The sequence below is a fragment of the Haemaphysalis longicornis genome, unplaced genomic scaffold (genome assembly GCF_048455015.1).
Source record: "Haemaphysalis longicornis isolate Haplotype H1 unplaced genomic scaffold, Haemaphysalis longicornis Haplotype H1 scaffold_3, whole genome shotgun sequence".
Taxonomy (NCBI): Eukaryota; Metazoa; Arthropoda; class Arachnida; order Ixodida; family Ixodidae; genus Haemaphysalis; species Haemaphysalis longicornis.
In genome coordinates this window covers 220,979,460-221,103,223 of record NW_027526335.1, presented here as the reverse complement: position 1 = coordinate 221,103,223, position 123,764 = coordinate 220,979,460, and the positions used below count along the sequence as shown (strand labels likewise).

The 123,764-nt window shown below is 50.0% G+C and overlaps 1 protein-coding gene across 1 annotated transcript; it reads left to right on the top strand.

Moving 5' to 3' along the window:
- The first annotated feature begins 37,622 nt into the window (after positions 1-37,622).
- Positions 37,623-120,392, top strand: LOC144175721 (beta-scruin-like). The gene is made up of 19 exons (XM_077704755.1): positions 37,623-37,719; positions 43,128-43,244; positions 44,283-44,636; positions 44,763-44,884; positions 45,062-45,258; positions 50,640-50,755; positions 51,537-51,714; positions 53,137-53,349; positions 63,037-63,383; positions 69,704-69,753; positions 75,436-75,528; positions 83,288-83,395; positions 97,474-97,658; positions 97,934-98,079; positions 99,445-99,561; positions 107,612-107,795; positions 110,483-110,680; positions 111,216-111,430; positions 120,178-120,392. Exons 1-19 carry the CDS (start codon positions 37,623-37,625, stop codon positions 120,390-120,392), a joined length of 3,252 nt encoding a protein of 1,083 aa, XP_077560881.1.
- Positions 120,393-123,764: the final 3,372 nt, after the last annotated feature.

The following is a 123,764-nucleotide window of genomic DNA, read 5'->3' as shown; positions in this document are numbered from 1 at the left end:
TAAGGCACTCCATCCTCATTGTTTACTGCAAGGAAACGTATACCGTGAGGATCTAGTGAAAAATCTTTGTGTAATGTCCTCTGTAGCACATCCCAAAAATATACTCCCTCTCAACAATGCAAAAATACGTGATCTATCGTCTCGGGTGATTTAAAACTAAAACAATGTGACCCCCACTGTACGAATAACCCCATTTCTTCCATAAACGTTCGTACTAATAATGTTCCTGTATGTAACCTAAACATAAAGGACTTGGCCCCTGGTTGAATCAGCATTCCTTTAACTCTCGTAAGCACATCGCTACCGGGCCTTCCACAGTACATGGCCCTGTACATGAGAACAGGGAACACAACATCGACAATATCATGGTAAAATTTCTTACGCGTAACCGTACTTAAATACTCTTTTGAAAATCTGGCGTTAAAAACTTCACGCTGGCCACAACCTCCTTAAAATGCCCAAAGATTCATCCCGTCATGTATTCAGTAGTAATAACGAAATCGTGGAGAACCTAGCCTTAATTGACACAGTGTACGAAGAAACGGGTCACTTCTCTCTCGAAAAAAAACTACTTACTAGTTGTCGCACAAATAAATGTGGTAGCCCCACTGATGCATCTTTCACACGCCTAAAAAGGTTGTTACGATGCACCTCTCCCAATTCGAGGCCCAGACAAAAACAGCGAACACTCGATGCAACTTTCGCACTGTTGTGCCCGAGCAGTGCAACACCTGCCTCCCGTACCGCAGTTTGCATACTAAGAACAAACTACACACGGTAGCCCTGGGAATTGTGGACAAAGAAGCCCCCTTCCACTTTTCTGCTTTCGCGCGAGTTTCTTGCGTCTGTTCTCGGCAATATGGTTCGCTATCCCTATAAAACGGTAGTGGGGCTGCAAGATACCTAACTGGGGTTGTTGTCCAGCCTACGTTGGCAAAAGCGCTGGGGGTGGATTGCCATTCGCTATGCCAGAAACCCAGAAACCCCGACACTTTCCCAAATTTACTAGGCTTCCGGTTGTGGTACTGAACCAGACTGAACCGTTTTGTGACCTGGAATATAAATGCTCTTCTTGTTTTCACCGAACACAGCAATGTCATCCGCATAAGCCAGCAGTTTCACTTCGGTCTCCAGGATCCAGGTGGCGGAATCTACGAATCTCTACGTCTTTTAGGATACGCAAACAAAACGATCAATGTAAATACCGAACAATAGTGGGCTGAGTGGGCATCCCTGGCGCCCCGAGCGTTGCACGTCAACGGGTGCTCCCAATCCCTTATTCACCACTAACCGCGTAGTGAAATTTCGGTACGCCAGAACCGCCCCATCTTTGATAACCGAGCCTTCATTGGATATAATTCAGTATACAAAACAACAATACTTCATGAAGTTCATGTGACACAATCAAAATCATTCGCCAGGTCCAGCTGAAGCACCGCGACACCTACTTTTGCGGTATCGCTACACTCAAGCACGCACCTGGCCTTGTGAATGTTAGTAAATATAGATCTCCCTGTATACCGCAGGTTTGATGAGAGCCTACTATTGTATGGATCACTCCTTCGAGTGTACTTGCTAATATTTTCATAAAAATTTGATAATCAACATTCGTGAGTGAAACGGGCCTGTATGAAATAACTTGTTTAAGTTTTTCCCCATCTTTTCCGCCAGTTTTTCCCCAGTTTTTGTGATTAATATCATGTGAGCGGATCCATTAGAAGGTGGCCGGGCATTCAAATTCAAGGCTTCATTGAAAACTGCCGTTAGCACCGTAGCTATTTCACTTTTAAATTCTTTATAGAATGCCGCACTTAAACCATCCTGCCCTGGCGACTTCCCCGGGTGGAAATTGTCAATAGCCTCTTCAACTTCTCTTACTGTTATTGGCTGCTGTAACAGCTGCTTCGTTTCGTCGTCCAGTCTCGGCATGTTGCCAAGAAATTCTTTCTTGAACGTTTCTATATCAACTTCCCGGAAAGCGAAAATTGATTTGTAGTACTCGAAGACCGCTCGCTCAATGTGGTTGTCATCGTATCAACTTCCCGGAAAGCGAAAATTGATTTGTAATACTCGATGAACGCTCGCTCAATTTGGTTGTCATCGTCTGATGTAACGCCATTCCAATCAATCTCGCTTATGTGGTTCCGACGAGCCTGCGCCTTCTCCAACCCCAAAGCCCTCTTCGCAGGCCTTTCACCCGCTATCACCTGTTCTGCTCTTGCTCGCACTAGCGCTCCTTGATAGCGTTCCTCATATATTATTTCTAGTTTTTGTTTTGTTTGTCTTAAGTCGTCTCTGTAAGCTGCAGGCTGCTTGCTTTCTTTTTCTGTTGATGTTTGCAGCAAAGATCGTAGCGATGGTTTCTTGCTATTTTGTTCGTACTTTATGCAGCTGCCCCTTTTGATAGCTTTAATTTTGACTGCTTGTTTAGTTAGTTCCCACATTGCCGCCACTGTATTTTGGCCGTCCTGTAAAATTTTCCTGTAACTGTAATCGTCCTGTCTGAAATCATCCTGTCTGAAATCATCCTGTCTGTCTGAAATCATCGTCCTGTCTGAAATCGTCCTGTAACTGTAAAAGCCAGTGAAGGATTCGTCTTTTAAAGGCTTTGCATTTAACTTCCATAGGTCCCATGTGAAACTATTACTCCATTTTTTGCACCCAATACTACACTTGACCATACAATGGTCAGAAAAGGACATTGGCAGAACACTGTAGTTGCGGCACTTCGGAACCAGCTCTAAAGATATGTATATCCAGTGCGGACGGGCGTGGCTTGTACCCTGGAAGTGGTTTTATCGTACGCTTCTGGCTCCCTCCATACATTCAGCAACATCCTCCGTCCCGTATTCTGCAGTCTGCTGAAGTAACAACTCAGTGCTGGCATCCTTAAAAGGCCGTTTGCTTGTCTTATCACGCGCGGTTAAAACACAGTTAAAGTCCCCTAATATTATTATAGTCCTATCATTAGATAAATGCCGTCCTACATTCACAAAAAAATCTACCCGCTCGTCAAGTAAATTAGGCGCATAAATACACACAATACGCCACTCAACCTTACAGAAAACAGGTCGCACACCACATACCTTCCAGACAAACAAGTCATAACAGATTGAACCACTAAACCCGGTAGCGTTCGCACAAAAAGCACACAACCAACCGAGGTTCCCAATGCATGACTAACGCACACATAGTACCTCGCCGTGAAACGTTGCACCATGCTCTCGGTCTCTGCCTCCACCTTGACCTTTTTATTCCTGAACGGCTAACACATCAAAGTCATGCTCAGTTAACAGTCTGTGCAATTGACTTTGCTTTCTTTTGCTTTCCAATCCCCTGACGTTAAGCGTAGCTATGTTCAGTGCGGGGTCCTGTGCCATTTCAGTTCGATTAGAGGCCGAGCCCCTTTCGCGTCTCGGGTCGGGCTACGCGTTCCCTCCCGCTGATACACTGTCACTCGGGCTTGGTTGCCCGGGCGGCGGTTTCGCAGGGTTCCTATCTGGTGGCATAGTGGACCTGGGCCTCAACGAAAGCCGTCACCCTTGAGTCACTTTCGCTGGTGGCTCTCCGATGTGCGCGTCTCCTGCGTCGTTTTTCTCTTCTCCCTCTTCAACGTGCGGGCGCTTGGCTGAACCTGCCGCAGTCAGAGCAATGTCCACGTCCATGGTTTCCTCCCCTTGCACCAACGCTTCCCCAGAGGCCCCGGCGTTCGAGCGTCTTTCGTCGCTCTTATCCGCGCCCTCCTCTTCGCTGGTCAGCATTCCGCGTGAGTCCTCAGCGTCTCCTTCCTCCTCGTTAGCGTCGGCTTCCCTCGGCATCGTCGCAGTAGTTCCCGGGGTCTCGCTGCCACCCGTTCCTTGCACTGCTTCCTCTGCTTCGGCGACGTCCATGAAGAGCTCGGCAGACTCATCGGGGTCAGCGCGCCCTGTCACCGTCGCGTACGAGGGCACGCACTGCGCGGCGGGACGTCCAACTCGCCGGCACTGGGTACAACGCGGCACCTTACACTCACGGCGTACATGTCCCTGTCCATTGCAGCGAAGACACTGCATCGGCCGGCCCGGCACCACCACTAGGGCGAGCTCCCCCACGACTCTTATCTGATGTGGCAGGTTTCCAGGTTTATTTATTTATTTATTTATTTATTTATTTATTTATTTATTTATTTATTTATTTATTTACAATATACTGCCAGCCACCTGTTGGCAGCCAAGGCAGGAGTGGTTACGTATTGATACATTCAGCACTGTGGTGCAGCGGAGAACTAGCGTAGTACAGCGAAACACGTAACCGAACAAGGGAGACAAAGGTTTCTGAGTAGAAACCAACAATCCGAAAAAAATAGCGCGTAACATAGCCGTCAAAAGCACTCTTGGTTTAGTGTACATCCATCACAAAGTTTCCGGGGCAGGAACAAGCAAAAAAACCGCGTAACACACCAGAAAACATACTGTTGGGTAGGTACATCCCGGCTTCCAAGAAAATACACACAAGTTGAAATGTACACAATGTTTGCCCAATGCGAGGCGATTATGCTCGTTGGCGTCTTGCGGGCCCTGTTTGTTTGTTAGAAGTACGAACTGATAGATGATACGAATGATCCTGGGGTCACAATTTCCGTGACAGCTTGTGGCAGCGCATTCCAGTCCGATATTGTTCGTAGAAAAAAAGAAAAACGGTGAGCATTAGCAGAGTCCTTCAATTTTTTACTCTGGCATTAGTTTTTGTGCGGGGCATTTCGATTGTTTTGGCATGTTTGTTACGTGTTTGACGCGATGTATTAAACTGCATGTAGGTGTTAAAGGCTATTCCTAAGTTATTGTTAACAATGATGAACCGAAATTTTAGGCGGTGTATTTTCCGGCGTGCCTGTAGTGTTGAAGTCCTGATCGGGTACGTAGCTCTGTAACTTAAACACGCCTGCCATACGCGTTGTAAATAAAGCGTAGGGATTTGTTTTGAATGCGTTCGAGACAGTGTATGTCTGCTTTCGTGTGGGGATCCCACACAACATCTGCATATTCCAATATAGGTCGTACTAAAGATGTGTATACCAATTGTTTTGTTTTGCTTGTGCAATGTTTTAATCGGTGCATAAGCAACCACAAACGTTGAATAGCAATTGATGATATGATTCGAATATGTGTGTTCCAGCTTAGATTTGAAGTTATTGTTACACCTAGATATTTAAATTGGTTTGCAGTTTGCAGTGCAGTATTGTTCAGTTTGTAAGGAAATTCGAGGGGGTCTCTTTTACGCGTTATGGTCATTTGGGCACACTTTTTTACATTGAGGCTCATTTTCCAGGAATTGCACCAGTCATTGATAGCACTTAGATACGAGCTGAGGGCAGTCTGGTCCTCTCTCGTGCGAACAGGAAGGTACACAACGCAGTCGTCGGCAAAAAGCCGACATCGCACTGAGGATGAAGAAGACAGATCGTTCAAATAAATCAAAAATAAGAGTGGACCCAGGACCGAACCTTGGGGAACACCAGAGTATACGGGGGCTAAGTTTGACGTATTATTAGCAATGTGGACGTACTGACATCTGCCTGACAAATACGAATCAAGCCACCGGAGAATTTTCGGGTTAGCTAATAATTTTTTTTATTTTAAACAGTAAATGAGAATGGGAGACACGGTCAAAGGCTTTTTCAAAATCTATAAAAACTGCGTCAATTTGCCCGCCTTCATCAAGCGATTTAAAGAGGTCGTTTGTAGTATGAATTAACTGCGTTACGGTTGAAAACCCACGCCGAAATCCGTGTTGATTAGGAAAGAAGTTGTTTTGTTCCAAGAATGAGCTGATATGTTTGAAAAAAAAGTGTTCCATCACTTTACTTACTGTGCATAAGAGAGAAATCGGCCGGTAATTTTAATTATCAAATTTGTCGCCGGACTTGGGAACGGGGACAACTTTAGCCTTTTTCCAGTCTTCTGGAACTTCACCTCGTAGGATGCTTTCTCGAAAAATTACAAACAAAAATCTTGAGCACCACTCAGCATGCCTAACAAGGAAAGCATTTGGTATATCGTCCGGTCCAGCTGATTTTTTTGCGTCGAGGTGGAGCAGAGCGGAGAAAATGCCCTCCTCGGTAACAACCAAATCAGGTATATTTATGCAAGACACCAAACATTCTGGTGGTGAGTCGTCTGTCCGTACAAATACAGAGGAAAAGTAATCATTGAAGGCTATTGCCAAGGAGCGCGGGTCAATGACTTCAACATTATCCACTTTCAGTTTCTTTATTCCCTCTTTTTTGTTGGTTAGGTGCATCCAGAATTTTCTCGGATTAACACTCATGAAGGTATGCATCCTTACATTAAAAAAGTGAAATTTCAAGCTTTTGATTTTTTTCCGAAGCTCAGTCCGCAGGGTCGTTAGCAGACAGTTACTGGCTGCGTTGGAAATGCGTGATAGTCGTCTTATTTTACGTTTGAGTTGAAGAATCTCACGTGTGGCCCAGGGACTTTGGTTAGCAATTTTTTTCTTTTTTAATAGAACATAAGTAATGCACTTCTGCACGATGTTTTTAAATTGAGTCCAGAGCGCATCAACACTAGGTCCGTTGTTGTTGTGCTCGGAATGAAATTTATCGAATTCCAGTTCAAGTAAATCTAAAATGCTTTCGTCCGGGGCAGCATTGAAATCAAGATACTTCCGTATCACAGGAGTAGAGGGGGTGCATAGCATGTTGCTGTGGAACAATACTAGTTCGTCATCAGAAATTCCAGGTTGAATTTCTATGGTGTTATGGTACCCGAGGATAGCCTCGGAAACAAAGATAAGGTCGAGAATTGAACTCGTGCCTGGTGTAAGTCGAGTGGGCATTCTTACTAGCTGCGTTAAGTTGAACGAAAAAACCGTGTCGAGTAGTAATTCAGAGTGCCGGCAATTGGAATCAATGCTGAGGCGATCCCAGTCAATTTTTGGCAGGTTGAAATCCCCACACAGGATTACGTGTGTATAGCGTTTGCAATACTCGCTAAGGTAGTCGTGCAGTGTTTCAAGAACTGAAATGTCGGAGTTCGGAGGCCTGTAGATGGCACCAATAAGTATACTGAGATTATTATGCTGAAGGACAATCCAAGTCATTTCAATACACGTATTGTTTGGCAAACACGTATAATCGAGACCATTTTTTAGTAGTATTGCTACACCTCCCCCTTTTGAACCTCGATCTTGGCGAATAATTTCATAAGAGTTAGGAATAATTGTCGAGCCAGGAATGCCGCTGTGAAGCCATGTTTCCGCGAGGATAGTGACGTCGGGATCATGCGCAATGAGGAGACTTTCTAAATCACCAGATTTGTTGACGACACTTCGAACATTTATATTTAAGAGTGAAAAGTGCCTTGAGATACGATGCAGATTAGGCGAAACTGCACCCGGTACGGTCGTGTTTGTGTCGCCGTTGTGACGTCACGGCGCAGATAATGGCACTCTCTTGTTGAGCAACTCGTCCCATTGATGTAACTTTCCATTTATTTTTATCTTGTCAAACAGCAAAGCAACTTTCACACCACTATCTCTTTCCGCTTTTGCGCTTGCCCATAACGTTTTGCGGATGGCCTGAACGCGAGGAGAAAAGTCTTCCGAGATGCTGTATTTCGTGCCCTTTAGGTTGCAGCAGTTTTTGAAGATTTTAACCTTATCTCTTCCGTCAACCAGTTTTAAAATTACTGGCCGGCACTTGTTCTCGGCTGGTCGCCCAATTCTGTGAATTCGTTCGATTGCGACGGCTGAGATTTTGAGTAAATCTTCAAATATATTTTTTGTTACTTGCTCTTCAAGAGATTGTTGAGGTTCGCCCACTGGTTTCTTGACACCAAAAATTATGATATTGTTTCTTCGACTCCTATTCTCCAGATCACCAATTTTCCTAATTAAACCATTTACTTGCTCCTGCAAGTCGTCGACTTTAGCAGTGTAGGACTTAACGGTCTGGGTGAGTTCATCCAGCTTGTTATTGATCACTGTTAGCATACTGCACGTCTCATCGAAATGCTGATTAACCTTGACTGGGTTTTCTTTAAGTTCACCAAGTTGATTCATAATTGTTTTGAGCATTTCCTCGACGGCGGGTCCCGGGTTGGACTCGAAATCACCACAAGATGACAACAAATCAGCAAAGCAGTCATAGGTCGCGCAAAAAGCAAGGACCAGTGGCCGTGGGCACGGCAGAAGCAATAGGAAAACATCATCGCTACGATAGCAAGCTACTTTGCTAGATTCTCTCACCTGAATAAGAAACAGAAACGGGTTCTTGAGCGACATGCTCGCTGAGCTTCCGCCGTGCCCACTGGCTCGGATGGACGAAGCGTGGGAGTTTATAGCCGTGATCACCGGTGACGTGATACGCGGTGCAGTGTGCTCAGCAGCGAGAGAAGGGATCCAACAGCGCATGCCCAGGGGTCCGTAGCCGTTGCAGGAATCACCAGGAGCAGCTTCGTGGCTATCACAGCGTCCGACCGGCTTGGCTTCGAGAAGAATGGCGCCACACACATGCTCTGTAGGTCGGCTGGACGAGGCGAGAATCAGGGCCTGAATAAGAAACAGAAACGGGTTCTTGAGCGACATGCTCGCTCAGCTTCCGCCGTGCCCACTGGCTCGGATGGACGAAGCGTGGGAGTTTATAGCCGTGATCACCGGTGACGTGATACGCGGTGCAGTGTGCTGAGCAGCGAGAGAAGGGATCCAACAGCGCATGCCCAGGGGTCCGTAGCCGTTGCAGGAATCACCAGGAGCAGCTTCGTGGCTATCACAGCGTCCGACCGGCTTGGCTTCGAGAAGAATGGCGCCACACACATGCTCTGTAGGTCGGCTGGACGAGGCGAGAATCAGGGCCTGAATAAGAAACAGAAACGGGTTCTTGATCGACATGCTCGCTGAGCTTCCGCCGTGCCCACTGGCTCGGATGGACGAAGCGTGGGAGTTTATAGCCGTGATCACCGGTGACGTGATACGCGGTGCAGTGTGCTGAGCAGCGAGAGAAGGGATCCAACAGCGCATGCCCAGGGGTCCGTAGCCGTTGCAGGAATCACCAGGAGCAGCTTCGTGGCTATCACAGCGTCCGACCGGCTTGGCTTCGAGAAGAATGGCGCCACACACATGCTCTGTAGGTCGGCTGGACGAGGCGAGAATCAGGGCCTGAATAAGAAACAGAAACGGGTTCTTGAGCGACATGCTCGCTGAGCTTCCGCCGTGCCCACTGGCTCGGATGGACGAAGCGTGGGAGTTTATAGCCGTGATCACCGGTGACGTGATACGCGGTGCAGTGTGCTGAGCAGCGAGAGAAGGGATCCAACAGCGCATGCCCAGGGGTCCGTAGCCGTTGCAGGAATCACCAGGAGCAGCTTCGTGGCTATCACAGCGTCCGACCGGCTTGGCTTCGAGAAGAATGGCGCCACACACATGCTCTGTAGGTCGGCTGGACGAGGCGAGAATCAGGGCCTGAATAAGAAACAGAAACGGGTTCTTGAGCGACATGCTCGCTGAGCTTCCGCCGTGCCCACTGGCTCGGATGGACGAAGCGTGGGAGTTTATAGCCGTGATCACCGGTGACGTGATACGCGGTGCAGTGTGCTGAGCAGCGAGAGAAGGGATCCAACAGCGCATGCCCAGGGGTCCGTAGCCGTTGCAGGAATCACCAGGAGCAGCTTCGTGGCTATCACAGCGTCCGACCGGCTTGGCTTCGAGAAGAATGGCGCCACACACATGCTCTGTAGGTCGGCTGGACGAGGCGAGAATCAGGGCCTGAATAAGAAACAGAAACGGGTTCTTGAGCGACATGCTCGCTCAGCTTCCGCCGTGCCCACTGGCTCGGATGGACGAAGCGTGGGAGTTTATAGCCGTGATCACCGGTGACGTGATACGCGGTGCAGTGTGCTGAGCAGCGAGAGAAGGGATCCAACAGCGCATGCCCAGGGGTCCGTAGCCGTTGCAGGTGTAGTAAGCATGTTGCGCCCATGAGAACTGTGATGAGCATCAGCCACAACGGGCAAATCCCCCTACGTGGATATACTGCGCCGGACGCTGCTTGAGGAAGAGGACGCGCTCGCTCGGAGTCAGTCTCGCGAGAAGCTGGTCGTTTCTGCTCACCCCGTCTGCATCGACGCCTCGTTCGTGAATAAACAAGTCCAGCCTTCTACCGGAACGCCGACTATCTCCGTTACAATTTTTGGTGGAGGTTGCGGTGCTGCTCGGGTCCCCATTTATCTACCCTGGAGCTGCGTAGCCGGACACTTCCCTCGAGGATGTCTCAAGGTACCCACCACGAGTCTCTACCTCCTGTGGCGCCCATCATCTGCCCTGGCACGGTCCGTTCACGGGATCCCCCGTTCTTCAACGGCACTGATGACCAGGATGCTGAGGACTGGCTCACAACCTTCGAACGGGTGAGCACCCATAACAACTGGGACGATAAACTCAAACAGAACAACATCAGTCTCTCCTTAACCGGTGTCGCAGAGACCTGGTATAAGAACCACGGGTCCGATCTACGCACGTGGTCGGAATTCAAGACCGAATTTATCAAAGTGTTCGTCCGCCCCGCTGTTCGGAAACTGCGCGCTGAACAGTGTTTGCGCGAACGCGCTCAGCGCATGAATGAGACCTTTACCTCTTACATCGAGGACATCCTTGACTTGTGCAAGCGGGCAAACAACGCTATGACCGAAGAGGGCAAAATCAAGCACATTCTTAAAGGCATAGACGACGATGCCTTCCAAATGTTGCTCGCGAAAAGCCCTCGGACGGTTTCTGAAGTCATAAACGCTTGCCAAGAGTTCGATGAACTTCGCAGAGAGCGGGCTCTCACTCGTAAGCCCATGGAACACGACCTTTCCCTTTGCAGCTTGGCATCTGAGGATAGGGGTGTTCTCTTGACCCAGATTCAACAGTTTGTGCGCGAAGAGGTGGCTCGTCAGCTTTCTCTCGTTAGCGACGTAGCGAAGTCGCCTCAGTTGGATTTAGCCCCAACCCTCAGGAGCGTTATACAACAACAAGTGGCTGACGCACTTCCAAGCACTCGACCGCCCAATTCCGCGGTAGCTCCAGTGGTATACGCCGACGTAACGCCGCAAACTACGATGACAGCTCCTTTGACCTTCGTCGACCCAGTGCCACATAGGCCTTTCACCTATGCCGAGACCGTGGCACAACCTTTTACTGGAACCATGCCGGGACCCTTCTTTGCGCCTGCTGCAAGCCCTGGGAGTCATGCCGGGGTTCAACGCGTCCGGTCCATGCGTGTCGCTCCGCATCCACCGTCTACATTCGCGAATCCTTGGCGCACGGTGGATAATCGGCCTATCTGCTATTCGTGTGGGATTGCCGGACATGTGGCCCGCTACTGCCGTCGTGGCATGACGGGAGCACGCAACGCATCGTGGCCCTTACCCTACACGCAAGCACCGCCAATGGAGCACGCTCCGACCCGGCTGCCGACGACTGCTCCGTCTGATAACCGCGACTTCGTTAGCGGTCGTTCTCTTTCCCCACGACGTCGCTCACTCTCCCCGATGCGCCGTCGTTCTTCCAATGGTGACCCGGAAAACTAGACGCCGCAGTTTCGGAGGCACAAACTGCGTCAACGTCGAAATGCCTAAGTCCTCATTGTTCGCCGTCCAATGTAATCGAAGTGTGTGTTGATGGTGTTGCTACCCTGGCGCTTATTGACACTGGAGCTACGGTGTCTGTTATTGACGCGAAACTTTGCCGAATGCTACGAAAAGTGACGACGCCTGTAGGTGGTGTTACTCTCCGAACCGCTAGTGCACAACCGTTGGAGCCGCTGGCCGCATGCACTGCTCGAGTCACAATTCAAGGGGTTGTATATGTAGTCGAGTTCATCGTTTGGTCGGCGTGCTCTCACAACATGATTCTCGGATGGGACTTTTTGTCGCGCCACCACGCCATCATTGACTGTGATCGCGCTGAAGTTGAGCTGTTTCCGGAGGTAGAAAACCCGCAGGACGAGACAACCGCCAAGTTGCGTGTCAACGACTATACGGACGTTCCTCCTGGCTCATCTGTGCTTGTGCCGTTGTCGTGTAACAGCATTTCTGACGCCACAGTCGTCTTCGCGCCATGCGGTCTTATTTGTGCTCGCAAAGGGTTGTCGCTGCCATTCGCCGTTCTTGATATTGCAACTGGTGCCGGCACAATGGTTTTTTCGAACCCGACGTCGTTCCCTGTTACACTTTTCAGAGGCGAATGCCTTGGCGTTGTAGAAGAAGTGCATGCCGGTCTAGTTTTCGGTGTATTCGAGGAATCGACGCCAGTTGGCATCACCGCGCTTGGTCTTCAGTCTACACCTGATGACACCCTTTTGAGAAGCGCCATTGACGACGACCTTTCTTCGGCCGAACGTGACGAGCTACTTACTCTTTTACACCGCTTCACTTCATCCTTCGACTGCTACGACACCGCTTTGGGCCGCACGTCGACTGTGTGTCATGAGATCGACACCGGCACGCACGCACCGTTGCGACAGCGACCCTATCGCGTGTCCTCCACCGAACGGCGTGTCATTGATGAGCAAGTCGCGGACATGCTGAAACGCAACGTCATTCGACCATCCGTGAGTCCTTGGGCTTCTCCTGTGGTTCTCGTTAAAAAAAAGGACGGTTCTATTCGATTCTGTGTGGATTATCGCCGCCTGAACAAAATCACGCGCAAGGACGTTTACCCGCTGCCTCGCATAGACGACGCGCTCGACTGCCTGCAGGGAGCCGAGTTTTTCTCGTCATTAGACTTGAAATCCGGCTACTGGCAAGTGCCCATGGCCGACGCTGATCGTTCAAAGACGGCATTTACGACACCCGATGGCCTTTACGAGTTCAACGTCATGCCGTTCGGACTCTGTAATGCGCCGGCCACATTCGAACGAATGATGGACAACGTACTGCGGGGCTTGAAATGGAAAACGTGTCTCTGCTATTTAGACGACATAGTCGTGTTTTCGCATGATTTTGCAACCCATCTCACACGCCTCAAACAAGTGCTAACATGCCTTGCCTCCGCTGGTCTGCAGCTGAACCTTAAGAAGTGCGGATTCGCTGCTCGAAAACTCACCATTTTAGGACACGTTGTCTCAAAAGACGGTGTCCTCCCGGACCAGGGAAAACTTCGTGCCGTGTCGGAGTTTCCGAAGCCAACCACGCTGAAGGACCTACGAAGCTTCATCGGCCTCTGTTCGTACTTCCGCCGCTTTGTACGAAACTTTGCCTCCATCATTGCGCCTCTCACACAGCTTCTCGGCGGCAGTAAAGACATTGCCGAATGGTCCCCCGAGTGTGATAGCGCTTTCTTAACGTTACGTCGGGTCCTTACATCACCACCGATACTGCGGCACTTTGACCCGAACGCGCCCACTGAGATCCACACTGATGCCAGTGGTGTTGGCTTAGGTGCTGTGCTCGCTCAACGAAAGGACGGATTTGAGGAATACGTGGTGAATTACGTGAGCCGTACACTGACGAAGGCCGAAGTCAACTACTCCGTAACAGAGAAAGAATGTTTGGCTATTGTATGGGCAATCAGCAAATTTCGTCCTTACCTGTACGGTCGCCCTTTCGACGTCGTGACGGATCACCATGCTCTGTGTTGGTTATCGTCGCTGAAGGATCCCGCCGGCCGTCTTGGCCGCTGGGCACTCCGCCTTCAAGAGTACGATATCCGTGTTGTGTACCGATCCGGACGGAAGCATACCGACGCCGACGCTCTTTCTCGATCCCCGCTTGCGTCGGATATAGATAGCTTGGTCGCGGCAGACCACAGCCTTACCTCTCTCGCCATGACGTACATGGTTGCTGAGCAGCGCAAAGACCCTTGGGTCTCTTCGGTCCTCGAATATTTGTCGCACTCACGGGCAGCTCCTGTGCCTCGATCGCTGCGCCGTCAGGCTGCCCACTGCTCTATTCGTGACCAGCTCCTATATCGCCGGAACTACTTCCCCGAAGGTCGAAAATGGCTACTAGTGATTCCTCGCCACTTGCGCAAGGACGTTTGTACTACGTTTCACACCGATGCGCAAAGTGCTCACGCTGGAATACTCAAAACCTACGAGCGACTCCGACTCCGCTACTACTGGCGCGGGATGTACACCTTTGTCGCCAAGTTTGTTAGATCTTGCCCGGACTGCCAACGTCGCAAGTCTCCACCGCAGCACGTCAGTGGCCCACTCCAGCCGCTGCCCTGCCCGGCGCGGCCTTTCGACCGGGTAGGCATCGATTTCTACGGCCCACTCCCAAGCACAGCCGCCGGTAACCGCTGGATCATCGTCGCCATTGATCACTTAACTCGGTATGCCGAAACAGCTGCGCTACCGGCCGCCTCGGCTCGGGACGTTCCGACTTTCCTTCTACGCCGTTTTGTTCTTTGGCATGGTGCTCCTCGCGAACTACTGAGCGACAGGGGCCGCGTCTTTCTATCCGAAGTCGTGGAGGCCCTTCTAGCCGAGTGCCACGTGGTCCACCGTAAGAGCACGTCCTACCACCCCAAGACTAATGGCCTGACCGAAAGGTTTAACCGCACACTTGGCGATATGATCGCCATGTACGTCTCCTCGGACCACTCTACCTGGGACCTCGTTCTTCCTTTCGTGACGTATGCTTATAATACGGCCACGCAGGCGACCACAGGATTCTCGCCGTTCTTTTTGCTCTATGGTCGTGAGCCCTCCTGCATGCTGGATACAGTACTTCCGTACCGAGCTGACGCCTCCGAGTACGCCCCACTGTCTGATATCGCTCGACACGCCGAGGAATGTCGCCAGTTAGCCCGACGATTTACATCGGAAGAGCAGCAACGCCAAAAGGCGCGTCACGATGACTTCATTACAGCTCCAACATTTACGAAAGGATCACTGGTCATGCTTTCAGTACCGTGCCCGGCTCCCGGTCTTTCGTCAAAATTTCTTTCTCAATACCAAGGGCCTTACCGAGTACTGGAACAAACATCACCTGTGAACTATGTTGTTGAACCCGTAACGTCCACCTCGGACCGCCGACGTCGTGGTCGCGAGACGGTTCACGTCCAGAGGCTGAAGCCATACTATGACCCGCTCGTCTTGTGTTCCCCGTAGGTCGCCAGGATGGCTCCTCTTTCCGCCGGGGGTATTGTAGTAAGCATGTTGCGCCCATGAGAACTGTGATGAGCATCAGCCACAACGGGCAAATCCCCCTACGTGGATATACTGCGCCGGACGCCGCTTGAGGAAGAGGACGCGCTCGCTCGGAGTCAGTCTCGCGAGAAGCTGGTCGTTTCTGCTCACCCCGTCTGCATCGACGCCTCGTTCGTGAATAAACAAGTCCAGCCTTCTACCGGAACGCCGACTATCTCCGTTACACAGGAATCACCAGGAGCAGCTTCGTGGCCATCACAGCGTCCGACCGGCTTGGCTTCGAGAAGAATGGCGCCACACACATGCTCTGTAGGTCGGCTGGACGAGGCGAGAATCAGGGCCTGAATAAGAAACAGAAACGGGTTCTTGAGCGACATGCTCGCTGAGCTTCCGCCGTGCCCACTGGCTCGGATGGACGAAGCGTGGGAGTTTATAGCCGTGATCACCGGTGACGTGATACGCGGTGCAGTGTGCTGAGCAGCGAGAGAAGAGATCCAACAGCGCATGCCCAGGGGTCCGTAGCCGTTGCAGGAATCACCAGGAGCAGCTTCGTGGCTGTCACAGCGTCCGACCGGCTTGGCTTCGAGAAGAATGGCGCCACACACATGCTCTGTAGGTCGGCTGGACGAGGCGAGAATCAGGGCCTGAATAAGAAACAGAAACGGGTTCTTGAGCGACATGCTCGCTGAGCTTCCGCCGTGCCCACTGGCTCGGATGGACGAAGCGTGGGAGTTTATAGCCGTGATCACCGGTGACGTGATACGCGGTGCAGTGTGCTGAGCAGCGAGAGAAGGGATCCAACAGCGCATGCCCAGGGGTCCGTAGCCGTTGCAGGAATCACCAGGAGCAGCTTCGTGGCTATCACAGCGTCCGACCGGCTTGGCTTCGAGAAGAATGGCGCCACACACATGCTCTGTAGGTCGGCTGGACGAGGCGAGAATCAGGGCCTGAATAAGAAACAGAAACGGGTTCTTGAGCGACATGCTCGCTGAGCTTCCGCCGTGCCCACTGGCTCGGATGGACGAAGCGTGGGAGTTTATAGCCGTGATCACCGGTGACGTGATACGCGGTGCAGTGTGCTGAGCAGCGAGAGAAGGGATCCAACAGCGCATGCCCAGGGGTCCGTAGCCGTTGCAGGAATCACCAGGAGCAGCTTCGTGGCTATCACAGCGTCCGACCGGCTTGGCTTCGAGAAGAATGGCGCCACACACATGCTCTGTAGGTCGGCTGGACGAGGCGAGAATCAGGGCCTGAATAAGAAACAGAAACGGGTTCTTGAGCGACATGCTCGCTGAGCTTCCGCCGTGCCCACTGGCTCGGATGGACGATGCGTGGGAGTTTATAGCCGTGATCACCGGTGACGTGATACGCGGTGCAGTGTGCTGAGCAGCGAGAGAAGGGATCCAACAGCGCATGCCCAGGGGTCCGTAGCCGTTGCAGGAATCACCAGGAGCAGCTTCGTGGCTATCACAGCGTCCGACCGGCTTGGCTTCGAGAAGAATGGCGCCACACACATGCTCTGTAGGTCGGCTGGACGAGGCGAGAATCAGGGCCTGAATAAGAAACAGAAACGGGTTCTTGAGCGACATGCTAACTGAGCTTCCGCCGTGCCCACTGGCTCGGATGGACGAAGCGTGGGAGTTTATAGCCGTGATCACCGGTGACGTGATACGCGGTGCAGTGTGCTGAGCAGCGAGAGAAGGGATCCAACAGCGCATGCCCAGGGGTCCGTAGCCGTTGCAGGAATCACCAGGAGCAGCTTCGTGGCTATCACAGCGTCCGACCGGCTTGGCTTCGAGAAGAATGGCGCCACACACATGCTCTGTAGGTCGGCTGGACGAGGCGAGAGTCAGGGCCTGAATAAGGAACAGAAACGGGTTCTTGAGCGACATGCTCGCTGAGCTTCCGCCGTGCCCACTGGCTCGGATGGACGAAGCGTGGGAGTTTATAGCCGTGATCACCGGTGACGTGATACGCGATGCAGTGTGCTGAGCAGCGAGAGAAGGGATCCAACAGCGCATGCCCAGGGGTCCGTAGCCGTTGCAGGAATCACCAGGAGCAGCTTCGTGGCTATCACAGCGTCCGACCGGCTTGGCTTCGAGAAGAATGGCGCCACACACATGCTCTGTAGGTCGGCTGGACGAGGCGAGAGTCAGGGCCTGAATAAGGAACAGAAACGGGTTCTTGAGCGACATGCTCGCTGAGCTTCCGCCGTGCCCACTGGCTCGGATGGACGAAGCGTGGGAGTTTATAGCCGTGATCACCGGTGACGTGATACGCGGTGCAGTGTGCTGAGCAGCGAGAGAAGGGATCCAACAGCGCATGCCCAGGGGTCCGTAGCCGTTGCAGGAATCACCAGGAGCAGCTTCGTGGCCATCACAGCGTCCGACCGGCTTGGCTTCGAGAAGAATGGCGCCACACACATGCTCTGTAGGTCGGCTGGACGAGGCGAGAATCAGGGCCTGAATAAGAAACAGAAACGGGTTCTTGAGCGACATGCTCGCTGAGCTTCCGCCGTGCCCACTGGCTCGGATGGACGAAGCGTGGGAGTTTATAGCCGTGATCACCGGTGACGTGATACGCGGTGCAGTGTGCTGAGCAGCGAGAGAAGGGATCCAACAGCGCATGCCCAGGGGTCCGTAGCCGTTGCAGGAATCACCAGGAGCAGCTTCGTGGCTATCACAGCGTCCGACCGGCTTGGCTTCGAGAAGAATGGCGCCACACACATGCTCTGTAGGTCGGCTGGACGAGGCGAGAGTCAGGGCCTGAATAAGAAACAGAAACGGGTTCTTGAGCGACATGCTCGCTGAGCTTCCGCCGTGCCCACTGGCTCGGATGGACGAAGCGTGGGAGTTTATAGCCGTGATCACCGGTGACGTGATACGCGGTGCAGTGTGCTGAGCAGCGAGAGAAGGGATCCAACAGCGCATGCCCAGGGGTCCGTAGCCGTTGCAGGAATCACCAGGAGCAGCTTCGTGGCTATCACAGCGTCGGACCGGCTTGGCTTCGAGAAGAATGGCGCCACACACATGCTCTGTAGGTCGGCTGGACGAGGCGAGAATCAGGGCCTGAATAAGAAACAGAAACGGGTTCTTGAGCGACATGCTCGCTGAGCTTCCGCCGTGCCCACTGGCTCGGATGGACGAAGCGTGGGAGTTTATAGCCGTGATCACCGGTGACGTGATACGCGGTGCAGTGTGCTGAGCAGCGAGAGAAGGGATCCAACAGCGCATGCCCAGGGGTCCGTAGCCGTTGCAGGAATCACCAGGAGCAGCTTCGTGGCTATCACAGCGTCCGACCGGCTTGGCTTCGAGAAGAATGGCGCCACACACATGCTCTGTAGGTCGGCTGGACGAGGCGAGAATCGGGGCCTGAATAAGAAACAGAAACGGGTTCTTGAGCGACATGCTCGCTGAGCTTCCGCCGTGCCCACTGGCTCGGATGGACGAAGCGTGGGAGTTTATAGCCGTGATCACCGGTGACGTGATATGCGGTGCAGTGTGCTGAGCAGCGAGAGAAGGGATCCAACAGCGCATGCCCAGGGGTCCGTAGCCGTTGCAGGAATCACCAGGAGCAGCTTCGTGGCTATCACAGCGTCCGACCGGCTTGGCTTCGAGAAGAATGGCGCCACACACATGCTCTGTAGGTCGGCTGGACGAGGCGAGAGTCAGGGCCTGAATAAGGAACAGAAACGGGTTCTTGAGCGACATGCTCGCTGAGCTTCCGCCGTGCCCACTGGCTCGGATGGACGAAGCGTGGGAGTTTATAGCCGTGATCACCGGTGACGTGATACGCGGTGCAGTGTGCTGAGCAGCGAGAGAAGGGATCCAACAGCGCATGCCCAGGGGTCCGTAGCCGTTGCAGGAATCACCAGGAGCAGCTTCGTGGCTATCACAGCGTCCGACCGGCTTGGCTTCGAGAAGAATGGCGCCACACACATGCTCTGTAGGTCGGCTGGACGAGGCGAGAATCAGTGCCTGAATAAGAAACAGAAACGGGTTCTTGAGCGACATGCTCGCTGAGCTTCCGCCGTGCCCACTGGCTCGGATGGACGAAGCGTGGGAGTTTATAGCCGTGATCACCGGTGACGTGATACGCGGTGCAGTGTGCTGAGCAGCGAGAGAAGGGATCCAACAGCGCATGCCCAGGGGTCCGTAGCCGTTGCAGGAATCACCAGGAGCAGCTTCGTGGCCATCACAGCGTCCGACCGGCTTGGCTTCGAGAAGAATTGCGCCACACACATGCTCTGTAGGTCGGCTGGACGAGGCGAGAATCAGGGCCTGAATAAGAAACAGAAACGGGTTCTTGAGCGACATGCTAACTGAGCTTCCGCCGTGCCCACTGGCTCGGATGGACGAAGCGTGGGAGTTTATAGCCGTGATCACCGGTGACGTGATACGCGGTGCAGTGTGCTGAGCAGCGAGAGAAGGGATCCAACAGCGCATGCCCAGGGGTCCGTAGCCGTTGCAGGAATCACCAGGAGCAGCTTCGTGGCTATCACAGCGTCCGACCGGCTTGGCTTCGAGAAGAATGGCGCCACACACATGCTCTGTAGGTCGGCTGGACGAGGCGAGAATCAGGGCCTGAATAAGAAACAGAAACGGGTTCTTGAGCGACATGCTCGCTGAGCCTTCGCCGTGCCCACTGGCTCGGATGGACGAAGCGTGGGAGTTTATAGCCGTGATCACCGGTGACGTGATACGCGGTGCAGTGTGCTGAGCAGCGAGAGAAGGGATCCAACAGCGCATGCCCAGGGGTCCGTAGCCGTTGCAGGAATCACCAGGAGCAGCTTCGTGGCCATCACAGCGTCCGACCGGCTTGGCTTCGAGAAGAATGGCGCCACACACATGCTCTGTAGGTCGGCTGGACGAGGCGAGAATCAGGGCCTGAATAAGAAACAGAAACGGGTTCTTGAGCGACATGCTCGCTGAGCTTCCGCCGTGCCCACTGGCTCGGATGGACGAAGCGTGGGAGTTTATAGCCGTGATCACCGGTGACGTGATACGCGGTGCAGTGTGCTGAGCAGCGAGAGAAGGGATCCAACAGCGCATGCCCAGGGGTCCGTAGCCGTTGCAGGAATCACCAGGAGCAGCTTCGTGGCTATCACAGCGTCCGACCGGCTTGGCTTCGAGAAGAATGGCGCCACACACATGCTCTGTAGGTCGGCTGGACGAGGCGAGAATCAGGGCCTGAATAAGAAACAGAAACGGGTTCTTGAGCGACATGCTCGCTGAGCTTCCGCCGTGCCCACTGGCTCGGATGGACGAAGCGTGGGAGTTTATAGCCGTGATCACCGGTGACGTGATACGCGGTGCAGTGTGCTGAGCAGCGAGAGAAGGGATCCAACAGCGCATGCCCAGGGGTCCGTAGCCGTTGCAGGAATCACCAGGAGCAGCTTCGTGGCTATCACAGCGTCCGACCGGCTTGGCTTCGAGAAGAATGGCGCCACACACATGCTCTGTAGGTCGGCTGGACGAGGCGAGAGTCAGGGCCTGAATAAGGAACAGAAACGGGTTCTTGAGCGACATGCTCGCTGAGCTTCCGCCGTGCCCACTGGCTCGGATGGACGAAGCGTGGGAGTTTATAGCCGTGATCACCGGTGACGTGATACGCGGTGCAGTGTGCTGAGCAGCGAGAGAAGGGATCCAACAGCGCATGCCCAGGGGTCCGTAGCCGTTGCAGGAATCACCAGGAGCAGCTTCGTGGCTATCACAGCGTCCGACCGGCTTGGCTTCGAGAAGAATGGCGCCACACACATGCTCTGTAGGTCGGCTGGACGAGGCGAGAGTCAGGGCCTGAATAAGGAACAGAAACGGGTTCTTGAGCGACATGCTCGCTGAGCTTCCGCCGTGCCCACTGGCTCGGATGGACGAAGCGTGGGAGTTTATAGCCGTGATCACCGGTGACGTGATACGCGGTGCAGTGTGCTGAGCAGCGAGAGAAGGGATCCAACAGCGCATGCCCAGGGGTCCGTAGCCGTTGCAGGAATCACCAGGAGCAGCTTCGTGGCCATCACAGCGTCCGACCGGCTTGGCTTCGAGAAGAATGGCGCCACACACATGCTCTGTAGGTCGGCTGGACGAGGCTAGAATCAGGGCCTGAATAAGAAACAGAAACGGGTTCTTGAGCGACATGCTCGCTGAGCTTCCGCCGTGCCCACTGGCTCGGATGGACGAAGCGTGGGAGTTTATAGCCGTGATCACCGGTGACGTGATACGCGGTGCAGTGTGCTGAGCAGCGAGAGAAGGGATCCAACAGCGCATGCCCAGGGGTCCGTAGCCGTTGCAGGAATCACCAGGAGCAGCTTCGTGGCTATCACAGCGTCCGACCGGCTTGGCTTCGAGAAGAATGGCGCCACACACATGCTCTGTAGGTCGGCTGGACGAGGCGAGAGTCAGGGCCTGAATAAGGAACAGAAACGGGTTCTTGAGCGACATGCTCGCTGAGCTTCCGCCGTGCCCACTGGCTCGGATGGACGAAGCGTGGGAGTTTATAGCCGTGATCACCGGTGACGTGATACGCGGTGCAGTGTGCTGAGCAGCGAGAGAAGGGATCCAACAGCGCATGCCCAGGGGTCCGTAGCCGTTGCAGGAATCACAAGGAGCAGCTTCGTGGCTATCACAGCGTCGGACCGGCTTGGCTTCGAGAAGAATGGCGCCACACACATGCTCTGTAGGTCGGCTGGACGAGGCGAGAATCAGGGCCTGAATAAGAAACAGAAACGGGTTCTTGAGCCACATGCTCGCTGAGCTTCCGCCGTGCCCACTGGCTCGGATGGACGAAGCGTGGGAGTTTATAGCCGTGATCACCGGTGACGTGATACGCGGTGCAGTGTGCTGAGCAGCGAGAGAAGGGATCCAACAGCGCATGCCCAGGGGTCCGTAGCCGTTGCAGGAATCACCAGGAGCAGCTTCGTGGCTATCACAGCGTCCGACCGGCTTGGCTTCGAGAAGAATGGCGCCACACACATGCTCTGTAGGTCGGCTGGACGAGGCGAGAATCGGGGCCTGAATAAGAAACAGAAACGGGTTCTTGAGCGACATGCTCGCTGAGCTTCCGCCGTGCCCACTGGCTCGGATGGACGAAGCGTGGGAGTTTATAGCCGTGATCACCGGTGACGTGATACGCGGTGCAGTGTGCTGAGCAGCGAGAGAAGGGATCCAACAGCGCAAGCCCAGGGGTCCGTAGCCGTTGCAGGAATCACCAGGAGCAGCTTCGTGGCTATCACAGCGTCCGACCGGCTTGGCTTCGAGAAGAATGGCGCCACACACATGCTCTGTAGGTCGGCTGGACGAGGCGAGAGTCAGGGCCTGAATAAGGAACAGAAACGGGTTCTTGAGCGACATGCTCGCTGAGCTTCCGCCGTGCCCACTGGCTCGGATGGACGAAGCGTGGGAGTTTATAGCCGTGATCACCGGTGACGTGATACGCGGTGCAGTGTGCTGAGCAGCGAGAGAAGGGATCCAACAGCGCATGCCCAGGGGTCCGTAGCCGTTGCAGGAATCACCAGGAGCAGCTTCGTGGCTATCACAGCGTCCGACCGGCTTGGCTTCGAGAAGAATGGCGCCACACACATGCTCTGTAGGTCGGCTGGACGAGGCGAGAATCAGGGCCTGAATAAGAAACAGAAACGGGTTCTTGAGCGACATGCTCGCTGAGCTTCCGCCGTGCCCACTGGCTCGGATGGACGAAGCGTGGGAGTTTATAGCCGTGATCACCGGTGACGTGATACGCGGTGCAGTGTGCTGAGCAGCGAGAGAAGGGATCCAACAGCGCATGCCCAGGGGTCCGTAGCCGTTGCAGGAATCACCAGGAGCAGCTTCGTGGCCATCACAGCGTCCGACCGGCTTGGCTTCGAGAAGAATGGCGCCACACACATGCTCTGTAGGTCGGCTGGACGAGGCGAGAATCAGGGCCTGAATAAGAAACAGAAACGGGTTCTTGAGCGACATGCTCGCTGAGCTTCCGCCGTGCCCACTGGCTCGGATGGACGAAGCGTGGGAGTTTATAGCCGTGATCACCGGTGACGTGATACGCGGTGCAGTGTGCTGAGCAGCGAGAGAAGGGATCCAACAGCGCATGCCCAGGGGTCCGTAGCCGTTGCAGGAATCACCAGGAGCAGCTTCGTGGCTATCACAGCGTCCGACCGGCTTGGCTTCGAGAAGAATGGCGCCACACACATGCTCTGTAGGTCGGCTGGACGAGGCGAGAATCAGGGCCTGAATAAGAAACAGAAACGGGTTCTTGAGCGACATGCTCGCTGAGCTTCCGCCGTGCCCACTGGCTCGGATGGACGAAGCGTGGGAGTTTATAGCCGTGATCACCGGTGACGTGATACGCGGTGCAGTGTGCTGAGCAGCGAGAGAAGGGATCCAACAGCGCATGCCCAGGGGTCCGTAGCCGTTGCAGGAATCACCAGGAGCAGCTTCGTGGCCATCACAGCGTCCGACCGGCTTGGCTTCGAGAAGAATGGCGCCACACACATGCTCTGTAGGTCGGCTGGACGAGGCGAGAATCAGGGCCTGAATAAGAAACAGAAACGGGTTCTTGAGCGACATGCTAACTGAGCTTCCGCCGTGCCCACTGGCTCGGATGGACGAAGCGTGGGAGTTTATAGCCGTGATCACCGGTGACGTGATACGCGGTGCAGTGTGCTGAGCAGCGAGAGAAGGGATCCAACAGCGCATGCCCAGGGGTCCGTAGCCGTTGCAGGAATCACCAGGAGCAGCTTCGTGGCTATCACAGCGTCCGACCGGCTTGGCTTCGAGAAGAATGGCGCCACACACATGCTCTGTAGGTCGGCTGGACGAGGCGAGAATCAGGGCCTGAATAAGAAACAGAAACGGGTTCTTGAGCGACATGCTCGCTGAGCCTTCGCCGTGCCCACTGGCTCGGATGGACGAAGCGTGGGAGTTTATAGCCGTGATCACCGGTGACGTGATACGCGGTGCAGTGTGCTGAGCAGCGAGAGAAGGGATCCAACAGCGCATGCCCAGGGGTCCGTAGCCGTTGCAGGAATCACCAGGAGCAGCTTCGTGGCTATCACAGCGTCCGACCGGCTTGGCTTCGAGAAGAATGGCGCCACACACATGCTCTGTAGGTCGGCTGGACGAGGCGAGAGTCAGGGCCTGAATAAGGAACAGAAACGGGTTCTTGAGCGACATGCTCGCTGAGCTTCCGCCGTGCCCACTGGCTCGGATGGACGAAGCGTGGGAGTTTATAGCCGTGATCACCGGTGACGTGATACGCGGTGCAGTGTGCTGAGCAGCGAGAGAAGGGATCCAACAGCGCATGCCCAGGGGTCCGTAGCCGTTGCAGGAATCACCAGGAGCAGCTTCGTGGCTATCACAGCGTCCGACCGGCTTGGCTTCGAGAAGAATGGCGCCACACACATGCTCTGTAGGTCGGCTGGACGAGGCGAGAATCGGGGCCTGAATAAGAAACAGAAACGGGTTCTTGAGCGACATGCTCGCTGAGCTTCCGCCGTGCCCACTGGCTCGGATGGACGAAGCGTGGGAGTTTATAGCCGTGATCACCGGTGACGTGATACGCGGTGCAGTGTGCTGAGCAGCGAGAGAAGGGATCCAACAGCGCATGCCCAGGGGTCCGTAGCCGTTGCAGGAATCACTAGGAGCAGCTTCGTGGCTATCACAGCGTCCGACCGGCTTGGCTTCGAGAAGAATGGCGCCACACACATGCTCTGTAGGTCGGCTGGACGAGGCGAGAGTCAGGGCCTGAATAAGGAACAGAAACGGGTTCTTGAGCGACATGCTCGCTGAGCTTCCGCCGTGCCCACTGGCTCGGATGGACGAAGCGTGGGAGTTTATAGCCGTGATCACCGGTGACGTGATACGCGGTGCAGTGTGCTGAGCAGCGAGAGAAGGGATCCAACAGCGCATGCCCATGGGTCCGTAGCCGTTGCAGGAATCACCAGGAGCAGCTTCGTGGCTATCACAGCGTCCGACCGGCTTGGCTTCGAGAAGAATGGCGCCACACACATGCTCTGTAGGTCGGCTGGACGAGGCGAGAATCAGGGCCTGAATAAGAAACAGAAACGGGTTCTTGAGCGACATGCTCGCTGAGCTTCCGCCGTGCCCACTGGCTCGGATGGACGAAGCGTGGGAGTTTATAGCCGTGATCACCGGTGACGTGATACGCGGTGCAGTGTGCTGAGCAGCGAGAGAAGGGATCCAACAGCGCATGCCCAGGGGTCCGTAGCCGTTGCAGGAATCACCAGGAGCAGCTTCGTGGCTATCACAGCGTCCGACCGGCTTGGCTTCGAGAAGAATGGCGCCACACACATGCTCTGTAGGTCGGCTGGACGAGGCGAGAGTCAGGGCCTGAATAAGGAACAGAAACGGGTTCTTGAGCGACATGCTCGCTGAGCTTCCGCCGTGCCCACTGGCTCGGATGGACGAAGCGTGGGAGTTTATAGCCGTGATCACCGGTGACGTGATACGCGGTGCAGTGTGCTGAGCAGCGAGAGAAGGGATCCAACAGCGCATGCCCAGGGGTCCGTAGCCGTTGCAGGAATCACCAGGAGCAGCTTCGTGGCTATCACAGCGTCCGACCGGCTTGGCTTCGAGAAGAATGGCGCCACACACATGCTCTGTAGGTCGGCTGGACGAGGCGAGAATCAGGGCCTGAATAAGAAACAGAAACGGGTTCTTGAGCGACATGCTCGCTGAGCTTCCGCCGTGCCCACTGGCTCGGATGGACGAAGCGTGGGAGTTTATAGCCGTGATCACCGGTGACGTGATACGCGGTGCAGTGTGCTGAGCAGCGAGAGAAGGGATCCAACAGCGCATGCCCAGGGGTCCGTAGCCGTTGCAGGAATCACCAGGAGCAGCTTCGTGGCCATCACAGCGTCCGACCGGCTTGGCTTCGAGAAGAATGGCGCCACACACATGCTCTGTAGGTCGGCTGGACGAGGCGAGAATCAGGGCCTGAATAAGAAACAGAAACGGGTTCTTGAGCGACATGCTCGCTGAGCTTCCGCCGTGCCCACTGGCTCGGATGGACGAAGCGTGGGAGTTTATAGCCGTGATCACCGGTGACGTGATACGCGGTGCAGTGTGCTGAGCAGCGAGAGAAGGGATCCAACAGCGCATGCCCAGGGGTCCGTAGCCGTTGCAGGAATCACCAGGAGCAGCTTCGTGGCTATCACAGCGTCCGACCGGCTTGGCTTCGAGAAGAATGGCGCCACACACATGCTCTGTAGGTCGGCTGGACGAGGCGAGAATCAGGGCCTGAATAAGAAACAGAAACGGGTTCTTGAGCGACATGCTCGCTGAGCTTCCGCCGTGCCCACTGGCTCGGATGGACGAAGCGTGGGAGTTTATAGCCGTGATCACCGGTGACGTGATACGCGGTGCAGTGTGCTGAGCAGCGAGAGAAGGGATCCAACAGCGCATGCCCAGGGGTCCGTAGCCGTTGCAGGAATCACCAGGAGCAGCTTCGTGGCCATCACAGCGTCCGACCGGCTTGGCTTCGAGAAGAATGGCGCCACACACATGCTCTGTAGGTCGGCTGGACGAGGCGAGAATCAGGGCCTGAATAAGAAACAGAAACGGGTTCTTGAGCGACATGCTAACTGAGCTTCCGCCGTGCCCACTGGCTCGGATGGACGAAGCGTGGGAGTTTATAGCCGTGATCACCGGTGACGTGATACGCGGTGCAGTGTGCTGAGCAGCGAGAGAAGGGATCCAACAGCGCATGCCCAGGGGTCCGTAGCCGTTGCAGGAATCACCAGGAGCAGCTTCGTGGCTATCACAGCGTCCGACCGGCTTGGCTTCGAGAAGAATGGCGCCACACACATGCTCTGTAGGTCGGCTGGACGAGGCGAGAATCAGGGCCTGAATAAGAAACAGAAACGGGTTCTTGAGCGACATGCTCGCTGAGCCTTCGCCGTGCCCACTGGCTCGGATGGACGAAGCGTGGGAGTTTATAGCCGTGATCACCGGTGACGTGATACGCGGTGCAGTGTGCTGAGCAGCGAGAGAAGGGATCCAACAGCGCATGCCCAGGGGTCCGTAGCCGTTGCAGGAATCACCAGGAGCAGCTTCGTGGCTATCACAGCGTCCGACCGGCTTGGCTTCGAGAAGAATGGCGCCACACACATGCTCTGTAGGTCGGCTGGACGAGGCGAGAATCAGGGCCTGAATAAGAAACAGAAACGGGTTCTTGAGCGACATGCTCGCTGAGCTTCCGCCGTGCCCACTGGCTCGGATGGACGAAGCGTGGGAGTTTATAGCCGTGATCACCGGTGACGTGATACGCGGTGCAGTGTGCTGAGCAGCGAGAGAAGGGATCCAACAGCGCATGCCCAGGGGTCCGTAGCCGTTGCAGGAATCACCAGGAGCAGCTTCGTGGCTATCACAGCGTCCGACCGGCTTGGCTTCGAGAAGAATGGCGCCACACACATGCTCTGTAGGTCGGTTGGACGAGGCGAGAATCAGGGCCTGAATAAGAAACAGAAACGGGTTCTTGAGCGACATGCTAACTGAGCTTCCGCCGTGCCCACTGGCTCGGATGGACGAAGCGTGGGAGTTTATAGCCGTGATCACCGGTGACGTGATACGCGGTGCAGTGTGCTGAGCAGCGAGAGAAGGGATCCAACAGCGCATGCCCAGGGGTCCGTAGCCGTTGCAGGAATCACCAGGAGCAGCTTCGTGGCTATCACAGCGTCCGACCGGCTTGGCTTCGAGAAGAATGGCGCCACACACATGCTCTGTAGGTCGGCTGGACGAGGCGAGAGTCAGGGCCTGAATAAGGAACAGAAACGGGTTCTTGAGCGACATGCTCGCTGAGCTTCCGCCGTGCCCACTGGCTCGGATGGACGAAGCGTGGGAGTTTATAGCCGTGATCACCGGTGACGTGATACGCGGTGCAGTGTGCTGAGCAGCGAGAGAAGGGATCCAACAGCGCATGCCCAGGGGTCCGTAGCCGTTGCAGGAATCACCAGGAGCAGCTTCGTGGCTATCACAGCGTCCGACCGGCTTGGCTTCGAGAAGAATGGCGCCACACACATGCTCTGTAGGTCGGCTGGACGAGGCGAGAGTCAGGGCCTGAATAAGGAACAGAAACGGGTTCTTGAGCGACATGCTCGCTGAGCTTCCGCCGTGCCCACTGGCTCGGATGGACGAAGCGTGGGAGTTTATAGCCGTGATCACCGGTGACGTGATACGCGGTGCAGTGTGCTGAGCAGCGAGAGAAGGGATCCAACAGCGCATGCCCAGGGGTCCGTAGCCGTTGCAGGAATCACCAGGAGCAGCTTCGTGGCCATCACAGCGTCCGACCGGCTTGGCTTCGAGAAGAATGGCGCCACACACATGCTCTGTAGGTCGGCTGGACGAGGCGAGAATCAGGGCCTGAATAAGAAACAGAAACGGGTTCTTGAGCGACATGCTCGCTGAGCTTCCGCCGTGCCCACTGGCTCGGATGGACGAAGCGTGGGAGTTTATAGCCGTGATCACCGGTGACGTGATACGCGGTGCAGTGTGCTGAGCAGCGAGAGAAGGGATCCAACAGCGCATGCCCAGGGGTCCGTAGCCGTTGCAGGAATCACCAGGAGCAGCTTCGTGGCTATCACAGCGTCCGACCGGTTTGGCTTCGAGAAGAATGGCGCCACACACATGCTCTGTAGGTCGGCTGGACGAGGCGAGAGTCAGGGCCTGAATAAGGAACAGAAACGGGTTCTTGAGCGACATGCTCGCTGAGCTTCCGCCGTGCCCACTGGCTCGGATGGACGAAGCGTGGGAGTTTATAGCCGTGATCACCGGTGACGTGATACGCGGTGCAGTGTGCTGAGCAGCGAGAGAAGGGATCCAACAGCGCATGCCCAGGGGTCCGTAGCCGTTGCAGGAATCACCAGGAGCAGCTTCGTGGCTATCACAGCGTCGGACCGGCTTGGCTTCGAGAAGAATGGCGCCACACACATGCTCTGTAGGTCGGCTGGACGAGGCGAGAATCAGGGCCTGAATAAGAAACAGAAACGGGTTCTTGAGCGACATGCTCGCTGAGCTTCCGCCGTGCCCACTGGCTCGGATGGACGAAGCGTGGGAGTTTATAGCCGTGATCACCGGTGACGTGATACGCGGTGCAGTGTGCTGAGCAGCGAGAGAAGGGATCCAACAGCGCATGCCCAGGGGTCCGTAGCCGTTGCAGGAATCACCAGGAGCAGCTTCGTGGCTATCACAGCGTCCGACCGGCTTGGCTTCGAGAAGAATGGCGCCACACACATGCTCTGTAGGTCGGCTGGACGAGGCGAGAATCGGGGCCTGAATAAGAAACAGAAACGGGTTCTTGAGCGACATGCTCGCTGAGCTTCCGCCGTGCCCACTGGCTCGGATGGACGAAGCGTGGGAGTTTATAGCCGTGATCACCGGTGACGTGATACGCGGTGCAGTGTGCTGAGCAGCGAGAGAAGGGATCCAACAGCGCATGCCCAGGGGTCCGTAGCCGTTGCAGGAATCACCAGGAGCAGCTTCGTGGCTATCACTGCGTCCGACCGGCTTGGCTTCGAGAAGAATGGCGCCACACACATGCTCTGTAGGTCGGCTGGACGAGGCGAGAGTCAGGGCCTGAATAAGGAACAGAAACGGGTTCTTGAGCGACATGCTCGCTGAGCTTCCGCCGTGCCCACTGGCTCGGATGGACGAAGCGTGGGAGTTTATAGCCGTGATCACCGGTGACGTGATACGCGGTGCAGTGTGCTGAGCAGCGAGAGAAGGGATCCAACAGCGCATGCCCAGGGGTCCGTAGCCGTTGCAGGAATCACCAGGAGCAGCTTCGTGGCTATCACAGCGTCCGACCGGCTTGGCTTCGAGAAGAATGGCGCCACACACATGCTCTGTAGGTCGGCTGGACGAGGCGAGAATCAGGGCCTGAATAAGAAACAGAAACGGGTTCTTGAGCGACATGCTCGCTGAGCTTCCGCCGTGCCCACTGGCTCGGATGGACGAAGCGTGGGAGTTTATAGCCGTGATCACCGGTGACGTGATACGCGGTGCAGTGTGCTGAGCAGCGAGAGAAGGGATCCAACAGCGCATGCCCAGGGGTCCGTAGCCGTTGCAGGAATCACCAGGAGCAGCTTCGTGGCCATCACAGCGTCCGACCGGCTTGGCTTCGAGAAGAATGGCGCCACACACATGCTCTGTAGGTCGGCTGGACGAGGCGAGAATCAGGGCCTGAATAAGAAACAGAAACGGGTTCTTGAGCGACATGCTCGCTGAGCTTCCGCCGTGCCCACTGGCTCGGATGGACGAAGCGTGGGAGTTTATAGCCGTGATCACCGGTGACGTGATACGCGGTGCAGTGTGCTGAGCAGCGAGAGAAGGGATCCAACAGCGCATGCCCAGGGGTCCGTAGCCGTTGCAGGAATCACCAGGAGCAGCTTCGTGGCTATCACAGCGTCCGACCGGCTTGGCTTCGAGAAGAATGGCGCCACACACATGCTCTGTAGGTCGGCTGGACGAGGCGAGAATCAGGGCCTGAATAAGAAACAGAAACGGGTTCTTGAGCGACATGCTCGCTGAGCTTCCGCCGTGCCCACTGGCTCGGATGGACGAAGCGTGGGAGTTTATAGCCGTGATCACCGGTGACGTGATACGCGGTGCAGTGTGCTGAGCAGCGAGAGAAGGGATCCAACAGCGCATGCCCAGGGGTCCGTAGCCGTTGCAGGAATCACCAGGAGCAGCTTCGTGGCCATCACAGCGTCCGACCGGCTTGGCTTCGAGAAGAATGGCGCCACACACATGCTCTGTAGGTCGGCTGGACGAGGCGAGAATCAGGGCCTGAATAAGAAACAGAAACGGGTTCTTGAGCGACATGCTCGCTGAGCTTCCGCCGTGCCCACTGGCTCGGATGGACGAAGCGTGGGAGTTTATAGCCGTGATCACCGGTGACGTGATACGCGGTGCAGTGTGCTGAGCAGCGAGAGAAGGGATCCAACAGCGCATGCCCAGGGGTCCGTAGCCGTTGCAGGAATCACCAGGAGCAGCTTCGTGGCTATCACAGCGTCCGACCGGCTTGGCTTCGAGAAGAATGGCGCCACACACATGCTCTGTAGGTCGGCTGGACGAGGCGAGAATCAGGGCCTGAATAAGAAACAGAAACGGGTTCTTGAGCGACATGCTCGCTGAGCTTCCGCCGTGCCCACTGGCTCGGATGGACGAAGCGTGGGAGTTTATAGCCGTGATCACCGGTGACGTGATACGCGGTGCAGTGTGCTGAGCAGCGAGAGAAGGGATCCAACAGCGCATGCCCAGGGGTCCGTAGCCGTTGCAGGAATCACCAGGAGCAGCTTCGTGGCTATCACAGCGTCCGACCGGCTTGGCTTCGAGAAGAATGGCGCCACACACATGCTCTGTAGGTCGGCTGGACGAGGCGAGAATCGGGGCCTGAATAAGAAACAGAAACGGGTTCTTGAGCGACATGCTCGCTGAGCTTCCGCCGTGCCCACTGGCTCGGATGGACGAAGCGTGGGAGTTTATAGCCGTGATCACCGGTGACGTGATACGCGGTGCAGTGTGCTGAGCAGCGAGAGAAGGGATCCAACAGCGCATGCCCAGGGGTCCGTAGCCGTTGCAGGAATCACCAGGAGCAGCTTCGTGGCTATCACAGCGTCCGACCGGCTTGGCTTCGAGAAGAATGGCGCCACACACATGCTCTGTAGGTCGGCTGGACGAGGCGAGAGTCAGGGCCTGAATAAGGAACAGAAACGGGTTCTTGAGCGACATGCTCGCTGAGCTTCCGCCGTGCCCACTGGCTCGGATGGACGAAGCGTGGGAGTTTATAGCCGTGATCACCGGTGACGTGATACGCGGTGCAGTGTGCTGAGCAGCGAGAGAAGGGATCCAACAGCGCATGCCCAGGGGTCCGTAGCCGTTGCAGGAATCACCAGGAGCAGCTTCGTGGCCATCACAGCGTCCGACCGGCTTGGCTTCGAGAAGAATGGCGCCACACACATGCTCTGTAGGTCGGCTGGACGAGGCGAGAATCAGGGCCTGAATAAGAAACAGAAACGGGTTCTTGAGCGACATGCTCGCTGAGCTTCCGCCGTGCCCACTGGCTCGGATGGACGAAGCGTGGGAGTTTATAGCCGTGATCACCGGTGACGTGATACGCGTTGCAGTGTGCTGAGCAGCGAGAGAAGGGATCCAACAGCGCATGCCCAGGGGTCCGTAGCCGTTGCAGGAATCACCAGGAGCAGCTTCGTGGCCATCACAGCGTCCGACCGGCTTGGCTTCGAGAAGAATGGCGCCACACACATGCTCTGTAGGTCGGCTGGACGAGGCGAGAATCAGGGCCTGAATAAGAAACAGAAACGGGTTCTTGAGCGACATGCTCGCTGAGCTTCCGCCGTGCCCACTGGCTCGGATGGACGAAGCGTGGGAGTTTATAGCCGTGATCACCGGTGACGTGATACGCGGTGCAGTGTGCTGAGCAGCGAGAGAAGGGATCCAACAGCGCATGCCCAGGGGTCCGTAGCCGTTGCAGGAATCACCAGGAGCAGCTTCGTGGCCATCACAGCGTCCGACCGGCTTGGCTTCGAGAAGAATGGCGCCACACACATGCTCTGTAGGTCGGCTGGACGAGGCGAGAATCAGGGCCTGAATAAGAAACAGAAACGGGTTCTTGAGCGACATGCTCGCTGAGCTTCCGCCGTGCCCACTGGCTCGGATGGACGAAGCGTGGGAGTTTATAGCCGTGATCACCGGTGACGTGATACGCGGTGCAGTGTGCTGAGCAGCGAGAGAAGGGATCCAACAGCGCATGCCCAGGGGTCCGTAGCCGTTGCAGGAATCACCAGGAGCAGCTTCGTGGCTATCACAGCGTCCGACCGGCTTGGCTTCGAGAAGAATGGCGCCACACACATGCTCTGTAGGTCGGCTGGACGAGGCGAGAATCAGGGCCTGAATAAGAAACAGAAACGGGTTCTTGAGCGACATGCTCGCTGAGCTTCCGCCGTGCCCACTGGCTCGGATGGACGAAGCGTGGGAGTTTATAGCCGTGATCACCGGTGACGTGATACGCGGTGCAGTGTGCTGAGCAGCGAGAGAAGGGATCCAACAGCGCATGCCCAGGGGTCCGTAGCCGTTGCAGGAATCACCAGGAGCAGCTTCGTGGCTATCACAGCGTCCGACCGGCTTGGCTTCGAGAAGAATGGCGCCACACACATGCTCTGTAGGTCGGCTGGACGAGGCGAGAATCAGGGCCTGAATAAGAAACAGAAACGGGTTCTTGAGCGACATGCTCGCTGAGCTTCCGCCGTGCCCACTGGCTCGGATGGACGAAGCGTGGGAGTTTATAGCCGTGATCACCGGTGACGTGATACGCGGTGCAGTGTGCTGAGCAGCGAGAGAAGGGATCCAACAGCGCATGCCCAGGGGTCCGTAGCCGTTGCAGGAATCACCAGGAGCAGCTTCGTGGCTATCACAGCGTCCGACCGGCTTGGCTTCGAGAAGAATGGCGCCACACACATGCTCTGTAGGTCGGCTGGACGAGGCGAGAATCAGGGCCTGAATAAGAAACAGAAACGGGTTCTTGAGCGACATGCTCGCTGAGCTTCCGCCGTGCCCACTGGCTCGGATGGACGAAGCGTGGGAGTTTATAGCCGTGATCACCGGTGGCGTGATACGCGGTGCAGTGTGCTGAGCAGCGAGAGAAGGGATCCAACAGCGCATGCCCAGGGGTCCGTAGCCGTTGCAGGAATCACCAGGAGCAGCTTCGTGGCTATCACAGCGTCCGACCGGCTTGTCTTCGAGAAGAATGGCGCCACACACATGCTCTGTAGGTCGGCTGGACGAGGCGAGAATCAGGGCCTGAATAAGAAACAGAAACGGGTTCTTGAGCGACATGCTCGCTGAGCTTCCGCCGTGCCCACTGGCTCGGATGGACGAAGCGTGGGAGTTTATAGCCGTGATCACCGGTGACGTGATACGCGGTGCAGTGTGCTGAGCAGCGAGAGAAGGGATCCAACAGCGCATGCCCAGGGGTCCGTAGCCGTTGCAGGAATCACCAGGAGCAGCTTCGTGGCCATCACAGCGTCCGACCGGCTTGGCTTCGAGAAGAATGGCGCCACACACATGCTCTGTAGGTCGGCTGGACGAGGCGAGAATCAGGGCCTGAATAAGAAACAGAAACGGGTTCTTGAGCGACATGCTCGCTGAGCTTCCGCCGTGCCCACTGGCTCGGATGGACGAAGCGTGGGAGTTTATAGCCGTGATCACCGGTGACGTGATACGCGGTGCAGTGTGCTGAGCAGCGAGAGAAGGGATCCAACAGCGCATGCCCAGGGGTCCGTAGCCGTTGCAGGAATCACCAGGAGCAGCTTCGTGGCTATCACAGCGTCCGACCGGCTTGGCTTCGAGAAGAATGGCGCCACACACATGCTCTGTAGGTCGGCTGGACGAGGCGAGAATCAGGGCCTGAATAAGAAACAGAAACGGGTTCTTGAGCGACATGCTCGCTGAGCTTCCGCCGTGCCCACTTTCAGCTTGAGCAGCACCGTCCTCGTCGTTGACCCCTTGTCTGTAACGCCTCGGACACGCCAGCGTTCGCGGTTCACTTCGGCCACTTTGCCCTACGGCGCGAGGGCGGCACGAATGTCTTCGTCGGCGACGCCGTGCAGCAGCCAATGCTGTTTCAGCCGTACCTGTTGGCCTTGCGGGTCAATGAGGACGCACCGCCGGCCCTTCACCTGTAGCTCAGTGACTGCCAACATCCTATTCGTCGCTTCGGCACTGTTGAATGTTATCGCCCACACGTGGTTTATTTCGTAGGCTCCCAAGGCGACAACGTCGGAGAGCAAACCAATCCGTGCAAGCGCGTCCTTGAAGTGTTCGACCTTGAAAGGTCTTGCTTTCCCATCACCGTGCAGAAATAACGTGTTCGCGACAATAGGACCGGTGGGCAGTTGGGGCCGCATTTCCTGATAATCCTCGCTGTCGCTTCCGTTCGGCCTGTTTCCGAGGCCCTGCTTGGCCGCCATTACCGCTCCGCCGGAGCTCATGATTCGCACGTCCGAACGCTAGGGCGACCGGACGTAGAATGTCGGTCACGGGAAACGCTGCCGGAATTAGAAATACAAGGTGTATGATTTATAACCAGTTTACACGTTTATTTAGTTTTGGCATTTCAAGCAGCTTAGGTGACTTTGTTGTATAGCGCTCGTGCAAGAAGCATCCTCCAAATTTACACAATATCTCACGTCTAGGAATTGCATTTCTTAGACGGAAAAGTGTTCGCAGATGCGTAGTGCTGCTGACCGCTGTGCTTGTTCAGCCAGCGCAAAAAAAGTGCTTCCTGCTCCCTAGTTTTACGCTGTACGGTAAAAGTTTCAGTCGATTTTATTTACTTAGAACCTTTATTGGCTTCGCTGACTTTCTCCGCCTTCGAGTGGCCTTAGATTTTTCTACTAGCGTGCTAGTCAGCGAAGCGTCATAGGTGCGCTTGTGGAGCGACCTGGACTTGGAGCTTGATGCAGTGTACAAACTAACAAACTAAAGAAATGCACACTCTTCCATTCCCAAACGTGTCGTGGCCTAGTTTCAACTGAGCGAATCGATTGCGAGGGCCCTCGGCGGCTGGCGGGCTAAACGCTGTACCATAAACGCTGGGCCGACTGACTCTGTCGGAAGGTTGGCGAGCCTTTAAGTAGCGCAGTCATGCCAAGTCAGCTCCTTCTGACGTCACACGAAAACGCCACAGAAAATGGGCGAGAATACACAGAGGAGAAGAGCATTGTCGAATTGCTTTTTGTACCAAATAAATTGGGGTAAACGCACTCAGAGTGGTCGAAACTTGGTCTATGGTCTCCGGACTGCAATTTGCGCTAGTAATCCCGCAATGTTTACAAATCACTTCAGTGTCCCTTTAAAACATACAACTACGTGAGGGATTTTGTCTCTAACCGGTGTCAGCGACCATAAAGCTAGGGGGAGCATCCCTCGAAAACATACAACTAGGAAACAACTAGGAAATCGTGGCAAGCCGCTGTGATCGGTCTTATCCCCTACCCTTTTCAACGTCGCCATGATAGGGCTCCCCGAGAGGCTAAATAGGATAGAGGACCTACGTTACATCATGTACGTAGATGACCTCAAGTTATGGATCAACCGTGGCAGCGAAGGGCACATTGAGGAAGTCCTCCAAAAGGCCACATGTGAGGTCGAAAAATATTGCGAGCCAGTAGGGCTTAAATGCTCTGCTTAAAAATTGGAGGCACTGTTCACTGCTCCAAGCTATCTTAGGAAGGTATCTTGAAACGATTATGACATAAGGCTTAGAACCGACGTAAGACCGATACCCGCGGTGGAACTCATCAGGACACTAGGACTACACGTACAGGCAAATAGCCAAAACACAGAGACAATTACGAAACTAGACAACCGTATAGAGCAAATCTGTTGAATGTTAAAGCTATACAGTGCAGTCCACTTATAGCGATACCACATATAATGATATATCAGTTAACACGATAGGTCGACTGAACAGTCTCATTTTATGCATTGGGGCTATGGGAGAAAAAATCAGATATAACGATATGTCATCTACCGCATATCGGATACAACGATGTGCCGTCTGGATGGCATTCCATGCAAAATAATCGCAACATTTACATTTATAAGTTCCTCTGAAGCGAATTATGCCGAGACAAGACGAAAAGTTGGCGTAGGCGAGTTCGTATCTACCGGCATTGCTGCCGGCAGTGCGTCCAGCCTGTTCAAATATCCGAGAGCATCGCGAGTTGGCTCGGCGCGCTACATAGATGGCGCCAGCTTTAGCACGTTTTGCGCCTTGCGCATCGACCGCGGAGCGACTCAGAATGATAAAAAAAGGGGAAAAGCAACCCCGCGAAAAGCCTTCCACCCGCCGGTCAGTCTCTCTTCCGCGGCGATCGCGCAAGCAACGGCTAGATCATTCCTTCCCGACTTCCTGACGACAGACAGTGCTGCTTCGTTCTGCGATGAACTCACTGACAGGCAATAGTCGCGTATGTATAGTCGCGACAGACGTCAGCGTTGTGCGACGGCACCAGCGACAGCGATGAGGAAGTTGACAGCGCCTCTACGACCCCGTCGATGACCACGCAAAGTGCACACACGTCTATCGACTCGCAGATTGACTTCATGCACACCAAAGAAATGCCGCCCGAGCTTTCGCAGCAGCTGCAAGCTATGCGCACCGCGGTTGTGAAGCTCAAGCTTCCGCCGACGCAACTGCAGATTCCGGACTACTTCGGCGTGTCGAAGCCGTGATGCGCTCTTCGGAGTAAGGAATAAAGTCTTGTTTTCGAGGGCCTACTATCTACAATATTTATTCACTAGTGCAAATAGCGAATTCAAGCCTGGAGCTACAAAAGGTACGTCCGGCGACGATTTTTTTACGGCACTCCAGATACAACGATCACGGGTTATAGCGATGATATTTATAGGTTTTCTCAATATCGTTATAAGTGTACTGCATTGTATCCAACAAACAAGGTGGGATGAAGGAAGCCAACCTCCTCAGGCTTTTTGAGGCCTTCGGCCTTAGCCGGACTCTCTTTGTTGCCCTGTTCCTGAAACTCACCAAGGCACAGAAACGTAAGTTCGGCATTATCATAAGAAATGTAATCAAAAGTTCATTGCATCTTCCCTCGAACACCTCGACGGCCACGATACTCAGCCTAGGCGTCTCGAACACCCTAGACCAGGTCATTGAGGTGACCAATGCGTCGCAGCAGCAACGACTGCTATGCAGTATAACACGTCGAAGAATACTACAACGACTGGGCTACAAATCCAGAGATATTGCTGAGGACATGAAGGACCTTCCTAAGGATGTACGAAAAGAGCTAACGATATCGCCCCTACCCAGGAACATGAATCCGGCATATCGCGAGGGCAGGGCCGTCCCCCTGAAAGTCAGATACGGAGGCAGGCCGTACGTCCTATACACCGACGCCCCAGAGCACCTAAGAAAAAAGCTCACACGGAAGTCGCAGTAACGAAAGAAGGCATCCCGAACTCATGCTGCACAATATTTAGTACCGACACGCAAAAAAATAGAGGAGGCTGCCATCGCCCTGGCGCTGACAAAGCCAGGAACGAAGGTGATAGTCAGCGACTCTAAAGTCAGCCATTAGAAGTTACGAACTAAGCAGGATTTCAAACGCTGCCTGGAAAATGTTCGCGAATGCAAAAGTGACAGCCGAACAGGTGACGCTTATTTGGACGCCCGCTCATCAGGGTCTCATCGGGAACGAAAAGACACATGCGACCGCCCGTGGTCTTACTTTCCGGACGATCGCCGAGGATTCCCCAGACCGGTTTTCACAACCATCCCTCAGGGCAGACAAACTTGACAATTTTCACGAAATTACCCAACATTCTAGACTAACGCGTAAGGTACTTCCCCTGGCCAATGCACAGCTTAGCAGTACGTGAACCTCTCGCAACAAACCTCGTAGAAATACTGCATCCTGGGAGGTCGTAATGGTCACCCGGACCTCAAGCACTCAGCGCAAAGTCATCGGTCTCGCCTTCGAAGCCGCCGTGTCCCAAGGGATCCCGGCCGATGGGGATGGGGGGGGGGGTGGTGAGGAGGGCGGAGGTAACTCTCTGTGACTGGTGCAAATAAAGTTTCCTATGTATGTATGTATGTATGTATGTATGTATGTATGTATGTATGTATGTATGTATGTATGTGGTATCTGATAAAGCCCTCTGGTTTCGGTTTGTGCTAGATTCTGCAGGTTCGATGTTTCCAAGAAGAATTTAGTCGAGGACGCGGATTACTTTATAAGCCCGTCTCGCGCTGCTCGTGGAGGATCAATGTAGGAGATATTGCGAGCTATTGCGAGCGAGATATTACAAGACCACCCAGCATGACTTTTTTTTTTTTTGCCATGTGCTGATACCTGAGTACAATTTTGTATTACCCATCGTACGTCTTTCATGAAATGTTCACGAAATCTATGCCACATTGTCTTGTCCAGGCTAGTGTTCAATATCTGAGGTATCATAGCGGCAAGCATAGCTGGCGTGCTGTCAGGTATGAGTGCTCCGCTAGATGACTGTTAAACCCGTATGTAACGAAGTTGACAAAAGTTCGCAATTTTTCGTTACGTCCAGGTTCTCGCTACATGCAGGTTTTGAGTTAAGGCTCGCGGGAATAAGCAAAAACGGAGCCAAAATAGTAGACATCAGGGAAGGTGAACTCACCATCGACGAATTTATTTCACAGCGAAAAACGGTGCCTTCTGCTTTCGCACGAGATTAGGCACAACACGGTGCTCCAAAGAACGTAATCACGCATACATGCCTCTGGACACCTTTCGGCGCCTTCACGCTTTGCAAGAACCAAACTTATGCTGAAAGGGTGCCTTTTTGCGAACTTGATGCTCTTTACCGCACTCAATATTCCTGAGAGGGTGCTAGCTGGGATATTATACCATGCGGCAACATTCTGCTTTCTCGCCAGCCGAGATGGCATTTAAAATTGTGCGCTTTTCTTCAAAAAACACACCGTTTTGTTTTCTAGCAGCACCACTCATCACCGACGAACCGATGCCACGTATAGAAGCGGAGACGCGCGACTACACGCTGACAGGACCGCCTAGAACCTCAAAACTTCATTCTGGAATCGAAACCGTCTCATTCCTGGAAACGCAGGGTAGTTTGCCGTGCGGGCGAAAAAAAAAAAAAACGTGAAGGGTAGTTGCTCTTGCTAGCTGGTGTCGGGTCACGCTACACAAGAAAACCAGAAGTGAGTGCTACGTTAGCCTCTATTCTGCGTCACCATCATCATCATCATCATAATGAATTTTGTGTTTAGACAACCTCAGACGTTTTTATTGCTGCTGGTTGTTTATGATAGGGCCACTATTCGCTAAATTAGTTAATTTCTCCGGCAGATTTTTAAATAAAAGTGAAAAAAAACATTGACTTATCAGCTCACCGACGTCGTTACATCAAGCGCGATGTTTCAGTACATAGAGGTTTCAATGGGGGTGGTAATGGGAAATTGGGAAACTTCGTTAAAACCAGGAATTCGTTACATAGAGGTTCATTACATCTAGGTTTAACTGTATTCACGCACACAAAACCGATTTACAGCGTAGAGTGTAGCCGTAGCATGACCATAGGGGTAAACGCTGCTGACGCAGATGCTGTCAGCAAATTTCAGGCCAGTGGACCGATAATCAGCTCCATGCATATGCCTGTTTCGGTACGCCAGCCTGTGAGACACACCTCGCGCTTATACAGACTGGATGCACCTCACTTATATCGCGTCGGAAACGTTTACACTCTCGTAAATAGACCACATTTACGAATGGAGTGACTGCTGCACGTAAGTGCGTTTCTAGTGAATACAAACGGCTAATATCAGTCGTGAACGTGCCCCAAAAGCAGCGGAGACAGTGAGGGGCGGGCAGGAGCCTCCCGCGGCGTTTTCGAAACTTACCGCTAGGGGTATTTTAATGGTGCCTCGACAGGCAGTGCTCGAGGCGTATATACAGGCGCCTAGCTCGGAAAACAATTTTCCCGGAGCAACACAGGAGGTCTTTTAAAAAAGATAAGAGGGCCCTAGGGGCTCACAAAAATCTGCGTAAAAACCCATGTTTCACCATGGAGCTCTATTCGACGAGTTCTTCAGAATGGGCTTCGCTGTCTAGACAAACGCATTGCTGTGATGAAAATTCTGTAGACTGTAAACAAGTATGATAAACAGGGGCCTTTACTGGTAGCATTTTATATGCGCCCAAAGTGTGACACGTCAGGCGCTATAGATGTAGAAACAGATTTCTCTCGTTGAGTCACCACAGAAGTTCTTGTTCACTTAAAATGTGACTGCTTGCGAAACCGCGTTTCGTAGAGACATGACCATGGTGGAACACAAGTCAAAATCTGCGGCTGGTGATAACTCCAAGGAAGAAATCATTGGAGACATTTATGGCGGACATGTGCCAAATCGATGTTATTTCGGCAGCAAATTTTTGAAAACGCTAACGTAGAGCAGGCAAGTTTCACCTAGGCAATTGCGCATACGTGCGATTTCCGCCTTGGTAATGACGTTAAAAATATTCGTAATTCGTCTGCCAAGCCGCGCCTTTGGCAGACGCGTAAAGTTAAAACCAAGGTTGCCTTCATCACACGTAGAGTGCTACAAGGCCGGCCAGCCTTGGCGGTTGCGCGTTGGCGGGGGGAAATTTGTCTCTTGCTCTGTCTATCCAAATTAGCGCTCATATTATTTAAAATCTGTATATATGCGTGATCGCTAATCCTTTTCGCAAATACGCGGCGGTACGACATGACGCCCAATAGCGCAATTTTTAAAAAGGTCAAATGGTCAAACAGGGCAAAAAACGCTTTGACATCGCCCAACCCGTCTCCGGTATTGCACGTGCGTGGATGGGGCACTTAGCTAAAATACGAACAAGAAAAGTGTACAGTCACACTGCAATTTAGGGCACCGAACGGAGACTTTATTGTTCCCGAAGCGGTGACGGTTGCGCTGCTTCGCTGATTAGGTGACATTTCTGTGAGTTCTCCGCACAAGTCGTATGCCCGATTATAAGATTCGTCAGGTGAAAACAAAATTCTTTATAGATTGAAGGTCTCGCCGCCGCTACAGGCAACAATTAAAAAAAATGCCGCTGCTGTCACAAACAGGCTTAGATGTTCACTAACAGTACATGCAATGCTCCCTGTAAGGTATGCAGTTGATCCTTGATTTACCAAGTCACCTGGAGCCGCAAATTTTTCGTTATATCGGGAACTTAGTAACATCGAGGGAACGACAAATTTATTGCCCAACGAAAAACCTTCCTGTAGCTGGCCAGCGACGTGAAAGCGTCCTCGGCACCCTCGTTTGCCCCAGCAAATCGCCTCGGAACGTCGACGGGGTCCATCACCTGGCTTGGTGTGGGCACGGGAGCTTCGGCAGTGTCCGGATCGTTTGCATCTTCAGACCCCTCTTGCGAGCCGGAAACAAGCTGCACTATCTCCTCGTTGTCGAGGACTTCGGTTGTGTCAGTGTCCGCGTCTGCATCGGCGTTCACGAACTCGTCGAAGTTCTGACGCCGAGCAAGCTCTTCCCAACTACGCGACGCCTCTTCCTGATCGTGTTACGGGCGTGTGTAGCCCGGCGCAGCTTCGAAAGTGGAAGTGCGGAAGCTGCTTTGAAAGTGTGGAGGCAGTGTGCTGGCAGCACAAGCTCCTGCGCTGGCAGCACACTGCCAGAAGTTCTAGACGCCATAACTTTGGAAAAAACTCTTTTTCTATGCATCTTTTCTCCCGGGTTGCTTCCGTTAAATCGGGTTTGGCGGCGAAGTTTGTTTCGTTATTTCGAGTTCGTAAACGCATTAAGCGTATGGCAACTGCGGTGGGAATCCGAGTTTGGTCGTTAAATCGGGAAATTCGCAAAAATCGGGTTTCGTAAAATCGAGTTTCAACTGTACATCTGGACCGTTAGGCGATTCAGACTCATACCTGCATATGCTCTCGTGGCACATGCGCACGCATATAGATTGTGTAAGGTCTGCCTGCCATGTCTCTGTGGATTGACATTACTCAGTTCATATACTCTATCGTTAAGCCGTGCACTTGTGAATTCCTATGTTGTGCTCAGTACCCCGTCTAACTCCGTTAATTGCATCTTGAAATGCCGAAACGCTCGTCTGGTCCTCTCGTCCCTTCGTCCTCGTTTTTTGCGCGAACGTATTCCTTCGTACGTCATGAACCCACTAGTCAGCAATCAAGTCCTACAAAGTGCACAAATGGTTTGCACGTACGTACGAAGCGAGGCGCAGCACGCAACGTCCAAGTAGTAAAGACAATTTATTTAGCATGGCATCGTTTTAGAAAAGTTTGTTCAGTGTATACCGGAGAAATGTGGAAAAAATATTGACGTTTCTATAATATTATTTCGTTATCACCATCGCTATTACTATTATGATTAATAACGTTTTATTATATCCTTGTCTATCACCCGGAAATCTCTGGCGCAGGGACGTCAGCGTTCGTGTTCAAGCCCCAGCTGAACCAGTGGCTCAGCCTTCCGCCACTGCCAGAGCCCCGCAATTACCACGCCGTGGTCTACTACGCCGGCTGCATCTACGTCCTGGGTACGAAGGCAAAACCGCCCGCCGAACAACCGGGAAAGAGCACACGTTTATGTCTTATTAAGGCTCTGGATTGCATACTCGTGGTAGCAGGTCAGGGTAGCAGCAATGTGGTAGAAGTGTACTCGTCTAAAAAGGTTCGTTCTACTTGTCCTTTCCCAATGCTAGCCCTAAACAAACAAACAAAAAATCATGGACCATCTCCACTGACGTAAAACCGGGGAAGGGGCGAAGCATTCAGTGTAAAAGTGTATTCTTTGCGCCTTGGCGTTTTTGCCAATGGAGATAAAACCGTTAGGGGTAAAGTATACAGCTTTGCAGTGAAAGTCTCGTGTCTTCAAAGCACGAAGCGTTCTAGCGCGAAGCGTAAACGAGTGTCCCGGTGTTTTTTAGTACGCTTTAGGACGCGTTCGAGCGCGAGTCGTAAACGAATGTCCCGGTGTTTTACTACCGTGACTAGGTGAGACGACGGTTACGACGACGAAATTAGACGAAGATAGCCCGATCCGCTAAGGGGCGGCGCCCCTAAAATCATACAACCCCTATCAAATGCAATGCTGAACGCGAAGCTTTCTCGTGATGGATTCCTTGGCTAGCCAATTTAATACTGCGATTATGTGCCACTCTGGAGGTATGCGCCACTTTCCTAGAACGCAGTGTCTATAGTTCTGTCCGACCTCGCTCTAGCTCAGCGCTCCAGGGATGGCTTGAGTGCCGTCCGGCGACATTTGGATATTCAGGACTAGGCTAGCACGGCCTCAAGCGTCTCTTGGTTGGTGTAGGGGGGATTCTGCTTCCGGCCACCACAGTGAACGGACGCAGGATGCAGCGCTCCTCAGGAGCGGTTAACGCGGCCAATGGTAGCCGCGGAAACAGGATGTTTGCTGAAGACGATAAGGAATACCAAGTATCGCTGCTAACACTGCCTACAGGTCGGATTGTTTCTAATACTGTTTTTTTTTCACTGTGATATGCGTGCCCTCCTATATCGCGTCGAGGATTTCCGCGATACCTTGGCTGGTTTGGGATTGCTCCCCGAAGTGCTCGCCTTGGGGGCGGTCCAGATGAGTCATGTATGGGCGGTGACATTCAATTCGGAGCAAGGCGTGAAGAAAACTTTACAAGCGAAGGATGTCAAAGGGAAAAGTCGCCGCTGCCTCATCATTGATCAGGCCAACCAAGACGTGCATCTGAAGCTACACTGGCTGCTCTGCAGTGTGACTGAAGAGGATGTGCGCGTCGCTCTGGCCCCTTTCGGGAGCGTCAGCGACGTTTCATGGGAGCGCTGGCGTCTACAAGGCGTCCATGACAAGGGTTCGATGGCGCGGTCCGTGACCCTCAAGCTCAACGCGGGCGTGAGGGCTGAGGACCTGCCCCACCAGCTCCGTGTCGCAGGCGAGCTGGGGCTCGTGGTCGTGCCCAGCAGGGCCCCGCAGTGCCTTCGCTGCTCTGGCACGGGGCACATGAGGCGCGACTGCAAGGTGCCGCGCTGTACTCTCTGCCACCGCTTCGGTCACGAAGCCAACGAGTGCGTGCGGACGTACGCGGAGGTGACCGGACCGGTGGGGGATGTGTACAGAACGGAGCACATCATGGACGATGAGGAGGCTGAGGCGGCTGCAGCATGGGGGGGCGGATACCCGGTGACGGAAGACGCGCCGCCTGAAAAGAGGGCTTAGGTGAAGGAGTCGGACGCCGTCGTAGTGCAACCTGCGCGAAGTGCCAACGACGGAGACCAGTTTACGTACGACGGCGTCGGTGAGGGCCCGGGGAGCGTGGCGGGTCAGTTTCCGGCGTCGGGAACCCCTTCCCCCCAACAGGTCGTCGACTTGGAAACTGGCGGCCAGGACCAGTCTGTGGCCAAGCGGCCGCGTCAAGACAGTGTCGGGCAACGGGGAGGGGGGGACGGCTCCACACCGGTGGGGTCGGTGAGTGTGGGACCTACGTCGCCGCGCTCGAGCTTCAAGCCAAAGCATAACACGCCCTACGACAGAGGACCCATGGCATCAAAGAAACCGTAAGAACGCCATTCTTGCCTTCGCTCTTGGACTGATAAAAGTATTTTTACGTTGCCTTTGTGTGTCGTGGAAAAGCAGGGAAAGTGCAGGGCGTGTTCTAGCGATGGGCGTAACCTCGTTAGTTGTATTTCGTGGGTTTTTGGTTCTGTGCCAGGTGTCCAAGGGTTTTCTTACGGTCATGGCGTGGTTTTTGATGTGTGTTTGGTGTCGGAGGGTTTTTTATTTGTGCCAGGGAGGGGGTTTCGGGTGTTTTGTATGTACAGTCGGGGACTTAATTTTGCGAATCACGTGAGCGCGTGGCATAAGCAACCGATGCACGCTCTGGAGGCCCGGCGCCTGTTGTCGAGACTGGCTCGGCGCGCATGCGCGTCCTGTTTCACTCGCACACACGCCGATTTTCTCGCTTCCTGCAGCGGTGCTGCAACGGTCTCTCAAGCACCGCATAGCGACGCCTTTGTAGCATTCCTGTCTTCCCGATGGCACATTTGGGGCCTAACGTGATGACTGCGAGGGCTTTGGCGCAAGTGCTCCTCGCGTACTGATAAACACTTGCGCGTAATGTTTTATTTGTTTGTTTTGTGCTTTGTCGTTTATAGAAGATGAGACTAGCGGCTTGCGAACGGTGTCCCCGAATGAAGCGCGTACGAAGCACAGTCTCACGGTACTGCGCTACCGGCGACAAAATGCCAGCTATATGAATAGCGAACCTTTATTCTCCTGGTTTATTGTATAATTTGGCCACTCAACATATAACCAAGCTGAAAATATATTCAAGGGGGGGGGGGCAGTCTTACTTGCGTGTAGGGGTCTTTTTGCAGGTCACAAAACGCCGGACTTTGGTTATTACGAAAACCTTTTGAGAACACCGTGCACAACCTGCCAGGATCTCGAGATTTTCCTGGAGTTATATCGCCATTTGCTTTCTTAACCTGTTCCACTAATAGCTATATCTAGATTTCCTTTTATTTCATTATCTATCGCCGGCGGGAATATTAAAACGCTGTACATAGCCCATTCTAGTCTGACCGATTGGAACGAAAACAAACCATCATAAAACGAAACAAAATTGCGCAGAAACAGCGCAACTAGGGTCGGCCTAGCTTCTTCCGGTGTTGCTGAGTTTTTCTAGGTTTTTCTAGGCTTTGCTAAGTTCTGTTAAGTTTTGCGATGTTCTTACTAGGGTAGGCTAAGCGTTGGGGGTGAGGACAAGTTTACCCGGATTTCACAAGGCTGTTCCGGTGGGGGTATACCACTCTTCCCTTCCTTTTAGGGGAGGCGACTTCGGGGCGATACTCGGGGTTGGATCGTAGTCGTCTCAACGTTCTCGAGCAGCGACACGACGGCGTTTGCGCCGTGCTTTTTCTTGCTCCGCAGTTACCTACTTGTTCGGCCGGCCCATGTTTTGCGAGACTCTGAACGACGTGCTCGGCGCAGAGCCACTAGGCGCGGTGTGTCACCGACACGAAGGCACGAAGTCGATGTCATAGGCACAGCGACGTCACAGCTAGGCGAGACATGGCTCCGCCTTCGCAGCTGCGCGGAGGTCGTGCCGGGCTCCGCGCGCAACAGGATTTACTTTTTTGGTACTTTTTTCTTTGATAACGCCACAGGAACAAACCGAAGGTTCAACAGCTGCGTAATTACAGCACTACTAACTGCGTCTTATTCATAGAGAAAGTGCTCTTTATACTCTATTTCAATAATCGTGTTTCGGGTAGCTTATCATTTTTCGTGAGCTAAGTGCGCCCTTAGTAGGCGCTTCCCTTAACTAACTTTTCCGCAGGGGGTCGCAGTAGCACGCTTAATATTTTCTTGTTACATAGCTCCTAAATACCGTCGCTGAACAGTCCAGGTGACCTAGAACTGTAGTGCAGAAAGCGTCTCCAGGATCCCTCCAAGCAGGGCTTCTTTCTTCCTTTTAAGGCAATTCACGTTTTCAATGTTTCTATCCGAATTTCTGCTTTGAAGTTCTCCCACTTAGAGTCACAGTCGCATGTATCCTGATCAATGTTCGTGATCTTTTTTATTACTACTGTATCAAATGCGTCATCCTTCAACCATCAGCTATTCATTTTCCGTAAGTCCCAGTGGAACGTCTTCATTTTTTTTCTTTTCGCCTGCCAATCAAGTGACGAGGCAGTGGTTACTGAAGGACACAGGCGTAACATATACTCCGAGCATTCTGGCACAAGATCTAGCAAACCATAGGCTCGGTCTAATTTCGCATGGCTCGTGCTTTAAAAGTGGGTGAACTCGATCTGCGTCTTGTATTCCAATGCGCTCCCCACACCTTCAAAACCAAAACTGCCGTGATGTTATTCAGAGAAATTTCGCTTCCGTCGCGATATGGAGTACAACCTATCGCGATCGTAGCACACACAATTAAAAAAGAAAACACAATAACACAATAACCCGTTCTGTGTCAAACCACGTTCGTAATTTTTCGAAGAACACTTTCCTTTCACCGACTCTATATACTGCGCGTACGCACACATACAATCCGCCATTCTTGTGACGCGGAAATAAATTTCCAAATAACAAGGCGTCCAATCTGGACCTCAGATTCTGCACTACTACGCCGTCGCTATAACGTATTAAAATCACACAACCAGCTGATAAGCCCACCGCATGGCCTACTCAGACGTCATAATTTGAACTGAACGCGCCCACCATCCTTTCTGTGTATTTCTCGGTCTTTACGTTTGGCTCTGGAAAGGCTGCAACGTCTAAATCCCCCTCGTTGATGATTATGTGCAATTGACACTGACGTTTGCGCTCCGAAGGACCACCTCCATTAAGGGTGGCACAAGGCAAATGATGACATGAACACCGCATTAATGGAGGACGCAGGGAAGCCCCGCATGTCCCACACACGTTTATGAACATTGACCCCCCTTTCCATCCCCGAAAGAAGAAAAGACAGCTTTCCGTCCCACAAAGGTCATTGAGAGACTCCACAAACAATAAACGTTGTGGTGGCGCAGGCTTCTATTTCCGACGACCCAGAGGGTAGGCCGGGTTTAGGAAAGGGCGGTACTCAACCATGGATCACATTCATGTTGTCAATGAAGTTATAGAAAAATCCGCAGAATACACTAGGACCCTTTACATGGAATTTATAGACTATGAGAACGCGTTTCATTTCCGTACTCACCGCAGATGTGCTAGAAAGACTCGCTAGGGAATAGAGGAGACCTACATAAGGCTTCTAGAAGACATATATGAGGAATACACGAGCACGATAACCCTCCACAAGCAAACCGATGAATTCCCGATCCAGGAGGGCGCAAGACAGGGAGATACCACCTCGCCAAAACTATTCACAGCATGTCTGGAGAAGGCTTGAAAGTAGAAAACATACGATTAAGGGTAAACGGAGAATACTTCAGCATTGAGCTTTGCGGACGACTTGGTATCGATGAGTGAGACCGCAGGAAACATGCAAACAACGCTTGAGGAGCGACAATCAGGAAGCACGGCAGGGGGGCTAGAAATAAATATAAATAAATCTAAAGTAAAGAGGAATAAGCATGCGAGAAACGTCCTCTTAAGCTTAGAAAAGGCAACGCTAGAGGAAGGAAAAGAATAACTACATTGGACAGATGGTTAGGGCTCACCCTAACCATGAAAGAGATATCCGGAGCAGAAAAGGTATGGGTTGGGGAGCTCTCGGCATGCACTCACAAATAACGAAAATTAAGCTACCTGCGTCACTCAGAATAAAAATCTACAACCAGTGCATACTGCCGGTTATGACGTATGGAGCTGAAACTTGGCGTTGTACTAAACAACTAGAAAGCAAACTTAGGTCGGCTCAACGGACCATGGAAAGAATAATGCAAGGAGTAACACTCGATGGCAGGTAACGAGCTGCCTGGATCAGAACACAATCTAGAGCAGAAGGTAACATAGCTGAAATAAAGAAAAAGAACAGACTTGGGCTGGCCATGCCGTGAGGCGAACCGACAACCGGTGGAGAATTAGGGTAACAGTGGATACCATGAAATGGGTCTAGAAATGGGTCTACAGGAATGAAATAAGGAAATTCGGGGGTAAACTGGGGACTTGAGCAGCGCAGGACAGGATCGGTTGCAGGTCAATAAGAGAGGCCTTCGTCCTTCAGTGGACCTGTGTAGGCTGATGGTGATGATGATGATTACGCAGGCTTCCCCGCCGCAGGTCCTTTGTCGTACGGCGGGGTGTTGGGCTTTGGCTTGGACAACGGGCGCCTCAGCATAGCCCCGCCTGCAGTTGCCTTAATGGACTCCCGGACACGACTCTCTTCGTGGCAATCACCGAGCTAACGCTGTCGCCCGAGCCCATGCCTCCCGGGCGCCACTGGAGGATAATTACCCGGAGCCCATAATGCTGCAATACCACACAATTCTACAGCACCAGCGACTCACCCGACAAGCCTTTCCTCCTCCGCACAAATCCTTAACGAGAGAAGAAGCGACATTCTGGCGTCAACTACAAACAAACACCTTCCCGCACCTAGGAAGGCTCCACGCCATGTATCCTACAATTCACCCTTCGAACAAATGCCCTTCTTGCACAACACAGTATGCCTCCCTTTACCACATTACGTTGGCCTGCCCCGACATTCCAAACATTCCCCGAATACACAACCCAACCCTTGAGCAGTGGAAAGCTGCGTTGCTCAGCTCGGACCCGGAAGATCAGCGACAGCTGGTACGACGGGCCACGAGTGCAGCCAGAGCTACTGGGGCCCTGGAATAGGGGCACCTCCCCTCCTCAAGCAAACTACACCCTTTCCTAACCAGCGTAAAATAAAGTTATTCCTCCTCCTCCTCCTTAATGTTGGCGGCGTCACCACTATCCTCGCGTTTGAGGTCCGTCTTACGCTGTCGCTTCGTGATACGCGGATCGATAACCAAGCACCGCCGCTCCTTCACCTCGGCGTTGGCTGCCGCGAGCATGCTCTTTACGCCACTTTCTTCCCTTAAGGTCAGGACCCATGCGTTGTTCATTTGATGCAAGCACCTCGGGCAGCAATTCCAAACGAGCCAAAGTGTCCCTGAAGTCTTCGACTTGATAAGGCCTCGCACGAACGTGCGCATGAACAAAAATGGTGTTTAAAACACACCTACTTGTTGGCAGCATTGGAAACAGACGGCGTAATCCTCGGAATCCAGAACGTGGGGTCGATTCCCGGTCACGGCCGCTTTTCTGGAGGCTAAAAGCAAAGGCCTGTGTCTACGAGGTTTTGGCGCACGTTCAAGATCTCCAGGTGGTCGAAATAAATCCGGAGCCCTCTACTACGGTGTGCCTCCTTGCCTACGTGATGTCGGCACGTTAAACCCTATAATCAGGCATCAATCCTCGGAATCCTGACCGAAAAATCTGTCTCTGCGGCCAGACTTGGCCGCATACACCGCTTTTATGGAGCCAAGCACCATGCGTCCGGCCACTCGCGCGGGCGGAAGCAGACAGACCGCGCCAGCCCCACATGGCCCAAGCAGATTGCATTTGGAGGTGGGTGAATGGACGTACAAAACCAGGCACAAACAAATATGCACTGTGGGTTAACGCGAATGTTTCTTCGTACGAAATCAAATGGCGCAGGGTCAAAGTCAAAGCCGCTGAGATCAAAAGTTTAAATATCGTGAGAGTCAAAGCTCAACGAGCCAAAGTCCAAATCTCTTGAGAGTCAAAGTCCGAAGTCAGACGACAACCGAGGAATTCCTTACTAGAAAGCTTCGCGTTAAACCTTCACGTTGTTAGACTGAGGGGTTCATGATTTTTTTCCGGTAATTTCAGACATATTTTGCTTACCCTATCGCCACGTGTGACGTTAACTAAGAAAGCTGCTCTAACGGCTTAAACTCTCAGATTAACAATTTGTTCCCCGTTCAGTGACTCTTTCTTCGTAAAAACAGCAGTTTTTTGCATTTCTCCTTCGCATGCAGACTGGCCATCGTTAGTTGCCTGTGTGTGGCGACATTTAACACTTGAACCATATCGAACAGGCAGCGCAAGAAGGACGGGACTTTGGTCCCGTTCTTCTTGCGCGGCCTGTTCGATATGGTCACTATAAACCACCTAGCCCAACTTGCCATTCTTCTGTAACACTTCAAGCGTGTTCTCTTGGTAAACAGAATTCGTGATAAATGTAACACACCTTGCCGTGATTCCTCAATGTTTCGTTTATCGTGATTCCACTGTGTTCTATTTCCTTGCCGCATTTATTGAAGCACAAAGGACCTGGTATTTCTTAGCGAAGCGATGCCTCTACACTGCCTACCCACCACCGCAGGCGGCTCGCGTCCCGATGGCCAGGGCGGAGGGCAGCCGCAGCGGTCGGTGTTTAAATTTCACGTGCGGGACAAGCGATGGGAACGGGCCGCCGACATGCTGCACGCCCGATCCTGCCTGGGTGCCACCGTTGCCTTCGAGAAGGTCATCGCCGTCGGCGGGAAGGGCGAGACGGGAGAGTGAGGAAAAAAATATTCTACAGTTGGTCCGCTATCATCTTTAGAGCGAGGACTCTAATAAGCCATGTTCAGCAATGTCATTCATCGTGTCGCGATGACCTTGAACCACCGAGGTGCAAAAGTGGCAGGTGTGACGTCACGTCAGATGATCTGCTGCGCAGAGTCGTCGCAGCTTGGCTCGCTTGGAGCCCCTCTGTTTGTGTACCACGTGACTAAGCTGTGTTTCACGGCTCATACGGGTGAAGTTGGTGGCTCAGTATCCGCATGAATGGCGTGGCGGCTGGGCTGTCTGCGCATGTGCTTTCGCGCAAGCGACAGGCTGAATCTAATCGTCGAATAGCGTAGCTTTCATGAAAAACTGTGTGGAGAGTATGCAAAACCAAGACAAAGAGGCCTTTCGTTCTTTACCGCTGTTAAACCTCACAACTTTCTTTGCTGAAAACATTTCAAACGAGCGAGGACTGCGGAAAAGGTTTTCGTACAATGGGTGTACGGAAACATTTTCCAGGGAAGGGGCAAGACGGGGGGAGGCGCAAACAATGTCTGGCTACCAGCGGAACGAAGGGAGGGGAATCAGTGGGGAATTAACGCCCAATACGGTTCCATCCAGCTTTGGCGAGCGCAGGAAAGTAACGGAAGGGGGAATGCTTGACGGCGGTGACACATAAAAAACCAAGCAATTTAAACACTTTGAAGGCATGCAAAAAATCTGTGCAGGACTCGGTTTTGTGAAGATCCTGTTCCATATGAACGTGGTCTTGCCTCAAGTGTCTGCTCAGAAAGGAGCGGTGCCACGTGCACTGTCCGTTTCGGCTGGCCACGTTGGTTGGGACATTACGCCGCAGCAGGCGAGCCGAGGACGGAAAACTTTCGAGGTCTCAATCTCTCTGACCAACACTACAGCAACTCTAAGCAGAGAGAAGTTGATAGACGTGCAGGTTGCCGTAACACTCCTGCCGCCTCCACGATCCACTTTCATGAAACATCCAAAATTCATTGCGTGCATGTTCAGCGCAACGCGTGCACATTTACGTGTTTCACTGTTGTCCCCGCGCTGATTCAGTATTTTACTCTAACCGCATGCTCGAACTCGCCAATCGCCAAATTTTTGCTCACACTGATTGGTTATCTTGGGATTTCCGGTGAGGGCCACCCGCGGAAAATTTTAAAGTGTATGGCAGCACCCAGAAGCGCTTGAGTATTAATTCAATTTTTTGTCAACAGATGGCAGGCTAGTCACTGGCCCCATACTTGGCCCTGCTTGCCCCCAGCGTAAGGTGCCAACCGTACTCGGTTTGCATATATGGCGGCGATGGGGAGTTTCGCAACTGCATGTGTATATTCAGTAACTGTTGTTCCTTCGATCCTTCCACTTTCGATCCTTCTCTCCCTCTCTTCATTATACCCTTGCACACTCACCAGGATCCTGGCCTCGGTGGAGGTGTACAACCCGGCGACGGACTCCTGGGTGCCGTACCGGAACCTCCCGCGGCCCCTGATGGGCTGCGGAGTGGGCTTCCTGGATGGCATGGTGTACGTTGTAGGAGGCGTCACCTCCAAGAAGCAGGTCTTCACCGGCATGATACCCAACGAGGTCCTCTCCGATGTGCACGCCACGGACCCCAACGAGCGAACGTGCGTACCCCATGCGTAGCCGCTGCAGCCGTGGCAAACGGACCACGTCGGCGGCTCATCACAATCACCTTCTTTCGCTGCACTTTGTGACGACCTCCTTACGCGAACGAAAACATGAGAGAGGAGTAACCCCTTCACGAACTATTTTTATACAAACAAAGCATCGTTCATCGCCAAAAAAGCCCAAAGAGCAAAGAAGAATCTCATTTACAGATAACTAATTCAGGCTTTCGAAGTTAATTTGTTTTCACGGTTAAGCTAATGCGAGTGAATAATTTTTACATAGATTAGTCCCCGTGGTTATTTTTCACTTAAGATATTCATACAATATTTTAGCAATGACTAGGGGCACTAACGTGTGCCCCTTTTATGGCCACACCAAGTTGGCCTATACCAAGTTGGCCTATATCAGAGTCCTTGAATGCTTCTCTGGTCATGAAACTCCCGGCCAAGTTTTGTACGGGGACAAAGGCTACCGCGGGTGGCGCCATCGCAGATCGGAGGGCATCGGGCGGCCGCCGCTGCTCTGTAGCCAGACGGGCAGGCAGGAACGCAGTAGCAGCGTGCCCCTTCGCAGCAAATTTTTTCGTCACTCACAAAATGATGTCCATTTGAGCGGCCCACGACACGTACAATGAAAGCGCTCTGCTGATAAGCCGATGAGCGTCTGTTTTATCCTACTCCGTGGTCCGTTCCCTGCCAAACGCGCTCTGACCACGTCCCCGGCTCCCCTCCGGTCAACACCAGCGCCGCGGCGCGGCAGCGTACAAAGCTCTCCCATAGCGTGATAGCGAAGTTTCATGACCAGAAATACATTGAAGGACTCTGCCTATATTAACATATTTCCGTGCCAAAGTTACAAATGGACCACTATCGCGAGCAGCAGTCGTTTAAAGCGAAGAAAATGCTCAAATCTTGAAAATGAGCACAGCCGCCCCATACAATTTTCCTCACTACGATTTCTAACGTCATATATATTAAATGGTAAAGCGGGATGTGCTGACCTTGTCATTTATCTGATAAAGAAGGAAAATGTCACCTTAAAACAATGTCGCAGTAAAGAAGGAAAATGTCACCGTAAAACAAAGGCATGGGCCAGTTTTCTACAATTCGTATTTCAATTACGACAGTCTTTATAGGTCTGTCTGCCTTTTTGTCTCTGGATTCACCCCGGGGACAAATGTTAACCAAACTGTCGGAGGAGAAGTTATAAACAAAACGTTTTTTAATCCACTAAATCTGGTACCCCACTTAATGCTTGTCGACATTGTTCATCAAAAGTAAAGGATTAGGCATCGTTGAGGCAAAACGTCAATATATAAGTGGAACTTGCATTGTTCTTTAAATTAAAAACACATGGCTGCCTGATCTTAGCAATGACATATTATAAAAATCAAACCGTTCCACTCAATGTGAAAGCTGTCGGAAGTGCAGAACAGTGATTCGCCATAATGGGGTGTACCGCCGTTATCCGGTTACTGCTACCACCCATGCAAATAAAATTTCCCGCCTTCGCAGTGCTCGCGCGCCCCCTGCCTGAAACGGCAGCAGTGGGAGTTGTGTTCTCTTTGTGCTTTTATGCCCGCACATGCCGGCGTTGCACTGCCACATTTTGCGCAAGCGCGAGGATTGGATTGCATTGGATTGGCTTGGATTTAGATTAGATCAGGATTGGATTTCAATTGGATGGTAAGCAACAGTAAGTATAATAATCAGCTAATCCTAGACAGCCAAGAAAGCTAAGAATAACCAGCTGAACCTTAGCTCACGATATCTATATCCTGGCATAGCCGAGTTAAGCCACTGCTAAGCGCCAGCGGTTCACGAGTTTCGAGCGCGTCATCATCGTAATCATCATCAGCCTATCTACGCCCCATGCAGGGCAAAGGCCTGTCCCATTAATCTCCAATTACCGTGGTCCTGCGCCAACTGCGACCAATTTATTCCCGCAAACTTCTTGATCTCATCTGCCCATCTAATTTTCTTCCGCCCCCTGCCACGCTTGACTTCTCTAGAGATCCACTCTGTTACCCTTAATGACCAACGGTTATCCTGCCTTCACATTACATGTCCTGCCCACGTCCATTTCTTCTTCTTAATTTCTACTAATATGTCCCTAACGCGCGTTTGTTGCCTGATCCACTCCGCTCTCTTCTTGTCCCTTAATAGTATGACTATCATCTTCCGTTTTATTGCGCGCTGAGTCGTCCTCAATTTAAGTTGAACCCTCTTAGTGAGCCTCCAAGATTTTTCCCCGTATGTGAGTACCGGTAAGATGCAGCTGTCATACACTATCTTCTTCAGGGACAATGGTAGGCTGCCATTCATTATCTGCCATTCCAGCGCTTATGACTATATAAACCGCTCGGCTTTCGAAGCCTCTGGGTTACGCGCGGTGAAGGGACCGTGACAGGCTACACCGTAACGACGTGGTGATATGCTTGGTTCCAGCGAGCGAGCTAGGACCACAAGGAGAGCGCCTTAAGTGCTCTGCACTTAAAATACGCGTTTGAAACGACGTTTCTACCCACAAATACCAGAAGCGCTCACGACAAAGTGTAGACCTCGTGGCGGCATCCCAAAAACTCCAACCGAAACTAAATGTTGCAGTAGGTGGCGCCCGGGCATCAGAGCGTGGGGCAATTTAAGTGACTTCAATCCTCTTAAGAGTGGAAAAACTGCTCATCAAACACAAGACCACTGCAAAGGAGACAGGACGGGTGCAGTTTTTTTAAAGACGATAGACTTTCTTGGGCTACCTAAACCCAGAAATTTTGGTCTGTCGGTATGTCTGCCTGTCTGTCACTCGATTCAGCCACCCTGCCAAAGTGAAACGAAGTCTCCGCAATAGTCTTATATACTCACAGCCAAATCTAAACGTCTAAGTAGTCCGGTGTAATGTTCAGACTTGTCAACATTCTTGAACAAGAACAAGACATTACGCAAATATAAGACAGAAAATCAATACAAGAGATGTATTTACAGTGTTCCTTTATAAAAAATTTATGGATGCTTGAGTTTTGCGAAATCAACTGCAGAAAAAAATTACACTGTCGCCTGTTGTCGCCCACGCCACGAAAGCGTCTGGCGGCATCTTAAGAGATCAAGCGGCAACAGTTACGAAAGGGTCCACTAGATAGGTTCCACGTTCTGCTTGGAACGCACGTGGACTAGAGCAACGCGGCTCTATAAACGTTGAAGTAGAGCGCCTCGATTCACGCGCGTCTCCGCCGTACGGCAGTGGTAGCATCGAGGCACACGGCCTGGAGCAGTGAAACGCGGTAAAGTTAAGCTGACCAGAGCAAACCTTTGGCTATTTACCTTGGGAGTTGTGCGCCGCAAGAGGAAGAACATGAGAGGTGAGCGGGAACGTTAAGATAGGCACTTACTCGGCAAATGTCGACAGAGACTATCGCCTGTCGTCGACATTTCCAACGAAAGGAGCAGATACGCGGCAAATTTTTTCTCTTGAAATGCAGTACCAACTGGTCCAACAACACGCGGTACTTCAATCCTCCATCACGTTCACTGTTGCAGGAGCGATACGGAAGGGGAAGGGCGTGAGAGGTGGGCAAGAGACTAGAGGCATTTACGTGGCAAGGGCGGCAGAGGGCTGTCGTCTATCGACGACTTTTGCGCCAATTTTTTTCTTAGACGCATACTTGAGGTTCTTTGGCATTGCTGAACACAGACATACTCCCTCATGCGGGGCTTTGTATCAGTTGTGATTGCAGTCACATTTGATTGGCTGAATAGCGTTCGTGCCTGGATTAAAGGTTTAGACGAGAGATAAGGGAGGCGCTAACGCTACCCCACATTGTTAGCGCCAGCATACATATTGCCAGAAACAGTAGCAAAAATCGCAGGTAATTGGCGAAAGAAGGCGGAACAGTGGCCGTCGTGTTTATAGTTCATCTTGGTGGAAAACAAAAGCGCTCAAAAAACAGGGACGAAGAAAGGCGTAGATATCACAGCGATTACTCGCAATAGTCGTTTATTGAAAAACGTACACAAATATGCCATCCAGAGTACACGTGGTGGGATTCCGTCCCCCATTATAGAAACCATTACAAGACGTAACAGCGCCCTAGGCACATGCGACAGAAAAAGATAAAACGCACGATAAACATATAGTACCCAAAAAATTACCCCACCTTCCCGCGAGGGGAACCCTGTGGAGATGCGACGCATCTTGGGGGTTCACTTGGTGTTTCCGTTGGGTTGATTCTCTAATTGCGTGAAACGTGTGAGGAACGCGTATGATGTATTCTTTATTTCTTTGGCCGGTGCTGGAACGACCGCGGCTATGACGCAACGTGGCGCGGCTATGACGCAACACAATCCAGTTTAATCCAATCCAAATCCAATCCAATCCAAGCCAAGCCAAGCCAAGCAAAGCCAAGCCAAGCCAAGCAAAGCCAACCCAATCGAATCCAATCCAATGCCCCTCGCGAGAGGGTGTTCGCTATCGGAGAGGAAAGGGGGTGAGCGGCGGAGAGCGCAGCTCGCGCGGCGAGGAGAATGGGGGAGGGGTGTGGACGGACAACAATGACGCCGTATGGAGGGACAAGGCGAGTGAATGAGATGCAGTCGCATCTAAAACCTGAAACAGCGACACAACCCTACATAAACCAAAGCATTAGTTCCGCAACGTGTGACACAGATAGGAGTATTCCTTGTTTTCCACCAAGAGGGACACATACCAACTAGCCCAACTTTCCGTTCTTCTGTTTATGGTTCATGTTTTTACCCTTGCTTCTAGGTGGCAGCAGGTCACACCTTCGTCGGCTTGCGGGCGGTGCTTGATCTACGCGTTAGGCAAAGAGCTCCTTTACCCGATCACAAAATTATGAAGCGAAGTAAGTGTGGTGCAAACCTAAACGATTTTTTCTATGCAAGTGCAGCAGCGATCGCCATGCAGTGAAAATTCAAAAAAGCTATGGCAGCTCTAACTTTACACTTTAGGTGAATAGGCCTTTACACTATCGGTCTTACTGAAAACCCAGGACGATGACGTTGACATGCTCGCCGCGCAAATTGCCACTAATTGAAACTCCACCCGACAGGATTGACAATGCCGAAGACCATGCTTGCCGGTCTAACTTTGTTTTAATAATCGGAACAGTTGTTACTAAAGCTATGTAATGAAACCCTCCAAGTATCTCTCGAGCCAAGAAATATGGAGCGGCACAGAGCATAGGCTGGTTCCAACACAACAAAAAATGCCCTATCACCGTGCGTTTCGCACAATACATCGATAAAGAAAACGTGCTCTGGAACTTTAAGGTACAAACTACAAAATTGTCGTGAAAACGGTAAGCTTCGTAGTTACTTTTCATTCAATAGGCCAAAGTTGGAATATGCGACTATTGTATCTGATTCCCCGATAATTAACAAAACAATAAAAAAAAACTTGAGAAGACACAACGCAAGGTCATTCGGTTTATCTACTATAAGTTTTCATGGACAGACTCCCATTCAGATCTAATTCTGCCTGATAATATTCCTTCCATTGAGCAACGAAGAAAAAGGCTCGCCTGGATTGCCTATTTCTTTTATAGGATCGCAAACTCCCCTTGATACAACCCAGTTTCTCGCCTACTTAATTTCTGGACACACAAGACACCACCATGCAAACGCAATAGCTCCACACTTTGCGAGAACAGACACGTTAAAATCTTCGTTTCAAATCTTCGTTTCAGTAGCCTTTGTTGGGCTACTGAAACGCAAAACTTTTGGGTCTGTCTGTCTCGCCTTCGATTCATCTACCCAGCCAAACGAAAACATTTCTCCAACGAGACAAAGGCAAAGGGTTCTAAACTACTATATCTGGTGGTTGTGTTCCCAATTCTCCACATTGCTAGGCAAACAGAAAACACTAGGCATATTTAAGGCAAGACATCAATACATGTGATATTTGCATTGTTCTTTTAACCAAAAATATATAACAGTGTATGACAGCTGCATCTTACCAGTACTCCCCTACGGGTCAGAAATTTAAGGCTCACTAAAAGGGTTCAACTTAAATTGAGGACGACTCAGCGAGCGATGGAACAGAAAATTAGAGGTGTACCGCTAAGGGACAAGAAGAGAGCGGAGTGGTTCAGGAAACAAACGTGTGTTAAGGACATATTAGTAGAAATTAAGAAGAAATGGGTGCGGGCAGGGCATGTAATGGGAAGGCGAGATAACCATTGGTCATTAAGAGTAGGAAAGTGGATCCCTAGAGAAGGCAAGCGCGGCAGGGGGCGGCGGAACGTTAGATCGGCAGATGAGATCAAGAAGTTTGCGGGGATAAATTTGTCGCAGTTAGCAGAGGACCGAAGTAATTGGTGCAATTGGAGAGGCGTTTGCCCTGCAGTGGGCCTAAATAGGCTGATTATGACATAGCGGAATGATTTTTGAGTTAGCAAGAAAGAAATACTCTTGAAAAAAATGTTTATAACCAAAAATGGAAAAAAAATCGCTCTAGGAAATGCTCGACGTTCAAGAGTAACAAAAGGTTCGGGTATATGGCGCGAGCAGCGGAACACCGCAAAATTGAATTGAATTGAGCAAACCTCCACTGTGTTTATGGTTGGATGCGCGATAGGGGATGGCACGAGAGGGAGAAGTGGGCTAAACAGAGAATAGAAGCATTTACGTAGGAGTGGAGGTAGAAGACTATCGTCTTTTGAGGACAACGACGTGAGCAAATACGCGGCGGATATTTGCCTCGCGCTGTATCTGACTAGAACGGATTAACGGAATGATGCCCTTCGGATATTCAGTAATAGTAGATTATTTGGTTTGAACGTGTTATGGTATTGTTCTTTCTGTGGTACCCTGCCCTGTCGGAAAACCCCGCATTTTCCAGCGTTAGGGGAGCGATGAAATACGCCGGAAAGAACGGAAAGCACTGGAAAACGCCGCGCTGGAAGACATCAACGCGGGGAGGTTGCTGGAAAGCATCGAATAACACGGGGACTAAGTATTTCTAGGGACCATACGGGGATGTTGCCTTTGGAGACTGGGATTCAGACATGGCGAATGGGTCAGTACGTTCTCACGGCGCCGCTGCTTGGCTTGACACAGCAATGCCTCGCGCCGGTTACGTGGTCGACTGGTTGCAATCCAGCGCCGCGATCGACGCAGGTGCTCCGAAACTTGGCGTTTGCGGCCCGTGCGGTGCCACAAAATCCCACTTTTTTAGCCTGCGCTTCGCGGAAACAATGCTCCGTACGAGCGACGATCATGTCGTTCAGTTGCATTGCAAGCGTCTGTCATAATGAAAGTTTGTTGTATTGCTGCCATTAGCATTCCGGTCGTGTTTGAAAAAACCTTTGCTACAAATTTGCAGTTAACAATTCAACTTATCGCAGATCACGGTAATGTCGGAACATCTAAGCGTAGCCCGCTAACCAAACTAATGGATAAATAAAGCCCTTCACAAATTCCTGGGGTTCTTTGAGTGAGTTGCAATTGCATATATTGTACCTTGGACAACCTTTGATGAAAGAATCAGGCAATAAGGGTAGCCCGTTGGCAAAACGGACGCATAAAGAGCAAGCAAGACTTGCTTTTTGAGGACGTGGTGTAATTATTGCAGTTCACTTTGTGACATGTATTTTTGGGCCTTTTAGAGCCACATTGTCTCCATCTGCGTGCTGTTGTATTATTTTTTTAGCGAGCAAACTGTTTATTTTAACGCGAATCGTGTGTCCAATCAAGCTTAAATAGTGGAAACAAGATTTTAAAACCAGCTAACCAGTCGCCGCTACCGGTGTTAAAAAAAAGAAATGGCGCCAGTGAACCCATTACAATACCAAGGTGTGTTAAAAAAGAAGAAATGTAGAAAGAAAGAAAACGCCCGCCTTAGCTCCAGCAGGGCCGCTCGGAAGAAAGTCCGGGGATGCACCGTCACTGACAAAAACCTGTCGCGCGACAGCACTCGCGGAGCGGGGGAACCCACAATACAGAGAATCGAGAGGGCTGCGGAGGGGTCACGGCGCGGAACCAGCTCTCGTGATCGGCCGGGGAGCTCTTCGTTCCTCCCTGCTTTTCGTCTTTCGGTCAAAATTCGTAGGTGGCTGCGTGGCTGAGTGGCCCGTCCACACTTCACATCGGCGCTGTGCCTAGTTGAAGTTACGCGTAACTTTTTTTGTAAAAACGTGCATCTTATGTCTCCGGGGAGTGTCAGCATCAACATGTGAAGCTACGAAAGCTGTGGTAGAAGCAAGAACAGTGGTCCGCATTCCAAGCATCTCGAAGTGACGACTCCACTAGCCACGACACACCGTGGTGCTTGGGATTATTGGCACTTTGATGCGAGTGGATACGATGACTCTCGGACGCAGCGTGATTTGGAATACGTGGGATGTGCTTCGACGATCGACTGAAATTGCAAAGACCCCTGCATGACTTGGGCAGGTATCGTGCGCGCGTACTCTTCGTGATAGTGCTGCACCACGGAGACGTGCGCTTTTCGTCACAGGATACCCTGCCAGGCCTTGCTGTACGAATGCATTGTCAACGGATCAAGGTTCACCAAGGCAAGGAATCCAGCTAAGGATTGACTTTCTATTTTAATTCTCACGTTTTGCTGTTAAAATAAAAGAGGTTCAAGAAATATGTGTTTACTTGTGTTTTAATGGCCCAAAAAAATATAAGGAACGAATTTGCGAACGGTTACTGTCGATGCTCGTTTAATATTTTTTTTATCCGGGAGAATAAATTTGCTTTTATGAACAGATTGAGCGCTACTGACGGAGCGCGATGATGAAACAATGCATTCAGCAGGGCGAAATCAGCTGAAAAGTGCCGAAATGAGTCTAGCTAAATTTTGTAGCGCTACTTAGGTTTCCCCGAAGGACGGAATTCTGTATTTCTTGTTAACAGCCAGGCGGGTTTGTAATTACACGGCTATTATTGACAAAAAGGCCTAGCGCGAGCACCGGCACGCTGGAGACGGCGTGGTCTCCGGCATGTTCCTGCGTCACGTGCCAGCGCGCGCCGGATCCAGCGTTTCCGCGTCCGGCGTATTTCAGCGTTAGGTAGTTCCATAATCAGGCATTCGCTGGAAGCGGAGCTCCAGCGCCGCTGGGTTTTCCGATAGGGTGCTCTCCTGCTTAGACCAAATGGTACGCAGTATGTGTCCGCAATATTTATGAAATAAAAAAGGAAACCCACTCTCTTTCTGATCCGTCCAGACACGTGGTGGGATGTGCTGAGTAAAAAATGAGTTCGGGCTCCTGTTTACCTGACTGCATATATAATAAAGAAGGTTTATCGCAGTGGCAGAAAGGACGATGACTAGACGGGACAGGCGCTCATCCTCCCTTGTTACTGCCCTCGTCGTCACTGCTTCATTTAGAGTCATATTTACCAAGTAGCATTATCTGGTTTATCTACATACGTACATTCTCCCCTGTCAATATTCCATCCCAGTATTTTCTCGTCCTCAATAATTTGTCACTTGTTGGGGAGTATGCTGCTCATTGAACTGCGAGCTTGGCTAAAAACACATCATGTGTGGTGAAACGTCATGTGGCGTCAATGTCAGGGAATAAAGTACAGCAATCATTGCCTCTATTTTATGCTCTTGACTCTGCTTTAACTTCTGGAGTGTTCCCGTTTAAAACGTGACCATCCAGCGCTGTCCTCCAACCTTCAGCTCAAACGCATTGCCGCGACCCTTGTCCACCGCAGATGGGTGCGGCGACCCAGCCTGCCCGAGCCCCGGGCCTACTGCACGGCCCTGGTCATCCACCACGAGCTGTGGCTAGCGGGTGGCCTCAAGCCCTCGGGCAAGGACCCCACGGGCTTCTCAAACGTCGTCGACGTACTGGCGTACCACTCGCAGAGGAGCCGCTGGGAGTTCCGCTTCATGCTGTCACGGCCACGTCATGGAGTGGCCGCGGCCAGCGCCGACGACCGCATCTACATCATCGGAGGCATGGTCTGCCAGACCGGCGCGTCAGTGGACGACGTGGATGTCTACCACCGGCAGAGGTTCACTTTCTTGGACTGCGAGTTCCTCCCTAAGAGGCTCACCGGTGAGGAGCCACGCCATAGATCGTGGCTGCGCAATCCCACATCTTGCCTGTTGTCAGCGAAGGCCACTCAGATAGCTCAGGTGTGACCTACGGGTTGTCAGCCTCTCCACTGAAAAAAGGAATGCATGATAAGGCCAGATTTGTTTAGTTTGAAATATGAGGAAGTGGATGAGGAGACAGCAATTGTAGACAGAGGAGTGAAGAGCACATGTCACACATTTCCCGTTTCTTATATTTAGAACTGTAATGGGTTGAAAAAGAGACATTCGGTGCTGACGTCCAGCCACCATTGTCCCTGATCCTCTCTAAGGAATAAAATTGTAAGGGCACCTTCAGGTAGCTCTTGTGTCTTAGCTTTTGATGTTTTGTTCACTGAAATAAATTCCTCAATTTCCTTTCCTTTCCTTCCTCTTACTTTTGGAAAATGAGGTCTGTCGAATCGAGCCTGCCGGCCAGTGCGGTGGCCGAAGGAGGACTAGTGGCATGTCACATCGAACAAAACTGTACAATAGAAGAGACAACAATAAAGCAGAATCATAAACGGTAAGAAGAAAGGTGGCGCTACAAGTAATTAAGAAAACTATTAAAATGAAAAATCTCCCAGGGAAATGAATCTGTCTTCTACAGTTATAAAAAACTAAATTTGAAAGCATTGCTTCGGGCAGATATCGGAGTCAGTGAATATTCATGATCATGACGTGTACGTCGCATTGACAGGGGCCTAACACTGTCCAGGATATCTATTTTTGTGTTACGAGACAGAGTTGTGCAGAAAGGAAAGGCGAACGAACTCTACTTCTGAAGTGAAGGTGCCTTTTAATTTCAACAGGGTTGTCGGGTAATCAACCATACAATATTCTGCATCTCCGGTTGCATGATATCTATTTTTTGCGGGCACCTCGAATAATGGAAGCATACTCAAGCTTTGAACGAACACAGGTATTAGAGGCTAGAATCTTAGTGCGCGTGGGTGTAAATTTTAGCTTCATTTTCAGAAAACATTTCTCCTAATGCAGAAGGGGGGGTATGAAAGACGAAGTTAACTTGCTTGTTAAAGTGGTACCCAAATACCTACACTTATATTTATGTTTAGGATCTATAATGATGTATATTATGATCTATATTATATTGTCACGGGACGGAACAATCCCCGTTGCGCGATGGCCCACCCCCAAGGACGGCGACAAAGAGCTGTGTGTGCGGCGCAGCCAGGCCGGGCTCGGTTATGGCGTGATGTAAATAGTTCTTCACCATTATGTAAATACATCGCTTCATCGCTACATCGCTACATTGTTCCTGTCATCTGCCGCCACGTTACATTTGGTGGAGTGTGCGGGTTCGTCATCCCCATCGTGGCGCCAGCATCGCATCGCATCGGCGTGGACGCAGCCGCCAAGGACAACGAAGCCGCGCCGGGCCGCCCCAGCCCAGTCGAGACCAGAACAAAATGATGTCCCCCGCGCCATGTTCGCCAGCCCGAAAGACCCGCATGAAGACCAGACGAAACGAGCCGTGCCCAGACAAGCCGAAGATGTGTTCCCCCGCCCTTCCGTCCGACGTGACTCGAGGACCTTTGGTGCTTCGCCGTGGTTGAAGCAATTGCTGTTGCTGGGCCAGGCATCATCAACGCCGTCATCGTCATCCGTGGCGGCAAGTGATTCGTCACTGCATTTTTCATCCCAGCACTCATGCGCCTTCATTCGCCCATTTGCTGCGGCGTCGACCGGGACGGTCGTCATAGACCGGGGAGGTGATGTCACGGGACGGGAAAATCCCCGTTGCGCGATGGCCCACCACCAAGGATGACGACGAAGAAGAGCTGTGTGCGCGGCGCAGCCAGGCCGGGTTCGGTTATGGCGTGATGTAAATAGTTCTTCACCATTATCTAAATACATCGCTTCATCGCTACATGTTTCGTGTCATCTGCCGCCACGTTACAATATTTATGATTTTTAATACCTATATTTATGACCCTGTATCTTGGGGAATAGAAGTATTGACTAGGATTTAGTTTCGTGGTGATACGCAGTAGCACACTTGTTTTAGTGTTTATCTGCCTGCTCAATTTCTGACAGCAGTTGTGGAAAGGAATAAGTGCTTGTTTTAATTTCACATAATGACATATTTATATAATTTCTTTGAAAATAAAACGATAGTCTGCGTAAAAACCTACAGACACATTTTCAGGAATGAGAGGCGCTAAATCATTAACATAAATCTAAAGTAAGGCTCCACTCCACGTTGTGAAGCTGGTTGGACTGTGAAGCCGTAAACGACGCCAACAACGATGCTATGCAACGTCACCTGAATTCTCACGCGTGCCTCTACAAAGAGTGAAACAGAGCCTCTGGCACCCGTTACCTGGCTATCGCGGGGGTGGCGTCCTAACAGAGCAGCGACGGCCGAAAAATAACGGAGAAGCGTCTGTGAACGGTGAAAAGGTTGGCACGCGCGGCTGTGGCTCTCTCACGGCCTCCCCCTCACTCATGTTTCATGCATTGCCGTCAAAGAGCGCCCTCCCGGCACCTCTCCCCCAGAGGCTGTTACGTCCACCGCTAATTCCAACTAGGTGAACGCCGTTATTATACATTGTGCGGTTCGCACTTAACACGATGGCTTTGAATGAGGACCTCTCGCTGTGCTCGCTGAGTACACCGTCTGTCTCCCCGTATCCTATTGTCGCATGGTTTAGTCGGTAAGACGGCGGGCTGTCGCTCCGTTACTCTATTCGGGTGCAGGTTCGACTTCTGCAGGTGTCAGTAATTTCTTTTGTTTTTTCGCGGGAGTTTTATGTTGACGCCAATGGTTGCGACAAAAACCCTTTGCTGGTACAAGTATACTGATTTGCAGTAAACCAAAAATTGCCCCTTTGCACTTTCCAGTGGGACGCCCGAAGACGCAAGAAGAACAGTTGTCGAGGAATTTGAAATTTCTACATAGCAATGCCCATTTTCAAGTTAAGCCCGAATCCACTGAACATTTTTTGAGGCAAATCTTACCACTTTTTTTTCTACAACTTCCCACCTGGCACTTTATCGAAGCTTGTCCTCAGACATCTAGCACACGTGAAATTTCATGTACACTAGTAACTAACTACGTAACAGCAGATAACCCTTTTGTGAATTCATGCTGATGCGAGTTCGCTTCCCGACTGCGGCGCCCGCTTTTCTGACGGAGGCGAAAAGAAAAAACGCCGGTGTGTACGAGATTTCGGCGCACGTTAAAGATCCCCAGGTGGTCAAAATTAATCTAGAGCCCTGCACTACGGCGCGCCTCATCGCCTGCTTTGCGTCGGCGCGTTAAACCCTACAATCAATGAATTCATGCTGACGCTTCAATAGTACATTGAGTTCACTGAAAAAATGATGAAGTGTTCATTAACTGCTTGTAATACAGTGGGAGGTTAATTACCAAACGATATGGGGTCACCTTTATTATGAATTGGTTTAACGTGTGCTTGTGCTGCAGCCTAATCAGCAAGTATTTGCCCTGTAGATAGTGAAAAATTAAACAGACGTGATAGAAACGCTGATAATCAACGTATTGGTCTTCAAGGTCATTGCACTATAGGTCATTACTTGTAGGTCACTGCATGAAGGCGGAAGTTCACAATCATCGGTATGAGGAAAAAACGCTGTGGAAATGAGCGTTGCATTTTTCAGAAATGACACGAGAGTCCGTTGTTTCTATACGATTAACCTTCAGTTTAATAGTTCCGACCTTAGAGTCACCTAAACACTGCCAAAAGTTTCAAGGGCTACTCTGAAGGCATTCTCTCAATGTGTTACTAAAAATTGGCTCCAATCCACGCTGTGAAGGTGGTTGGAAGCGCGAAGCTTTAAGCGATTCCCAGAACCATTGCTCATGCGACGTCAATTGAATTCACGCACCTGGCTCTAGAAAGAGTGAAACCAGAAATTCTGCCAGCCGTTACCCGGAATTCGCGGGGGCGTCGTCCAGAAAGCAGCAGCAGCTTCGGCCACGGCCGGGCTAGTGGGCGGACAGATAGAAAAAGACAGAGTCGCGAGATAGAAAACAGAGAGGGGCGTCTTTGGAAGGGTCCGACAGCGGAACCTAGCCATCCTGATGTGCTAGCTTGGGGCTACACCACCGCTCGACACAAGGGCAGACACCGAAACAATTCGGCATGCGAGCTTAGTGATCCCCACTTATACCGATTTAGACTAGTTAGTTTAGTAAGTTCCAGAATTGCGAGAGAGATGAGGGAACTTCTATAATTGATATTTATCAGAACCAGTTGCTACTTTCGCCTTTTGTAAACCCCTTAAAACACAACCCAGTTGTTATTCACCAATTTAGAAATCGTAGTCCCATTCGTGGCAAGCATTGCGCAAAAGGCAGGTTTCTCTAGCAGCCAGATGTCTGTATGTGGTTTGTACATTTTGTTTTCCCGACCTGTAAACCCGTCCTTAACGTATGGTTGCCGTCCGACCACTTAATTCCGTCGGATGCGAGTTACGCTAGAGGTGCTCTCGAACATTTTTATCAAGCCGTGCGAAGGCACCGCACAATGGACCAGAACCTGCACTAAGTCAGGCCCAAAACAACCGTGGCTGAAGCGGACGACGAAGCCGTACCGCCGACGCCTCTACCGGCTAGCAGGCACTTCCGCGCGGGGAATGGTGGGTAAATTCGCGGCGCCATCTCTAGTGTGTTCCGTGAGTGAAACCCTCCGCCCTCCATCCTAGGCGCCGGCTCCGCGGCGTTGGGAGTTTTCGCTCCCGCGCGACACGAAAGAACTGTTGGCTGGTAGAGCTAGGAAGCTTTGCTTTAAAAATTTCTTGCTTGTGCCGAGCTTGTTTGTAGATTATCGTGCAATTTTGTCATCCGGAGTGTCATTGTTGCACGCTTTTCGCGAAGCCTGAAAGCTTATCACGGCTTGTGTGTATTACACCCGTCTATTAGAAGTGTTTAGACGTTGCTCGTAAATTTTTGGACACGGTAAAAAATTCTCAACATACTAATGTATGGTGTTGACAAACAACTGTCAAGACGTCTCACATCATTTAACAAGGATCTTATTATAGCTACATGATTTGCCTGAGTAAAATATTTTAGACGATTGACTGGTTCAATATTTTTCGTTCGATCTGATACCTTAAATGAAGTAATGAAATACCTTTATGAAATACCTTTATGGTCAGGAACACTTGGTTCGATTACGAGAATGCCGTCCGAAAAGATTTCATTTAAACGCAGTAGATGGAGAATTCACACCCCTAGAGTGCAGTCATTCACAGCTGGCCTGAGGGTGAGCAAAAATACGATGTCCAGAATTGAATCACCAATAGGAGAATAGTCATAACGTACATCGTCCCAAACATTTATTGGTAAATTTATTACATGGAATTGGTGGTATATGTTGATGGTGCAGATCGGACACAAACGATTGCAGGTACAGAAGGCGCTTCAATATCCGCGTCATGCCACCTAAAGGTATTCTGCCATGTAAAGGTACTCTTTTTGGTGTAAAGGTATTCTTTTAATGCCATGTAAAGATATTATTTTTCAATTAGAGACCTGGCGAGATTTTTCTGCAGTCTACAAAACCCAAGCAGCAACAGTTGATCATAACTTTTCTATCCCCTGCGTCTGAATTGAGAAGTTTTAGTTGGTAGTGCACTGAAAGCATACACCGACCTTAAATTAGCGCTGGGTGGAGGATCAGCCCAGTTTCACATGATCGGGAGCAAATAACCAAAAGAACATGCCTTGTATATGCTCTCTTCGCTGCAAATGTCGTCGAAACACCATAGTCTTCTGTCCCCTCTGCCACGTAAAGGCCTCTCTTCACATTTCCGCCAACCTCTCACTCTCCTCCCACGATAAACACAACGGAGGTTGGCCCAAATTTGCTGCCTTTCGCTGCTCGTGCCATCTGCTCGAACCTTTTGTCACTTTTTGCACCGCGACCGCTTTCTTTACTTGTAGATCAAAACATTTTTAAAGGCGTATAGCAAAAATGAAACAGCCATGTATCTTGCATTAGAACAACCGTAAAAATATCACATATACATTGATGTCTTGCCTCAAATATGCCTGTTGTATTTTTTTTTGCTCCGCCTTGTTGAGGAATATGAAAATTGCCACCAGCTCTCATAGTTTACACACGATGTTTTACCTATATAAGCGTCTCGTTCAGGAAATGCTTTATCTTTTGGCCGGCCGGCTGAATCGAGGGGCAGGCGGACATACAGACCAAAATGTTTGCGTTTAAGTAGCTCAATGAAGGCTGTCGTCTTTAAAAACCGTGAGAATTCGTGCAAGCTGGTTTACCCTCTGCTTTAAAATATTTCCAGGTGTCGCAGCGGTCACAGTGCCGCCAGAATCAATCGATTCCGGCCTGAAGGTAAGACTCAACGTTTACTTTGAAAACTTGGCCATAAGATGAACGAAAAAATAGATCAAAATAAATTGCGGCAGAGCGAAAACGTGGCTCCTTATGTGACGTTCGGTGCTTCAACTATCTAACGTTCCGTGTTTCACCTACCTGTTGCTTCACCTATCTAAATAGGTGAAGCAACAGCTTATGAATGTCTTAGGTAAGAAAAAAAATTGTTTTTATCTGTAACTGCAACTCCAGCTTATGGATGTCTTTATGATATTTTTTTGTCTGAATCGTGATTGACGCAAGCAACGAAATAAAAAAATGTACAAAATGAAAAAAAAAAACGCGCCGGAGAAGGGAATCTAGTTTAATTATCTCGTTTGACAGGTGAAAAAGGCGTACAGATGTGAACTAAAAAAAGCCAACCTGTATACTCAGCTTGTACGGGCTGTTTTTCAGAAGGCTGATGCACCGTTGCCCCAATTTGACGTGCGCGTCATGTTTCGTCTGGTAACGTCATGGGCAGTACACACAAACCGCAGTTGACGTCACAAAAAGCCAGCTGTGTGGAGAGTGAGAAAGCGTATAAGCTGAAGCCTCTGGCATTTAAATGAATGAATGAATGAATGAATGAATGAATGAATGAATGAATGAATGAATGGAGGAAGGAAGGAAGGAAGGAAAGAAAAAACGAAGTTGGGAGAGATTGGGAAGGGAGAGACAGGATGAAGGGAGGGAGGGAGGGAATGAAGGAACGGAGAGGGAAGAAAGGAGCGAAGGAAGGAAGTAAAGAATTGAGTTAGGGTGGGAGAGAAGGGTGAAAAGAAGGAAGGAGGAAAGAAGGGAGGCAATGAAAGAAGGAAGGAAAGGAGGAAAAGAAGGAATAAAGGAGGGAGGGAATGAAAAGAAGAAATGAAGGAAGGAAGGTTGAAACGAGGGGGGATGGAAGAAAGAAAGGAAGGCAGTGAAGAATAGAGTGAGGGAGGGAAGGAAGCGAGAAAGTGATCAAGCTGTGAAGCAAGCTGGGGACTGTGAAACTAGCAAGGGATGAGGAGTTCCCACGTGAGATAATTCCTAAATTTGTTTATCGGTGTACTGATCTATAGTCACAAATAATTGCAGGTTGTACGCTGGACGTTTAAGTGGCCCGTTTTCTCTGCGAGCCAACTGGCTATGGCTTTTCTTTTCCTGGTGAATCAAGCATCGCGTTAGAGCATGCGAGATCTCACTATTAGGATTCGGTGTCATTTTTTATCACACTTGCGTGTCACGTGCTTTCCTGTAACGTTGTATGCCTTAAATCGAGGAAGAAATGCTCACCGCTTTTCACTACGAAAATTTCTCTGTAATCTACACCGTCCCATGAACGCGAAATTCTGCAATCGCCGAACGTCTTCTCTTATCTACTAGCCGAATGTGCCCTCACGTCATCACCATGATCATTTTCCTTTGAATTTCTTTCTTCTTCGCTCAGTTAATTTAACTCTTCTCATATTAACCCACGTCCGTATTGCCAAACAAAAACGACCTTTCGCAGAAATGTACTTCGCTGCTTTTGTAACGGCTGCTCATGTCATGGCGTGCTCCAGTTACTGCCTAGTAGGCCAAGTGTTTCTCATACATGTTTCCAAGGCGGAGAGGGAGAGAGAGATAGTTTTATTAAGGGAAAGTGCCCCTAGTCTGGGATTTCGTGTATGAAGCTAAGGGCCTGCGGTGCCCGTTCTGTCAGCTGTCGCTGCAGGCAACAACGCATTCACCCGGGCTACCTTGGTTTCCTAAACGTCAGCGAATTTTTCTGGAATTGGGGATGTTGCTCGTGCCGCATTCTGGAGGTCCCAGGCACTAGGAGGTCCCTCGAGACTATAATTCTCCGTTTTTCTTTTCAACTCAACTCAGTTTATTTTCGGGAAATTCCCTGAGAAGTTCCAGAAATTCCCTGAGTCCATGCAGATGTTCATTTATTGTTTTTCTTATTCTTTGAGCCCAGGGCCGTTCAAGGGTGAGACAGCTGAATCAGATTTGGGAGCAGTTTTTGAAGCAGCGGAATCTCGATTTTCAAGCAGAAGAACCTTGATTTGGAGCAGAAGAACGACATTTATTATGTCACCTTAGGAGCCTAAAAACAAATTTTTGGCAACTCATAAGTGAAGTGCAGTTTTTAAAAGATTTTGAGCATACAGAACACTGAAACAGCCTTTCAATGAAGTTTTTTCTACCAGAGTATCACAAGTTACGAAATGAACTACCTTTTTACATATCATTTTTAAATTTTTAGGCTCTATGCATAGATAGCGTGTAGCGCCGTTGAAAATATTGAATGGAAATCTAAGCAATCGTAAGGCATTTTATTGTCATGCGAATGCCAGAATTGTCATTTTTCAAATCCCAGACTCGGCCTTACACACAAGTGTAGAGCCACGGCAAAAGTTGCACAAAGCGAGGTGACAGTCGTCGCACCCTACCAGGCCTCCTATTTCAATCCCCAAGGGGCATGTTCAATACAATCGTAATTTGAGTAATGTTAGTATGTTTAGCCGCCTCCCACTTGGGAATAAATTTCACTTCAGATAAATGAACCATTATTACTAGCATGAAATAACAGCCCGTCCCGCTATCGGACACTGCTGGAACACTTTGCTGCGATGTATCCTGCGCCGCTACTTCTGCAGCGTCGATCGTCCCATTCCCGCCGCTCACAAGCTCGCTGTCAAAGGCAGCAATAACTCAGCGTTTGATAACACCGCAATGAGTCCAAAATTTCACTTCAACCACGCACCGGCCCTCACACTCAAGGCCGAAACACGATGAATTCACGGGCACCACGTTGTTTTAAAAGCAAAGCTTTTTACCATTTTAACAATTAACTTTTTAATATTGACATAAGCAGTACGCCATCATCGTGGTTACCTCCAGAACCAACGTCCTTGCTTGTGCCTCGCTCAAGACCGAAAATATGATGGTAGCAGAAGAGGCAGCCATCGCCTTGGCTCTCACTGAACCAAGGGTTCGTAAGGTTGTCACCAATTCCCAACAAGCCTACCAGAATTAACTGTCGCGTTTGGTGTCCCGACCTGCACTGTGTGTGCTAATAAACCACTCCCCAAGTGGTTCCATTCAGCTCATCCGGACACCCGCTCACGCTTCCATAGAGGGCAGCGAATACGTCCACCAAGCCTGCACTTTTACCCCCTGTACTATGAAGCTGCACAGTCACTCGCTTGTCTCGTTGAGGGACATAACCCAGAATTATCGTCTTCAGAGACAGACCCTACAATGGCGTTACCCTGACCTTTCCAGAGAAAAACAAACTACCCTACGGCACATACAACCCGGCTCCTTCCCACACGCGACGCCTCTGCACTTCATGCACCCCAATCGCTACGACGCTGAATGTAAATATTGCTGGGAAGCAGGAACACTCTGCCACATAATCGGGTTGTGCGACTTTAGTCCTGAGCACCCTCCTCTCTTTCCGTCAACTACCCAACAAGAGAAACGGGTGATGCTGCTGTCCAGCCCCTGTCTGCCTACCCAGCTTCAGTTGGTGGACAGAGCACAGGTGGCGCGGACTGCATATGGGCTCCAGTGAACAAAGAACCACTCCCCTGGGCCGCAATCTGGGCCGTTCAGAAGTCTGAATAGAAGTACTTCATCCTCCCTTCTCCTCCGCGTTCTCCTCCGCGTTCTCTTCTTACTCCTTCTCCTTCTCGTCCTCCTCCACCATCTCTGCCGTTTTTTGTAGAGTGACGTGACTGAATTTAAAGGACGTCGCATGGGTAATTGTTGTGGGGCCATTTGCAGCTTTGCTTTGCAACCAAATTCACAGGTTGGATTGGAGCGATTTTTTGTTGAAGTCCCGTCTTTCGAGTCCCGCAACTTCCCGCAACAGACGAAACGACTAATTGTAAACCCAGCCACCCCAATAACTATAACCAAGGTAGAAATCGGCGAAGAGCACGATGCCTGAACCAAAAGCACCTGCTTCGCCCTGCGGCCATGTTCTCACATCTTCACCACACCAAGGTGGCGGTCCCGAGTGATGTCGTTCCGGAGATCAGCACTCCAAAAATTGTATTTTTTTGCATCAACTTCCACAAGTTTTTTGATGCCCCCGTACACATAAGTATTTTTTCTACGGAACTTTGGAAGGGTTTTCGATGGGAAAACTCTAAAAACGCACAGAATATAACATGTGCAACCCGACATTGTCACTTTCGAAAAAACCTATCCCGACGAAAATTTTATGCAGGTTTTTTATTGAATGATCAATCAAGTAAACTTTTACGAACAGCATCACCTTGGGGATGCTGGAAAATTATGCCGTCAGTAAGCATTTCTTCCAACTGAAACTGACGGGAGCGTTAAAATACTTGGCTCTCAGACTGTGTTAGAGCAGTTTAGCGCAATTTTTTAATTTTCAAGCTTTTGGAACAGCCTAGCGCAGGAAAACAACTTTGTATCAAATCTGCGCAATATGCGCAGCTGTCTCACCCCTGGCCGTTTTTTGTGCAATCTTTTGTTCAATATAACGCCGGATTTTTTTATCTGCGAGGTAATCAATCGTTTCGAATCCTAATTAGTTTGTAATTGTGCTGCTTAAACCTTAGCACTTGTATTTACTTTTTTTCACTTGTATATCTGCGTAGGGGAAAAATCTTGTAGGTACAATTGAAGTAACCACTCGCTCTACAATCAAATGGTGAGCCGACCCGTCGCACGGGGCAGCACTGGCGAAACAAGGGAAGCCGAATAGGGTATTTGTCATGTTTCCGCCGTAGCTGCTGGCAGGGCTCTCCACCCAACCGCAAGCATCCCCGCTGTCGTCCCTTGTTCTGCTTATACTTGCCGTTAACCGAACGTGCCGCGGCCCATTGGCGCCTTCAGGGTAGTGTAAGCAGCAGTAACCGCCCCCTGCTCTCGTTAGCTTGTCGTTGAGGATTTGAACACTTGAAAAGGGGCGAAATAATCGATAAAGGCACTCGGCTGTATTTATTTACTTTTTTTTCAATTCCATTCAATTCCCCTTATTTTTGACAATGTTTGCAGTTATAGCACGTTCAAAGTACAAACGGAAATCGAAAATTGACTTTACGTAACCTTTTTTTTTTCCAGCTTACAGCAAAGCACATGAAAACCGTATTACGTAACATTTTGTGAGGCTTCACAATCGACTGTCACAGATTTCTTCGGAAAAGAATACAGTAAGATCCATGGTACTCATTGCGCAAAAACAAACAAGGACTAAGAAGAAAACGGCGAGGACAAAGGCACTCTAACAACTGAAATCCCTTGTAACGATCCATTTGTCACTTGTGTTTTCTGACGCACCTCGTCAAAGAATCGAGGAATGGACATTTGAGAAATATAAAGTAAAACATACGATTTCGCATATTCTGTAGTAGCTACAGTGATACTCTCATCAGTTGCGCGTAACAACGCGTTCTAATGAATATTGCGTTATGCGTGCTTATTCTCATTGTATTTCTCTGCTTCTCTCTAAATAATCGTCGGGCAAGCAAGCCTACAGATTTCGGTTCTTTATTGTCCATCCAGTTATCCTAAATAAACACTTCTGTCGGTTAAACGTACCCATGGCTCTTGATGATCACTTCAATAAGGCGACAACCGAATACGTTGGAAATACAGCGAATGGTAAACTCTAGTTTTTTCATCTGTCCAAAAATGTTCTTCCTCCCCAATCAGAGTGGGGCCACTTCCCGGCCACCGTCGTCGCTGAAGCTGGACCAAGGAGACCAGGACAAGAAAAGAAGACCTCCGAAGCTGCATAAAAGTGTGGTGCGTATACGCTAATTTCCTTCGGCCACTAGGGATTGCAGTGTTTACCGTAGTTGCCACTTCACGATTAACCACACAATGTCACGCACAAATAGTTCCGAAGAGGCCATTTTGTATTTTTCTGCAATAAGACAAAAAACTGACAAGCACTGATTCGATTTGATAATGCTCAAATCCAGCGAAGCTGCATAATCATCAAACAGCACTGTGCAGTCACAGGTACGGGATGGCGTGGTGACGTCATCCCACATCGGTATTTCAGGATAACGAAGGCAGAACGGTTAATGTGGTGGTATTTATTTTAGTATTTTAGAAACATGCGTACGGTATTATCGGGGTGATATTTACTATGTAACACTGTGTACTACGTTAAAGGGACATTGAAGTGAATTTTTCAAGCCCCTGCTTTTGCTTGCACTGCGTAGGCTGGATCAAACAAACCCACTTGTTATTGCTTATCCGGGCGATAAGGCGTATTTAATTTATAAAGCTTGAAAGAAAAAAAACTACCGTGCGCGATTTGCGGCGGCTGCACCCACGAACAGCGGTGACGTCAGTACACGATGTAACGTGACTGAACGACGTCCTCGACTAGAACTGAAACCAGTTTCGGTTTCGGTTCTCTGAAACAACATGCTTGGTATACGACGTAATCTGGGAAGAACGTTATCGAAATCTCAGTAATCAGTATACCGCGCTTCCTCCATGCTGTCAGCTGTAAAATGCGTTAGAGAAGCCCACCAGCACGGCTTGGAATCGCAACAATCACTAGCCGAGGCGTACGGAGTTGAAAAACGGCCCCCGTGTTACCGCAGACGCTCAAATGCGATCCGCTTTTCACCATTCTGTGGAGCTTGCGTGGCTCATACCTGCATCTTAAAAAGCGTGTTCGCACCAGGCCAAAGGTCGGCTGATTCGGGACTATGCCCACTGCCCGCAAACAGTCATTCATTTCATTTCATTTATTTACTCTCAATGCACAAGAGAGGAGTGGTGGAAAAACAAATAACAGTCTCTACAAACAAATGGAGCATGTTTAAAAAGGGTGTGCGTTTATCGTACTCTTGAAGTTGGCCGGGTCAGTGATTGATGCGATGGAAGCGGGAAGGTGATTCCATTCCGAGCTTGTTGTGGGCACGAACGAATTAAAATGAAGCTTCGTGCGGCTGCTTGGAGTTCCAACTTTGAACTGGTTATCGCTGCGGTATAAAATGTAGGATGGCGGCAAAAAAAGTCAGTTACTTAGCGAAGGCCTAGAATTATAAATCTTGTGGAAGAGGCACAGGCGCGAGATTTTGCGGCAAAGTGATAGGCTAGGTAGATTTAAAGTTGACTTTATATGAGTTACGCTTGCTGTACGGGAATAGTTGGACAAAATGAAGCGAGCGATACGATTTTGAATTGCTTCGAGTCTTAATATGAATGTTTATGCGTTGATCCCATACAGAAGATGAATATTCGAGCTTAGGTCGCAATAATGTTTTATAGAGAAGGTTCAGTTGCATCGGGGCAAGGGAGAAATTGCGGCGTAAATAACCAAGAGTGCGGTTAGCATTGTTTTTAATAAGGTCAATGTGAGTCTGCCAGGAAAGGTTGTCAGAAATTGTAACGCCAAGGTACTTGTAAGAGCTAACTTTAGTAACGGGAAATTATTAAGCGCGTAGTTAGTAGAAATATCACATGTTGGACGTGAAACTCATTATCTTGCATTTAGTAACATTAAGGTTCATTAGTCAAGTATCGCACCAAGATGAAACGTTGTCTAAGTCACACTGAAAAGCAAGGTGGTTAGAAGGGGTTTTAATGTCGCGGTAAATAATGCAATCATCGGCGAAAAGCTTTATGGTGGAAGAGATGTTATTTGGCAAGTCGTTAAAGTAAATTAGGAAGAGTAGTGGGCCCAGAACGGATGCTTGGGGGACGCCAGAGGTTACGGGTGAGAGGGGGAGTTGTATTCATAGTAGTTACAAATTGGGAGCGGTCTGTTAGAAAGCATTCAATCCCTTTTAATGTTAGCATCAAGATTAAGTTTGCTTATGGCAACAGCACGCCAACGAGAATTCGCCTGTGGTTTAGTGCCAGCCGGCACGCGTTCTGCGAACTCGCTCGTTGAGCAATGAGCGTTACAGGGCAAAAGTGGTGAATTCAGAATAGAAAACATTGCCTTAAAACATATAAATCAACGTCAGAAAAACACTGCCTCATTGGGGATTTGAACTTGCGACTTGCAAAATTACAAACCTAGTGCTCCAGACCACTCGGCCACACGCCAGGGAGGCCAGGGGCGCAAAATGAAAGGTATATAACGTATATCTTGTTTACATTTTAATTTTGCTTTTGCAGTTCGGGCAGCTTAGATGACTATTTCTTGTATAGCGCTTGGGAAGTAAGCGTCCCCCAAATTCCTACAATATCTCATGTCTAGCGGCTGCATTCCTCAGACAGAAAAGCGTTCACAGATCTGTGGTCATGCTGCTGACAGCTGCGTTTGTTCACAAGAAGCTGCACCCCGGGTTTACGTGGTACGATAAAAGTTCCGGTTGATTTTATTTCCTTAGTACCTATAATAACTTCGCTGGCTCATCTGCCACCTTCAATTGGCCTTAGATTTTCCTACTAGAGTACCAGTCATCGAAGCGTGGCTTGTGCGCCTGTGTGGAGCGACTTGGACTTAGCGCTTGATACAGTCTGCTAACTAGCAGAATAAAGGCACATAATTCTGGCACAAACGTTCTGTGGCTTAGTTCCAATTGAGTGAACGAATTGGGACGAGCGCCGTTCGCAGGCCGGCGAAACGCTGGGCCTACTGACTATGTCGGAGGGTCGGCGAGCCGTGCAGTACACCAGTCATGCCAAGCCATCTTTTTTTTTTACGTCAAATGAAATGTAGAACATTAGTGAGGATGCAGAGACAGGGAAAGCATTTTCTAAGTGATCTTTCTGCTCAATAAAGCCGCGTCAGCGCAGCGACACTGGTCGAAACATGGCCTAAAGGTTCCAGTCTACAATTTGCGCTAGTAATTCCGGAATGTTTGCGAATCACTTCAGTGTTCTTCTAATATCACCGAAAGCTCCGCATTATGATGCAGGAAACTCCTGTAATCCGATATTGCATCGCCAGCTTTGTCATAGAACTGGAAAGTGAATTTTAGCCTATTTCGTTCATAGCGCTTTTAGCGCCCAACTTTGATATATGAGCGTGAATTAGGTGGTAAGAGATGCTTTTGTGGTGTTTTTATACTACCTAAAAATTTCTATTTCGGCGTTTGTGCCTAAATGCTTATAAATGCCTTTTTGCGAAATCGGTGCCTGTACGAACACTATTTAACGTCAAGTTTCGTTTTCGAAGCAGTTCTAGATCGTTATTTTTATTCACGTTACCGGGGAGAATTGACTGTTCAGAATTCTATGGTGTTCAACTCAGTGCTCTAGTTCAACCAACTCCAGGAAAACAACCGCTGGCGGCAGTGAAATGGGAAGTTCACTCTCAGTGGCACAGTTTTAAATTAAAAACCCATCGAGATGGTGGCAGTTTGTCATTGTTTCGACACTTCTCAGAGGAATTTTCAGCTTCGTTCAGCGTGTATTCCAAGCACACTTCTTGAAACATTCAGTCTAGACCTTGTTTCTAGAAGCATGCTCAAACCCAACTCTATTTTCATGCTCATGTTGAGCATCGAGATCATTCCCATATTGAATAGCCGATGGCGAAATATAAGCGCGGTAGCTGCATTTTCTTGTGCCTTAAAGGGACCCTGCAACACTTTCGATAAACGCGTTCACTCTTTCCTTCGCGTCTGGAAGCACGGCGAAAGCTACAGTGTTCGCCAGCATGGAGAGGCACTGCGTGATTTGCTGGTCGCACCGGATACGCCTTCCGTTTCTGCTTTGTTTTGGTGTGATTATTGTTATCGAAAAGCGGTCATTGCTGCAACTCAAGGAAAACCGGCCAACAGCCGCTACATGGCCTCAGTGACGTATTTTGGGCCGTCGAAGAATGTCAATACCTGGAAAGCGAGAAAATTCTTTTGAGCGAGTTTCCAAGTTGTCTGATGGGCATAGAGCAGTAAATTTTGGCCAAAGTACTTTGCAACCCCCTAATGGGTGTGTTGGGTGACTACATTCTGCAAGCATTTAGGATTTCAAAAAATGTTGAAAAAGTGTTGCACGGTCCCTTTAAAATTGACACTCCTGACAGGCTCTAAAACACGGTTCTCCATCAAAAACCTGGAAAGCACCTTTCCTTTCGCAAAATGCTTTTCCGTGTATGAAAGTGTACTTGGAAGTATTCTGACGATTTCTCGAAAAGTTAGGATATCACTGTATATCAGAAAATGGCGAGACTTGTAAGTCCTACGTAAACGCATGTTAATTTCTTGATAAATCCTCCCCTCTCTGGCGTTCTTTATTGTCTGTTTTTGTTGTGTCGTAATTGAATTTCGTCAGGCAGACAAAGTCGATCTGTTGTAATCAATATTCTCACCTCCCAAGGATTCTTTTTCACGCCTGTTTCACTATATGCGACGCTCGAGAGAAAGCGACCGTGGCCATTAAACATGAGTGGGGTCTTGCAGATTAAGCCAATGGATTAAGCGGCTTCATGCAACAATTGAACGCGCCATGATGAACTGTTGGTGGCTTTGTGCAATCACAAACTATAACATTTTTTACCTTCCTGTCGTAGGTACAGATCATTTGAAATTATTTGCGGTTTTCTAAATACTTATGGTTCCCATACTTACGGAGTTGTAGGCCTAAAACGTTGTTATTTCTTGTTATTTTTTCCGGTAAAACGAGCTTTTTTTATTCCTAAATATCCGACCTTTAGTCATAATGCAGGCAGTGCCCCCGAATCAACAGCGGTGATTCCGCGTTACCATGATAGCGGCACCCTTTTCCTCGGCGGCCAACTTTGAACTGTAGCAGCGTGCGCACTACTTGTTAGCCCAGCGACGGCGCTGGGCGCGCAGTCGTCTCCGGAATAGAGCCGCAAGAGTCAGAATCACACAGAAGCGTGCCATTAAAGGGGCCATGAAGACGAAATAAAACTTTGTTCGTACTAGCATGTGGTTACATAATCAGTTCCACTCCAGTCACGAATGACGTTTTTATTAACCGATGAAACGCGAGAAATATGAAAAACAAATTCAAACATTGTTGGCCTCGATGTAGCCAAAGCTTTCGACAACGTCAGACATTCGGCCGTCCTGCGCCACCTGAGACCCTAAACGTGGGGACCAAAACATACAACTATGTCGGGGATTTCCTTTCAAATCGTACGGCTAACATAGAGTTAGGGGGTGCCTCCCTCCGGAACATCGAACTAGGTAACTGGGGCACGCCTCAAGGGTCGGTCCTATCTCCGACATTGTTTAACGTTAGCCAGGATAGGACTATCCGAGAGGCTCGATAAGATAGAAGACCTGAGATACACCATCTACGCGGACGATCTCACTCTGTGGGTCAACCGTGGTAGTGGCGGGCACATTGAAGATATACTACAGCAAGCCATAGATGAAATTGAAAACTACCTAGAAACTTTGGCACTCAAGTGCGCCGCCGAAAAATCCGAGGCACGGTTCTTCGTCCCCGATTACAAGCGGAAAGCGAGCAGGAACAGCCACAGCATAAGACTGAAAGTAGTACAGCAAATCCCCGCGAGGGACAAGATCAGAGTACTGGGGCTTTATGTCCAGGACACCGGCAAAAACACGAAGACCATACATCGACTAGAAAATGCGGTGGCACATATTTGCAGAATAATGAAACGCATCTCAAACAAGCATGGGGGGATGAAGGAGCCCAACCTCCTCAGTGTGGTTCAGGCCTTCGGTATCAGTAGGATCCTTTTCGTAGCCCCCTACATGAGGCTGACAAAATCCGATAAGAATAAGTTGGACATAATAATAAGAAAGGGAATCAAATGTGCGCTAGGTCTTCCCTCGAACACGTCAACGGCCAAGATTCTTACTTTGGGCGTATCGAACACTCTAAATGAACTCATAGAGGCGGCAAACGCATCGCAACAGCAGGGACTGTTGGGCAGCAGGACGGGCCGCAAAGTACTCAAACGTCTGGGATACCAGACCAGTGAACTAGCCAAAGATACACGAGAGATACCGAAGTCGATCAGGGAGAAAATCAAGGGAACACCCATGCTCAGAAACATGCATTCCGCGTATCACGAAACTAGACGAAAGAGCAGAGCCAAAGCCCTGCAAACCAGATACGGCGGACAGACGGACATACTTTGCACCGACGCAGCAGCATATCAGAGTAAAAGCGCTTACGCAGCAGTAGCGGTTACTCAAGGCGGGTTCCCAGTCTTGTGTTGCACGTAACTGAGTCAGGACGCGGCGAAGGCCGAGGAGGTAGCCATTGCCTTAGCAATGACCCGGCGGGAAAGTAGAACGATAGTGAGCCACTCTAAATCGGCCGTCAGAAATTTCTACCGAGGGAGAATCTCCAGCGCCGCTTTGAGTACCCTCGCGAACGTAAGAAACTCTGCAACCGAAGAGGTACAGCTCATCGGGGACTCATTGGGAATGAGAAAGCGCATGCGACCGCCCGAGGTCTAACAGTCCGCGCGACCGCCGCCAACGCCGCCGCTGCTGATGTCCAGTCATTGGCCTCAGCCTTGCATGCCGGACGTCCTTCCGAAATGACGGCGAATGAAGGGCCGAGTGACTACAGCAAAATCACGCAATATTATGTATACTGGAGAGGAATATACTACCTCCTGCGGATCCGCAGCTGAGTAGAAAAGAGGAGATTTACTGGAGACGTTTGCAGACGGGAGTTTTCCAGAATCCAGTCCTATATAGTAAGCGGCATCCGAAAGTCGTCGACCCAAGATGTAAGGAATGTAAGGCTCGAGCGGACCTCGTCCACATTGTGTGGACCTGTCCTTCGTACAAGAAATCGCACCGATACGTAGCATCCTGGGAGGCAGCCGAACCTCGGAAGCCCAACGCAAGATCATCAGTCTCGCCCTAGAAGCCGCCACGTCCCAAGGGATACCGGCCGACTAATGGGGGGAGGGAGCACCTAACGCCCCCTTTTTGACTGGTGTGTAATAAAGTTTTCACTTACTCCCTGACATAATTTGTGATGAGTGCAGCAATTTTGCAGGAGCGAGGCATCTAAGTCCAGCACTAACATATAATTATCAGGGTGTTGTTTGCATATCACATTCTAGGGATACGACCAAACAGAACTAGATGTCCCACTACGATCGCACAGTCACAATTTTTCGCGATGGCTTTGGACGGTAGCCGCCTATCGCACAAGCAAGATTCCGTGACGTCATGCAGATGTCGCCGGAAAGATGCCGGGGAGTCGCCGTTCTTCGTGTGTTTTCCTTAATTTATTGATTGTGCCTTTCAATCTTCAGATAAAATCGGCATCGTTGCTTTTGGGAGGAAGCGGTCTTTTTAGCGAACCCAATGCTTGCTAACTCTTCATGGTCTCTTTACGACTACGTTGTAAGTCGGTGGACCTTCTCGCCCTTTGGGTACAAGTGTTTCACGAAGTTTTCGTGCAGGAGGAGTGAAGTCCTTTTGTTTAGAGGCAAAGGTGACCTCGCGATGCCCAGATCTGTACTGAGGGGAGGGATCACTCTACTCCTTGCTAGCAGGACACGCGTAAGAAGAGCACAGTCCCCAATACCACGCCTCACCCCCAATGAGACAACTGTGGCGACGAAACTTTGGCACAATTACCGAATGTTTCCTTCTATTCGGTGCTCCGCATCGCACAGGTCGGGGACAAGGACCGTTCCATGGAGGAGATCGAGGTGTCTCCAAATGTACCGAGAAGGCCACATCCTCCCAGGACGGACGCCGGCGACGTGGAAGACAACGAAGGGGTACGGCATCATCAATCACAGCAACAACAACCAAAATGCCGGTGGAAGAAGGGTTAACAGGCGAGCTGTAGGGCCCGCACCGCATTTTTCTTAAGAGAGAAGGAGAGAGAAAGAATGCACTTCTTTATTAGCCAAATTTTGCCTAGTGGCGTGCTTTCGTCAGGACTCCAATCGTGGTGCCAGCTGCGACGGCCCTTTCTACGAACCGAAGCTTGTCGTCCGGACTGGAGTGTAACAGCACGTCCGCCTTCTCGCCCACTGCTCACTAGGGGGACAGGAAATTCTGGCTGTATTGCAGTTTTTTGACACCCCCTGACCACATGCTGGAGAGTAGCAGGTTCTTTACAAAACCGGCACAGAGCGGACTACTGGGTGGGGTAAATTCGGCGCAATGTTATAATTTGGGGAAACGTATTTGTTCGGAGAAGCCTAAGTGAACGCTGCAGGGCTATTGTTAAGGATTCGTGGGCCGGTAGGCAAACCGTGCGCTTGAGCCTGATATGTTGTGATCTCGGGGTAGGCTATCAGCGGGAAAGCCGCATCTATCCTTCGTGGTGCTCATTGGGTTCGCTCTCGGGCAGCTCACGGTCTATACTGATCAGGAAGCAGTTTGCCGCATCAGCATAGACCGTGCGGTCAATGTTATAGGTGGCCTTGCCGAAGGCGCGTGCTCTTGCCTCTGTTCTGCTTGCATGGTGGACTGCATACACGTTGCGCGGTATGGAAGCTACTGAAATCTTCGTTCGAAGTTCGATCGGCACATCCGATCGGCTACTGTCTCTCCAAATGCCATATATTGCACGCCACCATATATTCCCCGAAATGCCGCTTCTGCGAAGATCCCGGGACGCTCTTTAATATGGTTGGGGGCTGCGCACGCGCCACACTATTTTTGCCAAACGCATTTCTTCTTACGGGCTTTGGGAGAGAGCTCTGACAATCTCCGACTTCAATTACCAGCGCCTGCTGCTGTTGCAGGCTGTTGAGGCTGAGAAAGCTCAACGGGTATTGGACTGAAGACTCCTCCCCATTGCTTTTCACAATAAGCCCGCGTACTCTGTCTTCAGAGGATGTCACTACAAGTCTGTCTAAGCGGCTTCCCCAGTGAGATTTGGCCCCTAATCTTTGGCACTGGTTTGATAGATGAGCCTCGATGATCTCGGCTTGTGTTTTACCCCCAGCTTTAAACATTGTTTCATTCGAGGCGCTTCCTGGAAGCCTCATAGCCTGCTCGTGGTCCTTTATCCATAGTGCGTCCAATTTAGTCGAGACGCGCCGTTGTGGAGGGCTCCGAATTAAATTTGGCTACCTGGGCCCCTTTAACATGCGCCAAAATCTCGACACACGGGCGCCCACATTTGTTTTTTCAGGCTTATTTAGTAAGGCGTATTCAACGATATAAGCCAGCCGCGGTATCTTCAAGGCCTCGACAAGCCGAAGCGTGTCCGCCTCTTTCATGCCCGTAGGCTTTGTCTTTATTCTTGGGAGGACGTGCGTCACTTGCCGTGTAGTGCGTTTGCTGCCGCTGATAAGGACTGTTTGTCCAGTCACTTTGAAAGAACGTTTCTAAGGTCTTGGTGCGAGGTGATGGCCTGATGGTCTGGCCATCCATGACGATCTCCATGCCTGCGATTTCCCTCGTTTTCCTGTGCACCTAGGGGAGCTCTGATTTTAAATATTAGTAAGAGAGGCCATAGCTGTTTGTGCATTCAATGGGGTACGGACAGTTTATCGAACGCCGTTTTATCGAAGCCGCTTTATCAATCGCCTTTTTATCGAACATCGTTTACGGACGGACGTTTTATCGAAGCTTCTAATGAAAAATGTTTTTCTCAAACTTTTCTTTTAACAAACTATGCAGTACAATTTTTTCGTTTCCGCAATGCTATTTAATCAGATAAGCTTGTCTCCATAGCGGCCTTTGATATTTACCGTAATTGGCAGTATTTATCGCAGCTGCCTTGTATTTCCTGCGTAATTTTTTTGTGGTGCGCAATTTTTTGTCAAATTTTTTTTCTGTTCATTGCGCTGGTCGCACTGCTATAACAAATCTTCTTATTTCTATAGCCCTTCCTCTGATCCGCAGTATATCATGGCACCGTAGCGTATTTGCTAGAATACCGTTGTGTGCTTCCTACTTTTATTTATGCTCTAGTTTTGCGTCGGCACATGTTTCTAATTATTTTGCGCGTCTGCTGTACATAAGTAAGGTACTTGGCACTTGAGCGTACAATGTCAGAAATACAACAGGAAATCTAGCAAAAGCTTTCTTTGATTTCTGCATTAAAATACTTTATTGGCATGGAGTTTCACTGCTAAGAGATCACCAAGCCTTGTCCTACTGTTCTCAACGCCTAGAACTAACGATAAAAAAATTTGGCTACAAGGTTAGTCACTATTCTGCAGGTTGCTTCTTGTTCATCTCTCTCCCTCTCTTTGCACCTCAGAATGCCACCGGGTGTAAGCTCACACTTCCATTTTTTAGTTTTTTTTAGCTCACGCCACCTGTCTTTTTCTTCAGCTAAATCTCTATTCATGCTGTTGTTGCCGCCATACGACTGTGTCGGCTAGCTCCCCTTCTGTACTTGTGGCCTTGTTTCCTTCAACTTGCTTTTGGTTCGAGTTATTCCATCACCACCCGTTTTTGTTGCTGGAGGAGGGAACTAAGGCGGTTCAGAGATGTACCGCACCCTAGCGTTTTCTGAATAAAGAGTTCTGCTAAAAGGCTGCGTTTGGTCACGAAGTATTTGCCTGTGGTAGGTACAGAGTAGCGGAGATGGCGCTGCAGACTACGATCAGTGCTCGTGGCCTCACCACTTCAGTTAAAGTATTACTTTCACCGTCCGACCCCCCCCCCCCTTCTACACACACACCCGGCCCATTCTAGAGCAGTAATCATTTCAAAATTTCAAAAATCTTGGTGGGATATTTTTCCAAGAAGCAAATAAGGCAACCAGGTGGTGAGGGCAGGAGTCTCCTACAAACCCCATGTGACTAGAAAAATTGGGGGAGGGCAAGACTAAGGATAACGTGATGGTGAATGATGAAAACACAGATACATGCCTTAGGAACATTGTGCACGGGGTAAAGAAGGCCAATATAGTGTTAAATTTTGTAGTATAAAAAATAGAAATATACACGCTTGAGAGCCGTCAGTGAGCACAAAAATAAAAAATTACCGACAAAACAAAAGGGGCACCGAACATGAAAAGGCAGGAAAGACGCATCAGCATATAAAGGCAGACTTTCGCATGTAATGCGGAGCACAGAAAATATCGAGTGAAACTAACTGCAGACGCGGCTCGTGCAATGGTAAGTGAAACACATTAAACACTGAGAATCGCAGTGAAAGCACCCAAGCCATACTTTCGATAAAACTGACGTCATTCTTTCGATAAAGCAGCATTCGATAAAACGGTGTTTCATAAAAAAGGGCAATGCTTCGATGAAACGGCGCCACATGACCTGTCTGGGAACCCATTCACTATCTAGCTTGGCTGCCAGTTGGAAACGATCCTGCAGCTCTCTCAACGAGCCCTTGTCCATCCACTGCATTACATCGTCAGCGTACAGGTCATCTTGTATAATCCCAAGTTTAGCAGGGAAGCCAATGAGTGCGCTATTTACCAGTAGGGGAGACGGACCGCTCTTTGCGGCGTACGCCACCTCCCGGTGTCGGTGGGGCCCGAAGCTATGCCGCTGATCTTCATAATGGCTTTCCGTCCTGAGCAAACGTTTGGGACATAGTTGTACGTTTGGTTCCCCCAGTGTAGTCCGCTGAGATTGACTAAGATGGCGTGGTGGGTGACATTATCAAAGGTCCCTTTAGGCCGATTGGAAGAACGGCTTTTGCCGTCCGCTGTTTGCTTGCATTTCTTTTTTTAATTGTAACAGGATACGACCTAAATTCGTACATGGTGGACGGCAGTTTTTATGAGTTCTCTACGCATTTATGCATCCTCGTGAGGACGGTATACTCCACAATCTAAACAAGAGAACATTGCCGAGGAGTGACGGTTCTTCAAGATGTTTAACTGTTAGACTTTCTGCGATCGGCCGGAAAAATAAAGTTCTGAAGTTAGTCTCTCCGGCACACTACATTTATGCCGTCTTCCATCACACGTCGCCTAACATGCTTCAAAAATAGCCTTTCCGTTTGTTGTGTCGCTTTATAAAAATGCGGCAAAGTAGAAACAAAGATGAAACGTGATGGAGGGGAATTTAACTCATAAATGCACACGCTACACTCTTAATCTGGTTCCACGTAAGATCCACTTAGTAACTGGAACTTTTTTGCAAAAAAGTTCCAGTTATATAATTGGAACCGTGTTCCACATATCCTGAAAATTAAGTGAAACAGTGCACCACATATTTTTGCAACTAAATTATGTGGATCGGTGTTCCAAATAAAAGTATGCGGATCACTGTTCCAAATAAAAGGGCAGTTTCAGTTACTGGAACATTGATCCATGTAAAATGATTATGGAATTTATCCGGCGCGCCGTTCCAGGTACCTTCAGACCAGCTGTTTATATAAAACGGTGTTCCTATAGACATTGGGAAGCTGTCTATGGGACTCCACTTTTCAAATATTTCTGCTTTCCTGTCGGTATACACCGAGGTCATATGCCAGGCTGGCGGATGCATTGGTATCAGCAGGAAACCGCAAGCACCATTTTAACACAGCCTTGATATATGACCCGCAGTGATACCAACAATTGGAAAGCAGAAACCACCGCAGCAGTGTGGTCCCTGACAGTTCCCAACAGTTGCCTATCGGAGCACAGTTCTATATAAAAGTTGGTCTGAGGCACCTAGAGCGGCACACAGTCTTTGGCTTCACCCGCAGAATCCTGTTTTGGGTTTCAGCTGCATGTAAAAGAAAGAATATACTTGCAATAAAATACGCACGAAACAAACTATTATGACTCATACACTGCTTTTTAACATACTATACAACTTTATTGAGTTTAGTATTCGTACATTTCAGATTTGAATAGCTGTCTATTTTAAATTGCACAGAAAATGACCAACGTACAAGGAATAAATACCATAACGATAACACTAGGCTCCAAGTGGCATTTTCACATATTTACTTTTACTCCAAAACATAGTTAATAAAGACGATATTAGACGTGTGCGTCTACCGCGGCGCTGACACAGACATTATACAACAGTGAGCATCAAATATCCTGTCTTATCAGATAAACCAAGGTAATTCAAAGGCGGAATTACTCATTGCGCTTGCCATACTATGTTTACGCATAACTGTTTGGGAAAATGCAGTTTGCTAATAAATTGTAGGGAAAGGCATAAAAACAAGCCATACACGGTTGTATTATCCCAAACCTACAACAGTGCAGTGCAAGAGTTTAGGAAAACAACGCTCGAGCCAATATTAACGATAAAACATTTTGACACGAGAGGTCACATGCGGCAGTATGCCACAATTAAAACATGATTATTAAAGATAGTAGTTTCCTGACACCAGACGTAAGTGTAACATGCAGCTATTTGTAGGCAAATAGACTTTATGAGCGTCCTGAAAAGGCCTTTGACTTAAGGCACGTTACTTGACCAAACAATTTGTAGTTGTTTAAAATAATTCATCCCAGGAAATCTCACAAAAGCCAGCGTGAATCTTATATAATTTTGCAAACCAGGTAGCTGGAAGCATGTTACACACTTTAAAATTTAACAAGCAGACTAATTATATACGTCGTCAATTCAAGCGGGAACAAGTCAGACATCCTTAAGAAGCAAACAAGCCAGCGTTGAATCATACAGGGGACCAGTTTTACAAAGCAGAGTTGAAAACCTTTTTTCCAGCCTCAACGTTTTACCTTAGGTAAAATTCACAATTGCGTGCTATAAAAACCATCCCGTCTTGCTGTCAGTGTAATTTTGACCAAAGCCCTGCTTCTGCCAAGCAAGAAATGCAACTTTGTTCAAAGGAGAAGACTTGTTCAAGCCAAATACGCACATTTTAAATTCTTCTACGGCATGGGTGTCAGCTCACTTACAGTACTAAAATTCATCTATGAAGGCGGAAACCATCTGCGTAAATAAGCACTGTCACTTTTGCATCAGCAGCAGCACTGCCACGAAAAAAAAATCTCATGAGCTACACTTGAATAATAGGACGTTACAATGCGGTGCCATGAACTACATTAACACCCACTATAGATTCAAAGACAGCCTGCCCATTGTGCCAATGATGAAAAATGAGGCATGACTTCAGTGTTCAGTTGACATGAAACTTGCATGTGCCAGTAACTTAAACCTCTTCATCTGATTTCACCCCCTTCATGCCTTTCATCTGACCTCCTTCATGCCTTTCAAGAGATACTTCAATCTCTACCAATAATTTAAAATCCCAAGTAGAGCTGAACACTTCAAGTATTTCAACAGAGACTCCAACTTAAATGACACCAGGCCACTGTCAAATTTCTCATGCTTTCCAAGAACTCCCTGCAAAAGTCCCAATTACTCTTCAAAGGCACACAACCATAAGAACATGATGACACGATGAAAAAGATGACATATGCGGCGAAGAGGATGACCATATCCTGAAGTGACAATGCAGGCGGCGAATCCGTGATGTGTTCCTTGCGGGCAATCTTGATGCCGCCAGTCCCTTCTCTCAGAATAACCGGGCCTCGAGAAGACTTACTGCTCACCTCATGTACCTTCAAGGAAACAAGAATTTTTTGTTACATGGTTGCTTTAAATGAGTGAGTTGCTTAGGCCCTTTCATAACACAGTAATTGATTTAAAATCAGTGATTCCTTGGGTTTTGTCTGCTAGTGCTGCTTAAGGTGAAAGTGCGCTAAACAATACCACCACAGACAATCAATGAAATTGCCCTGATTCTGGAAAGTATCCCACCTTGCTGCCTCGGTATCCTGAATATAAGGTTTTTTATCATTGAGAGGTTTCGTTTATTAATCAAATAATAATTACTATAATCACCTTTCGGCATTATATTTCACACACCTTCTCTCTGCAAAAAATGTTCTCTGTACTGTATAATGTGCTGCCTAGAATGCTGTAGTGAGGCTGGCTTAATATACCTTACAGCTAAACGATGTTTCTACCGCAAAGAAATAAATGGCCAGTCATAGGAAATCATAAATATCGCACTGTGGCAGAAATTGTTTGGGGAATTAGTTCCACCAAAAATATTTCCCTCTCGATATGTATTACCTCCATGGTTCGTAGTGGTATGAGGCAGAAGTTGAGCTGACTAATGCTGAACTAGGCTGTTGCACAATTTTTTTATAAATCACAACTATAGCACATTTTCTTGCAGACGTCACTTTCTGTGCTCTAAACAATTCCCTTAAAAAATTGCCCCTTATTTAACCACCTGTCAAAATCCAATGCAAGCATTACTCATGCTACGGCTGTATTTGGGAGTATTATTGGTGCTACGGGCGTATTAAAAGCGGGAAATTTAAATCGTCAGTTGCCACCGTATTGTTGTAGCGGCAACAACGTTGGGCGTGTCCGTGGTGCTGGCAAATCACAGCAACAACTCTCAAGGTGTAAAAGCTAAATATTTACAAAACTTAAATACGAAATAGTGGTTTTTTTGGTCACTGTTGGAGCATCCGTAATAGGCGGAATGTGAACACAATGGCCAATATTGGCGTTCACGATAACTTCTTAACAGTGAGATTTTATTAGGATGAACAGCCCCAGAAAATTGAGTCCCGCAAAAACAAAATGCCAGCTTACCCAACCAAAATTAAGACCCGGGTGTTTCTGCCAGGGACGTCTCAAAGTGCACTTCCAGGAAAGTTTCGCGAACGTGGTCCGAAAAGCTCCTACTGTCACCTTGAGCAACAGGCCAAGCTGTCACTGAAAAGAAGTTTCAAACCATTAGTTACAAAGAGACTACCTAAAAACGCGCCATGAAAGACCCAAAAATGGCAGTGAGTACTTACTTGTAGAATGCAATGATTTCATCCCGTGCAAGAGCTTTAATGTGTTGCCTTCTGATGATACACTTCCAAGAAGGGGTCCAAATACAATTAAAATGGCCATATGCATTCCTTGTACAGCTGGTTTAGGTCTATCTTCGCCCTATTGCCTAGAAAATAAGCAGTACAAAAATATCAGAGAATAAATTTATGTCTTGCTTTACCAAGGGACCACGAGAAAATATTGAACAATGTCTGATTCGGTCCACGAAAGTCGAATGTCTTTTTTACAGCGGAAGCCCTGGTAATCTTTTCTTGCTAAACAATTTGAAATATAAAAATATTTGAACATACTTTAAGCTCACCTGTCCTTGGTCTATGCGAACTGGTGAATATCTGCACCATATGCACGACTCAAAAAGTACGCTTTTGTGGCTTATGAGCTCCACAGGGCATTCATAATCCGCCCCACTCTCCCCGACGAACCTTCAGCATGCCGAAGATGTCTTCAGCCAGTAAATGCCACAGCCATGACTTCGCAGGAGCATGTAAAGAATGGAAATAATTTGTTTCCATTTTTTGCAGAGGAACAAAAACATTTGTCACAACCTATCAGTGGAGGGCCAAATGTCTCCACAGTCAGCCACAGACTCTTTCTGAACAGGTCATAGAGTATGAATACAGAATGTAGCAATCTGCTTTTGCAGTATAATTTCTACGTTCAAAGGAGAACAGAAATGGATTAATGTATGGTGCACATCATGATGCAGCAACTTTGCACCTGAGCGTTTTGAAAATTATTCCAACTCTCTAGCTGCCACTGACATTGATAGCATAAAATGGCAGGAATGAATTATTTTTAAACTTACTTTGTGACGTTAAAACTTCTAATAGTCCACACGTGAGCTTTATGGGTAATTATTCTGAGGTCTCTGGTTACCACTGACATTGACAGCATAGAAACGGCTCCACACTTTCTGCGTGTTTCCACCTGACTTCCCCTCCACAAAAGGAACGTTTTGTTACTACGCTGCTGCTCAGACAACCACTTTCCCTTGCATTTCACTACACGTCAGGGAGCCAACTAAAGGTGACTAGTGTAAATAGACCATCTGAATTCATCGAAGGCATTGGAAGAGACAGGGAACAACTACACACACAGCACAGATAAACGTAAGCAGTGCTGCCGCCAACGTCTTGAACGTACATCAACATTAGGCGGAATAGCGTGATTAGCACAGTAAATTTATGGCTCTAAGAAGACCAACACAACGCAATTAACACGGAAGTTTGAAAATACCGATAAGTCTAAAGACAGACGCTCCGATAAACAAGCTGTGCAGTGTGTGCGCGCGAGACAATAGCGTGCGACTAACCCGAGAAGATTCAGTACCGCTGACAGGTTACAGCAACCGTCAATATACAACTAAGCAACACCACATCATAAGGGGACATGCAGACTCGAGAAATGCGCGCACCAGCGACTTTCTAAATAGCACTAGCTAACGTATGCAGTCAGAAATGTCAAGCCGACTCCAACCCACAAACACACAAGCTTAAGTGAATAACGGCCGCAAACGTTTCTCGCATCGAACAGGCAGCGGAGCGGCAAGCGGCACGTTTATCGGACGCAGTGATGAACAAGTCAATGAACAACAACCGTTACCAGAACATAAATAAGCAGCACTGACCTTTTTTTCGCCTCCCGGCAAAACATCACTTCGTCGAACAGTAAATACAGCCCGAGCACATGAAGAAATCCGCAGTTTCACGCCACAACCATACTGGTAACCGCTACCGGTTTCTTCCCGCCAGTCTGACCGACAGTTCATTTAGTACATCAGGCGCTTAACGCGGGCAATCAAGGAAACCGCTATAGAAGCCCACTGGTGGCGCTGCATGCGGACAAACAAAAACTAGTTTGCGTAAGCGCTGAGATGTAGGGGCGGTGCTGTCGTTAAAAGTGTTCACGCAGTCCCGTTTTTCCCTCATCGTCGCTGTACCCGTTGCCGTCCCACTATAGGGACCGGGCAGCTGGACGGGTTCCACCGTCTCATTCCACTGACGCTCCCGTCGTCAGTGGAATGAGACGGTGCATTGGACTACACAGCCTCCCGTTGTTTTTGTCGTGTTTGCTTCGGTGCTTTGAATGTTTTGGTGGTGTTGTGAGCGTTTATGTGCGGTGAAACAAAGTCTAGACAGATGTGTTGGGTTCTTAGATGCAGTAATGACTACGTAAACTTGTCGGACGATTCTAAAGTTGGGTATCGGCTGCAACGGCATGAACGCTTTTTGCAGCGATCGGCGCTTGGCTACACCCGTTCTAAGTACGCATAAAACTACCATTAGTAGTATTATTTTCTTCTTAAATGCACTAACGGCTACGCAAACTTATTGGATGCTTGTAAGGTTGGGAATGGGCTACATTGACACGAGCGCTTTTTGCAGCGCTCTGCGCCTGGCTCCGCGCGATCTGAGTAGGAATAAAACTATTAGCAATAATATTATTAATTTCTACCACTTTAAATTATCTTGACTGGTTTCAATGACTACGGTTTCCACGCCAGCCTTAGCGCTGGGATACCTCGATACGTGTGCTTTAAATAGAAAGGCACCTGCATACGAAGATGGATTACCGTGTAACCGTAGAAATGTTGCGGTAGTTTACACTTTCTGTAACCGTGAGCTTTATGCCTTCGGTTTTGGTGAGCAACACCGTGACAGCATGGAAGCCTGAAAGCCGAAGTGGAAATCCCACATTTGTGGTGGTCATTTTATCAAGAGCCAAAGTTATTCACCAACTCAACAGCCCAAGCTACAAACCATCCACCATCCCTCCTCCCCGTCCCGTTTTACCACCTGCGTAGAATAAAGGCTGGTACCGATAGTTAAAAAATGTGGCAGCGTTAACGTCAGCCGGTGTTATTTAATGCTTAAGTATTCTTTACAGAGTACCTAAAAAAATTGTGTAATGCCTGGTGAAGACACCAAAAACGCGCGATTACCTCAAATATGGGTGCATCAGCCCGAGTCCTCCAGCACAGACACATTTCCGACACGCTGGACAAAGTTTAGATTTGGAGAGGGGGGCATGGAAGTTCAAAATTAAACAGCAAAATCATCTAGTCCTCCATCTAATGATTATGATGGTTGAACGCAAAGCTTCCTTCCAGCGAAATCGAATGGGAAATGGTCAAAGTCAAAGACGCTGCGATCAAAAGACCAAACTGCGTGCTGGTCAAATGCGACGCTCAACTCGTCAAAGTTTAAATCCAGAAGGCAACTAAGGAAACCCATACGATAGAGCTTTGCGATAAACCCTCATCGTCGTTAGACGAAGGTGAGCATGATTTTTCAAGCGTAGGTGGCAGCTTGTAAACCGACCAGAGCATTCAGTTGTGAAGCTGAGTACAGGTTTCGGGCACCCTCCTGTCTTGCGTCCTTCAGCCACGCAGGAATTGGTTTTTGAAAAACCATTTACCAACTAGCCAGCGACCATTGCAATTCTTGTAAAACAATGCTTCTCCACGACAAGCGATAACGTTCTACTATCATGAGGTAGTTATTCTATCAACGGTTCCCGATGACTGTAGTAAGAGCATTTCTGTGAAATTAAACACGTTTCAGCCGTAGGTAATGAAGTTACGGAAGCGTCGTCCATCAAAATGTCTGTTTTGAGGTAAATCTTAGAAGACACCCCCCAACTTTGTCTTTCGCTTGTGCACGACGTCGACGCCGTTTCGTCATCAACTGCCCAAGACCAGCGCCGCAGCATTCCTAGATCGGTTGCACACACAGGCTTTGTGGGGGTATTTAGCTGCAGTATACTCCTCGATACGGGAAAGTGCATGCAGGCATCAAAAAATTGCATGAAGCAACGAGCTTTCACTTCCAGCTTGAATTCCAGCTTGGCGCATTGAGCGTCGCCTGCTATTTGTAAATACTGAGTATGGGCGTAAATCACACACATGGCATGCCTCGTAAAGGTAACATCCACGCTCAAGATTTATCGATCTGAAAAATGCACGTGGGGTTACGTACGCTTTGCAAGCCGCACCACAGAAAAACGACAGAAAGCCTTGCACAGTTACGCTGCGCTGACCGCCACCGGCATTCCACTGACGAGCGGTTCGCCACGGGCGGCGCTGTTCGCTGAAGCGACGGTGGTGCCATACAACGGCCGCCCGGTCCCTATACCATGCATCAACGTAAGCGGCGCTGCCTTGCGGCTGTCAACGCATGCGCACGGCATGCCGCACTGAAGTGGCGGTCGTTTCGTAATGGTTTCGGCCAACTTTTTCTTCCTCCGTGCCTTGGGCGATGCACGCCGTGGCCAGTGACCAGTCCGCGGAAGAGATCACAAGCTCGGCACCCTTGCTCGCTTATATTTGCTTCGGAAAATGGGGTTAGGCCTCTAAGCGGACGTCTACGCGGCTCTGAGGCTGGAACAAAGAGCTCAGATATTAGCCAATTTAACACGTTAGGCTAAAGTTGTTTCTCTCCGCGGGCCGTGAGCGCGTGCGGTATGTGTGCATAAACTTTGATGACAGCTTTATTTCGTTCTTTGCAGTGAAAACAAAACGACGCTTCTTTATTGACTGCGTTCTCTTGACAACAAGTCTTTCCAATACCAATAATATATACGGCGATGCTCTGATATCCACTTTATAGAAAACTACTTCGGTATAGTGAATCCAGTGTGATTACTCGCTAATTAGCGAGTAATAATACATCTGCCCGTTTTCCAGCAGTTTTTCTTCATGAACACCAATAGTGCAGGAAAAGAGCAACGGCGGGACCAGCAGGAGAAGGCACGTCATTCGGTGAACTTGAATTACTATGGCAAGTAACAACATTAGGGTAACTGCGAATTTTAGCGATACTGCAATGCATAATTTGAAATAAGAATGACATTTCAGTATAAATATATAGAATGTAAGGCAGATGCCGCGGGGTAGATTTAGTTCTCCGGGTTCTGTGTCGTTCTCCTCCTGCAAAGAGGCTTTCGTTTTTGCTTGTGAAAATTAATAGCCGGGACGAGACAAAATACAAAAACGACCTTCTAAGCATATAACTGCATGCGTAGCATGATGTGTGCGGTGTAAAATGTGACGCCGTCGGTTACCATTATGTATGCACGCCATCACAACATAAGTAACGTAGACTAAGTACCATTGAGCGCGTACTACACCACAGCGAGATGATGACTGAGTGTTGAACGAAAACTGCCGTTTCTGCGAAACTTTGTAAACCAAATGCATAAAATGTAATGGCCTCAACATGTATTTCGTAATGACGATGTTCACAAAAGCACCACGAATTCTTCAGCGCTATAGCAGCTATGGCTCTGCCCGAACGGCAGACGGGGAAAGGGAAGACGTTTAGTCCTGAAATTGAAGTCACTGGTGATTTTGTACTTGACACCTAAAATTAGAAAAATACGATGTTCGCGAAAGCGGTTTGAGTGCCGCAGAACACCTGGAAAAGTGTTCCTGCAATTTCTTCTTTTGCCTAAGAGATCCTCCTCTCGTCATTTTTAATGCTTTGTACGGCGTTGACAAAAAAAGTGGGATTTCGTTTTCTGTCAAAGGACATCACTAAAACTACAGCTTAGCCGTATTATGAAAGTTAACTGCTGCAAGGCAGTTTAATAGATGTCGGCGAAGTTCATTAAATTTTATGTGCGGTGTGCGCGTGTAAATTAAACGCGCACGTGCCTCTTGGGTCAAGAAGTACCTCATATATATGCGGTTCATTGTTCCAGTTGATGCATGAAAGAGTGCATACTTCACTGCCGTGCACGAGTTATGTGGAACAAGACACGAGCAAAAAATATACAAACGCACTCTCCCCAACCGTTTACTGGGACACGTGGAACAGTAACCGGAACCGCCGACATCGCATGACCGCATTTCTTCGGTTCCAGATAAAAACCAGGAACATAAAGAAAACAAGCTGACGGTTCCAGATAAGATCCACCTATATGCTTCGTTCCAGTTATTCTTTCGTTCGGATCCACATAAAATATATGGATCACCCTTTTTAACTGGAACTTATATGGAACCAGATTAAGAGCAATGCACGCAACTGAGTGACACTGAAAGTATGCAATGGAAGGTACGTGCTAGGAGCGGGATTTACTTTGTGCAGCAGCAGTGGCCACCCGGCCGGCTGTCCCTGGACTCTTCCACGTTCCTGGGCGTGGGCGAGCTGAAGCTGCGAACCCCGCTGAGCCGGCCCAGCCTTCCCCACTTCTACCACTACGTGCCGGTGGAGCCCATGAACGACCCGCACCACGGCATCACGGTGCGCGTCGACGACGACTTCAAGAAGACCAAGTGAGCGTCCCGCCGGCCTCTCTTGTGCCTGCAGGAAATCGACGCCTCTTTCTTTAATGAACCCTGTAAATGAGGGAGTAGGGACGTCACACAGTTATGCAATTTGGGCAATTTGGCGTTTCTATTCTTGTTCAGTGCCCTACAAGCCATCTTTCCTGCCCCATAAATGTTCAAATTAGTGCTGTTGCAACCCGTGCGAACCGATGACCACTCTGTTGTGCCACAGATTGTACCTTCCGCAGCATTAAGCGATTTCTTCGGTATCTTTTTTCAAGGGAGGTGCTGGGGCTGCGAGACGCAATCGGGCTTCCCCCCTTCGCCCGGAAGCTGCGTCGAGTGAAGAAGATCCAGGACGAAACGATCCCCGTCATCCTCACCTTTGGCGGCCTGGACCCGAGGGAACCGCTCAACTACGCAAACGGCAAGTTCTGCTACTGCGGAACCTGCACCATTGCAAGTGGATTCTATGGAATTGTATTGTAACGGCGTATTTTGGTCCAACACTGCCGCTACGGTAGCATGCCGATCGGAATGAAGAAGTCGAGGCGTCGAAGAAGTTTTAAGGTTAACTAATTTAATTTACTTGTAACATTGATGCAATTAGCACATACAAACTTGAAACAATTACACTTATTACATAGATGAGAAAGACAGTCAAAATATTCAGGGTACTTAGCGGGACATGGCTGACTGGATCTCGGTCTCCCGGCGGGAGGACACGACTGCGAGCGGCAGAGTTTCTGAAGTCAGCCCTGGTGCAGGCCGCGCTGCGCCCCTCCGCCCTCTGCTCTCCGCTGCCCTCCCTCGCGAACCCGGCCGAGAGGGTTTATATTCGCTTCATGCGGACTCGTGGGAAAAAAAGCGCATTCTGGCCCCACTTTCTGCAGCCAATCGGGGATACGCTAGTAAGCCCCAATCAGCCATGTTCCCGCCAAAGTGAAAAGAACCATTCACACGCAGACACAAGGTTTGAACACGAAAACGCGAACTCGGAGAACCATGCGTGTAAAGAAAGTTGTTTAGACAAAACGCACTAAGTAAAGAGTGGAAAAGACCGGAAGGTCGTCTGAAGGACCCGGAGCCCGAGAGCGACCAGCGGACACGCCACGGGGGGTCGGAGGCGCCACTGCGCGCGGTAACACAAGATGCGACGATGATCCCCCTCGAGAACCGCGTCTCCCGGGTCGGCAGACGGGCCAACACACACTCCGTATGCGTTTCTTAGAAAAGCTGGGCCTCGGTGGCCGAAGAGGGATGCTAAAAAATTGAAAAAAAAGCAAACGGAACGGGGGCTTCGCCACAGTATTTTCAGCTATCCCAGTTGACTTTGCAACTGTTTGGCGTTCATATTTCTCCAAGTGTTCCGAGGCGGTTCTCTGGTGTGTGAAGCATTACGCCCTCAGGCAGGGGGCGACGGAGGAATAACAATTTGTACCTGAACAGCGTCCAACAGACCTGTGTCCAAGCTGTCCCGGATGACACATCTGCAAGACCGCTTAACCCAACTGACCTCATCGTATTTCATGCAGCTGTTAGCGCCCTCTGCGCCGACGTCAGGCGCGATCTCACCCGATGCCAGCATCAGAATGCGTGCATGCAGTTTAGCAGTCGTTGTCATTTCGGCGACTGTCGTTGACGGGGCCAGGTAAGGTTGCTCTGTAGCTGCTGACGATCAGGGGTGCTACAAAGTCCTTGGTTTCATTAAGTCGGGGGCGCATTTTATTTTTCTTTTTTTGAGTGTCTGGCGGTGGCTTCATGCCGTATGTGATATATACTCGACACGCAGGCCGCGTGGTCCTGCACTACCACGTGCTCAAGGACCGCTGGGACCTGTGCGGGATGATGCCCGAGCCCCGCAGCTACCACGCGGCCACGCTCCTCGGAAACACCGTGTACATCACCGGTGAGTGGACCCCGCCAGTCATGCTCCCAGCAATAGGGCGTGCGTTGTAGTTTAGTGTCCTTGTGTGACCTACTGCACCACAGATGCCTTGTCCCTTAGAAAAGCGTCAGTTTAGGCTGGACAAACTCATTCAAGGCATCTTAAAATTTTAAGCCGAAAGCTTTAGATTCCGCGAAAAGAGACCGTCGTCGTCGTCCACGAATGGTGCAAGAATGGACGCCTCTTTTTAAAGGAAATTAAACAAATAAAAAATTATGGGCTATTCGGATTTGAGGCTGCTTCGTCACAGCAGGAACCAAGTAGGCAAGCCACTGCGCTAAGTCGACACTCTGTCAAAGCGAGAACAGGATTTAGCCGGGATTGTGCCTCCTAACAGCTGAATGTTACTGCACGTGAGAGGAGCAAGTGCACGCGAAGGAAAGCTCTGACTAAGGGAAAGCTGTCGCATGAATTGCGGCCAGTCTGCATGGCTCTCGCAGTAATGCGCGACAGAAGACGACGAAACGGAAACGAGAAAAGAGACGCGCATAGGATTCGGCAGTAACGAAGTCTTGGGCAATCGCCAACTTTTAGTTTCTGAGCAGGGAAGCAGATTTAAATCTCAGAGGGAATGTCTTGCACTACGTTCTAGCTCGCATTTCCGGAGCATACGCGCACGTTTACGCAAGGATGTACAGGAAAGCACGCATTACGTGCTTACTCACGCAAAATGCCATGTCGCTACTCGGAACATAAAAACAGACCCTAAGAGCTAAGACCCTTTTCGCTGCGAGAGTGCCTTTAAATGTAAAATGCTGCAACCTGGGCTACCTCAGCAGAGCGAGCCCTTCGTTGAAAACGAAAGATTAGTGGTGTTCTTTACAGCCTCCAATTACCTAACGTCTATCCGAACCGGCGCCACAGTCACCCTACGCCACTCATAAATGGTCTCCACACGAATACCCTCCTTCAGTCTTCCAATACCTTACCTCCTTTGGAAGCGCACTATCGCTCTTGCCATACAGCACGCCACGCTCACAAATTCAGCCACAGAATCTACACGTTTCCACTGACGATTCTGACCGGAAATTATGTATACTACACCACGTACCCAATCTCTCCGAACATCCCCAAAACACATCGTCTTTCCCTCTCTCTGTTCTCGTGTGGGTTCCTAAGCACGCCAGCGTGAGCGGCAACGCAAGAGTATAGAGCGTGCTTTCCCGAGATGTCTCCCTGGGTCCGCCTAATATTCTGGCCAGGCTGGTTCCGGTCAATTTACACCGCCCGTATCCGTCTCCGCGGTCGTACCAATCGTGAAGTACCAATCTACTGTGCTATAACCTTACCCGCCATTCCTATTGGGTCCCTACAGGTTTCTTGAAAACGTCTGCGCGTTTCCTTTCCCAGGGGGAGTATATACATAGCGTTAGCATGCCGGCGGACACGAGAAGCGTCTTGAGAACGAGTGGAAAATTTGTGTTATATATTCGCAAACAAAATGATTTTTAACGCAACATTTTACGCGACACGATTTGCGAACGGCATGGTGCCGTTCGTAAAAGGTCACGCAATGGCGTCAAATAAACAAATTAAGCGCAAGTAAATGACACGAAACAAACACCAAATCGCACGTCCGTTGCCTGCCTAAATGTGTACTTCTAGGTTTCCATAGCATAACACAGCCGCATGCACGGTATGCGACCCAAATGTTTACGTACGATTGTCACTGACTGTGTTCGTTATCTTCTAGTGCTAGGGGTTAACAACATACGCCCTGCAGGCCGCATGCAGACCGCGGGGCTGTATGACGCGGTCCTCCACCACGTGGTATGAAGCCCCACACCTCTACCTGTAACTATTTGAAGGCCGACACGCCACTATTGACTTCAAAATAGGTTAGGTGGGAGCCAAGAACAGAGAAATTATTGCGTCTGGTTTCATTGTCCCCCATCTTCACACTCAGCCAGGCTTTCTATTATTGTCAAATATGATTTTCTATTCGCTGAAATAATTATTTTTGCCTTCAAAGCCCTCCTGCCCCTCTCACCCGATTTTCCGTAGGGCCGTCAGCCGTGTCGGCTTCATGCATCTCGGCCCTCTACCTCAAAATGTTGCCGACCCTTGTTTTAGTGTAATTAGTGCGAACTGGGAATAGATTAGGAAAGAGCGTAAGTAAATAGAGTGAGCCGAAACACGGAAATAGAATGGCCACTCAGTTCGCCCTACCGCTTTACTCTATGGCCCGTACACAAGCAGCAGAAATTGCCAAGTCCAAGCATGGCAAATTATCAGTGACTTATGTGTCCGAGCTTGGCAAAACCTCGGCCGCCATTATTGGCTGTTGTTTAGGAAAAGTTACAAGCCAACAAATAACGAAGCTCTGGAAGGCAAATATTGGGAAATGCTTCGCAAAGCATATTCCAATCATATGGCCTATCGTGGACCCCGTGCTAGTTTCATACACCTTTCTCGCTTTCTGGCCAATGCCTTTTCTACGAGTTGCCTCACGGTGATGTCTGGGTTATACATGCCTTTATGCAGAACATTATTTAATACGCACGCATTAAATAATTTTTTGTACAATGACATGTATAAAACAGAAATCAAACTGCAAGGCACAATAAATGAACTGCATCGACTTTGGGAAGCAATTGAACAATTGAGCACCATAACACGGCAGATCTCTTTGCCTACTTTTTATTATGCACATCAAATCTACAACGAGAAATCTGACTAAGTAGTGGCACGAATACGAAATGAGATTGTTTAAAACTTAAGCACAGAATCATAACAGAAACACAATAGGAGACAAAAAATGATGAAGCTCATGAAGCGCGAACCGATCCATGCTTCCTTTATCTGCTTGAGATGCCTACAAAACAGAAGCATTCAGGTAGTTGAAACATAACCCTTTTCTTCGGCTATTCGTTGACCTTCAAAGATCATATGTAGTTCAACTGTACAATTGTAGAAAAGGCCAGCTTTGAAGACTCCTGCACGTGCCACTTATTCACGGAAAACACCTGTACGTTGTAGCGCCCGTAATACGTAAAAAACGTTCCCTGAATGGTAAATGCACGCTGATAAATAAATACAGTACCTAGCACCCTCCATAACGGATGCAAATGTGAAAATATTCAGCCTAAACTCTTAGCGTGTTCACCCTCGCTCTGAAGCTCTCCAACATTAAACGTACTGTACTTACTGTTATTTATTTTTGAATAGTCTGCTTTACGACAGCAGTTACTTAGCTCGTTCTTGAGAAAACAGTCCGGAATTTCAGTAAAAATGGGCTGGACACTATGACAGTCGAAGAAGGTAATTTAAAAAAAAATCCAAGAGACAAAGCATCACGCCATCTCTTCCGTGTAATTTTGTTGTGCCTACTTTAGTCACACAAACAATTAATCGCAACAGAAAAATGCCATGCCTTCAACGTTTTATTTCCCTATGTTTTGTTATAAAACAACGTGGGATCAGAAACTGCGGGGCAATGCACTGCACTCTGTATTGGAACGGACGAGCTTTCAAACGTTTTTTGTCAAGAACATAATTGCCAGGCTGGAGATAGATGAGGAGCCTTGTGACCTTTCAATACGTTATATTTTAAAGACGCAAACAATTGAAGCGTCAATTCCAAGCAACGCTAAAACTTAACTCATTGGCTATGGTGTTGCTGTCGCCGTTGCTCAGTTCTGCCTCATCAAAACTGAACGAAACCGTCGTGGAAGCCCAGCAGTAGTGTGATTACTTTGTGCTCGGAAATAAATCTACGTTTGTCACGAAAACAAAACGAAAGCCTCATATATAGCTAGCGTTTAATCACGACAGAATAATATATAAGTAACTCTCATACTGCACACGAGTCTTGCTTCAACGTGTGCTGGACGTCGTCAACGTGCAATGGGACCACGGCAGCTTGTTCGGACACACAAAGCCGGCAAGATGATAGCAGGCACTGGCGTCACACAAACAGAAGCACGTGTGTGTGACCGCTTCGCAAGAACCAGCAACACTACGCTACGCAGCACTCAAGCGCGCCAACCATTTAAAGGGGTCCTGAAATGCCTTCCGCCGATGCATGGATGTACATGTAACCAAATAAAGCAATGTATTAGCAATCTCCTCCTGCAAGAATTTTGTTAAAGCGATGAGTATTAGCTGAGAAATCGTAAATCAAAAACCGCGAATTATCGTCGCGCCGTATTTCCTCCTCTTTTCAACTGTTTCTTCGCTGTTGGCCTCCCCTCCCATGATGCTCCGCTCCTCAGCGGTGACGTACTTCCGCTATTGCGCTCCCACAGACTGCCGTCTGCTACGGGCCAGCTCTTTCGGCTTTTTCATCTCTGTAGACACCATGGACACAGGCTGGAAAAGCGAACGAATGACCTGGCTGCATGTGTGCGGCCTGGCCTTGCCCTTTCGCGGTGTACGTAGCTGCAGGGCTGCAGTTATTATCGGCGGCGAACTCGCAGCCGCGTGGGGAGAATCGTGCGCTCGTTCCCTTTGGTGCACCGCGCACTGTTTATCCAAAAAGCGCGGTCTCAGATGTGGCCCCGCTGGTGCCGGGTGTTATTTTGCGGTGGTTGTAATTCCTACTACCGGCGGCATGTGAAAAAAGACATTTTCAACCGACACAGAACCCGTGCACAAAACGCGCCGGATCGGGTCGCTTTATCAGCGGCGATGAACGTGAAGGCGAAGAGCAAACCAACGCTGCACTCGATCAGCGAGAACCCGTGTTCTGACAAGCTGCACCCATGTGTTGCATTCAACACTGACGGGAAAGCGTTTGTTTGCACTTGTTTGGATAGTCGTAAAATGTCCAAACACTCCGGCACTCCGCTAGCAGATCAGCCGGCGAGACATTTCGGAAAACATTTGACATATGGCGCCGTATGCATTAGTGTGTCGCTACGCAAAACTGATGAGACGCTCTACTAAAACTCCCATCGCGGTGTCACGTAGCGGGACGCAAAAATTTAGCATTTAGCGTATGCAAAGGCCACAAACGCTGTACTAAAACTCTATTAGCAGCAAAATAGCGTGCGTATGTGAAACCGCTTGCGTTTACAAAGCTGCACGCCGAGCGCGTACGTTTCAAACCTAGTGACATCGTTTAAATACACTGGCAAGCACAGTGTAACGTAGTCAGATATCAACCGTATGCTCAGGCGACAAGCAAGAGCTTGTTTTATGTGGGGCGGAGATTGCGCATAAAGGCCCGTTCGCACTTGCGACGAAAGCGAGTGAGAGCGGCAGGAATTCCGTCGCTTTGTCGCGCGACGATCGTTTTTGTCGAATGGTCGGGACAAATTTTGGTTGCGCGACAGAATTCCCGTCGCTTTCGCTCGCTTTCGTCGCAAGCGGGAATGGAAAGTTCTGCCGCTGCCGTCTGCTACGCAGCTCGGAGGTAACCGCGCGATCTGCTCGGGCCGGATGAACGCGCACACTCCCGCATGGCAGCGCCCCAAGCGGCAGACGGCCGCGTACATCGCTCCCGGCGCCCGCCTGGAGCCCGCCCTCGGCACACTAGCCAGTATATTTCAGGCACTATAATGGAGGAAAGATTTTTTGCTTCCGATGAACCTAGTTCTTTGCCCCTGTGTTTTTAAATACGTGAAGTGGTTAGCACGTCGTCCTCACGCAGCTCTGTATCGTCGTAGCATCGCTGATTGTCCGAACGAAGCTTGCAGCTAAGCCAATGCAGCGACCGAAGCTGTGTGTGTGTGTGTGCATCGCCTCCTGTGTGTTGTGGACGCGTTCGTTTCGCGATGAAATGCGACATTGTACTTCTGCGGGTGGATAGTGCTTCCCATGGTCTGGATTATCTTTCTCGAACGACGTACCACTCGACCTCGCATGGGGTATGTGCAGTGTGCCTGGCTAAAAGCCTTCTCGCTTGCGCGCCAGAGTTGTGACTTGCTGCTCGTCCCCGCAAACCGGGTGTGAGGTGAGTGCCGTATTTACGACGGGCAGGAGGAGGCAACTCATCGTCTGTCAATCGCGGTTCAGACTTGCAACGCATGTTGTGACGTTGCGTTCGTTCGAAACGCATCTCTGGATTGTTTTGAAGTTGAATAAAATGTACGCGTCAAACCCGGGCATTCGGCTCAGGGCGTTCCTGCGATTGCACCAAAGAAGTGCCACGGGACTTTCTTTATGGTACGTACTCACGTAAGATAAAATCCACGTCGTGTTATGGCCGTGTTGCATTCAATACAAACGGTTAAGCGCTTGTTTACACTTGTTTCGTTTGTCGTAAAATGTCAAAGCACTCCGGCACTCCGCTGGCAGATCAGCCGGCGAGCCGACGCTGAGCAGACGACTCATCTCTTTGCCGGAAGTGCGTGAAAAAGCCGCCCAATAGCAGGATGTCTAGCTCATGACGAACATCTGGGAATCGATGATGTAGACATGTGAAGATGGCGGCGTCCAAAAACACGAAGGGAAGGGTGAGAAAAAAGCGACAAACTTTGCAACAAAAGTGTGAGCTTTCCGCTGCGCGTAAAAGAGTAATACTTGGCACAGGTGACGTTGGCGACCCAATCTAGCGATTGCGCTAGTTCATTTAGTGTGCTCAAAATGCCTTTCAGGGCCCCTTTAAAACGACAGCTCAGGTTACGGAGGGAACAAGTGCGAGCTCTCGCGTACACTAAAAAATGAAATGGTGAGTCACGTTTTCAGCTTCCGGCCGCAGTAGGCAAACGGCGTTATTCCACCACGCAGATATACTCCAAACATAGTCACCGACACCCAAACAGACCTTACAGACGCTTACAGAAGTACTACGGGGTTTTCAATGCCACAGAACAGACGCAGCCGTCACAGCGATGCTGCCGTCCGGTACAAAGTCGCGGGGACAAAGGGAGCGCGAAGCGGACGTCGAAGTAGTCCGGCGGACACGTTGCTCAGGACTCACAAATTACCAATACCTACGAAAGGTGTAACGCAATCGCGCACGCTATTTTGAGTACGCTGACCTCTAGTTCTAACAGGCCTTGTTTCGTGGCGTAGTTCTGCGTCCCTCTTTGTACCTGCTTCTCGTTGCGTGACTGCCTGTTCACACCGCGAACCGGCGTGTTTATACACGTCAGGCACACGGCAAAGGCATGGCCTCTGACCACTTTTATCGCTTGTCCAAAGCTTGGCCTCCAATGAGGTGTCTCTGTGACGCTACTTCCGGTCGCTCTTCACTTGGCGCCCAATGGATCTTTCCGCCGATGTATCGGTGGGCGGCGGAATGCTCGGAAGGCAATAGGCCAATGGGGTTTCCAATCATTGGAAGCCAATGGAGTTTCCAATCATTGGCAATCGGCCACTGCCGCTTGCGTACACTCGATGTCGCAATACATTTTTCATGCTTCTGACGATCGCGGTATTTTGTGACTGAGCCACGATAAAATAAAAGGGCAAGCCAGCGCTCGACCACGTATTTCTAACGGCGGAGCAAACCAGCAATGCTTAAGGAAAGCGGACGTATAGGTGCACAGCGAAGCGCACCGCAGCAGACGAACCTGCGTGGTCCGTCGGGATCGCTGATAATTACGCACGGTCGCCGCCAATTGCGTGTTTTCTCACTTCAAATTCCGCTTCATACGACCATCGGTGAACCTGCCAGTGGTAGAGCGCCGTCACCATCGCAGCAGTTTTCTCGATGATGTAACCGTATTTAGCGCTGCAAAACGTTTTCCCCTTCTGTAAGTTTGATCGCCGGAAGAGATCGGACGCCCCGGGGATGGGCGGGAGACCATGTCGCAAAACAATAGGGAGTACTAAGCTCATTTTACTTCTATAAACACGGCATTCTATGGGAACCTCACAGCTTTGTACTACCCGGAAGTACAACCCGGAAGTCGGTTTGGCCTCCTGCCATGCAGCGCCGCCTTGGGCAGTGCAGGAGCCCTATTTCATGGGCATGCTTCGCCTCATGTTTAATTCCGGGGGGGGGGGATGTTCAGTGAACCATTGAAGGAAAACCATTCTTAGCTCATTATCAACCTTACCGATATTAGACAAAACACATACCATGCACATTCTATTTGTTCTGCTCAACCGTTGCCGCCAGGTGGCTTCGACCCGGAGAGGCGAAAGTGCGGCGAGCTGGTGGCGTGCAAGACGACGTACGCCTACGACATCGACTCCATGGAGTGGACCCGTAAGGCGGACATGCACATGGCCAGGGCGTCGCACGGGGCAGCCTGCTGCGGCGGCAGGATGTTCGTCTTCGGCGGCAGGGGGAGCCTGGGACGGTAAGTGCGCGGAAGAGCGCTCAACCGACCTGCCATTTGGTCAGGCTCTGGCAAAGTAGTCATTCATTACAGAATGGACGGAAAGTGCACCTCCCTGAAACACGGGGTTTTAAAGTTGAGGAAAGCGCTACTGGCCTGGTCGGGAGTTTTGCTCAAAAGCGGTAAGGTTCTGGCAAAAAAAAGGAGGAAAAGTCTGTAAGGGATGGTCAGAAGCATTAGTTTTCAGCTTTGTAACAGCGAGAAAAATATCGGCGTTAGTTTTAAAATACTGGTATTTTAAATAATGGCATATAGGCAGGCGAGAGGTCATCTGCCATCAACACAATTCACAGAAAAAAAAATTCACCATCTCCCCGAAGGGAACTATGCGCAGTGATATACTGCGTGAGCAATTGCTCTTCTTAATTAACTTCTACGCGAGTATAGTATCTTTAGTTACTCAAAGCACTGCCAGCTCACAACGCCACGCTTTGATTTTACCACCGCTGCGGATACCTTTCAGAGCGAAAGCTTTACTACGCTACATGTTTGAAGGTGATTCTTGCAGTCTCAAGTTACATTCAGCCGCCGGCACGAAGCTGTGGCTATCTTAGCGCGTCTATCGCTGGGAGCCTGGGCCCTTAGTACCACGTGTCTAGGCGGAGGTAAAACGACTGCTTCGCCTGCGCTTGATAGTTAAGCTCTGGGTGGGCTGTGGGTGCGGGCGCTTCCGCGCGAGCGAAAAACCTGAACAGGCGAGAGTTGAATGGCTACTTCGCCGGCGCTGGGTCCCTCACTCTTGCCATCGATGGCACGCCGGCTGGGCGGTTCGTGTGGTGCCTTCAGCTAAGGCGAAAGGCTGAATCCAGTCACCTGGTATATATAGGTGGACGGCTATAGGCTGCAAAGTCTCAATGGGAAACTTTTTGACACAGTGTGCGCATAGTCTTAAACGGGAGCCATCTTTTCAGTCTGTTTTGCTTGCATCGCGATGCTGTAGAAAGCGGCTTTCGCATGGTTTTATAGCTTCAACAGGAAGAAAACCAGACAGCAGCGGGGATATCGGTTGTGTGAGGTCACACAAGCGCACAACAGCGCCCGGATGTCGAAGTACGCGATAAAGAGAGGAGAATCCTTGAGTGTATCCTTAAATTATCTGACGTGCGATAGATGTATGGTAGCCCCCAAATCTCAGGACTGTACACGCTTTGACTGCATTCTAAATGTCCTTGTCATGAAGAGGGGGAAGCGTAACTATTTAATGAACTGTATTGGGACTGTACCCAGACATGCAGACAGCACAGGACCCAGATACTTGGAGATCCATGGGAGAGGCCTTTGCCCTGCAGTGGGCGTAGATAGGCTGCTGCTGCTGATGGTGGTCGTAGTGACGATGATCATGATTCGTTCCTTTGTGGGAGGCCTCTTTGTCCGTGAAGCCTTGGTCATTTGCTACCCGGCACAGGCACTGTCCACCAGTCATTGCTGGACTTGAAGGCGTGAGGCGGTGATGCAGGGTTGGGTAGGGGGGAGGGAGGGAGGATTAGTGACGATGAGTGTCGGCACTCCGACAACAGATCGTAGAGAGCATGGGTGGGAGGCAGTATAGACAAGTCAATGCGTAGGTAGTTCGGCAGATGGCATTGCTTAGCATGAGAAACGAATTTTAGGGGCGAAGCTCCTTAGGGCGTGGGTCTGTCCATCCTCGACGTATGTATGTAGCCACCTCTAGTTTAGTTCTTGGATTGTTTACTAGATGGCGTGGCTACCTCTAGTTTAGTTCTTGGATTGTTCACTATATGGCGGTACTTGTATATGATGAAAAGATGCGCTTGGATTGTTTACTAGATGGCGTGGCTACCTCTAGTTTAGTTCTTCGATTGTTTACTAGATGGCGGGGAGCGTTGTAATAAAATCCGTTCGCTGTTGGCGCGCGCTCGGAGTCGCCCGATGGATAAGGCTGCAGATGTGCGAGCCCGCGAGGCAGAAGCGCTCCGTGAAGCTGCGCGACGCCGCCGCCAAGATCCTGCCGTACGAGAGCGGGAGGCCGAAGCGTGTCGTCTGGCTGCGCGACGCCGCCGCCAAGATCCCAGCGTTCGAGAACGAGAGGCCCAAGCGTCACGGCAACGGCGCGAGGACCCTGCCGTACGCGAAGCGGCACGGCTGCGGCGCGAAGAGGATCTCCAAAACGTCAGAGAACGGGAAGCGGCGAGAAAGCGCGCGTATCGGCAGGCAGACCCAGATGCAGTGAGAGCTCGTGAGGCGTCTGCAAAACGCATCAGGCGAGCTCAGCCCCAAGGTGCCGACGCGCGGTTTAAGCGAGACTTTCTAGACGTTACGTTCGGACACAGATGTAGTGGGCGAACTTTCACTGAAGAGTCACGGTTTTACCGATGATTTCCCCTCAGGAGCTTCGCCCACTCATCATCATTCACCCCGTGGATATGCTGTGAATTTTTAAGAGGCCGTTTAAGCGGTATAAAAAAACCCAAACTTCCGCGCAGTTTTACCTTCAAAACTAAGTGTTCAATGCGAGCCGCTGACACTAAAAAGCCCTATGACGTTTCAGAAATTTGCGACAGCAATTATTTGACGCCACAACAATTTTGGCCACAACAATGGGCCAAAACGCTGTAGATGCATAAACTGCTCACTCGGCTACACCGCATCAACCACGGCAAACTGGTAATACAGGGGTTGATCTGCAGTGCCGTGGCCACTACTGAGGAGTACGACCCTGTCTCGGATGTCTGGAAGGAAGGCACTCCCCTGGACATTCCGCGCATGGCCGTGGGGTGCGCCACGGTCGGCGAGGTCATCTACGTGGCCGGTGGCATGACCCCTGAGACCGGCGAAATGTACCGGGCGGTGGATAGGGTCGACATCTACGACCCCAGGACCCACTCGTGAGTTTTGGCAATGGCGTTAGTTATAGAAATCTGGAACTGAGGTTTTTCGTTTACGGTGACATCTGAATTGTACAAGTGAAAAAAAATGGATTCGTGTGCGAAATGGCTGCGGATGCATGCGGTAACTAAGCATCCGCTTACTTGGCAGCAACAAAAAAGGCTCCGTGAAACTTTTTTTACACCATTGATTCGAACAGTATTCCCATGAATATACGCGAAATAATATTTTGCGTGCATTGAAAACAGTACGACCAGCGCTACAGGGGGTACCGTATATCCGGTTTGCTTCACGTACATTGTACGACGTTCATGGTGAATTTTTGTGGGCCAGTGAAGCAGTCAAAAACCACAGGCGTGTTTTGTGGCGCTTGCCCATTCTCAAGGACGAACTTGTTATATCCAACGGAATGTTCTAACTATGGCCTGTACTCGGCTAACAATAAGATCGACTACGCGTATACCATTTCCCCTAACGGTATTTAGTCTCACAGAATGGATTCCATAAAAAGTACGCAACGTGGTTCTTGTGTAGGTGGAGCTCCGCTCACCCGCTGCCCAAGCCCCGCGCCTTCCCTTCGGCGGCCTCTCTGGGGGAGCGGCTGTGGCTGGTGGGCGGCTGCTACGACAACTCGGAGCCCGGGCTGCCCCTGGTCAGCCTCCGCGACGTGGACGTGCTCGAGGCCAGCGGCTGGGTCCACGTGGGCTGCACCGTGCACTCGAGGCACGCGGCGGCTGTCGCCGTGGCTGGTAAGCGGGCACAACTGGCAGGAACTCTACATGCATCGGCCGACAGGGAAATAGAGGAGCCACGTAAGGGAGAAGAGATGTCAGTATACATTAACTTTATCATCCGCGCGAAGCCCAACAGGTCCGGTGACCCTACCGGCCGCTTTTAGGAGAAGCACGTCTTTGATCTCTGTTTCTTCATGTAACGCATGAGGTACAAAAAATAGTTGTGGGTTACGCAGTATATCAGAGAATATTGGACTACGAGCAGAATATCGCGAGCCGGGAAAGGGAAGCAGCAGTGCCGCAAAGTTACCGACGTGGGCGCACAGGAGGCTCTTGGCGACGGCGGGCGAGCCAAACGAACTTCGGAAGGTCCTGTCCGGGAAGCTGGTACGGTGGTGGCGGGCGCGGCCACAGAAATCTACATAGCGTTCAATGGAAGATAAACAGAAGGTTCAACAACGCTTTCACCTTTACTTTATTGGAATGTTCTAAGCATGCCCCCGTATTTTTTACGATGGCTATGTTAACAAAGCACGCTAATACGAGGCGTTTCAGCGTTAAATGAGTCTTGAAATATTTTTTTCTCAACGAACCGCGTCTCCGTTTGCGCGGGAACTTTGGATTAAGCTACGTGCAGAGTAGCGCCGAACTTGCAGTGCCGCCCTGTTGACGGCCGCCAGCTGCGTTGCGCGATAGCTTTCGAAGCGCGGCGGACGCCGCTGCCGGCCGTCGGTAGGGCGGCACGGAAAGTTCGACGCTAGTGTGCCCGTAAGTTTAACGCCCCATTTCATGGTAGATTTTATTAGACAGCAACAACACCGACGGCACCTACCATCTTATTGTGTAGAATCTATTTACGCCTGTGGAAGAGCCAGTGACCCTGGAAGAGCCAGTGACCATTTTGAACAGAAACACCTGCTTGAAACGGCCGTGCCACCTGGCGAATTTAGAAGACAATACAAAATTGTTACCTTACACCAAATTTGGCTTCTTCCTACTGCGAATTAGCGCCACGCGTTCCGTTCTGAATACCTCAGGTGGCGCCACCATTGTGTGCTGGCGGACACTTTATCAACACCACACACATTAGACCAGACGTCTTCTGCCTACACGAAGTAGGTACCAAGGCAAAGATAAAGGGCTGTGACCGGATCCAGGGGACTAGCAGGGCAATAACCTACGTTCGGAAGTACATCACAGTAATGTACCACGTGAACTGAAACTAACGACTACAAGAGCACTCCTGATTAAAATAATACCAAAGTAACGGGCAAAGAACAGCCTGTTCATTCTCAATGTATACAGTTCTCCGAGCAAATACAACGAAGCTTTTCACAAACTCTTCTGGGAGACAAGACGAAGAGCAAAAAAGCTTTTGATAATAGAGACTTTAACGCACCACATACACATTGTCCCTACGCCTATGATACTTCCAAAGGCAAAAGGCTGGCTGAATCGGGTTGGGGCAAGATGGAACTAGAGGCACGTTCCCTGACCTGACACTGAAGAATGACTTGGAACAAAATGTCACCTGGTCCAACACACTGGAATTCCTCGGGAGTGACCACTGAATTATGCACATACCTATGAGCACAGAGAGAATCCGTTACTCTGTAGGGACAAACAAAATTAGACTCAGCAAAGTTCAGGTAGAAATACACAGAAACCGGCAAAGAAGGGGCAGTAGCTATACAGGAGGCAAAATTATCCCATAATACATGATACAAAGGAGCGGTGAATGAAATACTAGACAAAGAAATCCCACGTGAGAAAGTCTACCATGCAGTGAAGTCCATGAAAATAGCTCGCCGGGAGATGATAGCATCACATAGGCACTTCTGGAATACCTAGGTGACATCCAAATTGCAGCTTTCACAAAGTGCTTGAATGAGGAGTTAAGGCTCAAATGAACCGTTCCGTGAAATGAAACACTCCAGGGTGATTCATTACCCGAAACCGGGGAAATCTCCCGACATTCCCAACCTGCGACTGATCTCCCTCACATCTTGCCTAAGGGAGGCGTAGGAGCACATCATAATGAATCGCCTAAACAACTGCATGAAAGGCAGGAACATGTTTTCAGTCATTATTTTTCCTTTCAGACGGGGCCTTTCAACATATCCCGCCTTCATATAAACCAAGAAAGCAGCCCCAGATTGCAAAATTCCCGGAGAGAACATTACTCTGGCCCTTGACCTCAAGGGAGCATGCGACAACGTCTCCCACTTGGCCATACCAGAAGCCCACAATCGAATTGGGCATAGCAAGCGCATAAAAAATTTGCTCCTCTTCGTCCTAACGAATACACAGCTACAGTTTTGCATAGACGGCTTGAGATTGCAGCCTTTCACCCATTGATTGAGTGCTTAATTGATTGATTGATTAGTATTGTATTATTGTAGTATTAGATTGTAGATTGTAGTATTATTGTAGTATTAGATTGAATTATTGATTGATTAGTAGTATCCCCCTTTGTAACGGGGTAGTGACGTTTCACTTTACAAATAAAACTAATATATCTGTATTATATTGCCCGCCGCGGTGGCTCAGTGGCTAAGGCGTTGCGCTGCTGAGCACGAGGTCGCGGGTTCGATTCCCGGCCGCGGCGGCCGCTTTTCTGATGGAGGCGAAAAGCAAAAACGCCCGTGTGTACGAGATTTCGGCGCACGATAAAGATCCCCAGGTGGTCAAAATTAATCCGAAGCCCTCCACTACGGCGCGCCTCATCGCCTGCGTTGCGTCGGCGCGTTAAACCCCAGAATCAATCAATTATATCTGTATTATATTCTTCGTTTAATACTAGCTCTGCCCTTAGGGCAGACAGAAAATACTTTTATTTCTGTTACAGGTGGCAGCTGTCCTAGGAAGTGTACCCCGCTCTGCTTTTCGCCCATTAGCATTGTAATCTTCCATTCGTCGCCTCGACAGCCTTGAAGTTTCTGGAAACCGAATATTTCTGTCATGTAGATTTGGATAGGTACACTCATACTCAAACACTATGTGCCGCATAGTTTGTTTATTTTCCGCAGACTTCGCATACTGCATCATTTTGTGTATACTTCACCACAAAGATCCTAGTTCTCAAGCAACCTGCTCTACCCTCAAAAGGCAGACCACTGCCCTAGAAATAGAAAAAAAAACAAAAACAAAATGCCGTCAGTTGAGTAGTGAAACTGGCCGCGAAGAACGGTCTTAAATGCGCACCGGCAAAATTGGAAGTAACGAGAGCGCATCACTACGACAGAGCAGCCACTTGGGCCCCAGTAAAGTTTCCTCGTTGGCACGCAACCAATCCTTGAAAAACGACAAATACGAATTCTCGGAATGACCGTTCAGAGCAACACCAGGGCTGACTAGGCAATGGGCAGACCAAATAAAGCGACACTCTAAATAGCCATAATCATTCGCAGGGTCACAGACGGGAGGAAGGAAATGAGAGAAGACGACACTAAACGGCTGGTTCAGGCACTGGCCATGAGCAGAATCTCCTACAGCTTACCAATACCAATAGCTACCAATACAAATACCTTCTGCTTACCAATACCACGACCTTACCAATTCAGAAGAGGAACATTCTAACATGTCCTACCTTTCCCTTTTCACCTTTCCGGTTTCACCTTTCATCTTTACCGTGAACCTGTCCCGTTTCACCGCAACAGCGTTAACTGGGCCTTTAAAACACCGTAGCAGAAATAAGGAAAACCACCGTGTCAGCACAGAAACGTATGGGGACAACGAAGACAGGGAGGCCATACTGTGGGTGATTAGAGAGCCAACGCAAAGGCAAATCTTAAAGCAGGAGCTGTTTAGGACAATGAATAAAGTAAACGGCTTGCACGGGCAAGGGGGCACGGGCGTGTAGCTCGCGCCTCGCGCTCGTGGCAGATGTGTCCTGATCAGCGCAGCGAACGGGCGACCGGCTGTCGGGCTCCCTCATTGCGTGGCTACCCGCGACAGGAGCATGATCTAATGCCAGAGCAACGAAAACACATGAAGGCCTTGCCTCTCCGTAATATTATGCACCCAGAGATTCACAAAGAGAGCAGGAAGCTAGGAAAGATTTCATCCGGGAGGAATTTAACAATCTCGGCAATACGCTCTATGTCGACGCGACAACCTACTCTACCACTACGACGATATCGGTGGTAACCATCAAAGAAATAGAAAATTTAGACTACCTTTCCAGAGAAACACTTCAGTCAAATAAGCACAAGTGGGCGCAATATGTTTGACCATTCGTCTGGGAGAAAAACAACGAAGAGGCCTACATCGTAACAGACTCCCAAAATAGGGCGCGACTAGTGGCCGCTGGCAGAATACCCAAACGTACAGCTCAGATGCATACTGCCACAAGAAATGGGAAAGCTCTACAACTCCACATGGACCACGGGGCATGAAGGACTGAAAGAGAATAAGGCGGGCAATACGGTGGCGTATGCACTCACATACCACACAGCCGACGAAACCATCACGTGTCCTTACACAGCGCCAACTTATGGTGGAACCCTACACATAGCCCGGTCGCTGGGGCAGCAAGTACTACCGCCACATAAAGACCTCGCAGCCTCGAAAGCGCAAATCCTGCGAAGAATCCAGACGAATACCCACATACATAAATCGAGATAGCTCAAGATGCTGCGACGCCAACATCGAGACCTTGACTAATTCCACTAGAAATTGGGCGCGAAACACGCTACATTTGGCGAAACACGCTGTTCCACGCTACATGGTCCTGTCCAATCATTGGGGAACAGGCACCAGCCACACCTCAACGCAGCCTACCACGTAGGATACATGGCAGGCGGCCTGGAAAGCCCATCCCTACTGGAACAACTAAACCTGCTGGAGAGAACGAAGACTGGGGCACTCACCATTGGGGCCCTGGACCTTGTGTTCCACCGATGAATTGCACTCCATTCTGTCCCCTATCCCTTTCCCCGCTCTTCCTTTTTCTCAATAAAGTGTGTTCAGTTAGTTAGTCAGGTCATCCTCTTCTCGATGGCCACCAGGTTTGCTGCCATAAACTAAAATGTTTTATTTATTCTCCCATGAGAGAGTATGCGCCGCGGCATTCTTGCCATTAAATAATATCACTGCAAAATGCGACCTTTCTGCAATTTTTGGGCGGTAAGAAAGAAGCTTTTTTTTTCTCTGGAATTTTTTTAAAGGTGCCGATTTATCGGCATATACCACTTAGCGCTCCATAAAAGATCTGGACTCTAAGTGCCATTACGTCGGGTAGATAGCTGCAGTGAACTCATTCGTTTGACTCCATTCGTTTGACGAGCGTTGAGAACGTTGCAAAGTATGACCGAATGGAAACAACAACTACAGATGTCAAAAATGCAGGAACCCATTTTCTGTGCTTCCTAGTTCGGGATATCTGATTCTGGGGCATCATTGCATGCAACAAGTCGCATTCAAATAATCCTGCAAATGTTGTGCGAGTGTTACCACGCATTGCTGAAACGCTTTCATTGTGACAAGCAACCCGCCAAACCAAAGGGAAAGTATTTGCCCCAAGAATTCAACTCTGCGGTGCTGTCGACACCGCCAACACAATATCTGTCTGCCCCAGCATGATGTCATCGTATAATTTTTCTCGCGAAGATTTGCTGGCCAGATACAGACACACAGCAGTCGCGAGTTTTCAGAATATTTACCCATGATATTCTTCATTTTCGCTAAGTGCAGGAGCACTGCAGGCAGCCTTGATATCATTGCATCATGGCAGCCACAGCAACTAATTACTCACTGTTGCTAAGAGACCAGGATGTTATGCAATTGATTCACAAGTTGGCCAGTGATCGGTGACTTTTTAAATCACTGAGGGCATCCATTAGCCACTGGGAAAACTGCACAATTTCAGAGAAAAGGTATTTCAGCCATAAATGTTCGTTTTCCATTACGATCGCGGACATGCAGTCATCCAAGGCCGTAAAAAGCTGGCAAGCCGATTGGGGTGCAGGCTTTGTTAAAAAAAACATAAACAAAACATGAAAAATTGTCCTAGGTAGTACATATAACGATGTAGCGTCTCAAAGAAAAAAAACAGATGCCGCCAGTGAAAATCACACTCACCATCCTTGGGCCAATGCTCTGCCGCTGAGCTATATCGGCGGATGGTTCCCACGTTCTTATGGCAGCCTCATAAAGCACACGGAGCATTTTATTTACGTCATGCCTGCTCTGCATCTTCAGCCCGCATTTGCTCATTGTACGAGCGTGTTTTGGTCGGCATCTATTACCTTTTTATATTCCTAAATTCCTGATCGGAACAACCGCTGTGGGTGTTTCGGTTGAGCGGGTGTTGTTTCTTGCACGAATAGGCTGAGATGTAGATGAAGTAGGGTAAATGCAGAAAATACGCATGGTCTTTTTGTCGCAACGTGTCTCCTTGTATGCACAAGTGTTAGGTTGTTCGTTTTTGTAACACCACAATGTAAAATGAAAATCGCAGGCAGCCCGGGCCTCCTCGTCACCTATGCCCCATAATGAAAGGAGAAGTAGCAAAAATATTCCCCAAGAATTCGCAGCAGACAACCAGTCGTGTTCGCTAGCCGCATACGGACACCTAACATTCGCGAGTTTCTGCAGAATTACACGCGCCATTTTCTTAATTATCCACTCACGTAAACACAACAGTCAGCCTTGACGTCATTGTGTCATGAAAGTTGCAAAGTTCAGAGTAGGAGAGTTCACGTTAATTGAACGGTTAAAATTAAGTGGTTATACTAGGAGGCAAGTTAAGAACAGTAATAGTTCATGCAGTTTGTCACTCCGCCGAAGCGACGGACACTGATGCCAGCTGTTACGTGTCACTAAGTTATACACATTGAGTACATTAAAACATTCACACATACTCACTATTTGGTCACTTGGACAACGTCAAGCTTCTCGCAGTGCTCGTTTTTGTAACCGAAGGAGCGGCAACAGATGTGTTTTGTAATTTATGTCACTAAATCATTTATGCGGCAGTGTACGAATGCATAGTATAGGCTGACAAGTATGTCTGAAGTAAGCAAATGTCTACACGCCGCAAGTGCACGCAATCCATAAGACGCTTTTTTTTAATGAAACCTACATGATCAGTGAATTTCAAGTGATCATTAATAACAAATCCTAAAAACTGTGTGTTGTTAGTGCGTCCTATCAACGAAGAATTATAAATAACAGGCGATAGATCTGCGAAGCTTCTATACTCAGTGTTTCTAGCCTTAGAGAAAGAAAGAAACAGAGACAAACATGAAGGAAGCTCACACTGACGCGCTAGACTTCAAGGTAGCGAAGCTGTACGCAACAGTAGCATGTTTCCTCTTTTTTGCCTCACGGCTTCGTTTAAGCGTCGCCGCTGTACGAGCGACCGTACCTGGATGTTCGTCCTACTCCGGCGCACATGTCTCTGCGCGCGTCGCCTTCCTTCGTCGCGCGCTCTCATCGCCACGGCCGCTGGATCCAGCGGCCGTGTCATCGCTGTGGCGGCGGGTGCTCGCCTTCCTCCATCAGGTGGCGGCACAGGTTGCGCGCGCTTCTCCGTTCCGTTCCTCCGTTCTCCCCGCCATCGGGTGCTGCTTCAATCTGGGCGCTTGCGGAAGGGAGTCTGGTTTGACTTCTGGCTCTCAAGGGCAAAACTGGTCACCCTGCTAAGACTGCCCGAGGTAGCGTAGTGTAGCATGCACTACGAAAAGGATAAAGCGACTAGTTTTAGTCAGCCTAGCACATCAGCCAGTCTGGGAACGTCAGTCAGTGGCACGCCCATCCCGGCTACAGCCGCAGCTTGAGGCCCGTCGTCTCGAGGTAGTGTAGAGGCTGGCCGAAGATATGCCGTTAGGTGGCGACCGGCCCTTCGGGATTAGTAGGTCCTCCATGCCGGTCGAGGGAACGCCTTGAAAGTGGGGCGCTCTCCACTGCTCTGCTTTCGGCGCCGCATATACTGGAGACAGAAGGGGAGCACGTGCTCCGGCGTCTCTGGTTGCGGAGCGAAAAGAGGCCACCCGAACCATTTAAGGCCGAAGCGGATGCGCAATCAGAAGTAAAATACAATTCCTAGTGGATCCATTGCGGCTTATTGTCGTGTCCAGATTCAAGGCACCGCCGTGGAGACTTGGGTAACCAGCTCCCCATCGCTAGGACGCCGCCGGTGGTGGGCACTCCGAAGCATGCCGCGGCCATGCGCTGAACAACACCTGCCAAAGGCGTTGGCTGGGTGTGCCAGGAAGGCTTGCGCGTTACCCACGTTCATGAATCAGGCGTTACCATAATTTTTCCTAGCTCACATTCCTTTGCACACATTGTGCAGCGTTTCAGAAATTAGGTACGTCTCTCAGTTTACGTCAGCCGTGCTTTCAACGCGCTCAATGGCTCTGCTTCACTCAGAAACGTATATACCAAACCCTCGTTGTAACGATATCGCTTTAGTCGAAATCTCGCCGTAATCATAGCGTTTGCCGATCCCCATTGCAGTGTATACAAAGCACACCACACTCGATTTTAACGAAGCATCGCTTAACATGAAGCCACTTATTTTTCCCGGGCACTTCGCTGCAACAGCATTAAGATTTACGTGAGATAATTTTAATTCCATCTGTTCCCATTTATTTACGTTTGCTGCCCTCTCTCTGGTGTGAACTAAACGGGCGTGGCCTACTTCATGGCACTCCCAGTTGTCGAAAATCATCCCCCGTTTTACTTGATAATGTCCTGCACACTTTCATCAACTTCCTTTATTTAAGTGCGGTAATTCCTTCTCACTGTCGTTTTAGACACAAACATCTACGTCATCGGCGGCACCAGCAGCGTGCTCAACGGTCCGCTCAAGAGGCCCGAAGTGTACTTGCAGCTGAACGAGACCTACCGATTCCCGGCTGAGTACCCGGAAGCCATGACCGGCATGGCCGCAGTGTGTGTGCCCCCGGCCACGCCGACGTTCCGGAGCAAGTCGCTCACCTGCATGATCCTGGAGAAGCTGGCGGAATGAGTCGGCCCGCTCGAGGCAGCAGTGCCGGAAAACGTTGCCCCGCGTCCCAAATTATATCAATATATGCAAATTATATTAATATATATAAACGACCGGGCTCAGTTTATGAGCACGCTGTCACAGTTAAATTTTTTTCCACCATTATCATAATGACGTAGTACAAGGACCACGCATGCGGTAGGAAGCAACAGTGGTCCGTCCGTAGCACCCTGGTCGACGTGACAAAGGTTAAGGATAGCCGTAATGCGGATACACAGGTTTTATTATTGCGCAGTACTTCAGCGTCTTCTACTACGGTTTGACGGTGGCGACGGCGTCGTAACCGAGCGATCGATGGGAACGCCGAAGACCGAGAAAAAAGGGCCCATCTCCCCGCGAGGGGGACTCGAGTAAATGCGTCGCATAGGGGGTGGGTGTATTGCGTTAACGTTTAGTGTTTGGGGAGTTGGTGGTAGTGAATGCGTTGTATCAGCAGCTTCTTGACGTAGTTTCAATGAGTCAAGGATATAAGGCGCGTTCGTAGCCTTTCATTCTGTGTCGGTTTTGTGGCGCAGTGGGAAGAGCACCATGTACCTCGCGTTCCGCCCACAGGTAGTGAATGCGTTGTATCAGCAGCTTCTTAACGTAGTTTGAATGAGTCAAGGATATAAGGCGCGTTCGTAGCCTTCCATTCTGTGTCGGCTTTGTGGCGCAGTGGGTAGAGCTCTATGTACCTTGCGTTCCGCCCGCAGGGTCGTAGGATCGAAACCAGGCGCCGGTAAATATTATTTTTTTATATAGTGTAGGGGGAGGGGTGCTGACCTGTTGTTGAGAGGCGAGGAGGTAGCGTGATGCGGGAGAGGAGGAGGGGGGAGAGGGCGCGCCTGCGCGCTGAGCTCCAAATCCATCCAAATCTACATGAAGGGAATATTGGGCTGTCAGAAGCCCTAGGATTTAAAGGTATCACAGAGGAAGTGAACTTCAAGGCTGTCGAGGGGACGAAAAGAAGATTAGAATGCTGGTGGACGAAAAGCAGAGAGGGGAATATTGCCTAGGACAGTTACCACTTGTAACAGAAAAAAAAAGTATTTTGTGCCTAATAAGCTTTTTGTGCCTGCCCTAAGCAGCGCTAGTATTGAACCAAAAGTGTAAAACATAGGTATATTAGTCTTTTTTGGTAAGATGACATGTCATCACCCCGATACAAAGGGGAAACCAATAGAAATCATCATCATCATCATCATCAGCTGTTGCGGACGCACGGCGGACGCTACATGTGAGTTAAAGAAATGCTCTGCATTTAAAACGGAAGAGCATGCAGAGGGTCGCGAAATTGCTAGGGGGAGGCCGGTTTGCCCAAGCAGCGCAAGATACTCCTCCGAAAGTGTAAGGGGGAGGGCAGTATGCTGAGCCAGCGCTAGACGCGTGTGTAAAGCGCCGTCGGCGTCTCGTGGCGCCCGGGAAAGGAAACGCAAAACCAGGCATCGATGAAAAAGCACAGAGCAACTCCATCTGCTTCGTGAAGAGAATGTGCAGCTCAAGGCTGAAATTGCAGCATACCGCCAAGGGTCCCATACCGTGCCCGTCCAAACAGCTCCCTCTAGCACAACAGCGCCAGCAACATCAGCTATCGGTACTCAACCCCCCGCAACTGTATCCCCGACTACACATGCGAAGTCGGCCCTCCGTAACCCCCTGCCCCCGATGCCGAAGCAACGGAAGAGCCGTAGTACTAGCGTCAAGCGTACCGCTACCTCGCAACGGGGTACTGAAACGAACGATATTATTCAAGTGCTGAAATTCATTCGCGCAGACATACAGAAAGAACGTCGCGCTCGGTTGGCTGATGTGGACAAGCTTGGGACCTTTATTCCTTTATTAATTCCGTGTTCCCCATAAAAAAAAAAACAAAAAAAAATTCGGGCAACGAAACCCGCTCCAGCCAAGCTATGGCAGGTTAACAGCCAATAAAAAATAAATAAAAAGGAGCGATGGCCCAAAAATATTGTTTTTTGTAGAAACCAATTTGTAGATGAGAAAAAAAATGATACTTAGCACCAAACCAAACTCTCCACGCTTACCCAAATCACAGGGAGCAAGCTAATAGCGAACTGGTTAAGCACTAATGACAAAAAAAATCAGAATCAGTACAAATAAAACATACACACTAAGGCAGCCCCGCACACTGCGAAAAGGAAAAGGTAAACAGTGCACATATTATGTGGCATCGCACAGTATCGAAAAGCGGTCTACAACGCTATATAGCTGACACCAGTCAACAAAAAGTGGCACCTATGACTAGCTTGTGAAAGCATATCTCGCAAAGTTTCAAAAGCGGGGAGAAACAGCATGACGCTATATCCTTGTACACTGCATAAGAAAAAGACAGACAAAACTCAGTGCATGTTGCGCTTGCACGAGAGAACTCCAGTCCCACAGCGAATCAGGATACGGTAGCCAGCACAATTCTGCAGCCCCGCACACTGCACACATCATACTAGAAAATGCTGTTCATGTGATATTGCAGCCCCGCACACTGCAAAGAACAAAAGCCAGTCACACTAACACGAAAAAAAAAACTGAGCACATCACTCGCGGAAAAGTACATCTTGACTCGGGTTGCTGGATATCTGTCACACTTCAGGCAGTGCCTTTGAAATAAGCTCAACGAGTTCCGTTAAAATTTTTACTGCTACACAGTCATTCAATACTGTCCGTAAATGAGGTGGTTCCAGTGCTTTTCTTATTACATTGTGGAGTCGTCGAACGTACACAACTGTTCTTGTACAATCTTGTAAATAGTGAGAAATGGAAGGTGCGTCTTGTCCACAGAAGCATCGACATGTTACCGTCAGTTGTAACCTATAAAAATAATGTGGGAACCGTCCATGTCCAGTGATCAATTGAGTTAGCTTTTTTGGTGGAGGGAACAAGGAGGGAATGTCCAATACATTGGGTATCCATCTGTACAGTTCTGTGTCGGTATTATCCGTCGACCACCTTCGCTGTCATTGCAGGTGACCCTCTTTTGTTAATCGAGATCTCATCATGCGTTTGGACAGTTTACCGCGGGCATCTTCTCCTCTCGTAGCCGCACTTGCCGCCACCATGTCCGCCAGCTCGTTACCCCAAACACCTGAGTGTCCCGGTACGTGATAGAGATGAATAGAAGCAACATTCGCGAGAGAAAGGATGGCTATTTTCAATTGGTGAACTACGGTGGATTGATTAAACGGGTTGTCAAGGGCGGTTAGGACAGAGAGGCTGTCAGCGTAGATGTGAACCGGAGAAGAAGGTGGATTATCAAGCAAAAACTGAAGTAGTTTGTTCAGGGCTAGTGCTTCTACGTCGAACGAAGAGGTTGGGGTAACGAGCCGGTAACGGCGCACTGCT

What these genes read in the sequence shown, in the direction of transcription:
- LOC144175721 (XM_077704755.1), top strand. Translation starts at nt 37,623, where the DNA reads ATGAAGGAAGCCAACCTCCTCAGGCTTTTTGAGGCCTTCGGCCTTAGC. An exon ending in CATGGGGGGGCGGATACCCG is followed by an intron (nt 44,885 to 45,061) that starts GTGACGGAAGAC and finishes TCCCCCCAACAG; the next exon opens with GTCGTCGACTTGGAAACTGG. An exon ending in CAATCGATTCCGGCCTGAAG is followed by an intron (nt 69,754 to 75,435) that starts GTAAGACTCAAC and finishes CTCCCCAATCAG; the next exon opens with AGTGGGGCCACTTCCCGGCC.